This window comes from Scyliorhinus canicula, chromosome 12, assembly GCF_902713615.1.
Source record: "Scyliorhinus canicula chromosome 12, sScyCan1.1, whole genome shotgun sequence".
Lineage (NCBI taxonomy): Eukaryota > Metazoa > Chordata > Chondrichthyes > Carcharhiniformes > Scyliorhinidae > Scyliorhinus > Scyliorhinus canicula.
In genome coordinates, this window is record NC_052157.1 from 14,716,151 (window position 1) to 14,859,337 (window position 143,187).

At 48.5% G+C, this 143,187-nt stretch overlaps 2 protein-coding genes across 5 annotated transcripts; one reads left to right on the forward strand and one right to left on the reverse strand.

Annotated features, from left to right (window-relative positions):
- Window positions 1-23,209: 23,209 nt before the first annotated feature.
- Window positions 23,210-27,605, forward strand: si:dkeyp-59c12.1. The gene is made up of 4 exons (XM_038813739.1): window positions 23,210-23,390; window positions 23,486-23,539; window positions 23,625-23,701; window positions 26,539-27,605. The coding sequence occupies exons 1-4, from the start codon at window positions 23,342-23,344 to the stop codon at window positions 26,947-26,949; spliced, it is 591 nt and encodes a 196-aa protein (XP_038669667.1). The 5' UTR covers window positions 23,210-23,341; the 3' UTR covers window positions 26,950-27,605.
- Window positions 27,606-39,073: 11,468 nt separating this feature from the next.
- Window positions 39,074-114,933, reverse strand: LOC119974578 (perilipin-2-like). 4 transcript variants are annotated; one of them, XM_038813601.1, is made up of 9 exons: window positions 114,873-114,933; window positions 111,534-111,581; window positions 110,414-110,612; window positions 102,265-102,347; window positions 100,527-100,788; window positions 69,008-69,201; window positions 64,300-64,419; window positions 55,655-55,900; window positions 39,074-39,600 (listed from the first exon to the last, which is right to left on the reverse strand). In XM_038813601.1, the coding sequence occupies exons 2-9, from the start codon at window positions 111,570-111,572 to the stop codon at window positions 39,202-39,204; spliced, it is 1,542 nt and encodes a 513-aa protein (XP_038669529.1). In that variant the 5' UTR covers window positions 111,573-111,581; window positions 114,873-114,933; the 3' UTR covers window positions 39,074-39,201. The 4 variants fall into 4 exon arrangements, with proteins under 4 accessions (XP_038669529.1, XP_038669530.1, XP_038669528.1 ...); XM_038813602.1 differs by lacking the exon at window positions 114,873-114,933 and adding an exon at window positions 114,705-114,795; XM_038813600.1 differs by lacking the exon at window positions 114,873-114,933 and adding an exon at window positions 114,512-114,789.
- Window positions 114,934-143,187: the final 28,254 nt, after the last annotated feature.

Below are 143,187 nucleotides of genomic sequence, written 5' to 3' on the forward strand. Positions count from 1 at the left end.
TGTGCTGTATTGTTCTCTGTTCTCTGCTCTTTGTTCTTTAGTGTTTTTGCTCCCCATGCGCCGTCTCCCACTGTGCTTCATCTAACCCTATCGGTATATATACCCTTCCCACTCTGCTCTCCCCATGAGCTTTTCTTCCTTCCCCATAAGGACATCAATGCTGCTCATCTCAACTACTCCGCTCGCCTGGGTAAAAGTCCTTCTTGGGTTGAGTAGTATCTATGTTATATGTGGGACCTGTGAGCCACATCATATTTTTGGAGAAGTGCTGGGAGCAGCCGGAATAACTGGCTGCGGACTTTCCCGTTTCCAGGCCACTGCAGGCTTCACTACTTCACCGCAGTGCCATGCTGCCCTCTCATGGAGAATGTGCAATGGTGCGGGCAAATATTCTCCTCCCTGTCTTTCCAACCTTGGTGTCGTTTGAATGTTCATCTGGGTTAAGACAAACAGCAGACTGCAAGCTATTAAAATTTGGTTTTCTTATTACTCTTTGTTTTGATCTGATATTATTCTGTACCCTTGCCTCGTTTGACCCAGGTGTCACTTCATAATCAGGAATAATTTAGGCACAAAACGTGGGACATATCTTTTTGTTGCCTGAGTCAGGTGAAGTGACTCGATCATCATACAGGGTGGCACTGCAGCACAGTGGCTAGCACAGTTGCTTCACAGTGCCAGGGTCCCAGGTTTGATTCCCGGCTTGGGTTACAGTCTGTGCAGAGTCTGCACGTTCTCCCGGTATCTGCATGGGTTTCCTCCGGGTGCTCCGGTTTCCTCCCACAGTCCAGAGACGTGCTGTTAGGTAATTTGCACATTCTGAATTCCCCCTCCGTGTACCCGAACAGATGCCGGAATGTGGCGACTAGGGGCTTTTCACAGTAACTACATTGCAGTGTTAATGTAAGCCTATTTGTGACAATAAAGATTATTATTATTGTATGAATTTTGACACCTTACATGCCTCACTTTGGGTTACAGGCACATAGAAAATACTTGTTGGGGCTGAAGGTAAAGCTCAGCTCACATTTATGCCAGGGTCCCAGGTTCGATTCCCGCTTGGGTCACTCTGTGCAGAGTCTGCACGTTCTCCCTGTGTTGGCGTGGGTTTCCTCCGGGTGCTCCGGTTTCCTCCCAAAAGTCCCGAAAGACATGCTGGTTAGGTGAATTTGACATTCTGAATTCTCCCTCTGCGTACCTGAGCAGGGATGCATTGGAGGTAACGTGGCAACCAATTTGTACGCAGCAAGCTCCCACAGCAGCAGTGTGACACCGACCCAGTTAATATGCTTTAGTGATTGAGGAATAAATATTGGGCAGGACACCAAGGAGAACTCTCCTTCTCTTCTTCAAAGTGATGCGCTGGGATCATTCACACAGTCACCTGAGCCAGGAGATGGGGCCTCAGTTTAATGTCGCATCCGAAAGGTGGAACCTCCAACAGTGCGGCACCCCCTCAGTCTGCAGTGGAGTGAGGCTTCAGTGTTTCAGTTGTTCCCTTTCTGGCTCGGAGAGATTGAACGGTGATATTGCAGGTACTTACGCTGCAAGTAGCAGCCCTAACTTCCCACGTCGGGTTTAATTGTAAACGAATGCACAGATACAGCAATTTCCTGAATGGGGTATCCCTTCTCACAGGTTCCTGGGTCAGTTACACATTCGACTAGCCATTATTATCTTGGCAAATTCTGGACCGCGATGCTTTTGTAGGAGTGAAGGGATTAGGAAACCAGGAGGTGGATGTGTACGAGCCACCGGAGGAGGCAGGACGAATTATAATGGATTTTACGGAATCCTTAGCTTTGGAGATAGATACAAAATTGAGGAAGCTCGCTAAAACCGTCTGAAAACAGGACCCGGCCGATACTATAACGTGGCAAATTCCAGGAAGGATGTCAAGGCTATGGAAAAGGGAGAGGGATGCAGGACCTCAGCGATGCGGAGAGACTAAAGAAAAAAAAATTTGGGGTTGTTCTCCTTTAACCAGAGAAGGTTGCTGGGAGATTGAAGAGAAATATTAAATATCATGAAGGGTTTAATGGAGCAAGGAAAGTGAAAATGTTCCCAGCGGCGGAAGATGTCAGGAGTCAGGGGATGCAGACTTATGGTGATTGACAAAAGAACCAGGGGCGAGATGAGAAAAAGATATCATGCAGCGAGTTGTTTTGAACCTGAAATGCACTGCTTGAAGGGGGTGGTGGAATAGGGATGAGATAAGTCCTCGAGGTAAAATAAATATTGTGGGCTGTGAGGAAACAGCAGGAGGGTGGGGTGGTGAATCAGATTGCTCTTTCAAAGGGCTGGCAAAGGCAAATGGGCCGAATGGTCTCCTTCTGTGCTGCACCAGTCTATGAATCCGTAACTGTAAACCAGTGGTGGGGAGCCTGTGGCCCGGGAGAGGGAGCACGCGTGATCCATCTGGGTTCTGAGTGCGGCCCACGGATCGTTGTGTTGACCGTTGTCCACGCGCAGTGTCGCCAGATTCCACTGATTCCCGTCCGTGTAGTTTTTTTTTCGCGACTGGTGTGAATGAAGTGATACGAAAGTAAAGCGAGGCTGAGTGAGGTGGACTGCTCACAACATTGACTGTGAGAGCCGTGTCCAAAGTGTAAATATTTGTTAAACTTTTTAACATTTGAAGTTGATGACAGTTCTGTTACTATGTAAAAGATGAAACATTTTCTTTAACCTGTGATGAAATATTCGGCGTCTATTAAGTGTATTCAATCTTCTTCATGGGGTCATGGTTATTGAACAAGCCCCAATTTCAGTCTTGCGGCCCACTGAGATGAAGGAGGGCCACTCGTACGGCCCATTCACCAGGCCTCGCAGTATCCTGTAAGTTTCAATAAGATCCCCCTCATCCTTCTAAACTCCAACGAGTACAGACCCAGAGTCCTCAACCGTTCCTCATACGACAAGCTCTTCATTCCAGGGATCATTCTTGTGAGCCTCCTCTGGACCCTTTCCAAGGCCAGCACATCCTTCCTTAGATACGGGCCCAAAACTGCTCACAATACTCCAAATGGGGTCTGACCAGAGCCTTAGAAATACATCCCTGTTCTTGTATTCCAGCCCTCATGACATAAATGCTAACATTGCATTTGCCTCCTTAACTGCCAACTGAACCTGAACGTTAACCTGAAGAGAATCGTGAACAAGGACTCCCAAGTCCCTTTGTGCTTTTGATTTCCTAAGTATTTCCCCTTTTAGAAAATAGTCTACGCAACCTTCCAAAGTGCATAACCTCACACTTTTCCACATTGTATTTCATTTTCCACTTCATTGCCCACTCTCCTAGCCCATCACTGCTGTAAACCAATATAATTGGAGAGTTCTTGGTGCAGTGTGTGTGGCCCCTGCCTCTGAGCCACTAGCGCCGGGTTCATGCCCTACGCCAGAACCCAATGGACAAGGAAGATGCGTTCATAATGAGGCTAAATTGATGATCAGGAAGAAGGAACTGAAGGCACTGTTGCTAAGTTTGCAGATGATGCAAAGATCTGTAGAGGGACAGGTTGTACTGAGGAAGCAGGGGGGCCGCAGAAGGATTTGGACAGGTAAGGGGAGCAATGTTAGGGGGGATCGTATTGATGTGGAGAGGATGTTTCCACTTGTAGGAAAAACGAGAACCAGAGGATACCATCTCAGACTAAAGGGACCACAAACAGCAAAGGTCCAAGCACTGATCCCTGCGGAACACCACTAGTCACAGCCCACCAATCAGAAAAGCACCCTTCCATTGCTACTCTCTGCCTTCTATGACCTAGCCAGTTCTGTATCTATTTTGCCAGCTCACCTCTGATCCCGTGTGACTTCACCTTTTGTACCATGAATAGCGGAGGAGACTCGATGGGCCGAATGGCCTAATTCTGCTCTTATGTCCTATGGTCTTATGGTCTAAACAGCTTAAGCATCAACCTGCAAATTCTTCCAACTCACTTCCAAAATTCTTTGGACTCTGGAATTTTCTCAAATTCTTTGGACTCTGGAATAGTTCCTACAGATTGGAGGGTAGCTAATATAACCCCGCTATTCAATAAGGGAGGTAGAGAGAAAACAGGGAACTATAGATCAGTGAGCCTAACGTCGGGAGTAGGGAAGTTGCTGAAGTCCATTATCAAGGATTCCACAGCACAGCATTTGGAATGCAGTGGAGTAATCAGACAAATTCAGCATGGATTTACGATAGGGAAATCTTTCTTGACATATCCACTGTTTAGACTTTCAGAAGGCTTTCAACAAGGTCTCACATGGCAGATTAATATGTAAAGTTAAAGCGAATAGGACTGCGGGTAGTGTCTCGAGAAGGATAAATAGCTGGTTAGCAAACAGGAAGCAAAAGGTGGGAATAAATGTGTCTTTTTTCGACTGGCAGACAGTGACTTGTGGGGTCCCACAGGGACCATAAGGGCAAAGTTTAGCTCATTTGGCTAGACTTGTGATGCAGCACGGACTCAGTTCCCGTACAGGCTGTGGTTATTCATGAAGGCCACGCCTTGTCAACATTGCCCCTCGCCTGAAGTGTGGTGACCCTCAGGTTAAATCACCGCCAGTCAGCCCTCCGCCCACAAAGGAGAAAGCTGCCTGTGGTCATCTGGGACTATGATGACTTTACCTTACCTTACCGCAGGAATCTATTCTAGGACCCCAACTGTTCACATTATATATTAATGATTTGGACGACGGAACTAAATGTATTGTCTCCAAATTAGCATAGAACATAGAACAGTACAGCACAGAACAGGCCCTTCGGCCCTCAATGTTGTGCCGAGCCATGATCACCCTACTCAAACCCATGTATCCACCCTTAACCTTACTTTAATTAGGACACTACGGGCAATTTAGCATAGCCAATCCACCTGACCCGCACATCTTTGGACTGTGGGAGGAAACCGGAGCACCCGGAGGAAACCCACGCACACAGGGGGAGGATGTGCAGACTCCACACAGACAGTGACCCAGCCGGGAATCGAACCTGGGACCCTGGAGCTGTGAAGCATTTATGCTAACCACCATGCTACCCTGCTGCCCTAAACAGGGCTGTTCAGCAGATGATACAAAGTTGGGTGGGAGGGTGAGCTGTGAGGAGGATGCAGAGATTCTGCAGCAGGATTTGAACAGGCTGAGTGAGTGGGCAGATGCATGGCAGATACAGTATAATGTGGATAAATGTGAGATTATCCGCTTTGGTAGAAAAAATAGGAAGGCAGATTATTATTCAAATGCGTATAAATTGAGAGGGGTGGATAGTCAGCGAGGCCTTGGTGTCCTTGTGCTTGAGTCACTGAAAGTAAGCGTACAGGTACAGCAAGTGGTAAAGAAAGCAAATGGAGAGGGGATGTTTTATTGAATGAAATGAAAATCGCTTATTGTCACGAGTAGGCTTCAATGAAGTTACGGTGAAAAGCCCCTAGTCGCCACATTCCGGCACCTGTTCGGGGAGGCTGGTACGGGAATTGAACCGTGCTGCTGGCCTGCCTTGGTCTGCTTTAAAAGCCAGCGATTTAGCCCAGTGTGCTAAACCAGCCCCAAAGAATAAACTTTCATTCCCTGACAGGGAATAGAACCCGCGGCGGTGAGAGCGCCGAATCCTAACCACTAGGCCACCAGGGAAGCTAATTGTACAGGGCATTGGTGAGGCCACACCTGGGGTATTGTGTACAGTTTTAGTCTCCTTATCTGAGGAAGGATATTTAACTTGATGATCTGCCATGATTATAATCAATGGTGGAGCAGGCTGGAAGGGCCGAATGGCCTCCTCCTGCTTCTATTTCCTATGTCTGTTTCTATGTACTCAGTGGCAGGCAGTAAGACTGGGAGAGATTCCTGTTCAGTCATGTGATGGAAAGAATGTTGCAGCCTCTACCATCACTACCCACAGCATGTATGTAAAAGTGCGTGTTGCCACAGCAACGTGGGCTTCCACTGCCACAAAACCAACACTTGGTAAAATGTTTCTGCAAAGGCAGTAACATAAGTGAACAGCAGGGGGCTCTGCCACCATGGTCACTTTTCGGAATAATACACATCAGAAAATAATCAGATAAAATTGTTGGTTTTACTTTCTAAAAACGGCATTTTCAGTTGATAACTGTAATGCCTGGTGTGAGAGGGACAAATGGGGGAAATCTCGAGAATTAAGGTGAGTATTTTTTGATAAATGTTTTTATTGGGTTTTTGAACAAAGTATATTTACCGTTATGTACACAGAAATGAAAATGAAATGAAAATCGCTTATTGTCACGAGTAGGCTTCAATGAAGTTACTGTGAAAAGCCCCTAGTTGCCACATTCCGGCACCTGTCCGGGGAGGCTGGTACGGGAATTGAACTGTGCTGCTGGCCTGCTTTAAAAACCAGCGATTTAGCCGAGTGAGCTAAATCAACCCTCAATAAGAGATATATATATATATATATATAGAGAGAGAGAGAGAAGAGAAAGGCACACACACACATACCAAGAAAAAAAAAGTTATAATAAAAAATAAATAAAAAATAAAATAAAATAACTGGTAGGATATTATGCACCAGCGCAACAGCAGCAACTCTGTACAATTGGCAATATTATTTACAACACATAAGTAGGCATCTATTTGTGGGGGGCGGGGGGGGGTACATATACATTTGGGTGCCGGAGAAACAATTACAGGGGTTATTACTCGAATGGGTCTGGTGTTGGTGTTGTCACTTGCGTCTCCCGGACGGATATCACTGCCGTTGTCGTCTCGCGTTCACCTCCGCTTTAGCCGTTCGTCCGGTCTTTCGTATGGATTCTCCTTGCTCTCTGTTCCTGTTGATGCCAAGTTTGTTATCGTTTCCCGTTCCCTCCTCCCGGCTATCATTCCCCTGCCTCACCCCCCCCCCCCCCCCCCCCCCCCCCCCACACCTCCCTGGTTCTCCTCTATTGTTCCCTGTCTCTTCACTCTTTCCCCCGCTCCCCCTCCCGAATTAAGGTGAGTCGGCTGGTTTTGGCTGAGGTCCCATTGGCTGTGGAATTTAATTGCTTGAATGTGAGATTGAAGTAATATCAGAAACAAACCCAGGGTGTGTCTCACAGAGTGTCTCTCAAAGATGTGCAGGTTAGGTGGATTGGCCATGATAAATTGCCCTTAGTGTCCAAAATACCCCTTAGTGTTGGGTGGGGTTACTGGGTTATGGGGATAAGGTGGAGGTGTTGACCTTGGGTAGGGTGCTCTTTCCAAGAGCCGGTGCAGACTCGATGGGCCGAATGGCCTCCTTCTGCACTGTAAATTCTATGATTACTGGAAACAAGGCATCCAGGAGCTTCCAAACATGTATTTTGTAAGCGTCCACACCAAGTTGCAGAGAAAAACCAAACTTATTTTATTTAGCACATTAACAATACAGCTCCAGTGGTCCCCTCCTGGGTCTTCTCGAGTGGTGCCTGACTGGCCGACTATATTTGTACAAAGACACATGAACCTTGTTAAGGATCCCCCGCCCCCTTATCGGGCCCGCTCATATTCTGCAAGTTTGTAAGACCTGCGTGGGATATATCAATGTCTGAACTATTTACAGCTATTTCCAGGGGCAAGCATGAGGTTTCTGGAGATATCTATTTCTGAGTTCGAGACCTGCGTGATCTAACATCACTGGTGACGTTTTTAACTATTGGCACAATAGCTGTTAACCCCTTATACTATTAACCCCTTATACTGCAGAGGTAAGAACAGAATCAGCTGGAGTTGTGACACCCCACGCCATCCCATGCCCCCCCCCCCCCCCCCCCCCCCCGTGAATCAAACATTCTGCCGACACTTGCTGTCAAAGGTTTTTACATAAAGCTGGTCTTCTTTGAAGAGTAATTAAAGAATGGGCAACACAATGGGGCATCTGTAGTGGACACAATGAGGCCAAGAGTGGGGAATATTGAGGGTAAATCAGACCACATGCTGTATGAGAAACGAAGCGCGGGATTCTCCGGCGGCCGACGCGATTGGGCGGAGAATCGGTTTTGGCGCCAGAATTGTGGCGGCCGCTGGTTTCACGCCAAATCGCAATTCCCCGGTGCCTCAACAGCAGCTTCAATACGTTCCAATCCCCCCCCCCCCCAACTGGCCACTACCAGCTCGCGGGACATCACGCTGCCCGCCCAAGGGGACCGGCCACATTAGCCCCTACAGGGGGGTGCCAGACGTGGGTCGTGGAATGTACCGCTGGCATGGGCAGTGCCAGCCAATAGCAGGAATGGGCACCAGAGTCAGAAACACCCCATGGTGCCGGGGGCCGACGGGGCCATGGGTGTGGGGATGGGGAAGAGGGGAAAACATGTGGGGTCAGAGTGCGCTGTGTTATCCGGGGCCACTGTGTAGCTCATTGACCTGGTTGGGCACGGTGGTACACGCCAGGCTAACATGTTGGCCTTTCACCCACTGCAGACAATGGATATTGGAATTCAACCAGCAATGGTGGTCTTCCTCCTCGTCACCGCGGCCCTGGGAGATGCCCTGCGGCTGTACGAGCTGGAGCCACTCGAGTAGAAGGAAGCTGCATCAGCGTAGCATGCACAACCGAGTGTGCAGCAGTAGAGCATGCCCCAGAGTAACAGGAGGCAGCCGCTCTGGATGGAGAACCGGTTTCCCAACAGGCCAAGGACGGGGAGGAGGAGGAACTTAAAAAGAGGTGCCACATGAGGTCTTGTGTGTACCGGCAGTGCCTGTTATTCGAAGACCTGCCGGACCGGGCACGCCGTCGAAGACTCCGGCTGAGCAGGGGGACAGTGCGACATATCTGCCAGATCATGGCACACCCGGCACCGCGGGGGTATGGAGGAGGACACCCAATCAGGTTGACCCTGAACCTTTACGCCATGGGGTCCTTCCAGGTGCCGGTCCAGAATCTTACAGACCTCGGTGCACAGGTGCTTCCATGCTGTCATGGGAGCCCGACATGCCCAGGCAGCACATTACATCGAATTCAATGAGGATCGAGCACACCGGAATACCCGGGCAGCAGGGTTCGCTGCCATCGCAGATCTGCTCCGGGTCCAGAAGCTGCCCTGGGCACTCGTAGTTTTGCAAACACCGGGGCCGGGATATTTTGGATGGTGGGGTTGGCCTTCCCATCACCTGAAGAATTGGCGGCCATTTCATTTTCAAATGAGCATCAATTGGCTGCAGGTGGGAGGTCCGCCACTCACTGGGGCAGAAATCCCGCCTTAGAGAGCAGCCAGCCAATCAGATTGGCCGGCGGATCTCCACTTCCTGCAGGGGACAAGAGGAGAAAAGTATAAAGACAACACAGCCCGAGTCCTGGAACCGGACAGAAAAGTCGTTTCTTGGAGTCCCAGGGCGGAGAGGCTCGGGAAGGCTTGGGAAGGAGGAAAGTGGCTCATTGAGGTATTCAGGGAGAGAGGCGGGATAGGAAGGGCTGAGCAAGTGGAGAGAGGGGCATGTGGAGTTAGAAGGCTTCTGGTGAAGACAACCCTCCCCTCACCCACTTCCCAGCTAAGGCCTGAGCCCAATTGTTTCCGGGCTTCCCCTAGGCCTGGGAAATTCTCCTGCCAGCCTAAAAATTGAGGCCGGCTTGCAAATGGCCCTCAAGTGGCCAATAATCTGCCACTTAAATGGGTGGATGGCCCATCCAAGGCTATTCCTGCTCCAGCATAATATCGCCCTGAGATTGGGGCAGGCGAGAACCCAGAAGGAAGGCAATTCTTTCAATTTCTTGCCACCCTCTCCCACCGAAAAACTCGCTGGAGCGGGGACGTGAAATTTTGGTCTGGGAGATGGGTGCCGGATCCTGAGCTATCAAAACTCTTGAGGCAGAGCTTGACTTCGAGTGGTGTAATCAATTGAAATTAACATCGAGAGGGACGTAAAACAGGATGCGGACTCGCCATCAATCATTTTACACTATTTTGAGTTGAACTGATCAAATTAAATTAAACAAACTAGGGGCACATAAAAATAGCAGCCCCTTGAAGGGACACTGCATCAAATAAAAACAAATGGCGAAGGAAACTTCTGACATCAAATCAAAATGTGATTAAGGGTGTCTATAAATCACCCCAGTCCCCGCGGTGCCATACGGGCATGGAAGGCCTTGATGGGACCGGCTGACACAACATGTCCAGTCTCCAGGGACACCTGGCTGTGACTGTAGCTGCAGTAGAGTGGCTGGTAGTCAGAGAAGAAGACCCCCTCGATCCCCCCTCCCCTCCCAGGGTTGGACCCCCCTCCCCCCCACCAGGCCGCCCCTGGATGCAGTCACGCCGAAGTCCTGTTTGCCAGGTTTGACCAGACCCAGGAGCAAGTTCATGAGGAGGCCCCTCTCCACACCGTTAATGATCAACCATCATATACCATCACACCCCAAGTCAAGAACCATCCAATTGTCAATATGGATGAATGGTCTTTTTTTCATTTGTTCTTGGAATGTAATCAATGTAAACAGCACCGTCTGTGTCAGCATTTTAATAATCTTTATTAGTGTCACAAGTAGGCTGACATTAACTCTGCAATGAAGTTACTGTGACAAGCCCCTAGTCGCCATATACCGACGCCTGTTCAGGTACAGTGTGGGAGAATTCAGAATGTCCAAATTACCTAACAGCACATCTTTCGGGACTTGTGTGAGGAAACCGGAGCACCCGGGGGAAACCCACGCAGACACGCGGAGAACGCGCTGACTCCGCACAGACAGTGACCCAAGCCGGGAATCAAACCCGGGTCCCTGGCACTACAAAGCAACAGTGCTGACCACTGTGCTGCTGTGCCGCCCATCCCTAGTTGCCCTTGAGAAGGCAGTGGGGTGCCACCTTCTTGAAGTTCCCTGGTTGGATTTGAACTCATGTCTCCAGAGCTTTAACCTCGGTTTCTGAATTACTAATCCAGTAACATTGACAAATATTACCATGTTCCTCGGACTGTGTGAGACTGTGACACTATTTGTTAGAACACAACAATACAACAATAAACAATCAGTTCATTTTCAGGGTTTCCTGATTTTCCCATGACTAAGGAGAAGGTCCTGGGGAAACTGAAAGGTCTGAAGGTGGATAAATCACCTGGACCGCATGGACTATACCCCAGGGTCCTAAAAGTGATAGCTGAGGAGATTGTGGAGGCATTAGTGATGATCTTTGCTGGAGGCAGGAAGGGTCCCAGAGGACTGGAAGGTGGTGAATTAACACCCCTGTTTCAGAAGGGAGGGAGGCAGAAGACAGGAAATTATAGGCCGGTTAGCCTGACTTTGGCCATTGGTAAGATTTTAGAGTCGGACATTGAAGATGAGATCGCAAAGTACTTGGAAGTGCATGGTAAAATAGGACTGAGTCAGCACGGCTTTGTCAAAGGCAGGTCATGTCTGATAAATCTGTTCTTTGAGGATGTAACAAAGAAGCGAGACAAAGGAGAACCAGTGGAAGTGATTTATTTAGATTTCCAGAAGGCCCTTGACAAGGTGCCGCATAGCAGACTGTTAAATAGGTAAAAGCCCATGGTTTTAAGGGTAAGATCCTGGCATGGATAGAGGATTGGCTGACTGGCAGAAGGCAGAGAGAGGGAATAAGGGGCCTTTTTCAGGATGGCAGCCGGTGACTAGTGGTCTGCCTCAGGGGTCTGTGCTGGGACCACAACTTTTCACAATATACATTAATGACCTGATAGAAGGAACTGAAGGCACTGTTTGAAGTTTCCAGATGATACAAAGATCTGTAGAGGGACAGGTAGTATTGAGGAAGCTAGGGGGCTGCAGAAGGATTTGGACAAGCTGGGAGAGCGGGCAATGAAGTGGCAAATGAAATACAAAGTGTGAGGTGATGGACTTTGGAAGGAGGAATTTAGGCATAGACTACTTTCTAAATGGGGAAATGCTTAGGAAATCAGAAGCACAAAGGGATTTGGGAGTCCTTGTTCATGATTCTCTTAAGATTAATGTGCAGGTTCAGTCGGCAGTTTAGAAGGCAATGGACATGGGGAGGATGTTTCCACTTGTACTAAAAACTAGAAATAGAGGAAACAATCTCAGATTAAAGGGACGATCCTTTAAAACAGAGATGAGGAGGTATTTCCTCAGCCAGAAGGTGGTGAATGTGTGGAACTCTTTGCTGCAGAAGGCTGTGGAGGCCAAATTACTGAGTGTCTTTAAGACAGAGATAGATAGGTTCTTGATTAATAAAGGGATCAGGGGTTATGGGGAGATGGCAGGAGAATGGGAATGAGAAAAATATCAGCCATGATTGAATGGCGGAGCAGTCTCGATGGGCCGAGTGGCCTATCCTGCTTGGGTCATTGTCTGTGCAGAGTCTGCACGTTTTCCCCGCATCTGCGTGGGTTTCCCCTGGGTGCTCCAGTTTCCTCCCATAAGACCCGAAAGACGTGCTTGGTAGGTGAATTGGACATTCTGAATTCTCACTCTGTGTACCCGAACAGGCGCCGGAGTGTGGTGACTAGGAGCTTTTCGCAGTAACTTCAGTGCAGTGTTAATGTAAACCTACTTGTTATTATATTATGGCGTATCAGAAGGAGTTGATTGACTAGTGCCCAAGGAAAATGCAAAAAAAGCTTAAAAACGGCCAAAGGATTACAAAAATGAGCGCTATTATTATAAGATTACCGATACTGGCTAACAGCTGATTCATAATTCATTTTGTTAGTTAGTAACATCTGGAAGTAGACAGAAATAACCAATTATACAACAAAGCAAGAGAATATTGGCTCATATTTGAAGTCTCCAATTGCTTGTGTTATCACCAGATCTCACAATTCAGTTCGAACTTGCTGCCGGATGGCTGATGGCCTGGGGACAACAGATAGAAGAAAGGATACTCATAAACTGACGGCTCCATTTATTACAGTTCCCAAACAGGACACGGGGCTGCCTTTGATGTAATCGGTTTTATAGACAGACATACATTGATTTAATAGATCTTTCCGAGAATTGCAGCGATGCTGCCATGCATTATAACTCAAGCTGTGCACTACGGACGTAAAGTGGATTAAAATTGTTGATACAGAACTGTATTACTTAATCAGGATGTTCCTGGCACATCATAATGTCACATAACATGCCAGCATTTCAGGGGTAAGCACATTGGCTTCTTGGAAAGGCATGTCCAGTACTGCCAGTCCATTTTGTACAGGGTTAAAACTGACCGTTCCCATAAACCCAGGGTGTAGCCAATGTATGTCCTATGTTTCTTCATGTACGGGACGATCTGTCTGGACTGTATTCAGAACACTGTACCTCGGTACACGTGACAATAAACCGAAATCCAAATGGAAGCGTGAATCTGAGAATCAGTATGACATTATCTGTTATGACATTCTCTTCCGACACAACCTGTTGTGACTCGATCAGTTGTGACTCTCTGTTCCAGCAATATCTGTGTGGCTCACTTTGCTGTGACCCTACCTCTTGTGGCACTCTCACTGTAAGAAGTCTGACAACACCAGGTTAAAGTCCAACAGGTTTGTTTCAAACACGAGCTTTCGGAGCGCAGCTCCTTCCTCAGGTGAAGTGCCCAAGGAAAATGCAAAAAAAGCTTAAAAACGGCCAAAGGATTACAAAAATGAGCACTATTATTATAAGATTACCGATACTGGCTAACAGCTGATTCATAATTCATTTTGTTAGTTAGTAACATCTGGAAGTAGACAGAAATAACCAATTATACAATAAAGCAAGAGAATATTGGCTCATATTTGAAGTCACCGGAGGAAGGAGCAGTGCTCTGAAAGCTCGTGTTTGAAACAAACATGTTGGACTTTAACCTGGTGTTGTAAGACTTCTTACTGTGCTCACCCCAGTCCAACGCCGGCATCTCCACGTCATGACTCTCACTGTTGTCACCTCTTTTTAACTGCAATTTGCATTTGGGAAGCACTTTCCACATGAAATGACGGTGGCAGCACGTCTGACAGTGGCATGGGAAAGCATGAATACTGATCCAAAAAAGATGTTCGGAGGCGGTAACCAAAAGTATGGTCAAGAGATCGGTTTTAAGCAAGGACTTAAAGGAATAGGTGGCAGAATAAAATAAGGGTGTGGAAAGTTGAACGCACAATGTCCAGAAGTTGAGCAAACCTGGAAATGGGGTGGGTGGGGGAAGACCTGGGGGGCTTGTCGGACAACAGGAGTTTAGTGCAGGGTGAAGGGTTAGCATCAGGGGTACCTGATACTGATGGAACTGTGATGCAATGTCACACAATTAAGAGACTGAGATCTGGGGGGGAGCAGAAATGCAACCTTGAGTAGAGAGTGCTGAGATCGAGGTAGATCTGTAAATAACAGACTCCCTGAACAGGCGCCGGAATGGGGCGACTAGGGGCTTTTCACAGTAACTTCATTTGAAGCCTACTCGTGACAATAAGCGATTTTCATTTTTCTATGGTAGCATTCTTAGAGTAACAGACAAACCCTACAGAAACCACACCTAGACCACAAACCCAAGTCAAAACATGGTGACGGCTGGTGGTTTCTGTTGACTGTTCTTCTGCACCGTTCAAAACATGGTGACAGTGGTATTGGCGGCAGACACAGCGAAAAGGCACAGAAAAGCTCAGAGAGAAGGCTGCAGACAGGAAAGAGCTACAAACCCTTGGAAAAAGTACAAGAAGAAAAAACAATGAAGACTCACATAAGAACGGAGCATCACAGGTGCAGACACAAGCAGACACACAGACCACGAGTCCCTCAGACCATAAGATATAGGAGCAGAATTAGGCCATTCAGCCCATCGGGCCTGCTCCGCCATTCGATCATGGCTGATAGGTTTCTCATTCCCATTCTCCTGCCTTCCCCCTATGACTCCTGTCTAGAAAGCAATGAGTACAGATCAAAATGTACAAACCAAACGACTGAAGCAGCAACAGATCCAGAGCTTGGGGTAAGCATGGGGTTTACAATGCCATTCCTAGAACCAGTGTGAAATGCAGAAGGCTCATGGTAGGCTCAGTTACAATTAGAAGAAGAGATTCTCCAGATATAGAACAGCTTCCGATTTACTGATTTCTGACCAGAGGGTCAGGTCAGCACGTTTTCTATGCAGCAGGGGCCAGAGCAGACGATGTTGTTACAAGGCAAGACATCAATGAGGCCTTCGGGTATTCGGCTCAAAGTTCAGTGCTCAAAAAAATTCAATCATTGCGTGAGTGAAATTTAATAAGATTAAGATTAATAAAATCCATGGACCCATTTATAAATGACCTGCAAAAAATGTGGAAAATTGCGACTATGGGAACCTCAGAATTAATACTGACTACAGTTAAGGGAAGCGCCAGACAAAAGTAGATGCATTGTGAAAAATACCAGTGGAAGAAGTTAGACTGGAAGATTTAATTTTTATCGAGGAAGTGTTAAGTACATACTTCGCTCACAGTCAAATGCTTACCAGCTACTGGGCGGGATCCCCCAGTCCCTCAGCTGCATGTTTCTCAGAAGCGCGCTGTTCGCTAGTGGTGGGATTCTATCTTCCCACTGCTTGGCAATGGTTTATCCCCTTGTAACTACCCCACGCTGCCGAGAAACCCACAGGGGTCAGTGTGCTGCCAACGGGAAAGTGGATCACAACAATTGGAGAATTCGAGCCGCTGAGAAGAAATTACAACAAATTAAGCAAACAAAACAGCAGGATGGTGAGTACATCCAAATAAATGGATGGTGCCAGAATGGATGGCTGGATTGTACTCCTAACAACCCAGTACTTTGCCAATACTTTGAACGGAGAAAGCATCTTGCAATCATCGATGATTTCTTAGTTTTTAATGATAGGCTTATCATCTCTGAAACATTTTGATTCAACATCCTCCAGAAAATCCATCAGGGTCATTTGGGAATGGCAAAATTCTGAGCGAGAGCCAAACAATCAGTCTGATGACCCGGCATCAGTCAGTCTGGTGACCAAGCATTACTCACTTCAGTGAAGGTTTAACCGCACATTGCCTTATATGTGCAGTGAATAGCCAACAGCAGAACAAGCCACTAACACCCTCCATTTTTCTTCAAGGCCATGGCAGCAAATGGGAATGGATTTATTTGTGTTTAACGGCAAAGGCTTAATCATCGACATTGATTACTACTCCAGATGATTTGAAGTGAGTACACTGCACAGTATCACGGTCCGGGCAGTCATTGTATCATGTTATGGAAATGGCTAATGGTAAATGTTGAGTTTTAAAAAATGAATTCAAAGTACCCAATTCATTATTTCCAATTAAGCGGCAATTTAGCCTGGCCAAATCCACCTACCCTGGACATCTCTTTTGGGTTGTGGTGGTGAGACCCACGCAGACACCGGGAGAATGTGCAAACTCCACACAGACAGCAACCCGGGACCAGGATCGCACCCGGGTCCTTGGCACCATGAGGCAGCAATGCTATCCACTGTACCACCGTGCTTCCCTAAGTAAATGTTGAGTTGATCCAAATGCCAGAAGGGAAACATGAAAGATCTGCCCTCAACTGTATTTTTTTTCAATTTGGCATAGAATGAGGAAAGGTCTGAAATGCAGAGAATGATGGCCCAGACATTTTGTGATGATTTTAATAACATAAATGCTTATTAAGAAACAAAATAAACAACTTGGTTCAGCAAACTGGGCTAAATCGCTGGCTTGTAAAGCAGACCAAGGCAGGCCAGCAGCACGGTTCAACTCCCGTACCAGCCTCCCCGAACAGGCGCCGGAATGTGGCGACTAGGGGCTTTTCACAGTAACTTCATTGAAGCCTACTCGTGACAATAAGCGATTATCATTTCATTTTTCATTCACAATAGAAGTTAATTTGACCAAAGTAATGACTATACACATCACTAATTTAAACAGCTCCAAACAATCTTAACTTCACTACCTTCATAGCTAACTCTCCCCAAATTGTTGCACAATATGTTATAGGATTTTAAAATTTGTAAAAGTCCAGTAACCAACCCTTATCTGAACTAACCTTGTTCAGCAATTCAGTCTTAATTACCGTAATTTGGTGATTTCAGCTTTTAGAGTGTTGAAGCAAAGCACACCCACTTTATGAACTTTTCTTCACATCTTTCTCTCTCACCTTGTATCTCTTCCTTTGAACGCGTAACAACGTATTCAAGTTCATTCATATTCTGTACGCCATTGTTACAAACAAGCTTTCGGTAAACATCTCCTTGTAGTGTGGCTAAGCTCAGCAACACATCAGAGGTACTATCTCCATTAATACAGCCGCACTGTTCATACCATAATTACATACGTCTTCCCAGTTTAAAAAATATATCACCAGTAGAAAATATGCCAATTTCTTGGATTTCCCGGATATGTCACCGATATTTTCACTTAGAAGAATCTTTGTGACACGTAGCATCTCGGATGGTGAGGTGTTGGATAATGATTCTCAGTTTCCTAAAGATCATTGCCATAACTTTGCACAGGAATATGGTTATATGCATGCGACTAGTCTGCCTAGATATCCTCAGTCACGCAGAGAAACAGAAAGAGGAGATCGAATAATCAAAGAATTTATGAAAAATAGCGTTTCAGCTTAGCCCTTTGTAACTATAGAACGTAACTGCTAAAAAAAGTGGTTCTCGCCATCAGAACTATTGATGGAAAGAAGGCTGTGAACACAACTTCCAGCTCTCGATGATCCTGAGAAAGTTAGAAAATGTGAGGGCAACAAAGAGAATCAAGCTCCTAATTTCAACTTCAGGTACAGAGCACTAGATTTAAACGCGCTACAGCCTGGGGAGGGAGTGTGGACATGATATAAATAGAAGGAAGACATTAATATAGAAATAACTCTACAGCCAAGATTTCATAAAATTGAGTTGGACCATGGAAATGGGGCTGGTTTAGCACACTGGGCTAAATCGCGGGCTTCTAAAGCAGGCCAGCAGCACGGTTCAATTCCCGTACCAGCCTCCCCGAACAGGCGCCGGAATGTGGCGGCTAGGGGCTTTTCACAGTAACTTCATTGAAGCCTACTTGTGACAATAAGCGATTTTCATTCAAATATTAGAATAAACTAAACTAAAGGGTGTTGATGTCATTGGAAGGAAACCAATGAAACCTTCAACATAATATTAAGATCTGTACAGAGAAAAGCAACCAGATACATGCTGCAACTCTGCAACCTCCCACATGGAAGACACCTCTATTAGTTATTAGGGGCTGGTTTAGCTCACTGGGCTAAATCGCTGGCTTTTAAAGCAGACCAAGCAGGCCAGCAGCACGGTTCAACTCCCGTACCAGCCTCCCCGGACAGGCGCCGGAATGTGGTGACTAGGGGCTTTTCACAGTAACTTCATTGAAGCCTACTCGTGACAATAAGCGATTTTCATTTCATTTTCATATAGAACAGAGAGTACCGTCCATTTTCAAACTCAAAGTGAAATCAGGACCGGGGGCGAAATTCTCCGACCCCCAGCAGGGTCGGAGCATCACCTGGGGCCGCCGAAAATCCGGCCCCCGCCGTGGCAGAGATTCTCCGCCACCCGGGAAGTGGCGGCGGCGGGAATCACGCCACTCCGATCGGCAAGGCCCCTGCGGCGATTCTCCGGCCCGCGATGGGCCGAAGTCCTGCCGCTGGGAGGCCTCTCCCGCCGCCGAGGTTTGAACCACCTCTGGTGGCGGCGGGATCGGCGGCGCAAGCGGGCCTCCGGGTTCCTGGGGGGGTCGGGGGCGATCGGACCCCGGGGGGTGCCCCCACGGTGGCCAGGCCTGCGATCGGGGCCCCACGCTCAGACTCCAGGCCAGTGCCCTGGGTGCACTCTTTCTCTTCCGCGGCCGCCACGGCCTCCGCCATGGCGGAAGCGGAAGAGAACCCCACATCGCGCATGCGCCGGCAGTGACGTCAGTGGCAGCTGCCCGCTGACGTCACCGCCGGCGCATGTGCCGACCGGCGAAAGCCTTTCGGCCAGCCCCGCTGCCGGGGGCGCCAGTTTTTTGCGCCAGTCTTCTGGTGCCAACCGCTCCGGCGCGGGGCTGGCCCCCAAAGGTGCGGAGAATTCCCCACCTTTGGGGAGGCCCAGCCCCGGAGTGGTTGGCGCCACTCCCCTACGCCGGGACCCCCCGTCACACCGGGTAGGGGAGAATCTCGCCCCAGATTAGGGAGTTTGTGAAGTTTGAGACTTTGGAGAGAGATAGAACATGGATCTCCTACAGTGCAGAAGAGACCATTCAGTCCATCGTGCCTGCACTGACCCTCTGAAAGAGGAAAGCACCCACTCCTCCACCCTATACCCTTAACCCCATAATCCCGCATAATTTGCACATTTTTGGACACTAAGGGGCAATTTAGCCAATCCACCTAACCTGCACATCTTTGGACTGTGGGAGGAAACCAGAGCAGCCAAAGGAAACTCATGCAGACTCGGGGAGAATGTGCATACAGACAGTGACCCAAGGCCAGAATTGAACCCGGGTTCCTGCCACTGTGAGGTAGCAGTGCTAACCACTGTGTCACTGTGCCACCCTGAGCAGAAGGATGTACTTGGGATAACCTCCTGGGGTGGGGGGGGGGGGGGGGGGGGGGGGGAGGTGTCAAGAAAAGCCAGAACGTCAGGAGCGCCTGACACTGATGTAAATATGATGTTATGTCACATGACTAAGAGACTAAGATCTGGAAGAAGTACAATCTTGTGTAGAGGACTGAGATGTATATAAATCTGGGAATAAACAGGATATTTATAAGTCTATGGTAGACTTATAAGCAGCCTCGCAAGAGACACTGTGATGTAAATCATTGTGGGTGGGATCAGTTTTTGGCAAAATGCATATCAAAGTGAGACAGCTAGTCTCACTTAATTTAGATTAAATAGATCACTACCCTTCACCTTGGAGAACTGGGAGGAGTGCCATTCAGCAATGGTTCCATAAACAGGGACTAGACGTAATCGCATTTGTGGGGGTCTCCCAGGAGATTGGAGGCAAGGTGGTACCTTGACCTTCTGGTGCCACCTGGACACCCTTGCACTGCCAGACTGGCATGCTTGCTGCGCCACCTGGGTACCAGCTTGTAACTCCCAATATGCCAGGTTGGCACTGCCAGGTGGTAATTGGGCCAGGGTGTCCTGCACAGGTGTTGGGGGTTGTTCCTGGGGACCCTCCCATAGTGCGTTGGGGCTTGGAGGGGGGGGGGGGTCAGGGACACCTGAGGGGCTCCGGAGATCAGGACACCATTTAAAAATGGCATCCTGATCTCGCGCAACACTGAGGAGTTCCAGCGAGCAGAGGTCCACAGTGCAGAAAACGGGGCTTTATGCAGACTCGGCCGTCTGTTCCTCGCTCAGGCACCCCCATCGAACCCAATAGCATTGGGTTTCTCTGCGCTGAGAGCGCTGGGAAACACGCAGCTCGACACGCTCGCTATGGAACTTCATTCCCATTTAGTTAAATCGTGCCCACGGCCTCCGAAAAAGAGAATTTAGCTAAATTTCTCCTTATTTACTCTATTAAAACCATTCATGTTTTGAAAATAAAGAGGGACTTGGGCTCAGGGCTGGGTCACGTAGCAGACAACGGTGATGTATAATATGGAGAGTGGGGTTGAGCAACAGATGAATGGATTTCCAGCATTTGTAGCACCTTGCTTCCGCCTTATTGAAGAGGAGGGAGTTGGGGAATAAAATTCAGAAATCCTTGAAGGTCCGGTGCGGCTGTGAATACGTTATTAGTGAGAGTTAGAGTGGTTTCACAGGTTGGCGCAACATCGAGGGCTGAAGGGCCTGTACTGCGCTGTAACGTTCTATGTCTACAGGCAAAATTTAAAATAAAGGCCCAGATTTTGTAGTGGTAATGACAACAAAACAGACAGTAACTTCAGGAATTGATAGAAAAATGTGGAACTTCATTGAAGAAAATAAAGGTTCCTGGTGTGGGGGTGGGGGGGGGGGGGGGGGGGGGGGTAACATGTTGGCCTGGATAGTAGATTGGCTGGCTCACAGGAAGCAGAGAGTCGGCCGAAATGGGTCTTTTTCAGGTTGGCAAAATGCATTGAGTGGTGTGTCACAGGGATCAGTGTTGGGACCTCGACTGTATAGAAATTAGGTAAATGACTTGGATGAAGGGATTTCAGGGATGGTTGCCAAATTTGCTGATGTCGCAAAGGTAGGAAAGTAAGTTGTGAAGAGGACATAAGGAGGCTCCGATAGGCTTAGTGAGTGGGCGAAGATCTGGAAAATGCAAAACTGTCCATTTCGGTAGAAAGAACAAAGGAGAAGCATATTATCTAAATGGTGAGAGATTGCAGAGCTCTGAGATTCAGAGGGGTCTGAGTATCTTTGCGCATGAATCGCAAAAGACGAGTATACAAGTACAGAAAGTAATTAGGAAAGCTAATAGTGTGTTGGTGTTTATTGCGAGGGGAATTGAATACAAAAATAGGGAGGTTATGCTTCAGTTATACTAGTGAGACCACATCTGGAGTACTGTGTACAGGATCAGTCGGCTTATTTAAGGAAGGATGTAAATGCATTGGAAACAGTTCAGAGAAGGTTTACCAGACTAATGCCAGGAATGGGCGGGTTGTGTTATGAGAAAAGGTTGGAGAGGCCAGGTTTCTATACGCTGCAGTTTAGAAGAGTAAGAGGCGACTGGATCGGAACATATCGGATCCCAAGGGATCTTGACAGGGTGGATGTGGAGAGGATATTTACTCTTGTGAGAGAATCTAAGAACTGTTTAAAAATAAGGAGTCGCCCCATTTCATACAGAGGCGAGGCAAATAATTTTCACTCAGAGGGTTATGAGTCTTTGGAACTCTTTTTCTGAAAAGCTGGGGGAAGCAAAGTATTTTTATGGCGGAAAGATAGATTCCTGGGTAAATAAGAGGGTGATAGGTTATGTGGGTGGGGGGCGTTGGCGGGATGCAGATTTGAGGTTACCAGCAGATCAGGTACTATTTTATTCAATGGCGAGCTGGTTCACAGAACCGAATAGCCTACTCTTGCTCATTCCCCGTATGGTTGCATATGAGTTGCTGTCGGCTAATTAAAGCTCCCTCGTAGGTGTGCTGTCGAGGCTCCCACAGAATCCTTGCAGCCATGAATTGAGAAGAACTGCCACTCTTCTACTATTAGTCTTTCTGTAAAAACTCAACAGCTTGTTAATTGAGGTGTAAACACCTGACTGTTGCTGCCAAACACCTTTGCTGACCCCTTAACAGTTGATTTTACTCCTGTTGCAAAGTCAAATTTCTCCACAATGCTTAAAAAAATGATGCATTCAAAAAAACTCCAGCCCATAGATGTAACAATCCAAAATGTTGCTGGGTGCACGGTGCACCAGCCTCCCCGGACAGGCGCCGGAATGTGGCGACTAGGGGCTTTTCACAGTAACTTCATTGAAGCCTACTCGTGACAATAAGCGATTTTCATGTCATTTCATTTGGGGGTTAGATAGCGTGTCTAAAAATGTCAAGGGACATTATGAGTCACCAATAAAGTGCCATGAACCTGTGTGACAGAGGAACATCCCAGAAATCATGAATCAGATTACAGCACATTAGATTACATAGAGTCTTCTTCTTCGTCGATCACTCGCTAATGAGCACGATTATTCACCTAAAAAACAGTGGTTAGCACAGTTGCTTCACAGCGTCAGGGATCCCAGGTCCGATGTTGGGCTTGGGTAACTGTCTGTGCGGAGTCTGCACGTTCTCCCTGTGTCTGCGTGGGTTTCCGCCGGGTGCTCCGGTTTCCTCCCTCAAGTCCCGAAAGAAGTGCTGTTAGGTTAATTGGACTTTCTGAATTCTCCCTCCGTGTACCCTAACAGGCGCCGGAATGTGGCGACTAGAGAATTGTCACTGTAACTTCATTACAGTGTTAATGTAAGCCTTCTTGTGACAATAAACATTACTATTATTATGAGTAAAGATGGATAGACTACAAGATTACAGAACGTTTCTGGTGACTATTTTGCTTCAAAAAAAACCCCAGTCACACAGGGGGATAAAAGATGGTCCCGCGAACATTAATTTCCATCAAGTTACCAAGAAATGTGCCTCGGGTGCCAATAACATTTCAACCCTCTTGTTTAAAAAAAAAAGATCTTTTATTCTCACTGCGAAAATTCTTCGAAATAAAATCAGGGATGTAAGAATTCTCTGAAGCGAAAGACATTTTTAGCTTGTTTTGCCCATAGGCTTTTGGAGAGAATGTGTCCCTTGTGACAAGTGAACCCACCATGGGAGTTGTGACCCCCCCCCCCCCCCCCCCCCGTCTGCTGTGTCCATCACACACTCTCAGCCAGAGCAGACAGCTCAGAGCCTCCTCCAGGAAGCAGAGAGGCAGAGAGAGATGGGGGAAGGAGCCCAGTATAAAGTTACAAATGGTTTTGTGAACTCCCCACAGAAGCCAAAAGCTAGTTCTCTGAGATTACTGTCCCCTCTCTGGCAAGAAGAATGGAAGCCAACGTGGTAATCTTAGGAGCAGACAGAGTTGGGAAATCTGGTAAATTGGACCAAACAGCAGCGAGCAATGCAACAAAATTTTGCCCCGACTTTACTGTCCAGTTTTAATACTTGTTTTATTTTGATTGTTTGCAGCACTGACCGTTCGCTTCTTAACAAGAAGATTCATCGGGGAATATGGAGATATGGGTAAGCATTTCGAACATCAGCAGTGTCAGGAAATGTTTATGTTAAAGGGCTGCGTTATTACCGTGTGATTTCTTTCTGTTTTTAGAAGCTGTTTACAATCACAGCGTCACTGTTGCCGGGAGGAAGGTCACTTTCAATATTTGGGATTCCCACTATGCACAGGTTAGACTTTTCAGTATTTTTAAAACGAGAGGATTTGCGAAGTGGCTTTCTGCAAGACATGTCGAAAAGCAGAATACTGTGGAGGATGCAAACCTGATATGAAAACAGGGGGACTGGGAATAGCATCTGCCTGGAGATAGAAACAAGAGTTAACGTTTTAGCTCCCTCACTTTACATCAGAGTTTTCCATCAGTTCTGGTTTAATTTCTGTACAGCACTCCTGGCTAAATTTTTATTTTTTATTTAAAAAAAAATAATAATTACTTTATCTTAGTTACACAGCCAGGGCTCAGAGTGTGGACAGAGGCGAACCCCTAATCCAGCTCCTTGCCTGCTCCAAAAAACTATTCAAATTGAATCCAATTTATGGTCCCCATAAAGGAGACATACCAGATCTGAGCCAAAAGGCTCAATCTACGCTCAATCTTAGCCAAAAGGCCATGCAAAGCTCCCAGTCAAGCCCCTGTCCACATTTGACTTACCAGCTCTTCCTGAATGGACCTTGTTTCCAGTTAGACACCTAGCCACCCTCTTCTCTGCGAGGCTGAACACTGTTTCACGATTAACCAGTTCCTAGCTACACTGGTTACACAAGCTTAACATAAGTGCAACAGAGGACTGTGCAAGTTACTGATACTGTGGTCCGCTTATTGCACTCAGTAACATGTTTCATTAATTTTGATTTTGGGGTTTCCCGATGAAAGAACGAATGACAAACAGAAAATGCTGCATGAACTCAACAGGTCTGGCAGCATCTGTTGGAGAGAGAAACAGAGCTGGCGTTTCAAGTCTAAATGACCCTTCCACAGAACTCAGAAAGACTGCATTTCTATAGCACCTTTCATGACCACAGGATGGGCGGCACGGTAGGACAGTGGTTAGCACTGTTGCTTCACAGCTCCAGGGTCCCAGGTTCGATTCCTGGCTTGGGTCACTGTCTGTGCGGAGTCTGCACATTGTCTGTGTGGGTTTCCTCCAGGAGCTCCGGTTTCCTCCCACAAGTCCCGAAAGACGTTCTGTTAGGTAATTTGGACATTCTGAATTCTCCCTCCATGTACCCGAGCAGGCGCCGGAATGTGGCGACTAGGGGCTTTTCACTGTAACTTCATTGCAGTGTTAATGTAAGTTTACTTGTGACAATGAAGATTATTATATACATGGAGCACTTTATAGCCAATGCTGGAAATTGCACAGAGGACACTCCTTGACAGCAGTGGCAGAATAAGCAGATGATCTGCTTTCTTGGCGGTGATGTTGATTGAAGGATAAATATTGGCCATGGCGCTGAGGATAGCTCTTCCTAGAAATAGTGCAATGGGTTCCTTTACACCCGGCTGAGATAATGGGCAGAGCTTTAGTTTAACATCTTGTCCAAAAGACAGGTGGTTTGGTGGATACACCCACTGCCCAGTGCAATAATATTGGTCCCGGTTCTGTGGCAGAAATGACAGTGAAGATCTCAGCGCTTGCTACTGTTGAGGAGGAAATCGGACAATAATTTCTGGCATCCGTACATTCTCAGTAAAGTGAAGAAATCTGAAAGCTGCCATTTCATTTATCCTGCCCTTCCACAAGCTTTGCTGCACTACGAACTCCCCAAGACACTCATCATTAACATACATGTCGGGGCGTGAAGTTGCAGGTTTTACATACCAGATACCCCATAAACGCATCTGAAAATGTTGGGGTTTGCCCATTTAAGTATTAAGTGACATGTTTTAAAAAATGAGTGAAATCTCTTAACTACCACTCTATCGCTGGCATTTACTCCTCAAATCTAGAGTCTTTTAACATAGAATTTACAGTGCAGAAGGAGGCCATTCGGCCCATCGAGTCTGCACCAGCTCTTGGAAAGAGCACCCTACCCAAGGTCCACACCTCCACCCTATCCCCATAACCCAGTAACCCCACCCAACACTGAGGGCAATTTAGCATGGCCAATCCACCTAACCTGCACATCTTTGGACTGTGGGAGGAAACCGGAGCACCCGGAGGAAACCCACGCACACACGGGGAGGATGTGCAGACTCCGCACAGACAGTGACCCAAGCCAGAATCGAACCTGGGAACCTGCTATCCACAATGCTACCGTGCTGCCCATTGTTATTGTTATTGCTGGAGATTTTTAAATCAGATTTTTCAAAACATTTTCTTTCTGTTTCTTCCACCTCTCTTTCTCCATCCCATCTTCCTCTCCCTCTCTTTATCTTACTTTCTGTGCATAATTTTACAAGGAATCAAATCTTCTCATTTACAATTTCTGGCTTGGCCTCTGTATGACTGAGTGAGGATTCTTCTCCCTGATTAGTTGAGTTGCTGGTCCTATTCCTATAGGTCCAGATTCCCTGTAGAGGCAGCTGCATTGTTTCAGATACCGGACGACTGCCACGTTTCTGCTCGAAAAGCTCACCAAAGTCTGTGCAGCTGTAAGCAGAACAAACAGCAAATGCCAATCATTCACCACAAAACACAAGATGCAGGCCCATGTAAGGTTGATTTTCTTTTCAGTTAGTGCTGTAATCTTAGTGGGTACAGCTATTGGGCGATACAAATGGTCCCGTGTCTCAAAGCTCAAGAGTGAGTATTGGGCAATGGTAGAAGCAAGCGCAATTGTGATGCCTCTGTGGTTGAATAACTGCGGAGACACACTGCCTCGGCTTATCTGCAAAGAATGGTCACTTGAGTGAGGGAGAGGGATTTTCAGCACCCGTGGAACTGCACCTCAAGGAGAGTCAGTACCGCGGGGGGGTGGGGGTGGGGGGTTAATAAAAGAGAACCAGAATGTAGAGGAAACTATGAAGAGTTTGGATTAACTAAATTCTTTGTTTGCATTGAAGGATCAATTAAATCAAAACTTTGCGAAGGAGAAGCAGGTCCAGTGGGCAGACGGCTTTGTGTTAGTTTATAGCATCTGCGACCGAGCCAGTTTCAACGTCGTTCAACAGCAGATCCAGTTCATCAAGTCAATGAAAGATTACCCAGGCAGTGAGAGAGCTCCCATTGTCATTGTGGGAAACAAGAGGGACCTCTGTCACCGAAGGATGGTCTCCAGTGAGGAGGGTAGGCTCCTTGCTTTGGCAACAGACTGCCAGTTTTGTGAAACCTCTGCTGCAGAAACCTACCACGGTGTCCTTCTGGTCTTCCATAGTCTGGTGGAAAGAATAAAGGAATCCAAAATCCTGATCAAGAAAACAGCTGGGATAAAGAACATAATCCGAAGTGTATTCTCGACATTTACACAAATCTAAGAAATGCTGCTGGATCTTTTATTTGGGACTGTGTGATTAGCTCTGTTGGGTGGATTGCACCAAATCTTTCCAAGCATTGGTCATAATTTGTTCAGCCTTTCCAATTTTGATTTTAAAATTTATTTGAATTCCTTTGCTCCCATTTTCCTGACTTTAACTGTCGTGGACAAGTAGTGCTGAATGTAGGGCATGCTGGGTATTAGCTCTCGAAGGATGATAGGGGATCTGATCGAGCTATGTAAAATACTAAAAGGGATTGATAAAGTAAACGGAGACCAAATGTTCCCCCTTGTGGGGCAAAATGGAATGAGGGGCCACGGGTATAAGTTGAGAGGTGGTAGATTTAGAACTGAGACGAGGATGAACTACTTCCCGCTGAGGGTTTTGCATTTGTGGAACACGCTGCCCGTTAGTGGGGTGAAATCAGAGTCATTAAATGGTTTCAATGAGATAGATATATTTCTGATACAAAAAACAGGTTACAGGGATATGGGCAACAGGTGGGGAGGTGGATACGGAGAGGCCCGAATGGAGAGGATGTGGAGAGGATGTTTCCACTAGTAGGAAAAACTAGAACCAGAGCCCACAGCCTCAGAGCGAAGGGACGATCCTTTAAAACAGAGATGAGGAGGAATTTCTTCAGCCAGAGGGTGGTGAATCTGTGGAACTCTTCGCTGCAGAAGGCTATGGAGGCCAAATCACTGAGTGTCTTTAAGACAGAGATAGGTAGGTTCTTGATTAATAAGGGATCAGGGGTTATGGAGAGAAGGCAGGAGAATGGGGAAGAGAAACATATCAGCCATGATCAGACGGAGCACGTTGGAAGGGCTGAATTGCCTACTTCTGCTCCTAATTTCTATGTTCCTATATTCCTACAAGGCCAGCAGCTCTGGTGTATACAAGGAATTAGACTGAGTACCTGAGTTTATATATTGATTATCAATGGTTAGCTGGTCACTGTAGCCTATTCTCACCAGACACCGCACCTCACTCCAGGAACAGTGAAGCTGACTGTAGCACCAACACTAAGTGCAGATTAGGGACCAATTTTTTTCTATCATGCACTCTCTGCCCCACCAGATGGTACTACAAGACCATATGACATAGGGGCAAAATTAGGCCACTCAGCCTGTTGAGTCTGCTCCGCCATTCAATCCTAAGGAACATTTAAGGAAATTGGGCTTCTTCCCTTTGAAATCAATCCAATTGAAATTTCCAGATCTTGCAAGGAATTAAAGCTGATCGAGGCAAATTATTCGCTCTAGTGAAGGGCTCAAATTCTGGGGGCTTTATGTCAGAAAGAAGGGTAGCATCAGGAGGGAAACCTTTTCATACAAGGAGTCATTGAACAATAGAGTAAATTACCAGGGAAGTGGAAATATAGGTTGGAAAGATCCCAGAGTGAGAAGAGACTGAGGGAGAAGGTGGATAGGTTGGGTCTGATCTATTGAAAAGAGATGGGCTTTTTGGGGCCTTATGATCTTCACTAGTTCTGAAAGATTTTTATGGTGTTCTTGTGAAGGGTGATCATGTCGTGCGGGATGTCTGGACTCAAAACCTTTGTCTGATGTTAAATGGTGTAAGAAAACCCATCTAACTCGTTCAAAAAGAGGTTCCTGTTTAAATTGCCTCAATTTATAGAATCTGGTTGAAGTTAAATAGGCACTGATGAAATGAATGTAATAATATATAACGTTTGTCAAATACAACTTTCATGCTGTAAATATATAAATAGGTATTTATAAATAGTTTGTCTGATGCATTATTTTATGGTTTATTTTACCGGCAATGCTGCTGAAACTATTTCTTCAGCAATGAAAGTTTTTTGTTTGAAAACAATCAGTCGTTTGTCTTTCTTTACCCCTTGCATCCTGTGTGTTGAATGAACCTCAAGCCCATTTGAGAAAAGTATTCAATATTAAGTAGATAATGCCAGTCAGCAAATATTTGCACAATTTTCAGTGAATGCACAGGCCCTTTGAAAGAGCACTCCTTTAACCCCACACTTCCAACCTATCCCCATAATCCAGTAATCCCACGTAACCTTTTTGGACACCAACATTGTGTTGTTTGAGAATGTAACACACAGATTAAGGTGCAGATTACAGCTCTCTGTACGCTGCGGGACTCAACTTGGGAAGAGTAGCTGACACTGCATCAACGTGACAGTTCTGCACTCCCATCAACAAGGATTTTTGTGACATGTTGAATGTTGATCAATGAATCATAGACAGACGTTTGGGATAAATGTTTATGTACGAAAAATGGCAGGAAGCAGCTCCTGGGGCCGAATTTTCCCATTCCAGATTGGGACGGAACAGAAACGGGATGGCAAAAAAAAAAAGATGGTGGTGGCGCCCTATATACTCGTTTGCTTTCTCTGTTCCCAACTCTGACAATTTTTCCCAAGGACAGAGGAGGGAAAGTTAATAAATTGGGCAGCTTGAGGTCATCAGGGAACTTCTTCAGAGCTCACCTGCTGACCTCCTGAGATTTTCCTGGGGGTGGGTGACTGTTCAGAGCTCTCCAGAGCTGACATGGTGGGAATAAGGGTGACAGCTCTGAAACTGTTTCATTAAATGTGCAAAAGTGGAAGTCTAGACACAAAAGCACCGAGCAGGAATGATGGTTAGGTAACCAAATGTTCCCTACCCTGTCCTAGGTCACCAGCTCTTCATTTGCCCTGGCCACTTTGAAAATGGAGGTCTTCCCATTTAATAAAACCAAGCACAGACGTCATCCACAGCAATGCTGCCCTTCCAGGCCACAATGTGTCCCATTTCCCTGGTGTCCTGCCTCTATTTATGATAGGATGGGGTGAATAGAGATAAGAGGAGGCTCTTGGAGGATAAACACCAGCATGAAGAGTTGAGCTGAGTAACAGAATCCTGTGCTATATTCCACGTATTATTAGCAACTATGTACTTAAACAATGTCAGTCAATTGGACATGGCCATAAATTAGGAGAAAAGTATTTCCTTTTCCTGCAGGGTAGGATTCTAAATCAAGAATTTGCCCTGACACTGCGGCATATACAGGATGTCTAAGGCCAGGCTGTGAAATCTTTTTGCTTTAATGAGTTCTGTCTTACATTGTCAACAAACCCATTAGCTTGTTAGAATGAAGCACAGATCTGTGTAATGTCAATGCCAATTGCAAAGTTAATAACATTGTATTGGTCACTTCATAGAACATAGAATCCCTACAGTGCAGAAGGAGGCCATTTGGCCCATTAAGTCTGCACCAACTCTCTGAAAGAGCACCCTACCTTTTTTTTGCCCAATTTATTTTTTCCAATTAAGGGGCAATTTAGCGTGGCCAATTCGATGCACTGAGGCTATATGAGGAGTTGCTCGAAGAGGACCCTGCAGCAGCGGAGCCTGTCTCAGAGGAACAGGAGGCAGCCAGTGTGGACGGAGAGCCTGCCGCTCAACAGGCCCAGGAGGAGGTGGGAAGGAGGCACCACATCAGGCCTTGTGTGTACTGGTTGGACCACCCTGGCATGACGTCGAATATTCCAGTTGATGAAAGGAAAAGTGCAACATATCTGCCAACGCCGAACGCCACCCCTGTAATTCATGCACCATGCCGGGTGCCGGCACCCCTCAAGGATCGTCTAAAAAAGCAACTACAGGACCTCCAAAACCAGGGCATCATCTTGAAGGTCACAGAGCCCACAGACTGGGTCAGCTCCATGGTCTGCGTAAAGAAGCCATCAGGGGAGATCCACATTTGCCTTGATCCTAAGGATCTAAACTGCAACATCATGCGGGAGCATTACCCGATCCCAAAACGTGAAGAGTTGACCAGCGAGATGGCTCATGCCAAATTCTTCACTAAGCTGGACGCCTCCCGGGGCTTTTGGCAAATACAGCTGGACGAGTCCAGTCGCAAGCTGTGCACGTTCAACACCCCGTTCGGTCGCTACTGCTACAACCGCATGCCTTTCGGCATCATATCTGCCTCCGAAATGTTTCACCGCATCATGGAGCAGATGATGGAGGGCATCGAGCGGGTGCGAGTATACGTGGACGGCGTGATTATCTGGTCCACAACGCCCCAGGAAAACATCGCTCACCTCAAGCAGGTATTCCAGCGAATTCATGAACATGGTCTCCAGCTCAACAGGGCCAAGTGCTCATTTGGTCAATCGCATATTACGTTTCTAGGTGCCCACATCTCACAGCAGGGTGAGCGGCCAGACGCCGACAAGGTATTGGCGATCAACGCCATGAAGACCCCGGAGGACAAAAAGGCGGTCCTCCGCTTCCTCGAGATGGTCAACGTTCTAAGGAAATTCATTCCCAATATGGCGTCCCACACCACGGCCTTCCGCCATCTCGTCAAGAAGTCAACGGAATTCCAGTGGCTGCCCACACATGAAGCGGAATGGCGTGAGCTGAAGACAAAGCTCACCACAGGCCCAATTCCAGCGTTCTTCGACCCAACCAAAGAAACCAAGATACCAACTGATGCAAGCCAGGACGGCATTGGGGCGGTGCTCCTCCAGCGAGATGACTCCTCGTCCTGGGCTCCAGTGGCATATGCCTCCAGGGCCATGACACCCACTGAGCAACGGTATGCCCAGCTCGAAAAAGGAGTGTCTGGGTCTCCTGACAGAAATAGTCAAGTTTCATGACTACGTTTACGGCCTGCCGAAATTCACGGTGGAAACGGACCACAGGCCTCTAGTCCACATAATCCAGAAGGATTTAAATAACACAACACCTCGGTTACAGCGAATTCTTCTTCAACTCCGCCGCTATGACTTCGAACTTGTCTACACGCCAGGCAAAGAGCTGATCATTGCAGATGCCCTATCCCGGTCCATCACCACACCGTGTGAACAAGCTGACTTCATCTGCCACATAGAAGCGCAAGTGCAATTGTGTGCCACTAACCTCCCAGCCTCTGACGAACGGGTGGTCCAAATTTGTGAGGAAACGGCCAAGTATCCTCTACTGCAGCGTGTAATGCAGCACCTTACCCATGGCTGGCGGAAGGGACAATGTCCCCAATTCTTTAACGTGAAAGACGAGCTGACGGTTGTGGAGGGAATCCTTCTGAAACTCGACAGGATTGTTATTCCTCAGAGCATGCAGGCTATGATGCTGGGTCAACTCCATGAGGGTAACCTTGGAGGCGAGAAATGCCGACGCAGTGCTCGGGAGGCAGTTTATTGGCCGAGCATTAACCAGGACATTGCCAACATGGTCCTCAACTGCCCCACCTGTCAGAAGTTTCAACTGGCTCAACCCAAGGAAACACTGCAATAGAACGAGATCGTGACCTCCCCGTGGTCCAAAGTAGGTGGAGACCTTTTCCACGCCAAGGGGCGTGACTACGTACTCCTGGTCGACTACTTCTCCAGTTACCCAGAAGTGGTAAAACTGTCTAATCTCATGTCGAAGGCGGACATCAAAGCCTACAAAGAAACGTTCGCCAGGCACGGGATACCGCTCACGGTAATGAGCGACAACGGTCCTTGCTTTTACAGCCAGGAATGGTCTGATTTTGCAGTCCTACAACTTCCGTCACGTTAACGTTACCTCCAGTCCCCACTACCCGCAATCAAACGGGAAGGCCAAGAAAGGGGTCCATATTGTCAAACGGTTGCTATGCAAAGCTGCAGATTCAGGCTCCAACTTCAACCTGGCAATGCTGGCATACAGGGCAACCCCACTGTCCACTGGGCTGTCTCCAGCGCAGATGCTCATGAATCGCACTCTGAGGACCACAGTTCCAGCCATCCATGTTCCAGACCTTGACCACCTCACGGTTTTACAAATAATGCAGCAGTCACGGGCCTAACAGAAGGCCACATATGATGCTCATGCCACGGATCTACCCGAGCTGGCTCCAGCCGATCATGTTCGTGTCCAGTTGCCTGAGGACGGCTGGTCAGCCACAGCTGTTGTTGTCAAACACGTTGCCCCAAGGTCTTTCCTTGTCCGCATGGCTGATGGCTCCCTGCTATGGCACAACAGACGGGCATTGCGAAGAGTTCCACGCCCACAACCTGACCGCAGTGCTCCGCCGGCCATCATATTTCCTCCGGACGTACCCTGCCACGAGGCCACCGATCTGCCAGCGATCCTGCCAGCCCACGTGACCACCGCGATGGCAGTGATCCCACCTATCCACGTACAGGCGGCTCCTCATCCACCTCTGCGGCGATCGACAAGAATTCGTCGCCCACCACAAAGACTGAATCTGTAGACTGAACTTTTGTAAATTTTGTGACTGAATTAATCGATTTAACCTTTGTAAATATTGCTTCGTTTGCCATGTATCTGCACTAGCGACACCTTCCCATGTATATCCATTTGTTCAAGCACCGTTTATATATAGTCAGGCATATATATATATATACATACACGTATAAATACCTCAGTATTTATTTAACTAAAAAAAAAGGGGAGATGTCATAATATCCACTCATATATATAATGAGATGCAGACAGGCAGTGATTGCCACATAGGATGACCAGTAAACATACAACACAGTACAATCACCAGACAGGACACTACCACTATAAAGCCAGAGGGCACTAGGTTTCCCGCTCTCTTAGGACCCAGCTACTGAGACAGTCAGAGTCCACGAGCTAGCAAGTGCAAATGCCATGCAGTAGCTAGTAAGTCTGGTCAGGCTACTACAAGGTCATCAGTCAGATCAGTATAGTGTCGACCCACAGCTGAATATGTATAGCAGTTCTATCGTTGAATAAAACAGTGTTGGATCTTCTCAAGTGTTAGACGTCTGTTTCTAACTTTCCTGCATCGAGTGCAGTCCACATCGAACCAACCTGCCTAACACATCACTGACCTCCTGCCTAACACATCACTGACCTCCGACCATCGTCCCCCTCAGGGTTTTCTACCTCCACCTGATGTATTGCAGCACGTGTGTGGTGAGCACCAGGCAGTGCCCCAGCAGCCACTTCACTAACATGCCCAACCAAGGTGACTATCTCTGGGTCTTTCTGCGGTCAGGGGTCACAGGTCTGGCGGTTCCCCTCCAGTCTTTTTCCTCTCCTGGCAGTTGTGGATCATTTTCTCCGAGGGTTGGGGGGGGGGGGGGGGGGGGGTGAGACAGAGTGGAGTGAAGTTACAGCTGTTGTACAGCTGTTAGCGCCAGGGGCACAGTGCTGCCTACTCACCCTGGCCGGCCTGAGGAGTTTGAGCAATTTTTTTCAGCACTGTTGTCGGTCCCGGCGGTGGGGCCCAAGGCGGTCACAATGTCTGCCACCGTGCCCAGACCTGGTGTATGGGGCGGGTGGCAATCTCCTTCCCAGCCCTGGGTACAGGGTAGCCCACCTCTCCTCCACAGTGTCCATTAGGGTCTCCAGCTCTGCGTCCATGAACCGGATGCAGGTCTCCATTTGCTGCCATCTTGTTGGCTGGGATGAGTGTGTGTGGGGGGAGTGGAGGGCTGATCTGCAGCTGCAGCTTGTCAGTCCCGACTCTGGCGTATCCAATACTGTTTTTCATTGGTATCAATCGTGTTCTATGTGGCATTGGTGCTAGCCCATTAACGGATCCTGAATTGCTCTGGGAGCGGGGCCAATTTTGCTGTCGTAGAAGTCCACCGATTCTGTCCCAGTCTCAACACTTCGGGCTGGATTCTCCATTTCTGCGGCAAAGTGCTAGTTCGAACGGAGAATCCGCGGGAGGTTTAAGCGAAAACAATTGCCGCGAACCCCTCACCAACTTCGATACCGGTAAGGGTTTAACACTGGCACCGGGTGAAACCCCTGGATCCTGCACCTAATACGGCCGGAGAATGGCCGTGTCCCTGGCCACACATGCGGTCGCGCCGTACAACATGGCGAACCCGAATCCCCATCCACGACCCCGCAGCCCACCCCCTGGCCACCCCCCACCCGTCCCCGCAGACCTCAAGGAAGCCCCCCGCCCGGCCAGCCGCACGGATCCTGATCGAGCGTGGCGGCGCTGGACACAGTCCGCAGCCACCACGTTGGGTTCCCGATTTGTGTGAGGACACGTTCCCGCACCGTCGGGAACTCGGCCCATCAGGGGCGGAGCATTGCGTGAGGGCCGGACGATGATGCGCCAATGCATTGACGCCATTTCTGAGGGGGCGGAGCATGGTTGATTGGTGTCAAACCGGATTCGGCCCCGATTTGGGCGTCGGAGTCGATTCTCCGCCCGATCACCGATTGCGATATCGGCGTCGGGCAACGGAGAATCCCCCCCATTGCCTCTGAAACGGAGAATCCCACCCAGTGACTTTTACTTTTACTTGATCAAACGTAGAGGAACAGATTCTCAGGACAGCTAATTAGTTTTAACAACAAGAAAAAAACCATTTATTAAGCATGAAAAGTTGGATTATTATACAATACTCCTGCATTTCCCCCCCTTAGTTTAACAATTATACATCAAGATGAACATGATTAGGGCAGCACGGTGGCACAGTGGTTAGCATTGCTGCCTACGGCGCGGAGGACCCGGGTTCGAATCCCGGCCCTGGGTCACTGTCTGTGAGGAGTTTGCACATTCTCCCCATGTCTGCGTGGGTTTTGCCCCCACAACCCAAAGATGTGCAGTTTAGGTGGATTGGCCACGTTAAATTTCCCCTTAATTGGTAAAAATAATTGGGTACGCTAAATTTAAAAAAAAAAGATTAACATGATTTACAAAGTTCGGCTTAAGCTACAATGGTCCGCTTAACACAAGTCCCTTTTAATCACACAGATTGGATGTATTCAAATACATACACTTGACATTTGTATGTTTGGAGATATTTCTTCAGAATACCCCCAGATGATTGCAACATGAGAGTTTCCAAACTCCACTTTCAAAACATGCTTTAAAATCTTCTCTGATAATTAAAAGCTTTCCTTTGTGTGAGTTGTAATCTGAAATCCAGTTCAAGTTTTACAAATGACATTTTTAAGCCAAGTTTCTGCTCCACTTTGAACTGTAAATTCAGTCCGGGCTTTACACCACCCCCTTTTTAGGTTTCCTTTGCCTTCACTACTTTTATACAAACTCTGAGATCCAGCCACCGATTACCATATTTAATTCAACTCACATTCTGCAATCTCACAAACCTGAAAACTCACTGCAGATACCTTTCTGGCTCCTCAGCCTTCTCAGCTCTGTCTGTCTTTATTGAACAGTTGTCTGTTTTAGCACCTTTAACGTCAAGGCGTCTTCGAAATATTTCTTCATTTCTCAAGTTTCCTTAACCAGCAGCTGTTCAGATCTCTGCACTTATCTTCTCAACCATTACTCCATAGTATGGCTTTTCTTCTAGCAAAGAAGAGAAAGATGTTCCCTCTCTAGCCTTCAAAACAAATTACTTCTAGGAGAGCTGTGAGAGTTGCCTTCTCTCTCGCTATCTATCTCCAACTGCAATCAAATTAGCTAAACTAAAACTTAAAAGCTTCTCTTGCATTAAAGACTCCGGTTGTTAAGCAACACCCTCAAGCTTATGCCTTTTATATATGCTTCATGCTGTAGCCCTCTCTAAGCGCAATAGAAGCACAATTGGAACTGCACCAACCCCCACACGTACGGACATCTTTGTCCAACATGAATCTAACTATAGGTTTTGTCCTTCCAGACACGGAAACATTAAATTGAAGCCACTTAAAACTATGCCGTATTTCTAAAGTTTACCAATACAAATATAAACCCCCTTAAAACTACCTAACTATGCTGGCTACATAATTTCTATTACACTGAAAGAGCTAAACCAAATAGCATAATAAAGGGGACTTAATTACAGTGAGCAGCACAGAGAGCATACCCTCCGCCTCTGATCCAGTCATATCCACAGGCCCACAAATTCAACTGGGTTGTTCTTCCTTGAACAGAGGGGGCGGAGGAGAGATTTAATTGAGGTGTACAAAATTATGCCAGCCCGAGATAGCATGGATAGGAAGGATTAACCAGGGGGCATATATTTAATGTAACTAAGAGAAGGATTTAAAGGCAGCACGGTAGCATTGTGGATAGCACAATTGCTTCACAGCTCCAGGGTCCCAGGTTCGATTCCGGCTTGGGTCGCTGTCTGTGCGGAGTCTGCACATCCTCCCCGTGTGTGTGTGGCTTTCCTCCGGGTGTTCCGGTTTCCTCCCACAGTCCAAAGATGTGCAGGTTGGGTGGATTGGCCATGATAAATTGCCCTTAGTGTCCAAAATTGCCCTTAATGTTGGGTGGGGTTACTGGGTTACTTGGCCAAGAGTTAATGTGAGGGGCCATGTAACGGGTTATGGGGATAGGGTGGAGGTGTTGACCTTGGGTAGGGTGCTCTTTCCAAGAGCCGGTGCAGACTCGATGGGCCGAATGGCCTCCTTCTGCACTGTAAATTCTATGATCTATGATTAGAAGGGTGCTCAGGAATGAGTGTGGCAAGGGTCTGGCACTCCCTACCTGAAAGGGTGATAGCGGTAGAAACCCTCGTCGCATACTGAGAAGTATTTAGAGATGCACTTGAAACCTGTAAGGCTACAGATCAAGTGGGATCAACAAGCACACGCATGCTGGGCCGAATGGCCTCTTTCTGTGCTCTAAATTTCTATGATTCTATTGATTAATATGTAAACAAACAGTGCAGGACCCTTAAGGCTGAAAACAGGGGCAGAAATGATGTTCTATATCAATAACGTGGATTTTTGTCGAAATATTAAGGTACAAAAACCTGACACTTTAAATTGAATCAGGTACACGAGACACCATCCCAAATGTACCCTGTACCATGTACAGCTCTTCCTGCTGGGGCCGAATTTTCAGGAAGGCAAGCATTCAGCGTTCGCCATCCTGAGAGTCAGCGTGTAATGTACTCCCATCGACTCGCAGAAGCCCGCCGTCATGTCGCACTCCCTTGAGCTCTGATTGGCAGTGGGTTGGACTTTCGTCCGCCCTTAGAAGAAAGACCCACCTCGGAGAGCTGTCAGCCAATCCGATCGGCCGGCAGCTCTCCGACGAATCCAGGCACAGCACTGCCATGGCCAGAAGAGGTACTGCGGTGTTCTGTCTGGAACTATGCCTTAGGGACAGGAGGATAGGGGATGCCCTGCGAGGGTCAGGAGTGGGGTCGTCGCTGTGTCAGCAGTAGGCCGGGGGTGGGGAAGGGTGGGGGGGGGGGGGGGGGGGGGGGGGTTGTGAAGGCGGAGAACCAGTCCTTCCAGGTCTCGGAGGAGAGGGCTCCCCAAATCTGAAGAGGCCTTCAGGATGGGGTGGCTTTCCCCCCTCCTGCCCAAGATGGAGAACTGTTTATTTTTCCATTTCTCACCCTCCTCGTGACGCCTGCTGGGAAGACACAATGCTCAGATCTCCATATCAGGATTATCCATTCCTGTGTACAACCTTCAGGAGTTAATGCTAAGGGGCCATGGGAGAATGGCTTGGCCAAGAGTTAATGTGAGGGGCCATGTAACGGGTGATTGCATTTGTGACTCTGTGCCGCTTCCTAATTTCTAATAGATATAGTGAGAAAATACTTCCTTACATTTGATTTAGTATTTGCATCTATTTTGTGGCAAAAAAAAACGGCTCTTGGGAGGTCACTAGGGGCTCCAAGACTCAAAACATTCGGGAAACCCTGCCTTAAACCAAGGAAAAGTTGTCTTTCTTGTCACTGCTGGTGAAGTTTTTCTGGAGTCTTTCCGAAGGAACCAGTCGGGAATTTTTTTTCTTTTTCCGAAAATGTGACATTATGTTTGCCACGCCGACATCTAAAATGCAACAACCTACCAGGCCCCATTCATTCCTGGACTGTGTCCATTATGAATCTGACCCAACATATTTCGGCAGGAGGCAAGCTTCTGGTGAGGCAGGTTTCTCCACAGTTGTGCTGCTGTAGGTAAAACTCCACCCTATTTACTCCACTCTGCCACCACCTTCTTTGACATGATGCTCCGTGCTGCCATTCTGATCTGCACACTCTCCCACCCACCAGTTAGTATTTATTTCTACATTCTCCACAATATGTCACAGAAGCAGCCAAAGTCTAGCGAAACGTACATTTTAAGTAACTCTGCAGGACTGTCACACATTTAGACACTAGCGTTTAAGCTGATTGTTAGTAGTACATTTTGAGATGAATGTTGTGCGGCTAACATTCCAGGCATGAAGGATTTGTGAGCAAGCATTTTTCAGTAACCATGGTCATTTTTAATGTAAGAATGTGCACTGCTATGTTGTAACATTGCACCAGCGCTGTACGTAATTCACTGTGCTGTGGTTCTGGGGCTCTGGAAGCTCCAAAATCTTCTCAAATTAGAATGGAATGGGATGCCCCAGCCCAGACTCCCTAAAATCCTCCCCTTGCTGCTCTGGAAACACTGGCATCTGAGCTATGTGCTGGTTCAGGTCTTCCTGTAATTGGTCACCGGGGATCTCAGACTCGAGGCATCTACCTTCCTTTTCACTCTGACCCGAGCTCAAAAGTGCAGATCTTCCCCCTTCTCCTCCTGTTAGAGTCGTAATAATCACTTTGTCATTGGGTATGGACTCTACTTCTCTTCCTTGTGTGATCTGCAATCCAGGTTTTCCTTCAGATATTTGCATCACTTCTTGCTCCTTGGGCGGTCTTGGTACGAGAGATTGCCAGCCTTGACTTTTATTCTCTTCCGTCTCATGTTTCATCTCATCCTCCTTTGGAGGTATTCCAAGGAGCTGTAAGAAGCAAAAAATCATAGAATCAATCAACATATCCGTCCCTGCAGTGTGTCCCTCCCTACACTATGTCCCTCCCTGCAGTGTGTCCCTCCCTACACTATGTCCCTCCCTGCAGTGTGTCCCTCCCTGCAGTCTGTCCCTCCCTACACTATGTCCTTCCCTGCAGTGTGTCCCTCAATCCAGTCTGTCCCTCACTGCAATACTCCCTCTCTGCAGTGTGTCCCTCAATGCAGTGTCCCTCACTGCAATACTCCCTCCCTGCAGTGTGTCTCCCAATGCAGTGTGTCCCCCACTGCAATACTCCCTCCCTGCAGTGCGTCCCTCAATGCAGTGTGTCCCTCCCTGCAGTGTGTCCCTCAGTGCAGTGTCCTCACTGCAATACTCCCTCCCTGCAGTGTGTCCCTCAATGCAGTGTGTCCCTCCCTGCAGTGTGTCCCTCCCTGCAGTGTGTCCCTCACTGCAATACTCCCTCCCTGCAGTGTGTCCCTCAATGCAGTGTGTCCCTCAATGCAGTGTGTCCCTCCCTGCAGTGTGTCCCTCAATGCAGTGTGTCCCTCCCTGCAGTGTGTCCCTCAATGCAGTGTGTCCCTCCCTGCAGTGTGTCCCTCAATGCAGTGTGTCCCTCCCTGCAGTGTGTCCCTCCCTGCAGTGTGTCCCTCCCTGCAATACTCCCTCCCTGCAGTGTGTCCCTCAATGCAGTCTGTCCCTCAATGCAATACTCCCTCCCTGCAGTGTGTCCCTCAATGCAGTCTGTCCCTCACTGCAATACTCCCTCCCTGCAGTGTGTCCCTCAATGCAGTCTGTCCCTCACTGCAATACTCCCTCCCTGCAGTGTGTCCCTCAGTGCAGTCTGTCCCTCACTGCAATACTCCCTCCCTGCAGTGTGTCCCTCAATGCAGTCTGTCCCTCAATGCAATACTCCCTCCCTGCAGTGTGTCCCTCAATGCAGTCTGTCCCTCAATGCAATACTCCCTCCCTGCAGTCTGTCCCTCAATGCAGTCTGTCCCTCAATGCAATACACCCTCCCTGCAGTGTGTCCCTCAATGCAGTCTGTCCCTCAATGCAATACTCCCTCCCTGCAGTGTGTCCCTCAATGCAGTCTGTCCCTCCCAGTATGAGTCGTTACGTTCAGGAGGAGCGCAAAGGCGAGCAGTGCGATGCACTATCAATTACGACGAGACGAGAGTAGAGAATAATCGAGGCTTTATTACTCAGAGATGTGGAGCCTCCCGCAGTTGCTGCCGAAATGGCTGCAGCTCGGAGAGGCCACACATTTATACTCCGCCTACTGGGCGGAGCCAGCAGGCAGGGATCTACCCACGTACCTGTAGTACAGGGGCCTTACCATAATACCTTGTAGGCAGTATATAATACAAAGTGGTGACGACCACATAGTGTAAAACATTTAAACTTTATACATATTATTAATTCCACAAACTTACATTAATTGCCAGACCACCAGTTACAGAGCTTTAAGAACAGACCTGTCAGTTTGTGCCCCTTAATAATGTCAATATGCCACATGGGTCAAAGCTGGTCATCTTCCATTATTTTGGCAGACTTCAAACCTGCTCATAATTTGGATCCTGGCCAGAAACATTTTCAGACTGGAAATTTCCTTAGAGCAATGCTCTGGTTTGCCGAAGGCGCTTTGCTGTAAGTGTGACAAAAAAGTTGTTGCTCACCCAGCCAAATAGCAGAAGGAGCAGAAGCTGCCGAGAGTACTTCCTGCTCCAGGTTCCATGGATAGTCTCACAGGCCTATTCTGAAACATAGCCCACCACTCATCATCCTTCAGTTAAAAACAAACGTCCCACCTGATAATGGCTTCGCTGCATTAACGTGCGTCCACTCCCATCGCCATAACCAAGGATGCATTGTGACATAATGCTGAGAGTAGGTCATTTTAAGTAATAGTTCTGAGTTGGGATCTTCAGTTGATCTCAATGGTGGTGAGAGGTGAGGCAAGGCGTTTACGTCACACAATCATCTGTTGTCCCAATCTTGCGTTAAATCGGAAAGGGAACCAAATCAAAAGCATGAAAACTCATAGTATTAACAATTGGCTGGGAGACTCCTTCTTCAACATCTGCATCCCCAGCAAGCAGACACTGAAGGCAAATATCCACAGGCTGACGCCGTTGATGAAGGCTGCTTGATTCTTAAGGTTTAGGTTCTCATTTCAACACAGTCTCTCGGATATCATTCCTCTCCAGCCTAGACACAAGTGTCACCACAATACTTCACCAGAGAAAAGCATGGCCAAGATCTCAAGTGGTGCACATGTTTGTGTTCCATCAGGAGTATCCAGATTAGGAGCCTCTTCCCTAATCCAAAGACAGTGGGGCCAATTGTAACGCAGACAGTTGCTAACTCAGGCACTTTGTCTACTTACCGCCGATGGGAGTGTTGGCAAATCAGGTTGATTATGGGACCTTAGTATAAATCTAGTGTAAGGTTTCTGCATTGGCACAAATCAACTTATTGGAAGCTTCAAAAATCCCCATTGCTTCAATCACTGACGTTTGGGTTTTACTGAGACAGGACTAAGAAGGAGGGGGAAGAAAACTTTCTCCCAGGAAGCTGGATAACAAACTATATCTATTAATGAGGCTGGAAGTCACCGATTCAACCCATTTTCAGGTTTAACAATGGCTGCCTGGGGTTTTCTCCAGGAGAAGGCAAGTGCCTTCACATCATCTGGGCATGAAGGACCAGGGATATATCCTCCAGACCCCCAGTTGTCCTCCACCATCATCCACCCACCCTGTGTACAAACATTTTTCCCATATGAAGGTTGGGAATCGGAGCTACCTGCTCCTGTGGCCCCTTCCAGAGCGCTCCTTGCCTGATCAATGCCTGTTCAATCACCCAGCCAAATAGCAGGAGGAGCAGAAGCTGCCCAGAGGACTTCCTGATCCGAGTTCCGATCGCCGGGTGGGAGTATGTCACATGCTGTGGAATTAAACATTTTGGAGTGTTTGAATGGATATAGGCTACTGGGATCACTCTCTGTGCCACATTAACATGACGTTGCCTCACGTCGCCAAGGACCCAGGTTCGATCCTGGCCACAGATCACTGTCTGTGTGGAGCTTGCCCATTCTCCCCGTGTCTGCGTGGGTCTCGCCCCAACAACCCAAAGATGTGCAGGGTAGGTGGGATTGGCCACATTAAATTGCCCCTTAATTGGAAAAAAAGAATTGGGTACTTCAACATAAAAAAAAACATGAAGTGTATAACTTCATATTTACAAAATCAAAATTGGTGAACCTCCCAATTTAACCCAAAAAAGTGATAAAGCACACCATCAAAAGATGTTTTCAATCAACAAAATCCAGACACAGACAGACACCCACACCAGACGCGTATGTATCAAACTGCATTAACTTTGTACTTTAGAACGTCTAGTGTCCTAGAAGAGATTTCTCTTCATCCTCGCAAAGACCAGTCTTCACGATGGCATTACAACATCGAGCAGAACTGAGCCAGTTAAAGCACAAACTACATCGAGCAGAACTGAGCCAGTTAAAGCACAAACTACATCGAGCAGAACTGAGCCAGTTAAAGCACAAACTACATCGAGCAGAACTGAGCCAGTTAAAGCACAAACTACATCGAGCAGAACTGAGCCAGTTAAAGCACAAACTACATCGAGCAGAACTGAGCCAGTTAAAGCACAAACTACATCGAGCAGAACTGAGCCAGTTAAAGCACAAACTACATCGAGCAGAACTGAGCCAGTTAAAGCACAAACTACATCGAGCAGAACTGAGCCAGTTAAAGCACAAACTACATCGAGCAGAACTGAGCCAGTTAAAGCACAAACTACATCGAGCAGAACTGAGCCAGTTAAAGCACAAACTACATCGAGCAGAACTGAGCCAGTTAAAGCACAAACTACATCGAGCAGAACTGAGCCAGTTAAAGCACAAACTACATCGAGCAGAACTGAGCCAGTTAAAGCACAAACTACATCGAGCAGAACTGAGCCAGTTAAAGCACAAACTACATCGAGCAGAACTGAGCCAGTTAAAGCACAAACTACATCGAGCAGAACTGAGCCAGTTAAAGCACAAACTACATCGAGCAGAACTGAGCCAGTTAAAGCACAAACTACATCGAGCAGAACTGAGCCAGTTAAAGCACAAACTACATCGAGCAGAACTGAGCCAGTTAAAGCACAAACTACATCGAGCAGAACTGAGCCAGTTAAAGCACAAACTACATCGAGCAGAACTGAGCCAGTTAAAGCACAAACTACATCAAGCAGAACTGAGCCAGTTAAAGCACAAACTAAACGAACATGCACAAAAAAACGAGGTCTCGCACAATGTGCGGCGATGTGAAAATCCTGCCAGATTAATTCTGTGGTCAGCTGTTACTCTCTCTCATCCTGCGAGAAATGCGATTCTGAGCCCCATTCTAAAGTTAGGGATATACAGGCTGGACAAATCAGACATTCAGGAGCTGGAATGTTAAAAATACTCCGACTGTAGCACAGTTTATGCACTTAATCTGAAAATCTAAACTCTTTTAAAGGTAATTTCTCCAAACCAGACAGAATGAGTCGCCAAGTTAAAAAATATATATTCTGTTCAAACGAATCAAGTTTAATGACTTACAGGTGATTTATTCATTCCTTTTATTCTAATTGAGTCACTCATTACTGCCCAGTTCTAAATATTCTCTTCCCTTGCAATTAGATTCAGTGAGTAGAAAAAAGGAGCAGGGATTTAAACTGAAACTTGAGTGAACAGACTTGCCATTAGGCTGTCTTTTGGTACAGCAATGAATTCAAGTATGAAATGAAATGAAAATCGCTTATTGTCACGAGTAGGCTTCAATGAAGTTACTGTGAAAAGCCCCTAGTTGCCACATTCCGGCGCCTGTTCGGGGAGGCTGTCACGGGAATCGAACCGTGCTGCTGGCCAGCTTGGTGTGCTTTCAAAGCCAATGACTTAGCCCTATGCTAAACAGCCCCTTCAAGCTGCTGCTGACAGCATTTATACTGCTGGGGGAAATAGATGTTCAGAAGCCAGCGTGATTGCAAAAGATAGAAAACCAATAGAGAAACATGTATTGCCAAACACACACAAAGGTGTGAACTCCGCATACAATGAGATTCAGAATCAGATACCCTTTCATTCTCTCTGCAAATGTTTTCCTAAAATGGTAAGTAAAGGGAAATTACGTTTTTATTATTTTAAAGAGAACTAGTTTCCTATATTACAACATGACTGTACTTCAGAAGTACTTAGCTGTAAAGAGAGGTTGGATAAACTCGGATTGTTTCCGCTGGGTTGAGGGGTGACCTGATAGAAGTTTACAAAACTATGAGGGGCACGGACAGAGTGGATCGTCAAAAGCCAGGGTTAAAAAAGTCAATTACTAGGGGGCATAGGTTTAAGGAGCTGAGGGGCAAAGTTTAGAGGAGGTGCCCGAGGCAAGTTTTCTTTACACAGAGGGTAGCGAGTGCCTGGAACCCGCTGCCGGGGGAGGTGGTGGAAGCAGATAGAACGTTTAAGAGGCATCTTGACAAATACATGAATAGGATGGAAATAGAGGGATATGGATCTCGGAAGTGCAGAAGGTTTTAGTCATGTTGTAATCTTTATCGTCACAAGTAGACTTACATTAACACTGCAATGAAGTTACTGTGAAAAGCCCCTAGTTGCCACATTCTGGCGCCTGTTCAGGTACACAGAGGGAGAATTCAGAATATCCAAATTACCAGACAGCACCCAGAGAAAACCGATGCAGACACAGGGAGAACGTGCACACTCCCCATAGACCGTGGCCCAAGCCGGGAATTGAACCTGGGGCCCTGGAACTGTGAAGCAACAGTGCTAACCACTGTGCTACCATGTCGCCAGGCATCATGATCGGTGCAGCCTTGGAGGGCCGGATGTGCTGTATTGTTCTTTATTCTTTGTTTCACTCCTTTGCCTATTAAGCACGATGAGGGTGCAGAGGAGATTCACCAGGATGTTGCCTGGGCCGGAGAGTTTCACCCATGAAGAAAGGTGGGTTAGGCTGGGGTTGTATTCCTCAAAGCAGAGAAAGCTCAGGGGGAGGAACCTGATCGAGCTGTACAAAATATTGAAGGACAGAGATAGGAAGGAAACTTTCCCCTTAGAAGAGGGGGTCAATAACCAGCGGACACAGAGTTAAGGTAAGGGGCAAGAGATTTGGAGGAGATCTGAAGAAAAACGTTTTCAAGCATTTACTGGTTCAATTCCTCAGGGCATTGCCTTGACCAGTGTCAAGCTGTCTGGCTTAAATGTCGAACAATGCTTGGCAGTTAACTGTCAGTCGCCATTATTTGGTGCATTCTCTGTGGCAACACCTCTACCAATCAGCATCCATTTGCACCCAATCAGCTCTCTGAGTAGAAATTGTTGTTTTCCCCTCATATTCTTACAAAGTGTCCTGATAAGTGAAAGACAAATAACTTCATCATGTCGTCTTTCAGCAAAATATATGGAGGTATGGAATTAGAGACAAATGAGTTATCACTTTCAGTGGCAGTGAGAGTTTAGGTATGTCGGCTCCACATCACAAAGACTGTCAGATCACATTTAACTGCATTCCCCAGCCGCTGTTTACAATGAGCAAGGTGTAGACCGTGCCCAACCAGCCCGTACTTGCAAAACACAAACCACAATGTTCAACATCAGATGTGATTCCGCAATTGGACAACATTTGCTAAATAATCCTCAGTGTGCAGAATATTACCGATTTAAGATTGTCAGCCAGGCAATCAATGTTGCACATTTGCACGCACTGGAAGCTACAAAAGAACATGCACCTGTTTCAGCTAAACAAAATACTTGACAGCCATTTACTGACTCAATCCCCAGGGCAATGCTTGACCAATCAGGGTCGGGAGCCTGGTTTAAATTTCCTTTTTTAAGTCTTTAAAAAATTGTTTTTAGAGTACCCAACTAAATTTTTTCCAATTAAGGGGCAATTTAGTGTGGCCAATCCACCTATCTGCACGTCTTTGGGTTGCGGGAGCGAAACCCATGCAAACACGGGGAGAATGTGCAAACTCCACATGGACGGTGACCCAGAGCCGGGATCGAACCTGGGACCTCGGTGTCGTGAGGCAGAAATGCTAACCACTGCACCACCGTGGTGCCCCTGGTTTAAATTTCAATCAATGCTCGTCAGTTAACTCTCGGTTACCACCAGGTGGCACATTCTGCATGGCAATGCCTTTACCAATCAGAGTTCACTGACCAACCAATCAGCACTCTTTTCACATACCATGAAAATACTGGGTGGGATTCTACTGGCAGGGCACGCCCCCGCTGGTGCGGGATTCTCTGTCTCGTGGGATCAGTGAGGGGCCAGCAGCCGTGCCACGTAAAATCCCCGGATCCCACGATATAAACGGCTGGAGAATGGCTGGGCCCGTGGCTGCGCATGTGCACGGTGACGACCTACAGCGGTCGCGCCATAAAACACGGCGTCGGCCGTGCGCGGACCTGATCTGCCAGATAGTGCCCCTCTGGCCATCGCCCACCAGTCACCCAGGCCCTCGCAGAAGCCCCCCCCCACCGGCCAACAGCATGGCTCCTGCTCGACTGTGGCAGCGCTGGACACAGCCTGCAGCCGCCATGCCATGAGACCACACGTCAACTGAGGGGTTGGGAATGCGACCCATCGGGGGCAGAGCATCGTGGGAGGGCCCTCAGGTGACGCGCTAAGGCCATCCCAATGGCGTGAGGCATGCGGCACGGTGATGCCATTTCGGAGGGGCCGAAGGCATACACACCTGCATCAAACAGGTGCCGCCCCCCCCGGTTTCAGCGTGGATGGATGGATGGACAGAGAGAAGGATGGATGGAGGGACAGACAGATAGAAGGAGGGACGGACAAGGTACTGGAGAGCTGAAAGCACTAAAGCGCAATTCAGTAGACACGGGTCGGTGGGATGTCAAAACGCTGACATGACAACTGAACACTAGAATGGACTCTTCAGCCAATTACCTGCAGAAGATAAAGATGCATGGCATTAGGGGTAAAGTAGTAGCATGACTAGAGGATTCGTTAATTAATAGAAAGCAAAGAGTGGGGATTAATGGGTGTTTCTCTGGTTGGCAATCAGTAGATAGTGGTCTCCCTCAGGGATCAGTGTTGGGCCCACAATTGTTCACAATTTACATAGATGATTTGGAGTTGGGGGCCAAGGGCAATGTGTCCAAGTTTGCAGACGACACTTAGATGAGTGGTAAAGCAAAAAGTGCAGAGGATACTGGAAGTCTGCAGAGGGATTTGGATAGGTTAAGTGAATGGGCTGGGGTCTGGCAGATGGAATACAATGTTGACAAATGTGAGGTTCTCCATTTTGGTAGGAATAACAGCAAAAGGGATTATTATTTAAATGATAAAATATTAAAACATGCTGCTGTGCAGAGAGACTTGGGTGTGCTAGTGCGTGAGTCACAAAAAGTTGGTTTACAGGTGCAACAGGTGATTAAGAAGGCAAATGGAATTTTCTCCTTCATTGCTAGAGGGATGGAGTTTAAGACTAGGGAGGTTATGCTGCAATTGCATAAGATGTTAGTGAGGCCACACCTGGATTATTGTGTTCAGTTTTGGTCTCCTTACCTGAGAAAGGACGTACTGGCGCTGGAGGGTGTGCAGAGGAGATTCACTAGGTTAATCCCAGAGCTGAAGGGTTTGAATTATGAGGAGAGGTTGAGTAGACTGGGACTGTACTCATTGGAATTTAGAAGGATGAGGGGGGATCTTATAGAAACATATAAAATTATGAAGGGAATAGATAGGATAGATGCGGGCAGGTTGTTTCCACTGGCGGATGAAAGCAGAACTAGGGGACATAGCCTCAAAATAAGGGGAAGTAGATGTAGGACTGAGTTCAGGAGGAACTTCTTCACCCAAAGGGTTGTGAATCTATGGAATTCCTTGCCCAGTTAAGCAGTTGAGGCTCCTTCATTAAATGTTTTTAAGGTAAAGATAGATAGTTTTTTGAAGAATAAAGGGATTTAGGGTTATGGTGTTCGGGCCGGAAAGTGGAGCTGAGTCCACAAACGATCAGCCATGATCCCATTGAATGGCAGAGCAGGCTCGAGAGGCCAGATGGCCTACTCCTGCCCTTAGTTCTTATGTTCTAATTCCTGTGTTTCTACTTCCACATAATGAACTCTTCATCACTATATTTAATTATTAGCAAGTGTGCAATCTACAAACACAAGGCAAGTAGAACCCTCAGAACGCTTGCTATACTCAAAGACTTCTGTACACCAGCCAATAATGGGCTGTTTATTCCTCCCTCCAACAGCTATGGAACAAATGTCAGCCATATGGATGGATTAATTGTCGTTTGGTCTATGCCTATCGGAGGTGTTTAAAAGTGTTACAATCAATAGTTCAGTGTCTTTATAACCAGCTGGGATTTGTAAAAAGTTGACACTTTGATTTAATTAATCCTAACCTTGAGCTACATTTCGATCTTCACTGATCTGACTACAACAAAGATGACCCTACTGATTTGTCCTTCAAGGTCGAAGAAAACTTTGAAAAGATCAACTAAGGAATTGTCTTGAAGAAAGGTCTACGTTGAAAGTAGAAAATTGAGAAATAATTTGGCAGTGTCACTGTAAGTTTCAAAATAAATGCACACGAGACTTTTGCGCAAAGTGTAGCTATCGGTGTCCTGGCTGTGAGGTCCTAATTTGTGGTATTGAACCTGCTCAGGAAATAAAAATCAAGGAAGGAGGAGGTGACAGGCTGAGCAGGAATAAGCACCAAGTAGATTTCAGAAAAGTTGCATCAACACTTAGAGAGAGCACTAGAGAGAGGGAGAGACCGAGAAAGTACGAGATAGAACTGATGACTCGCCCCTTGAGATTGATGATCGTTCCAAGGTATTCTTGGGCATTGCCTCGATATGTCAAAACACAGAAGAAGGCTTGTCTGGCTCAGTATGATTAAGTGGGTTAAAATAAGCAAGACAATGACTTCTTCACCATACAAGGCAAGGAGGGTGGAGGGTGTATGGCCCACGGTTACACTGATACATGCCTTTTCTGATGTAAAAAAGGAAATGTACCAATGTGCTTTTAAACCATTTAATTTTGAACTGGACTATTTAAAAATACTGAACCCGAATGAGCACAGTATAATCTGTGCTTGAAATTGGCCTCAAGTTAAAGTTAGCCCACCCAACTAGTTCTGATTAAATTTAGACTTGCGGCTGGAAAAGACTAAATGACTGTTATTAGAACAAGGAATCAAGAAAAGTACAGCCCAGGAACAGGCCCTTTGGCCCACCAAGCCTGCGCCAACCATGCTGCCCATCTAACCTAGAACCTTCTACATTTACAGGTTCCATATCCCTCTGTTCCCATCCTATTCATGTACTTGTCACGATGCCCCTTAAATGTCACTATCGTTCCTGCTTCCACCACCTCATCCGGCAGCGAGTTCCAGGCACCCCACTACCCTCTGTGTAAAAAAACTTCCCTCGTACATCTCCTCTAAACTTGCCCCTCGCACCTTACACCTATGCCCCCAAGTAATTGACTCTTCCACCCTGGGAAAAAGCACCTGACGATCCACTCTATCCCTGTCTGTCATAATTTTGTAAACTTCTATCAGGTCGCCCCTCAACATTCTACATCAGCAACCACCACCATTCTTTGTGGATTTTGAATGCAGGTTGGTGGATGGGATTTACAGTCATAATTTAGTTTGGCCCCGAATACCTAACCATCCCGAGTCTTTTATTTTTTATTGTGGCCACTTACCTCTGCATCTCCAATCTTCAGATTCACATCTGGAAAATTGCACTTTTCTCCAATTATAGGAACATGGGCCATTCAATCCTTCAATTAGATCAATCTTTTTTCAAACTCAGGGTCGTAACCCATGGGTGTGTCACGGTAGATGTTGGGGAGGGCCGCAGAGCAGTCGGCTGCGATGGTCCCAATCGCGGAAAGGAGTGCCCAGCGACCGTGATCGGCTTTCAAGAATGCTGGCCATCCCATGCACATGTGCCTCCCTCAGCCGGATCTAGCATTACGCAGGCTCGGAGTCCAGAGGGGCAGGCTGCCTCCCCCTGGTGTCAGCGCGCTGTCCCAGGAACAGATTTGTTTTAAAAATCGATTAAGTCTTCCCACCAGAAGTGGCGGCAGAGAGCAGGTCACGCGGGTTGTACACGGACGTCACATGGTCTTGGCGCGAAATCCTGGGGGAGAGATTCCTCCATTTTGTAGCTGCCAGCAAGCCAAGCAGCAGGACTGTGTGAAGAACTGAAGGTGGGTCATTTTGTAGTAAAGGAAAGAAGGCCAGTGACACAAATAGGCCAGGATCTCACAGCTGAATCTGCTGGAGAGAGCTTCACCGGAGATTCCATGGAAGGCCAAAACATTGCTGGTGTGAGCTGTACCCAGAGCTCCAGGGCTTCTGCAGTACAAACGATGAAGAAAAAACTGAAATCGGGAACAAAGGAGATGATTTCTTGAGGTGTGGCTTAGTTCATTTTGCCAATGCAAATCAGAATGCAAAGCCCATGTGTGTTTTAATGACCCATTTGCATCTATTTAGCGGGCCCCGCCGCTCTTTGCTCTGCCCTCCCATGATTCACCCGTCCCTGCAGCAGGGAATCACATGGCCGCGATCACTTATGGTCTCAGCAATCGTGAACCTGACATAGTGGACCTTGAGGTCCACCCACCAGGGCCATGCGGGCAGAGCCCATCTGAGGGCACCCCCCCTCTCCCCCAACAATGCAATCCCCACCCCCCCCCCCCCAACAATGCACTGCCTGCCCACACCTCCTTTCACAGCCCCCCCACCATGACCCAGCCCCCCACAGGAACTCCTCTAATCGGGAGAACCCCCACAGTTCTCTGAATTAGGGAGATGCCCCACAGGGACCCCCTGCCTAAAGGAGCTCCCTCCACAGTCCTCTCTCACATACAGAACCCCCCCCCCCCACCTCCCCCGCAGAAAAGGGACCCCTGTCAGCGAGAGACAGTAATCCAGACAGGGGCAGTGAGAAGCATTAGATCTGTAGATCTGTAATATTTACCTTGCCGCTCCATGTATCCATTCCTGGAAGGATAGCATCTGTGCAAGCCATTCCTAGCTTTCTAACAGTGGCCTGTGATTGACAGCTTGTAAAAACCATCTGCAGATTTGATCTATTCATATCCCTTCAGGCTTCAGTGGTCTAAGTGGTGAAACCCCAATGATTGTAAACATTGTGCACATCAAAGAGATGTAAGTGCATTCCAAGCACTGAGTGTATTCCAGTCACTCAAGTGTGTGATTTCACTGCACTTTCATCTCACTGATCTGGTCAATGTTTACAAACATTGGGGTTCAATCTTGGATGCGTGAAAGGATATGAATGGATCAAAGTTTTTACAAGCTGTCTGAACGGTTTGCAGCTCATGGATTGGTGGGAACCAGACGTGGCACAGCTGCTCTCCTTCCAGAAATGGACATGTGGAGCTGAAAGGTAGGTATCACAGCTATAATGCTTCTCATTGCCCCTGCCTGGACTGCTCTCTAGCTTCCAGACAGGGATCCCTTTTTTGGCAGGATAGGGGCAGAGTCTGTGTGGGGGTGGGGGGTCAGAGGAGGGGGTTCCTTCAGGGGTCTCTGTGCGGCCTCCCGATTACAGGGGTCGCAGGGATGGGTGGTCCTCCTATTATAGGGGTCCCGGAGATGGGTGGTCCCCCTTTTACAGGAGTCCCTGGGAGGGAGTAGGTCAGGTCACCCCCGTAGTTGGGGGTAGTGGGGCGGCCACCCATGCAATCCGGGAGGCGGAGCTGCTGTGCTTTTGGGGGTGGTCATGACCGATTTGCGATTTGCGCGGGGGGAGGGTTGGTTCGGGGCCGATTTGTAATGCGGGGGAGAATGCGGCCACGGGACCTCAATATTGGGCCACCTGCTTAAGATGCAGCCTGATACTGGGATGCGATTCCCTGGGAATCTCTCATGTTCTACGCCAGGGGTGGGCAAACTACGGCCCGCGGGCCGCATGCGGCCCGCCAAAGGTATTTCTGCGGCCCATCAAGTCATTAAAAAAAAAAAAAAAAATTTTTAAAAAAAAATTTTTTTTTTTTTAAAAAGTTAATGGGGGGGGGGGGGGGCCTGTTGGGTTACTGGTATAGGGTGGATACGTTGACCTGAGTAGGGTGATCATTGCTCGACACAATGTCGAGGGCTGAAGGGCCTGTTCTGTGCTGTACTGTTCTATGTTCTATATGAGGCGCCCAGAACCATAACCGGGTGAAGTAATTATTTTACTTAATATACTATGCGGCCCTTTGTGAATTGTGAATTTCTGAATGTGGCCCTTGCACGGAAAAGTTTGCCCACCCCTGTTCTACGCCATGCATAAATGGCATGTTACACTGAATTGCATCCCGCTTTATGACCACAAGCAGAGACTAAGGGGCTAGATGCTCCGATTTTGAGGCTATGTCTGGAGGATGTGTCTGTGCCGCCTCTGCACTGATGCTCCAACCGGTGATGGATTAGCAGCCCCGTCATGTAAAATGCATGGCCTTCCCGATATAAATGCCTGAAGAATTGCCGGGTCCGTGGCTGCGCATGCGCACAGCGAAGACCTGCAGCAGCCACGGCGTATAACATGGCGTCGGCTGCGCACGGACCTGACCTGCCAGATAGTGCCCCCCTGGAGAGGTGAAGCATCCGAAAACAGGCCCCGCCCCCCATTCGGTCATAAACAGGAATTCTCCGCCCGATTGCCGATTTACAATATCGGTGTCAGGCAACGGAGAATCCCGCCCTGAGTGTTGATGCCAGTGGAGCATGTGTGGACTTTCACGCCTGAAAAACTGGCGCAAAACCCTCACTGGTACCTGAATCGGCTAGCACCGGCGCAGAGTGAAACTCCTGCGGGCCGTGCCGAAAACGGCCGGAAAATGGCCGGGTGCTGGGCCGCGCATGCGCATGACTGACGCCGTACAGCATGACGCCGGCCGTGCGCGATCCCAACCCACCAACCGCGACCCTACAGCCCACCCCCCATCAGTCCCCACCCCCAGCCCGAGCAGAGGCCCCCCCCCCCCCCCCCCCCCAACCCCGGTCAGCGGCATGGTTCTCGGCCGAGTGTGGCACCGCTGGACACTGTCCGCAGCCAGCACGCCAGGTTCCTGCACGGTTGGGACCACACGTGGCCCAAGCTGTCGGGAACTCGGCCCATCAGGGGCGGAGCATCGTGGGTGGGCTGGCTGATGATGCGCCAACAACATTGAGACGGCACGCGCCGTGCGTCATGATGACGCCGGTTATGTGGGGGCGGCGCATGGCGAACTGGCGCCAAACCGGCAGCGGCCCTGATACCGGCGTCGGAACCCTTTCTCTGCCTGGTCGCAAATCACAATCTCGACATCAGGCTATGGAGTAACCAGCCCATTGTCTCCCAAACGGAGAATCCCACCCAAGAGATCACCTCGAATTGTAGTCAGATTAAAGCACATTGCACTAATCTTGCACATAAACTTGGCTTTTTACAAGGTTCTCTGCTTTCTGTATCAAATCCAGCCCTCCCACCCTGGGTATCTAGACATTTTAAAGCGGGATAGTTAAATCAAGCGCCTTTTTACACTAACAGTATTATTGCAGTACTGAGGCTAAGCTTGTTCAAATTCCTGAGATTGCGACATTTCCACAGAACTGGAATACGGTCAGTTTACAATACTTAGCAATAGACGTTCACAGGAAACATGCAGGATGACGTGGTGCCTGGATTAACTCGGTTTAGCGGGTCCCAGCTAATTTTATCGAATTCATGACGAAACAGGTTGTGAGAGCATGATCTTTTCACAGACAAGAGGAAGTTATGGGATCAACAAAATAACCCATCCCCTTTTCTAAAAGGGAAATTCGGAGAATTAATTCCGAAACCTTTGGAGCTCCTCTGTGACACACTCTCCCTCACTGACCCAGAAACTTGGCAGTTTTCCAAAAGCTTGACCTCTTTGTGACCGACTGAGTAATGACCAGACGACGCGGGGAACACAGTGAATATCTACTCCGATAATTCCTTCTGGGATAAATTGCTTTGTGGTTTTGCAGTCATCGGATACAGCTGGAACATAATGCCACTTTGCAATTTATATTCACGTAAAAGGGTTAGATACAAAATTAGCCCACAACCGATAGAGTCACAATATTGCAGGACATTTCCCATTGAATTCTAAAGCATATTAGTATTGGAAACCGTTGCAGGTCAGTAAGTCTTCCTTGTGTCTGTGCACAATAATTCCTCCAGTGCACCTGATAAATTTTTCGTTCCCGTGTGGTAAATCACAGTTCTCTACCAATATTTGGGACTCTTCAGAAAACATTGCTCTTCTTTGAACTCACTCGTTTAGAGCATCACGAATTGCAGTATGCCTGTAACCAGCACAAATCAGACAGCCATTTTCACATGGAATTTGCAGCTCGAAAGATGACCGTTTGGCCAACTGGTTTGTGTCGGTATTTACGCTCTACATGAGCTTCCCAGCACAAACAATCATTTGTTGTTGTTTTAGCCACATATCTAATTTTTTAAATCTAAAAGTTTAGAGTACCCAATTATTGTTTTCCAATTAAGGGGCAATTTAGCGTGGCCAACCCACCTAAACTGCACATCTTTGGGTTGTGGGGGGCGAAACCCACGCAGACACGGGGAGAATGTGCAAACTCCACACGGACAGTGACCCAGAGCCAGGATCGAACCCGGGACCTCGGCGCCGTGAGGCAGCAGTGCTAACCAGTGCGCCACCGTGCCACCCCCATTAAGTCACATATCTAACCCCACTATTAATTAAAAAGCTCAAATAAATTGGGGTGGGGTGTGAAAGTAAATGTGGTAAGACACGTTTGTCCACCTCTGTGTTTGCTTTTCAGAAAAAAACATATGGACACTATAAAAGGTTGGAGGATGCGACACCCATTTAATGATACCCTGCGCTGACAAGCAACATACACCTGCCCTCTAATAGTTTCCACATCATTCACTATGAAGAGTCCAGAGTTTGAGAGACGCTTACCAGTAAGTTACTGGTAAGATGACTTAGGACATCATCTTTTCTCGCACGTAGGGTATTCCATGCATCCCACAACTTTCCTCTTATCTGGGAGATACAATTCTCCAGGGAGACGGCAAGATTGATGGACCAAAGCTGACTGTGGAACGTCTGTAGAGTCTCGAAGACTTGCTGCCTGTTCATCTGCACAGCATTCGATATTTCCTTCAGGCTGGTGACAATATCACTGAAGCAATATGGAACTGTGGGCTGCAAAACAAAAAATAGGAGAGTTACGTTCTGCCATTTTCTTTTCCAAGTAGACTACAGTTACTTAATCATCTGAAATCTCTGCCCAATTTACGGCTGGTTTCATTAAAACCCGGACTTTGTTTTCTCTTCCTCACTCACCTCAAGCAGGAAAAGTCAACCAATGCTGTCCTTGCCAACGACATCCACATTATGTGAAAGCATACATCTCCCGACTCTCGCTCAAAACAGCTTTCTGAGTGTCTCCTGATTACACGTTCAAGTGAGAGGCCAGTCATGGTAGGAATCTGAGTTGGGCCGTTGACATTGGATGTCAAATGTGGGTCACGATCCTACACTACGTGAGAGACAGTCGCATGGCAGTGATTTTCCACAATTCGGCCAATTAGTGGCCAGAGGGTGGACTGGAAGCCTGCTCGGGGTGAGGGATGGGGGAGTTTAAGCTGAGTGAAGATTTCCAGTTGTCCTCTGTAAATGACCTATTAACTCAACTTGATTGCTACCCGATAATGGTGGGGACCGGTAGCTGGCCAGACCCCAATCGTGAGTCTGAGATTGTGCCAGCAAAGTGGCACGAAACTTTTACATCTGTCTGCCTGCCTTCATAATTGTCTAGGTATGGCAGAAAAACATTTGTCCCAAGCGTTTGCCAACGAGGTAACTCAGAGGTCCCCTAGAAGCCATATTTGGGCTGTCAGATCGGCCAGGGTTGGAAGCGGGCGGGGAGGCAGATGTCTTAGCCGTCGCCTCGCTGATTGTTCAAAGGCAGATTCTGTTGGGGTGGAGATCAACTTCTCTACCCTGCGCCTCGGCATGGCTGGGGGGACCTGCTGGAGTTCTTAGCACTCGAGAAAGTAAAGTTCGAGTTGTGGGGGAGGGTGGACGTGATCGACAACTCATGGGCCTTGTTTATCATGCATTTTCATGAATTGGATGACATCGAACAGTGGGGGATGCGTTTGAGGGGGATTTGGAATGTAATCAATGATGATTCTTTTTCCTTGGTGTTTTGTTTTCAAAATGTTGGGAATTGTTTGAGGGTGGGTGGGCTGAGGGGATTGTTGGCTCGGGGACTGCCATTGTATTTGTTGTCACTGTTAAATATTTGTTGTTGTAAATATGATGAAAATGTGAAAAAGGAGAATAAAAATATTTATTAAAAAAAACAAGGTGTGGTGAACTATAAACACTAATAATCCACAACATGTGTTGAGCCTGTACCTTGTACAAGACCATGTGTAGTTGCGCGGCTCTACCCATAGGGGGAGATGAGGAGCTTGTACTGGGCTCCACCCTTGGCTCCGCCCATGGCTCCTCCCCCAACCGGACATATAAAGGTTGCTGTTGTGAGCCTGCCTGCCAGTTCATCTATAGTTCATCTCGGCACAGGCAGGCTCTGTTGTAAGACGATTAAAACCACTGTTCGCTTCTAACTACGTGTTGCGTGAATTGATGGTCTCATCAATTTAATCATCTTAAGAAACAGTAAGGAATGACCATGGAATCAGCCCTCAAACCTGATCGACTGGAACTCGACCCACAGGATGCAGAGGCGAAATAAATCTTTTCACACCGGCTCCGATGTTTTAAGGCCTACCTGGCTCAAGCAAGCACTACAGACACGACAGAGGAGCAGAAACTCAGCCTACTGCATGCAAGGGTGAGCCATCGTAGATCTACTCAACTTAATTGTTCCGGCTCATATACAAAGGCCCTGGCCCTACTCGACAGAATTTACGTGAGGCCGGTCAATGAGGTCTACGCCCGCCACGTTTTTACTACTCGCCGCGAGCGCCCCACAGAATCGTTAGAAGAATTCCTCAGAGACTTAAAAACCTTATCCCGGGACTGTAATTACCAAGCTGTAAATGCTGCAGAACATAGGGAACTCGCTGTCCGCGATGTATTTGTTGCAGGCCTCAGACCCAATTACGTGCGCCAGCGGTTGCTTGAGAAGGGGGCCCAAAGCTTAGAAGACACTGTAGAACTCACCACTACTATGGAGGTCTCGTTCCGCAGCCTCACCTCGTTCCCCGCAGACTCCGCGACCCCGTCATGGGCCCCCGACCAGCGACTACCCCAGCCCTGCACCACGCAGCCACCCAGCCACTATGCTACTCCAGCCTGCCACTTTTGTGGCCAGCCCCAGCACCCACGGCAGCACTGCCCGGCCCGCAACGCGACCTGCAGTAGCTGTGGTCGCAAAGGACACTATGCCAGAGTATATCTGGTGAAGAAAGCTCCAGCCTCAAACCCTCCCCCAGCCCAGAGCACTCGCTCCCTGAATCCGCAGGCCCCGTAACACCGCGGCCTGTACTCCGACTCAGCTCCCACCCACCACGTGCGACCCATGGGGGCCACCATCTTGGCAAACCCCCACCACACGGCCGGCCATGTGCGACTCATGGGGGCCGCCATCTTGGACGCCATCTTCCTCACCGCCCACCACGTGCGATCCACGGGGGCGGCCATCTTGGGCTCCATCCTCTCCAAACTCAGCAACCCAGATCGAAGACTGCAACCTCAGCGGGCATTCATCACGGGGCCACTCCAGCATAGCTGATCGAGCCGCCGACTACCCACAACTCAGCGCGGTCATGTTGGACCAGTCGCGTCCGAAACACCTCCGCAACTCCATGATGACCGTTAAAATCAACGGGTACAGTACACCGTGCCTCTTCAACTCCGGGAGCACCGAGAGCTTCGTACATCCAGATCTGGTAAGTTCGCTCCCTGTTTTTCCTGCACGGCAAACTATCTCCCTCGCTTCGGGATCCCACTCTGTTCACCTCCAAGGGCGCACCATCCTGACCCTAACGATTCAGGGTGCTAGCTACTCAAACCTCCGGCTGTACGTACTCCCCAAACTCTGCGCCCCACTCTTACTGGGACTCAACTTCCAGTGTAACCTCAAAGGTCTCACCCTCAGCTTCAGCGGACCCCTACCCCCACTCACCATCTGCAGCCTAGCCACGCTGCGAATCTCCCCCCCCACTCTTTGCCAATCTCACTCCAGACTGTAAACCCGTAGCCACTCGCAGTAGGCGGTACAGCCTGCAGGACAGGGTGTTTATGAGAACCGAGGTCCATAGGCTCCTCCATGAGGGGATCATAGAGGCCAGTAACAGCCCCTGGACAGCTCAGGTGGTGGTCGTCAAGACCGGGGAAAAATTCCGTATGGTCGTGGACGATAGTCAGACCATTAATCGGTTTACGCTCCTCGATGCGTACCCCCTCCCCAGGATTGCAGACATGGTGAATCAGATCGCCCAGTATCGCATTTTCTCCACGGTGGATCTGAAGTCTGCATACCATCAGCTCCCAATCCGCCCGGAGGACTGCCACTACACGGCGTTCGAGGCCGATGGCTGCCTCTTCCATTTCCTCCGGGGTTCCCTTTGGCGTCACGAACGGAGTCTCGGTGTTCCAACGAGCAATGGACCGAATGGTGGACCAGTACGGGCTGCAGGCCACGTTTCCGTACTTGGATAACGTCACCATCTGCGGCTATGACCAGCAGGACCACGATGCCAACTTCCATCGATTTCTCCAGACGGCCCAGAAACTCAACCTCACTTACAACATGGAGAAATGCGCTTTCCGCACGACCAGGCTAGCCATCCTCGGCAATGTCGTGGAAAACGGAGTCCTGGGCCCCGACCCGGACCGTATGATCCGGACTCTTAGAACTCCCTCTCCCTCATTGTCCCATGGCCCTCAAACGGTGCTTGGGATTCTTTTCACACTATGCCCAGTGGGTTCCTCAATATGCGGACAAAGCCTGCCCACTATTTAAGGCCACACTTTTCCCCCTGTTGGCTGAGGCTCGCCAGGCCTTCAACTGCATCAAGGAGGACATCGCCAAAGCGGCCATACGGGCAGTGGATGAATCCGTCCCTTTTCAGGTTGAGAGCGATGCCTCAGAAGTCGCTCTTGCAGCCACATTAAATCAGGCAGGGAGACCAGTCGCATTTTTCTCCCAAACCCTCTCCGCTTCAGAACTTCGACACTCCTCGGTCGAAAAGGAAGCACAAGCCATTGTAGAGGCTGTACGTCATTGGAGGCACTACCTCGCAGGTAGAAGGTTCACCCTCATCACTGACCAAAGATCGGTTGCCTTCATGTTTGACAACTCGCAAAGGGGCAAAATTAAAAATGATAAAATCCTGAGGTGGAGGATCGAACTCTCCACCGACAAATACGATATCATGTATCGACCGGGGAAGCTCAACGAGCCCTCAGATGCCCTGTCCCGCGGCACGTGCGCCAGCACGCAGAGCGACCGCCTGAAAGCCATCCACAATGACCTCTGCCACCCGGGGTCACCCGGCTCGCCCGCTACGTCAAAGCCACTGAGGAGGTAAAAGCCATCACCAGGGATTGCCCGATCTGTGCGGAGTGCGAACCGTACTTCTATAGACCAGACAGGGCCCACCTGGTCAAGGCTTCTCGGCCCTTTGAACGCCTCGCCATCGATTTCAAAGGGCCACTTCCCTCGAATAATCGGAATGTGTACTTCCTGAATGTCATCGACGAGTTCTCCCGCTTCCCTTTTGCGATCCCGTGCCCCGATATGACCTACCACACAGTTATTAGGACCCTGCATAGTATCTTCACCCTGTTTGGTTTCCCCAGCTATGTACACAGCGACCGGGGTTCGTCCTTCATGAGCGACGAGCTGCGTCAGTACCTGCTTGACAAGGGCATCGCCTCGAGCAGGACTACCAGCTACAACCCCAGGGGGAACGGGCTGGTGGAGAGGGAGAATGCGACGGTCTGGAAGACCATCCTACTGACCCTCCGGTCCAGGAATCATCTGGTTTCCCATTGGCAGGAAGTCCTCCCCAACGTGCTCCACGCTATTAGGTCCCTCCTATGTACCGCCACCAACCAGACCCCTCACGAGCGGCTCTTTGTTTTTTCCAGGGGCACTACCACGGGGGCTTCGCTCCCTGCATGGTTGAAGACACCGGGCCCGGTACTCCTCCGGAAGCACGTCAGGGCACACAAAACTGACCCACTCGTAGAGAAAGTGCTTCTACTACACTCAAACCCCCAATACGCCTTCATAGAGTACCCTGACGGCCGTCAGGACACTGTATCCCTCCGGAACCTAGCGCCGGCAGGATCGAATCCCACCACTACCACCGCTGAGGTACCCCTCACACTACACCCCACCCAACTCGTCGCGCCCCACGTCCCCGCACCTACCGGGTCACTACACATGTTCCGCGCACCCACAAGCTTCCAGCGCCCCCAGTCGAACCAGACGGGTACGAAGCTCGGGCAGAATAACCCCCGGAATCCGCCATCGTACCCCAACCAACCGTGATCGTCCTGCCACCCGAAGAGGCTGCAACCACGGTGTTCCGCCGATCACAACGGACAACTTGACCACTGGACAGACTCAATTTGTAAGCCACCACCCCCGCCGGACTTGATTTTTTCACAGGGGGTGAATGTGGTGAATTATAAACACTAATAATCCACACTGTATTGTACAACATGTGTTGAGCCTGTACCTTGTACTAGACCATGTGTACTTGCGCGGCTCTACCCATAAGGGGAGATGAGGAGCTTGTCCTGAGCTCCACCCATGGCTCCGCCCATGGCTCCGCCCATGGCTCTTCCCCCTAACCAGAAGTATAAAGGTTGCTGTTGTGAGCCTGCCTGCCAGTTCATCTGGAGTTCATCTCGGCACAGGCAGGCTCTGTTGTAAGACGATTAAAACCACTGTTCACTTCTAACCACGTGTCGCGTGAATTGATGGTCTCATCACAAGGAACCTCAAACATCTCAGTTGAGGCCATTGACAATTATACATAGGGGCCGGGAATCCCCGTGACCAGGCCACGCCGCCCCGACGCCGGCCCGCAAATCTCCGTAGGGCGGAGAATCAGCGCCATTGGCGCCGGCGTGGTTGGTGGGCCGCTCTACGCGGTTGGCCCACCGAATCTCCGGCCCGCATGGGCTGAGCGGCCATGAAAAAAAACGAGTCCCGCCGGCGCCATCCACACCTGCTCGCAGCCGGCGGGAACTCTGGTGCAAGGGTCGGGTGGCGGCCTGTGGGGGGTGGCTCCGATGTGGTTTGGCCCATGATCGGTGCCCACCGATAGGTGGGCCGGCTTCTCGGTCACCTGACCTTTTTTGCGTGGTGGCCCCTGTAGTCCTGCGCCATGTTGTGTTGGGACCGGCATGTTGAAGGAGGCCACCACTGTAGGGGCCAGAATTACTCCTGGCAGCGGCCCGTTCACGCCGTTTACGACGGCATTTACGACGGTGTGGACACTCTGCCGCGGGATGGGAGAATCCCGCCCGCAGAATTTCTAACAAGACACTGGTTGATGAATCCAGCCCAAAGTCCAGTGCATTGAGGGCAGCTGTAGTTTACCTTCTCCCACCTGCTTTATTCAGAACTAGGAATGAAACCTGCTCCATATATCTTTGCACCACAAGCTGGGTATTTTTCACATTGGGCTGTTCAGGCTTTTCAAACTTTGATTCAGCTTCAAAGGCAACTACTAGCAGATCAATGCTAAATAGAGTACTCTGCATACCATTGATCACAAACTGATCAACATTTAACCAGCGCAAAACACTTTTTTAATCCCTGGGAAGACATTGACTGCCTTTCTTTGTTGCCATGCCTTAATGCAAATTTATATCAATTTTGTAAAAGTATCTATTGGGATTTTCTATTTTTTCACAAAACGAAAGTTATATTAAACAAGCAAAAGCAGAAAGATAGCTAATGGTATCATTGTACAACAGGTACAGCAGAGAACAACAGTCATTAGATAATTGAGAACAAATAAGACGGATGAATCAGGGACAAATCCCCAAAATGTTCCTTCTGCGAATAAATAACCTGTCTGCACCCAAACAGGATACAGGCAACATTATAGACGTATATCTCACCCAATGCTTCAAAACAACATAACAGAAGAAAAGACCGGACAACTCCAGTAACAAGGGGAAATCAACCAACTCTTCCAGCGCAAATTGAACTCTTCTCCAGGTTCAGATCAGAACAGGCAGCCATCCTGTAGCTTTGAGATGGCAAAATGACAAAAACAAAGGCAATGAGAGGACCGGACACAACCAAACCTTAATATTCAGCCCAAGCAGTCAGAGTGACCCCCAAACTAGGGAGCGCCCAGGGGTTGAGGGTCTTCAAGTACTACAACAGTTCAAGAAGGCAACTTAACAGCGCTTTCTGAAGGGCAACTAGGGATAGGCAATAGATGCTGACCTAACCAGTGAGACCCGCATCCCGTAAATTAATTTTTTTTAAATCTGACCCTCCTTCGCTCTAACTTTGAAGTACTAGTGGAAACAAAGGCCACGATCTAAGGGGCCCACTGACCATGGGCGCAAATCCCATAATAGCTGCAAAATCTCACGAAGGAACAGAAACAGGATTTGCGCCGACGAGATCACAGAATGTCATCTCCCCCCCGCACCGCCCCCTCTGGTGTCATAATAAGGTTCTTGCCTGATTTGCATAAATTATCACATTAGCAAACTTGGCGCTGCTGCTTTCACCCTCATCCTAATCACTACTGGTTTTAAAAAACTAAAACCAGTTGAGATGAACACGCCGGGGGCGTACATGTATGTATAGCCCCCGTGGTGGGGGGGAACCTGTCCAGGCATTGCCTCTTGGTACTCTGGCAGTGCTCCCAGACAGTGCCAGCGGACCCTCTCTGGAGTTCTATTGCTGGGTTCCTCCTTATGCATGGGAGGGGGTATTCCCCTTATCCTTGGTGGGAGGTTGGCGGTTGCCCCTCTGTGTGAGGGGTTTTGGTGTCTGTTGGGGTGGGGGGGGGGGGTTTATTCAAATCGGAGATCGGCACGCCCCGATCTCAGGATACCTTTGCACTGCCAGCTTTCTTAAGCCCCGCCCCTCCAGCTGGCTGTATGAATTTCGCTTCCCCTTTGGAAATTGCACAGAGTGCTGTGAGAGAAGCCAATTGTGCAGCCTGCGAGCTTCACCTGAGCCAACACTCTGCATTTCCGGGAAGAGTCCAGTGCATTTCCGGGAAGATTCCGGCCACAATCCCTAATGAGACAGAGTTCTCTTCGTACTGACAATAAAGTTGCAACCAATAATTTTCTTGGAAGAGACGCTTGCTTTGTCTGTTTTGAAGTCACCTTTTGTGATCAAGGGCCAATTTTGCAAAAAAAAAAATATGCTTCTGGCTAGAAGTTCGAGTTGAAAGTTTGAAAGTCACAGGAACACCTCCAACTCTCTAATTCCAATCCTTTAATTTTTAATTCAAAGAGCAATGCCACAATTTTCTGATAATTTCTGGCGGGCAAGGTTCCTTGCTGGGATTTACATTTGTAAGTTTAGCCCTCATCAGTCTGCTGAACTGCAGTTTTATAGTGAAACCTACCTCCGCAGTCCCGTCCTCCTTTTGATCATCTCCCTTGTTATCGTTATGGCATCTGCTGATTGGAGCTTGCACCTTGGAATTGCTGCTGGCAATATCCAGGTTTTCTTTGTCAGGCGTTCCCTGTGTGGAGTGGGGGGTGGAAAGAGAGAACAGTTTTTGCTCAATTTATTTTCCAAAGCAAAGGTTCCTTTTGTACTATTAAACATTAGAAAGTCTGAAACTGTGGCCATCGGCCCCCATCCACAAACCCCACTCCCTAACCTCTGGAGTCCATAGCTAGGGGACAGAGATTGGGGCAGGGCCTTCAATCTTCCCAATATTTAAGTGGAAGAAATTGCTGCTCATCCAGATCGTAACATTCCCTTCAAAACAATTTTCCAGGGTGGTTGCAAGGACTTACAAGAAACTTATTGTGTTCAGTAAGCAATCCACACCATGTAAGATGCACATATTATGTTCAACTGCTTGATCCCTTTCCTAATTTTCCTCTGGATTCCTTTCCCAGATCGTTTTTGGAACAGATTGTGTGACATTATGAGAAATGTACAGAACTGTTATGTCCAAATCAGCCACTAGAGGGAGCTAAATGCAGAACTATATAAAGCATTGATGCAAAGCCTTCTGGGAGAGCATTGAGGAGAAGGCTAAGAGAAAGACTGCAGGAAAGCTAGTGTGAGTGAGAGCAGATCACAGTTATTGTATTGGTGTAGGGATTAGCGGTAGGTGAGTGTAGATGGTATATTTATTGTCCATTGTTTGTTGTATAAAAGTAAGAGGTCAGATTCAATTAGTGTAAATAAATATTTAGCTTTGTTTAATACAAAAGCTATTTGTGGTCTTTGTGAACACCACGCCAACCATCCTAGGATCTGAACCACAAAGAACACCACACAGGTAAGAGGTTTTGTGGCACAGTGGTCCCTGCCTCTCTGAGCCAGATACTCTGGAATATGCCAGAACTTAATGGCCACGGAAGGTGTGATCATAATTCAGCCAAATCATGTTGATTACCAACCTGTAATTACCTTCAATAAGCCCACAGCAGGCAGTAAGAGCCGGAGTGTCTCCGGGTCAGTCCTGTTTGATGTGGAGTGGTGCCCCTCAAGCTACAGCCATCTGTCTGAACACCGTGGAAGTACCTGCTGCCCTGTGGGCGGGAACAAGATTTTGGGTGCCGGGAGGCCGCTGTCAGGAAGGAAAGAAGGACGGACTCCTGGCACTCAGCCAAGTGCTGAGATGAGTTGGTTTGAAAGGAAGCTTGGTCCAGGGGATGGGTTTGCTTGTGGGACGCAAAGGACCTCTGCTTCTCCTGGCCCACAAGGAAACGGGGGGGGGGGGGGGGGGGGGGGGGTGGCTGGTGACACAAAAATAAATTGTATTCCAGGCCTCTTCTGGTGTTGGATCTGTTTTCAGTCAGGCTAACCTAGCTTGGATGTCACCGCAGATTTCCTGTCCAGATCTTGGGATAGCACTGCCTTGGTGTATGGGCAGCCTAATCAGAACATTTTAAATGAAAGAAATCCTTGTTGCCTTCCACCAGGCCCTAGCTTGCCTGCCGAAAGTGGCAGATTATAATTGTACACCACAGCGGGACTGGGAGAGGAAGGAATTGGGAGGGGGGCTGTAGGGAAATAATTGCGGCCATTTTAAGATCGCCCAACTACCTGCTAGCTGCCAAGCAGGCAGGGTTAAAATCGGCCCTGTTATTGACTGAGTTCACCTGTACAGGTTCAGTGGGCGAGATTCTCCGCACTCCCGACGGTGCGGAGAATAGCGTGGCTCGTAAAATTTTACGGCCACGCTGTTCCGACGCCCGCCCGCTATTCTCCCCCCCCCCCCCCCCCCCCCCCCCCCGCCCAACTCCTGACACGAATCGCTGCCGCCGTTTTTTTACGGCCGGCAGCGATTCACAGCTGATAGATGGGCTGAGTTCCCAGCCCTTTACGGCTGTTTTTACGAACGGCAAACACACCTGGTCTGGCCGTTCGTAAAAACGGCCGTAAACACTCGCATTTTATAACCATGGCACCGATTGGCACGGCAGTACCACGGCCGTGCCAAGGGTGCCATGGGCCAGTGATCGGTGGGCACCGATCGCGGGCAGCGGGCCCGATGCCCGTGCACTATTTCTCCTTCCGCCTCCCCGCAGTATCCATTCACGGGGCGGCTGAGGGGCATCCCGGCCCGCGCATGCGCGGGTTTCGCGCAAATACGCGATGACGTCATCCGCGCATGCGCGGGTTGGAGTCTTCCAATCCGCGCATGCGCGGCTGACGTCATATGACGCGTCAGCCTGCGCAAACTCAGGCAAGCGGGCTTAACGAAATTCGTTAAACCCGTGATGCCGGAGCTTACGGCGTCGGGCTGGTAGCCCCGACCGGGGACCAGAATCGGTTCCCGGTCGGGAAGCGGGGGGCTGGCGTCAAACCCGCCCGGGTTTGACGCCAGCCTTACGATTTCTCCCGTTTTGGGAGAATCGCGCCCAGTAAATTCAACATTCAAGGCAGTTAAAAAGCTTGAGGAAAAACTCAACAGCTAATGCTGGAAAATAAGGTGAAAATAAATTGCTTCTGATTGAGCCATCAACATACCTGACAAGGCTTTTCAAATCACCAGAGATACAAAGTTTTTATTGAGATGCATCATCTTGTTTATTGTGCCCATAAAATGTTTGATTTAGACGGATGTACGGGCCAGTGCTCAGAGAGCCAAGCTCATGTCCCAGATGTTGAAGAAAACACATTCCAATCAATGACTCCAGCTCCAAACAGCACTGAAGCTTTAAGCTCCAAACCTACGTTCATCCTCTGAGGGATTTGTACTCAAACGTGGCCCCATAGGGAGACCAAAATAGTTTTATACCAACCGTATGTTGTAAAAATTGTCATGGAGTCTCAAGTATTTCTCATATCACATCACTGACCACAGGCAAGTCAGAAAGGGAGGTGAACAGATACACTTAGGTGTACAGATGCTATTCACGGAATGTAGTTTACCCTGCATTCCATAAAGCAGTGCATAAAACCGAATTAGAATAAATATTTAGTACAATGCACACTTAATATGTGGTTCCCCAGGACGTACAATGATTGAGATTTAATTCTGAAAATCAATAGTGATGTTGTCCAACTTCTAATGACTAGGGTTGTATTTGCCCCCCATTGGCGGTTATCGCTGGCTTTGAAAGCAGACCAAGGCAGGCCAGCAGTACGGTTCAATTCCCGTACCAGCCTCCCAGAACAGGCACCGGAATGTGGCGACTAGGCGCTTTTCACAGTAACTTCATTTGAAGACTACTTGTGACAATAAGCGATTTTCATTTCATTTTTTCATTCTCCCTTCTCATAACTTCAAGGATTATCGAACATAATAAAAAACAGAAGCAAGACTGTACACGAACCACATATCACATCACTGACTCAATATGATTTTTACTAAAACAGGATAACAGATGACCTTCGCCCGCATGCTCACACCTCACCCACCCTTGCTAGGAAATAAACAGCGGAATCAGAAGGAAGCAAAGTTCAGGATTACTGATGAACTTCAGGGTAATAACATCATCGATGTGGCTTCGAAAGGCCAAAGCTATAGCACAATCTCCACACAGCTCTCAGCTCTCAGGATCTCAGACATTCCATTGAACGAAGCGCCTTCACCTTTGCCATGCTGCTGTCAGAACACCCAGTCAACTCGAAACCAGCTGGGGTGCGAGGTGGGGCAGGCGGGGTGGCGGGGTTGGGGGGGGGGGGGGAATGGAATGGCTCGAAGTGACCAGTCACCTCTGACTCCTCACGACGAACATGAAGAACCGGACTATGTAAGGCCAGTGGTCAGGGGCCCCACCAGCTCTAGGCCTCAAAGACTGGATACAATGTGCTTCATTGAACATGTTACACCCAGCCTTCAGATCAAGATAACTAAAGCATGGGAGCCAAACTCAATCGGGAACTCGCCTCCCACATAAGAGACCGGACTCATGAACATTCTCTGTTCGGCCTCCACATTCCGAATCAGTCAGGACAGATGACGCACCATGCAACAGGATTCAGGGTCCGACCAGGGAAATTACTCCATCAAATACCAAGATTCTCTTCTCTGCTTCCACTGTTCTCTCAAGGATAGTTCATCAAAGTGATCACCAAAAACCTGCACCAAGGAGCTGAGATCATCATCCAAAATATAATTTGCAATGGCAGCCATCACCCCGATGCTGACGCATGGGCCCGCTCATCAGCAAAGCCGCCACTGCAAGGTGGACCCCACCCCAGTCCCCTCTCACCACCGCAATCAAATGAGGATTCTCTGATTCAACTAGCCAAAGGTGGGGCACTATTTAGTGGGCCGAGCCCGCGAGCGGCCGGCACCATATTGCACGGTACGGCCGCCGCAGGCCGCGGCCATGCACATGCACGGCCACGGATCCGGCAATACGTCGGGCCGTATCGGCAGCTCGAGCCGCTGCCCTATGCTGCCGACATGCTAGCCCACAGCCAAACGGAAGATCAGTGTCAGTTTTACGCCCTTCGTTCTGTCATGAAACGCTACCGTTCCCACGCCGGCGTGGGGACATAGCCGCAAAATCGGAGAATCTGCCCCCTGTGTTGATTTTATCATGAGTACCTGACACTATACAGAATTCAGTATTTTCTATATTTAACATCAACAGGCAACATTTCTGAAAATAAGCAGTACAGGGTGAACTTACCATGAAGCAAACATCTGGCACCAAAGTAACTATTTCTTGCTTATGCTTTTTTGCATTCTGAATAAACATGACCACATGTTTGGAGGCATGGGTGTACAGTTTAGAGGTCAGAAAATACATCCATGTGCAGTTCCTGTCTGGCAGTTTGGAAGAGTTGATTGCTTCCTCGTTGGGTAAATCCTCATGCACAGTTCCTAAGGGAATAAAAAGAGGGAATATTCAGAACATAAGGCAATGGAACAATAGTTTTGCTTTAATAACATCTATAGAAGCCATGCCATCCCTACAGTGCAGAAAGAGGCCATTTGGCCCATCGGGTTTTCACTGACTCTCTGAAAGAGGACCCTACCAAGTCCCACTCTCACACTGTATCCCCATAACCCCACCGAACCTGCACATCTTTGGACTGTGTGTAACGCGGCATAACGCTGCCTCATTATAGATAGTGGAGAACGGTCAGAATGCAACTTTTCCCCAACATTCTGGTTCCCAGAACAAGGCATCTATGGTGCATCTGGGAAGAGGCAAGACGAGTTCAAATCCTCTCTTCCTCAAAGCCAACTGCTCACAAGATGTGGGTCTTGTCTTCCACTTAAGCATTTGCCAGCGAGGTCACTCAGATGCACAGTCCTGTTGCGAAATGTTTAGGAGCACAGTGCACCTACAGGTGCACTTCCATGGATGCATTCCATGTTTTTTTAGTTATTCGTTGATGGCATTGACGATGTTGAGTTCTTTTTGCCCTCAGTCTGGTCTCAGTAAACTCTGAGTCGGATTTGTAGGTATCAATTCTAGTTTATTTCAACAGCTTGCAAGCTAGACTCACTCTGATAACAGCAGAACCAACACAGTTCCTGAGATCTGCAGAGCAAGTGAGGACAAAGGACAAAGCATCTCATTTCATATACATTCATGTAGCATCAAGTTTCACAAATAATGACCAAATAAGGTCATGGTAACGAATGCAAGATTCTCATAGGTCTTTCTCACATATTCCTTGACCTGGCCGTGTAACTGGATCTTCACAATTACTGATCCTGATAGGCCCACTATACATTCCTCAGCCCTGGGGCCCCTTCCACCAGTATCTCCTGCAATAAATAAATGGTCCCAGTGGCTGCCCATCCCCCTCTTCCTGCCTTGAATCCCAGTTACAGGCAATTAGACTGCTACCCATTTTCTCCAGCCTAAGCTAGAGATGTTTAAAAGTCCGCCAACCTAACTCCTTATTCTACTGTAGTATGATTTTACTCCTAACTTGGCCTAACTACCCATCATGCCTTTCTGTTCATTTCCTCAGGATGTTGGTATCACTGACAAGGCCAGCATTTGTTACCCATCCCTAATTGCCCTTAAACGGAGTGGCTTGCCAGGACTTTCAGAAGGCAGTTGAGAGTCAACACATTGCTCTGGGTCTGGAGTCACATGTCGGCCAGGGTGGCAGATTTCCTTCTCTAAAAGGACATTAATGAACCAGACGGATTTTTGCAACACTCAAATTATTGTTTCATGGTCTCTAATGTCCAGTCTTCCATGACAGATTTTCTTAATTGAACTGAATTCCACCAGCTATTGTGGTGGGATTTGAACCCATGTCCCGAGAGCATTAGCTCAGCCAGCCCAACACAGGTTTTGAGACAATCAGGCTCAGTGGGCCGCTTATGTGCCATTTCATAGAAAGCTGTTAGTTATGGCACTTATAGAATCATAAAATTTACAGTGCAGAAGGAAGCCATTCGGCCCATCGAGTCTGCAGCGGCCCTTGGAAAGAACACCCTACTTAAGCCTCCACCCCATCCCCGCAACCTAGTAACCCCACCTAACCTTTTTGGACACTAAAGACAATTTAGCACGGCCAATCCACCTAACCTGCACATCTTTGGACTGTGGGAGGAAACCGGAGCACCGGGAGGAAACCCACAAAAAGAGCATGCAGACGCCGCTCAGATAGTGATCCAAGCCCGGAATCGAACCTGGGACCCTGGAGCTGTGAAGCAACAGTGCTAAGCACTGTGCTACCGTGCTGCCTACTAAATGTCCAATTCATCTGACAGCACGTCTTGCGGGACTTGTGGGAGGAAACCGGAGCACCCGGACGAAACCCACGCAGACACGGGGAGGACGTGCAGACTCCGCACAGTGACCCAGAGCCGAGAATCGAAGCTTGGACCCAGGAGCTGTGAAGCAACAGTGCTAACCACTGTGCTGCCGCACAGCTCACAATATTTATTGATACCACTGACCAAACAGTTAAAAAAATAGATATAGTCAAAAAGATATACTTGTTTAAATCAGTCCCTTCATTCCGTATCCCCGTCACTATCAACTATGGTTGATATCCAGAAAATAGGAGGCAACAAATGCTCACATCCTAGCTAAGCTAGGTCATCCCCATTGGTCTGCCGTTTCTAGGGTCGACTCCTTCCATCACAGCTTTTGACGATGTGGGGGAGGAGAGGGAAACGGAGAAGAGGGGTGGATAAATGACAGGATTAAAGGGTTTTAAACCATCTGGAAGAACCAAACCAAGGTGCATAGGTCAATAACATATTATAGACAAGCAATGGCCAGAAGAAGTTCAATGTTTGCATTTGCAGCAGATGGCGACCGTTCTTCCTCTGTGATTAAAAAAACCCCGCAATTAAAGCACAGATTTTATTGAATGAGATTATGATGATGATCAGTACCGACTTAAGTAATTGAGGAATTTTAGGATATGAGTAATTTGCTCTAAAAGCAGAAAGAAGATTTATCTTATTACTTCAGATAGATTTTGACAATACCCAAAGATTTTCTGTATACAACTGACATGCAATTTATAATGTATGAGAAGAGAGTTCTGATCAGTTTGATGGCAAGTGGACTCTGATTGGCAGAGCTGTTGGCATGGAGAATGCACCAGTTGATGGTGATTACCAGTTAACTGAGAAGCATTGTTTGAAATTTTAACCACACAGCTTTACTCTGGTCCTTAGAAATTAACCAGCAAATGGCTGTCATTTACTTTTTTCAGTTGAAATAGATGTGATTCATGTCCATGTTTATCATGACTGCAAAAAACAGGGCCCTGTGTGTTAATGTATTATTTTAATTCTTAACACAATGAGGATTATTTTGCAGATGTTGTCCAATCGCACATCTAATGTTGGACGCTGTGTCATAAGTTTTGCAAGGATAGGCTTCTCGAGAATGGCCTGTTCTTGACGGTTGCAGACCGCTGCTCGGACATGCTACTTGATACAATCCGTCAGTCTTTGGGACAGGTGGCCAACGTATCGGGCATCACACTGGCATTGAAATTCATATTTTTGGCTTTGCATTGTTCACCTCTTCACCAACATTCCACTTAAGGAAGGTGTCAAGAGCACCAGCATCAAGGCCATGATCTTTGATCATCCAAAACCAACTCTGCTGGGCCAGCTATGTGCTGAGGATGTCAGTCCCAACTGCTAAAGCAAAGCTTCTTTGTCCAGCTCAAGGACGGCTTCTGAACAAGAGAAGGGCAAAAGAAGCACTTCAAAGACACCCTGAAGGCTTACCTCAAGAAATGCAACATAGATGTCAAAGCCTGGGACACCCTTGCTGAGAAGAGACCTGGTTGGAGGAACCTCCTGATTGAAGGGGCACAATTCTTCAAGGACACCCGACTGCAGGAAGAGGCTCAGAAAAGGAGTCTGAGAAAGGAATACCGGCGATGTAGAGTGAAAGGAACAATCCCACTTCCCAGAAACACCTGCCAAGTGTGAGGTCAAAGATACGACTCTAGCATCGGGCTCATCAACCATGTAAGAACCACAGAACCCATGACCAGTAGTACTGAGTTTCCTAGATGGACAATCATACTCATTAGCGGGTGATCGCCGAAGAAGAAGAATACTTAAGGAAGCCCTGCAATATAATATCATGGTGATCAGACCTGCCACTATTGCATGAATCAGTATTAATTGAAAGTATGAACTCGGCAACTTGCGCAGTTGAGCTCAGTTTAAACAACACTATGTCTGTCCAGATAAGTGGTGTTACTATGGGAGCCCCGTTAGTCCTGGCAAACATCCTTGCTGGTTTGTTTCCATATCCCTTCTACCCTTCCATAATTCCGAGCTGTACATTTACTATATTTCAATCTGTATCTGCAATAATTTCCTTACATGCCTTGGTCCTGCACTCGAATTCACCTTTGAAATGGAGCAGCCAAGTGAAACCTTTTTCTCGACGTACTAGTTGAGAAAAGCGGCGGGGTTCCCCACCATGCCTTACTGCAAGCCGACTTTCATACGTCAGTATTAGGATTCTCACAGTTCGACACGCTATAAGATTGGTCTTATCGGCAACCTCATAAATAGGGCCCAAGGCAATTGCTCACCATGTAAGCGCAATGCTGAAATAGGTGCAAATAATGGCGACCCTGATCGGACCATTGCTCACTGAATATCGCAAAAATTCATGAACGGGCCTAAGGCTGTCACCTTTGGACCCTGAAAAGTGGTCAGTTTAGCTCAGATTACCTGGAAGGGCAAGATATCAAAGATTCAAACGACAGGTGAAGCTAGCTGTTTCACGGGTTAGGCGGATTGGCCACGATAAATTGCCCTTAGTACCCAAAAAGGTACAGTAAGAAGTCTTACAACACTAGGTTAAACTCCAACATGTTTGTTTCAAACATACTAGCTTTCGGAGCACTGCTCCTTCTCAGGTGAATGAAGGAGCAGTGCTCCGAAAGCTAGTGTTTGAAACAAACCTGTTGGACTTTAACCTGATGTTGTAAGACTTCTTACTGTGCCCACCCCACCCGGCATCTCCACATCATGACGAAAAGGGTTAGGAACGGTTATTGGGTTACGGGGTAGGGTGGAAGTGAGGGCTTAAGTGGGTCGGTGCAGACTCGTTGGGCCAAATGGCCTCCTTCTGCACTGTATATCCTATGCTCTATGTATACTTTGTAATAACGTAGTCCATTTAGATTCCAATTGGATAGGAATAAAGTACAGCTCAACCAGGTTTGGTTTGGAGTTTCTGAAATGGAGAGCTGCACTGGGCAAGTGACCAGATGCTAATGGACGTACATCGACCTGAAATGTTAGCTCCTTCTCGCTCTCCCTCTGCAGACACTGCCTGGCCTAGACACCGAGTGTTTCCAGCCATTTTCTGCTTTGATTTCACGTTTCCAGCACATGCAGCGTTTTTCTTGACCAGATACTTTGTAGAGGGCAAGTGAAAGGCAGGAAAAGCAACATGCAGTTGGGCCCTTCACTTGCTGGTGAAATTTGAGAAGCTCCAGGCCCAGAACAAAAAGTGGTGCAGGGCTGTTAGGAAGCAGTGGAGATAGGAGATAAAATGAAAGCCAATCTGATCTATTTTTAGCATTCAGGCTGGACTCTAAAACCGAGTCGACTGAAAAACATTTTGTACCCATGCAGCACCTAGGTTCTACAACATAAAGCACAGTAATGGGCATTGTTCCAAGAATTTAGAGCCTTCAAAAGAATGAAAGGACTGGCAGTACATTAACACAGGCACAGTTGCAAATGTTCACAGTTACAGCTATATGCATTTAATTCTTGCAAGGTGTAAAAGTTTCTGTTAACCTCCCAGATTAACACAATGTTGAAGATCAGAAGGTTCTGTACAGCAGCAAGATGGTGGATGGCATTGAAATACCCAAAGCTACAAGGCACAGTACAGCATCACTAGCTCAACACAACATTAACCAGAAGCACACAATACAACTATTGTTCCCCAATTCAGATGGATTCAACACATTCCAATTGCAAAAAGAAAATTGCCTATAGTTATTAAAATTTAACAGCAAACTAGAATGATTCCTTTGCTCTGCCTGGAGGCAGGACCTCGTCTCATGGTCGACTCATGCTTCATCCCAGGATGTTTTTCCTGGCCGTGTTGTGGTTTTCCATTCCCTTCCATTGTCAGGGGTGAAGTAGGAAGGCAGGTCACAAGTCTAGCTCAACTCAGAGTGTGAATCGAACCCATGTTGTTGGCTGTCTGGGATGCTGCTTGCTCTGTCTGGGAGGCTGCCTGCTCTGTCTGGGGCGCTGCCTGCTCTGTCTGGGACGCTGCCTGCTCTGTCTGGGAGGCTGTCTGGTCTGTGTCTGGGAGGCTGCCTGCTCTGTCTGGGGCGCTGCCTGCTCTGTCTGGGAGGCGGTCTGCTCTCTGTCTGGGAGGTTGTCTGCTCTCTGTCTGGGAGGCTGTCTGCTCTGTCTGGGAGGCTGTCTGCTCTCAGTCTGGGATGCTGCCTGCTGTCTGGGAGGCTGCCTGCTCTGTCTGGGAGGCTGTCTGCTCTGTCTCGGACGCTGCCTGCTCGGTCTGGGATGCTATCTGCTCTGTCTCGGACGCTGCCTGCTCTGTCTGGGAGGCTGTCTGCTCTCAGTCTGGGATGCTGCCTGCTGTCTGGGAGGCTGCCTGCTCTGTCTGGGAGGCTGTCTGCTCTGTCTCGGACGCTGCCTGCTCGATCTGGGATGCTATCTGCTCTGTCTGGGACGCTGCCTGCTCTGTCTGGGACGCCTCCTGTTCTGTGTGGGAGGCTGCCTGCTGTCTGGGAGGCTGCCTGTTCTGTCTGGGAGGCTGCCTGCTCTGTCTGGGAGGCTATCTGCTCTGTCTGAGACGCTGCCTGCTCTGTCTGGGACGCTGCCTGTTCTGTGTGGGAGGCTGCCTGCTGTCTGGGACGCTGCCCGTTCTGTCTGGGAGGCTGCCTGCTCTGTCTGGGACGCTGCCCGTTCTGTCTGGGAGGCTGCCTGCTCTGTCTGGGAGGCTGTCTGCTCTGTCTCAGACGCTACCTGCTCTGTCTGGGACGCTGTCTGCTCTGTCTGGGACGCTGCCTGCTCTGTCTGGAAGGCTGTCTGCTCTGTCTCAGAGGCTGCCTGCTCTGTCTGGGAGGCTGTCTGCTCTGTCTGGGAGGCTGTCTGCTCTCTGTCTGGGATGCTGCCTGCTGTCTGGGTGGCTGCCTGCACTGTCTGGGACGCTGCCTGCTCTGTCTGGGACGCTGCCTGCTCTGTCTGGGACACTGCCTGCTCTGTCTGGGACGTTGCCTGCTCTGTCTGGGACGCTGCCTGCTCTGTCTGGGACGCTGCCTGCTCTGTCTGGGACGCTGCCTGCTCTGTCTGGGACGCTGCCTGCTCTGTCTGGGACGCTGCCTGCTCTGTCTGGGATGCTGCCTGCTCTGTCTGGGACGCAGCCTGCTCTGTCTGGGACGCTGCCTGCTCTGTCTGGGACACTGCCTGCTCTGTCTGGGAGGCTGCCTGCTCTGTCTGGGATGCTGCCTGCTCTGTCTGGGACGCTGCCTGCTCTGTCTGGGAGGCTGCCTCCTCTGTCTCGGACACTGCCTGCTCTGTCTGGGAGGCTGCCTGCTCTGTCTGGGACGCTGCCTGCTCTGTCTGGGACGCTGCCTGCTCTGTCTGGGACGCTGTCTGCTCTGTCTGGGACGCTGCCTGCTCTGTCTGGGACGCTGCCTGCTCTGTCTGGGACGCTGCCTGCTCTGTCTGGGACGCTGCCTGCTCTGTCTGGGACGCAGCCTGCTCTGTCTGGGACGCTGCCTGCTCTGTCTGGGACACTGCCTGCTCTGTCTGGGACGCTGCCTGCTCTGTCTGGGACGCTGCCTGCTCTGTCTGGGATGCTGCCTGCTCTGTCTGGGACGCAGCCTGCTCTGTCTGGGACGCTGCCTGCTCTGTCTGGGACACTGCCTGCTCTGTCTGGGAGGCTGCCTGCTCTGTCTGGGATGCTGCCTGCTCTGTCTGGGACGCTGCCTGCTCTGTCTGGGACGCTGCCTGCTCTGTCTGGGAGGCTGCCTCCTCTGTCTCGGACACTGCCTGCTCTGTCTGGGAGGCTGCCTGCTCTGTCTGGGACGCTGCCTGCTCTGTCTGGGACGCTGCCTGCTCTGTCTGGGACGCTGCCTGCTCTGTCTGGGACGCTGCCTGCTCTGTCTGGGATGCAACCTGCTCTGTCTGGGACGATGCCTGCTCTGTCTGGGACGCTGCCTGCTCTGTCTGGGACGATGCCTGCTCTGTCTGGGACGCTGCCTGCTCTGTCTGGGACGCTGCCTGCTCTGTCTGGAAGGCTGCCTGCTCTGTCTGGGATGCTGCCTGCTCTGTCTGGGACGCTGCCTGCTCTGTCTGGGAGGCTGCCTCCTCTGTCTCGGACACTGCCTGCTCTGTCTGGGAGGCTGCCTGCTCTGTCTGAGACGCTGCCTGCTCTGTCTGGGATGCTGCCTGCTCTTCTGAGACGCTGCCTGCTCTGTCTGGGACGCTGCCTGCTCTGTCTGGGACGCTGCCTGCTCTGTCTGGGACACAGCCTGCTCTGTCTGGGATGCTGCCTGCTCTGTCTGAGACGCTGCCTGCTCTGTCTGGGACGCTGCCTGCTCTGTCTGGGACACTTCTTGCTCTGTCTGGGAGGCTGCCTGCTCTGTCTGGGACGCTGCCTGCTCTGTCTGGGATGCTACCTGCTCTGTCTGGGACGCTGCCTGCTCTCACCAGGATTCCTCTCCCTTAAGTCTCCTCTCCCTCTGCCTCCTCACTTCCTCTTCAGAGGAGGCCCCACCTGCAGAGTGCACTATCCCCATTGGATCAGAAGCAGAGGACCAGTGGCTTGCAAATAATGGAACACTGTTCCCCAAACCTCAGGAAAACCTTCCAGGGAAGTCCTGAAATTAAAAAAAACATTTTTAAAAAATTCAATCATGGGATGTGGGCATCGCAGTCTGGGGCCAGCATTTATTGCCCATCCCTAATTAGCCTTGTTCAGAGTCAACCACTTGCTGTGGGTGTGGAGTCACATATTGGCCAGACCAGGTAAGGATGGCAGATTTCCTTTCGCTAAAGGGCATAAGTGAACCGGGGTTTTTATGACAATCGACAATGGTTTCATGGTCATCCTAAGACTTTTAGTTCCAGCTTTTCTTTTATTGAATTCAAATTTCACCATCTGCAGTGACGGGATTTGAACCTGGGTCCCCAGAACACTCTGGATCTCTGGTTTCTAGTCCGGTAAAATATAACTGTGCTACCACCTCCCCATCTGTTGAATGTCACACATCAAATGCTGAACAATAACTCAGAAATTCAAGCTAAGTTCTCTAGTCTCAGTTCTCAGGGGCTGTTTAGCACAGGGCTAAATCGCTGGCTTTGAAAGCAGGCCAGCAGCACGGTTCGATTCCCATAACAGCCTCCCCGAACAGGCGCCGTAACTTCATTTGAAGCCTACTTGTGACAATAAGCGATTTTTTTTTTGTCACACAGCCACGAACTCTATCACAGAGAAAATGCTACTATTCCAGGGGCCTGTAATCCCACCCTTGCTTGAGAAAATGTAAAAACCGTAATGGGCACCCACTGGTTTTCCCCATTCGACGAGCTAAAAATAGCACAGGCTAAAAATAGCGCTGTCGATTAGATTTTTAATGGCCTTCATGGTCCACTGACCTCCAAATTGGGCACGTGTGCAATGACATCAGGAAACACTCCCGACGTCGTCTCATGAGATAACAATAATCGCGTATTGTCACAAGTAGGTTTCAATGAAGTTACTGTGAAAAGCTCCTCGTCGCCACATTCCGGCGCCTGTTCAGGGAGGCTGGTACGGGAATTGAACCCGCGCTGCTGGCATTGTTCTGCATTACAAGCCAGTTATTTAGCCCACTATGCTAAACCAGCCCCTTTTTATGTGGGTCGGCAGACCCAGACATCTAAAGATCTGGTCAACATTTTACAAAATCTACTTTACACAGGGGGTGGAATTCTTTACACAAACTGTGAAAGCGGAATCCATCAAATCTGATGGGTTCAATTGTTCGCGTGGAACATTTTAAATCCAAAACCCATTGGAATCATGTAACATATAATACCAAATATGTGCTAACAATAAAGCATCTGTTCTTAAGATTATCTGTATTTCCATTCACAGAACTTATCTAATTGCTATTATCGTGACATTGGTTGATGGCTATACACAGGGTAGGGGAGCCGGTGGTATAGTCGCTGGACTAGTAATCCAGAGACCCAGGGTGATGATCTGGGGACCCAGGTTCAAATCCCACCACGGCAGTTAATGGAATTTAAACTCAATAAAATAGCTGGAATTAAAAGTCATGACCATGACCATGACCATGAAACCATTGTCGATTGTTGTAAAATCTCATCTGGTTCATTAAGACATGCTTGTTAGGTGAATTGAGCATTCTGAATTCTCCCTCAGTGTGCCTGAACAGGCGCCGGAATGTGGCAGCTAGGGGATTTTCACAGCAACTTCATCGCAATGTTAATGTAAGCCTACTTGTGAAAGTAATAAAGATTATTATTAATGTCCTTTAGGGAGGGAAATCTGCCCTCCTTACCAGGTCTGGCCTACACTCCAGACCCACAGCAATGTTTTTGACTCTTAAATGCCCCCTCAAGGGCAATTAGGGATGGGCAATAAACGCTGGCACAGCCTGTGACACACACGTCCCATGGCACAAATTTTTAAAATGGCATTTTGGCCTTTATTGAAAGAGGACTGGAGCACAGGAGCAAGATGGTGAATCTGTGGAACTCTTTGCAGAAGGCTGTGGAGGCAAAGTCACTGTATGTCTTAAAGACAGATGTTAGATAGGTTCTTGGTTAATGAGGGGATCAGGGGTTATGGGGATGAAAGGGCAGCACGGTAGCATTGTGGATAGCACAATCGCTTCACAGATCCAGGGTCCCAGGTTCGAATCCCGGCTTGGGTCACTGTCTGTGCGGAATCTGCACGTTCTCCCCGTGTGTGCGTGGGTTTCCTCCGGGTGCTCCGGTTTCCTCCCACAGTCCAAAGATGTGCAGAGTAGGTGGATTGGCCATGATAAATTGCCCTTAGTGTTCAGAATTGCCCTTAGTGTTGGGTGGGGATGCTGGGTTATGGGGATGGGATGGGGTGGAGGTGTTGACCTTGGGTAGGGTGCTCTTTCCAAGAGCCAGTGCAGACTCGCTTCTGGACTTCTGGACTGTAAATTATATGATATATGATGTCAGCCATGATTGAATGACGGAGCAGATTCAAAGGGCCGAATGGCTTGATTCTTGTCCTATGCCTTATGGTCTTATGTCTGACTGCAGCTGTACAGGATCTTGATGAGGCCACACCTGGAGTATTGTACAGTTTTCGTCTGGCTACCTAAGAAATGATTTACTTGCGATAGAGGGAGTGCAGCAAAGGTTTACTCAACTGATGCCTGGGATGGCAGGATTGACGCATGCGGAGAAATCAGGTCGACTGGCCCTGTATTCACTGGAATTTAGGAGAATATTGAGCTGCTCGCAGAAAAATACTTTTCACTGTACCTCGGTAAACGCGACAATAAACAAATCCAATCGAATGAGAGGGGATCTAATTGAAACGCATTAAATTCTGACAGGACAGACTGAATGCTGGGAGGACACTTCCTCTGGCTGGCGCGGGGGTGGGGGGGGGTCCAGAACAAGGTGTCACAGTCTCAGGATATAGGGTAGTCCATTCAGAACTGAGACATGGAGAGACTTCTCCACCTGTGGCGGCCAACCAAGTCACTGAATACATTTAAGAAATGCATAGATTTCTAGACACTGAAGGCATCAAGTGGTATGGTGAGAGTGCGGGAGTATGGCGATGAGGTAGAGGATCAGCTGTGATCACACTCTAAGAGATGAATGGCTTACTCCTGCTCGCATTTTCTATGCTGCAAGAGCACCCATTGCGGTAGTACAGGCGAAATGTGGATCAATTATTTCTCACGGACTCGATGGGCTGAATGGCCTCCTTCGGCACTGTAAATTCTCCAAAAACACCCAGTTCTGAATGCAGGAAGGATGTGATGCTTTGTGAGCCCCTATCGTCCCTGTGCTGTATAACAACTTAAAAAGTAATTCATTGACTGTGATGGGCACTGGAATGGCCCAAGGAATGTGAAATACCCTGCAACTGGAGTTCATCGTGCAGCACACAGCGTGAATGCACATTCATTCTTGAAAGAAAACTGAAGCCCGATGGTTTTATTCTGATCAGTACCATATTTCGTAAGCAGCCTTACTGTTCCATCCCAATGGCAAATACAGAATTCAACACTCTTCTTCCTTCCTGCACTTCAACCTAGACTTAATCGGGCAGGTTCCTACTTCAACACAATCTTTCCCAGGACCTCAAAACTAAGGAGAACAAAAAGAAAAAAAAACTGAATGAATCACACTAATAGAGCGCATTTTCCAACAAATGGATGTCTCAAAGTGTCGTACAACCAAAGTGTTGTTATTAACAGGATCCAAGCTGAAACCAAGATGGAGCTTTTCTTTATTGCGTTGAATTTGTTTAGTCCCATAGCTTTCCTCCCAGCTACCCCCTATTTAGATTTTCCAGGAGCAAAACGAAAAACAAATGATCAGCAAAACATGTGCTCAAAGGCAATTACTGCCCATAGATCTGCTTCCCTTCACCTTAAGAAGTCTCACAACACCAGGTTAAAGTCCAACAGGTTTATTTCGAATCACTAGCTTTCGGAGAGCAGCTCCTTCCTCAGGTCATAATGAAGTAGCAGTGCTCCGAAAGCTAGTGATTCGAAACAAACCTGTTGGACTTTAACCTGGTGTTGTAAGACTTCTTACTGTGCCCACCCCAGTCCAACGCCGGCATCTCCACATCATCTCTTCACCGTAACAGGGTCATTGACAAGACATTGGCAAGAATGATCCCTGGAATGAAGAGCTGGTCATCAGTTGAGGACTCTGGGTCTCCACGCGTTGGACTTTAGAAGGGCGAGGGGGGATTTTATTGAAACTTACAGGATACTGAGAAGCTTGGATAGAGTGGACATGGAGAGGATGTTTCTACGATAGTAAAACCTAGAACCCAAGGGCACAGCAGACTCAAGGGGCAATCCTTTAAAACTGAGATGAGAAGGAATTTCTTCAGCCAGAAGGTGGTGAATCTGTGGAACGCTTTGCCGCAGAAGGCTGTGGAGGCCAAATCACCGAGTATGTTTAAGACAGAGATAAATAGGTTCTTGATTAATAAAGGATCAGGGGTTATGTGGATAAGGCAGGAGAATGGGGATAAGAAACATTTCAACCATGATTGAATGGTGAAGCAGACTCGATGGGCCGAATGGCCTAATTCTGCTCCTATGTCTTATAGTCATCACTATTAATTGCACTATTAATTGGAGGAAACACAGAAATCTAAGTGTGCCCATGCAAACTCCTATAAAAAGCAATGTGATAATTATCAGATAATTTGTTCTTTTTGCAATATTGATCGAGGATCAATATTGGCCATGCACTAGGAATAACTCCCCTCCTCTTCTTCAATATAGTGCCATGGCACCTTTTACAACCACCCGAGTAGGCAGGTGGAGCCTTGGTTTAGTATCCCATCTGAAAGAGCCCCTGACAGCACAGCCCTCCCTCCCTCCCTCATTTTCCCTCCTCAATACCCTTCAAACCTCAGCTGGGTGGGGTGAAATGAAAGCTCTGCTTTATTCAATCGCCAATAATTTCCCAAACTGCCCAACTGTAGCTTTGATCTGGGAATGTACTCACACTTGACACATTAGCCAGCATTCTCACTCAACGATAAGGACAACACAGTCAACATTTTTCTTTTGAATCAACTACCGTCACAGGATCTTGTTAAGCAGGACATCATTTGCAAAGGTGCACACGAGGTAGCATTAAATCCTGTCTTTTAAGTCTCAAATATGAAGGATTATTTTAAACTGATCTGCACTTCACTGGTTTGCAAACAAACCACAAGTAGTACCGCTGCAATTTTGTGATCTGTATTTTGGTTTAGCTGAGAGCAATAACAGTATTTACTGCTGCTTTCATTGTCAGCAGTGCAGGATGGATAGCACTTCCAGATTGTATGGAACAGACTGTATAATTCTGCTGGTTCCAATGCAGCTTGTAAATTTTAATGGTTCACTAACAGGGTGTTTCATATTTATATTGCAATAGTAACAGTACTCAGACCTCAAGGAGCTCCTTCAAGAGAATTGTGACATGACACATGGAACTGTACAGAGTGTTATGGTGACTTTTAGAAGGTACATTTTCTTCCATCACATTCACGAGAAATGCCTTATAAATGTGGGTTTCACATGGACAAATTGTTTATACCTCCTCAATCCACGAGAAGTTTAACAATAGTGAAAGATAGATCATTCTGCATTGCATCAGAACTCTGATGTGTTGGGTCAGCTGGGTCTACTTGGATTGCATTTAATGCAGTGGAGAGAGAGACAGGCCTCCAAAACTTGAAGAAATACAACACAATGTTATTGATCAACGAACTATAATACATGCTTAACTATGGGTTGACACTATGCTGACTTGACTGGAAACCTGAGGGTAACCTGACCAGACTAACTGACTACCACATGATGTTTGTAATAGTTGCTGCTCACGCGCTCTGACTGTCTCAGAGGCTGGATCCCAAGAGAGCGGGAAAGCTGGTGCCCTCTGGCTTTATAGTGGTCGTGTCCTGTCTGGTGATTGGCTGCTGTGTTCTGTGTGTTCACTGGTCATCCTGTGTGTCAATCACTGCCTGTCTGTGCACCATCATATACCTGGATGTATATTATGACAAACTTATCGCTGGTTTTATTTCATTTCAGAAAATAAATGAATGAACGTTAATGAAATAGCCCCTGACTACATTTACTGCGTTGCGGCTCAGGGTTGAGGGAGGTGGTGGCATTGGTGGTATTGTCACTGGACTAGTAATCCAGGGACCTGATGCTCTGTGGACCTGGGTCCTAATCCCAATGGGGCAATTTGAATTGAAAAACAAATATGGAAATGAAAAGTTGAACGATGACCTTGAAGCCATTGTCGTAAAAAACCTGGCTAGTTTGCAAATGGCCTTTCAGGAAAGAAATCTGCTGTCCTTACCTGGTCTTGCCTATATGTGACTCAATCTACAGTGATGTGATTGACTCTTAAATGCCCTTCTGAAATGGCCTCACATGCCACTCAGTTCAAGGGCAATTATGATGTGGAGATGCCGGCGTTGGACTGGGGTGGGCACAGTAAGAAGTCTTACAACACCAGTTAAAGTCCAACAGGTTTGTTTCAAACACTAGCATTCGGAGCACTGCTCCTTCCTCAGGTGAATGAAGAGGTATGTTCCAGAAACATATATATAGACAAATTCAAAGATGCCAGACAATGCTTAGAATGCGAGCATTTGCAGGTAATTAAATCTTTATAGATGCAGAGATAGGGGTAACCCCAGGTTAAAGAGGTGTGAATTGTCTCAAGCCAGGACAGTTGTTAGGATTTTGCAAGCCCAGGGGATGAATATAATGCATCATGAATCCCAGGTCCTGGTTGAGGCTGCACTCACGTGTGCGGAACTTGGCTATATGTTTCTGCTCGGCGATTCTGCGTTGTCGCGCGTCCTGAAGGCCGCCTTGGAGAACGCTTACCCGGAGATCAGAGGCTGAATGCCCTTGACTGCTGAAGTGTTACCCGACTGGAAGGGAACATTCCTGCCTGGTGATTGTCGCGCGATGTCCGTTCATTCGTTGTTGCAGCGTCTGCATGGTCTCGCCAATGTACCACGCTTCAGGACATCCTTTCCTGCAGCGTATAAGGTAGACAACATTGGTCGAGTCGCACAAGCATGTACCGTGTACCTGGTGGGTGGTGTTCTCATGTGTAACGATGGTATCCATGTCGATGATCTGGCACGTCTTGCAGAGATTGCCATGGCAGGGTTGTGTGGTGTCGTGGTCTCTGTTCTGAAGGCTGGGTAGTTTGCTGCAAACAATGGTTTGTTTGAGGTTGCGCGGTTGTTAGAAGGCAAGTAGTGGGGTTGTGGGGATGACCTTGGGAAGATGTTCATCTTCATCGATGATGTGGTGACGGCTGCGAAGAAGATGTCGTAGTTTCCCCGCTCCGGGAAAGTACTGGACGACGGTGGGTACTGTCGGTTGTGTCCCGTGTTTGTCTTCTGAGGAGGTCGGTGCGGTTTTTTGCTGTGGCGCGTTGCAACTGTTGATCGATGAGTCGAGCGCCGTATCCTGTTCGTACAAGGGCATCTTTCAGCGTTGAAAATTACTTTTGAAGCAAATCACAACCAACTGGTACAAAGCAACATCCCAAAACCATCCAAATTAGCAATAGCTTTAGTGATGTTGGTTGTGGGAGAACTGTTGGCTAGTACATTGGACCAATTCCTGTCCTCCCGTTACTATGATGTGATCTGAGGGCCACCGACCAAAATGGACTTCCTCATTATTATACTGAAAGATCAAAATGTGATTATTTGTTGAAAAGGGGTCAAATTATGAGGGCAGGTGTCAAGAACCTGGCTTGTAATGCCTTGAGTCTGGAGGTTACAAGATCATCTAATTGGGGCGTTTATTTACCTGATCAAATCGTTCAATCATCTTAAAGAGAAACTGCATCCTCTCGTGGGGGAGTAATCTAAAAGCGAGAGCTTGTCTGTTCAGGGGTAATGTTAGGAATCTAACTGACTGATCAAACGGGTTCGAGGGCCTGAATTGCTTCTGGACGCTCTGCAACTCGAGTGTACAACATCCAACAGTCTCAACCACATCGGGCAGCACAGTGGATAGCACTATGGATTCACAGCAGCAGGGTACCAGGTTCGATTGCGGGCTTGGGTCACTGTCTGTGCGGCGTCTGTATGTTCATCCAGTGTCTGCATGGGTTTCCTCCGGGTGCTCCAGTTTCCTCTCAAGTCCCGAAAGACGTGCTGTTAGGTCATTTGGACATTCTGAATTCTCCCTGTGTGTACCCGAACAGGCCCCGGAATGTGGCAACAAGGACCTTTCACAGTAACTTCATTGCAGTGTTAATGTAAGCCTACTTGTGACAATAATAAAGATTATTATTATCAAGCTCTAAAGGTAGCATTTTAACATTCTGCTGAGCCACCAATCTTTGCCTCAATTCTATTCCTGCCTCACGGAATGCAAAGGGCACATAGAAGGAGGCAATTCGGCCCATCGAGTCTGCACCGACCCACTTGAGCCCTCACTTCCACCCTATACCCGTAACGCAATAACCCCTTCTCCCAACCTTTTTTTTTTGGACATGAAGGACAATTTAGCATCGCCAATTCACCTAACCTGCACGTCTTTGTACTGTGGGAGGAAACCGGAGCACCCGGAGGAAACCCACGCAGACACAGGGAGAATGTGCAGACTCTGCACAGACAGTGACCCAGCGGGGAATCGAACTTGGGACCCTGGCGCTGTGAAGCCACAGTGCTATCCACATGTGCTACCGTACTGCCCAAATCACACAGCCTACCACACTGCACAGTGACTGAACAGTTAATGGCATTCATTTCTGCACAGTGCAGAGATATCTGGAGTTTGCACCGTCCCCGTTTCCCCCTCCCCCACCACTGAGTAAAAGAAAACTAATCAAAAATGTCAGTTAGCACTTTTGTGCCAGGGTTGTCCCAGTGTAATCATCCACTGGTGTCTTTGACTGGAGACGCTCTTTATCCAGACATCCGAATGCATCCAGGAGCCAAACTATGTAGTTAATTTGTATGTTAATAAAGCAATCTAACATATTATAGGTGTGACAAATGTTAATAGGGGCTGGTTTAGCACACTGGCTAAATAGGGCGGGTTCAATTCCCGTATCGGCCTCCCCGAACAGGTGCCGGAATGTGGCGACTAGGAGCTTTTCACAGTCACTTCATTGAAGCCTACTTGTGACAATAAGCAATTATTATATTATTATTAATAGGGAGGAGGTAGGGTGCATGAGTTGACAAATGGAAAAGCAACATAGTCTTTGAACACTATGGCTAGCCTAGGTTTTCATAGATTTCATAGAATTTACAGTGTAGAAGGAGGCCATTCAGCCCATCGTATCTGCACCGGATCTTGGAAAGAGCACCCTACGTATATGCCCCACACGTCCACTCTATCCATTTTATTCTCTTTATCCTCGTAAGCCAACCTAACATTTTTGGACACTAAGGGCAATTTAGAATGGCCAATCCACCTAACCTGCACATCTTTGGACTGTGGGAGGAAACTGGAGCATCCGGAGGAAACCTACACGGGGAGAACATGCAGGCTGCACACAGACAGTGACCAAGCCGGGAATCGAACATGGGACTCTCAAGCTATGAAGCAACTGTGCTAACCACTACACTACCGTGCTGCCCAGATTTTGTAATGCAAGGTCTACCGTATAGATAGTAAATCTGAACCAAAACTTTGCAAACATTCACGCAATTGGTTATGTTCTGTGTTGTGGCCGTAGTAAAGATGCACACAGAACTTCTAGTTCTTTAACTAGTAAGATAGTTTATTAACTAACAAGATGAACATGTGGAAAGATAACTGACGAACTATAATACAAATGGCAATGAATGAGTGAATTCAGTGAATTCCCATGGAGCTACTTCTAGTGCGACTGCCCTCCAGTACGGGTTACTACCAATTGCCGGATCTCTGGAGTCACATGGTGGATCCCTATCGCCCTAAAGTATTAGTGCACATAAGGAGGTCATTCAATTGTTGTCATTTCTGCAAAGGCAATTTAGTTGATTCTACACTCCCATCCTTTCTCCATAACTCTGCAAGCTCCCCCCATCTCTTCATATACTTATCGAATTTTTTTTTGTATGTCACAATTGAATCCGCCTCCACCACCCTTTCAGGTGGTGTATTCCAGATCTCAGCTGCGTACTGTTATGACCCAGTTTATGGACCAGTAATGTATTGCTCAAAGTAGACAAAGTAGCTAACTGGAATTTCAAACTAATAGAATAAATCCACAAGATTCCATGGTTTTAAACAAACCAAAATAAACTTTAATATACAAAGTCAGAAAAGTAAAGCAATTTCCAATGGGCCCATAACGTCTGGTGGAGTAGCAACTGAGACGGATCGCCACCCCGTTTCGAGGCTCCTCACCTGGAAATCTACCCACTCTTCTCACCCAACCTTCCGACTCAGGCCGGGCGAGAGCTGTATAGTGTATTCCTGAGGCCTTCTGTCCAGGGCTGCAGGGTCAGAGGTCAGGAGGGCACACCCTTTTTATTTTAAACGACGCTGGCTGCCATCCATCAGTTACGTTTAAAGGTTCAGTCACTTCTGAGCAACCAGGGAGAAGATATGTTTATAAGTGGACAGGATTGTTAGACCAGTGTTATAGTTACCCAGAAGCTAGAAGTAGTTCAATTGTACTTTGTTTTGGTTTGATGCAACCATCCAAAGAACATTATCGCAAGTTTGAATTTCCCGGGTATTTGTCGGACAATCCTTGCCTGGGAACGTCCATCGCGTTCCCCAGCGCAACCAGTTACACTGCCCTGGGGCCAGGAAGTTACGGGCTAGGATCTATTCAGACCCATTGCATATTCAGAATTACCATGACTAATATGATATAACAGGCAAACTACGGTCGAACACACCAAACTGCACAATAAATGGCAGATGTGCCCAAGACATATCTCACTCAATTCTCAGTAACCCACCCTGACATCAGTGTCCACTGTGAGTGCCACACTCTCTACTCTGTCTCCCTCGTGTTCTCATGAGAGATTGCCAGTCTTCACTTTCCAAGATTTAGACTCTGAATTTACTCCAAAAGTCACTTTGACTCGGATTGCTTCAACCACTGCTCACCCACTGAGGGATAAATCTCTTCTCCTGAGATTACATTCCACTGGCTTCCAGAGACTGAATACCAGCACCAACATGCCAAGCAGACATAACTGCTCCAAATTTGCTCAAATGTTTGTGGGTTGGCCATGTGGTCTATCGCATCAGTGATGAATATAATCCAATGTATCTTAAATCCTATAAGAATTCGGTGAAGGGTTAAAAGCTTGGGTTAGAGTGCGTTTGACTGCTGCGGTCACATTTAAAAAATAATCTTGGTCTGAAAGACAACAAAGCTTTTAGGAGCTTGAGGTGCAATTAACCATTATAAAAACTTGAGCTAATGCAATTTTGTTTTGCTTAAGGGGAATCTCTGGGAAGTTAATTAGTTTTCAGCTTGGTCAGGTGATGTAATTGCTGGGTGGAGCTAAGGCATCAGGCGTTATGAGAAAGCACTTTCAGTATCAGTTCTGAGTCTGGCTTAAACGGAGATCAAGTATGGCAGATTGTTCTTACTGTAGGTTAGTTAAAAGAGATGAACTCTATTTAAACAGTGCAGACTTGTCGGAGGACAAGGGGGAGCTGAAACAAGCCAGTTGAAACAGCTTGTCAAGAGATTTATTTCTCATAGAATAACTCTGTAAGGCATGTGTGAGTAATAAAGTTTGTTTTAATATACCATATCCCTAATTCTTCATGAAATCACTCTCGAGCAAAGTATCCTTTCCTCACAGTCATTACAAAATTAAAATTAAATATTGGGGTTTCTGTCCAGTATCATAGCCGCTGTTGGCATCCTGTCTGGGATTGTAATACATCTCGAGTAAGTCCGGCGTGACTCAAGTAAATACTTCATACTGCTTTATTTACACTATAAATAGGGCGAGCTCATGGTAGGCACATCTCGCATGAATACAGACTAGTCCATTTGCTGGACAGAGTATCTAGCATATGGCTGCTGATAACCACTGCTATATCATGGTATACATCGCTAATTCTTCACCATGACTATTCTATTAACCCATTGTACTACACCAACAACCTACGGCACGGAATCATCAACCTCCTGCTGTCTCTTCAGCTCTCTAAGGCTTCTCCAGAGCTCTCACCAGCTGAACTGTCAGTACATTTGCTGCCTGAAGCCTCTTCTTCATCGTCCTGTAGGATCAGAACCTCCTCCAACTGGAATTGTTAAATATGAAACCCCAAAAGCTTCATGGATATAAAAAGGCCAACAAAATGGCCAAATCTCAACATACAGAGGCAGGTTGCACTGTAGGGATTACTGGGACCAGACAGTGGTTAGCACTGCTGCCTCACAGTGCCAGGGACCCAGGTTCGATTCGGAGCCTGGGTGACTGTGTGGAGTTTGTACATTCTCCCCGTGTCTATGTGGGTTTCCTCCGGTTTCCTCCCTTGGTCCAAAGATGTGTAGGTTAGATGGATTGGCCATGCTATATTTCCCCTTACTGTCAAAGGTTAGGTGAGATTACGGGGATAAGGTGGGGGAGTGGGCCTAGATAGGGTGCTCTATCGGAGGGTTGGTGCAGACTCAATGGGCCAAATGGCCTCTTTCTGCACTATAGGGATTCTAGAATTCTCTGCCTCTTCAAAACATGCCAATACCGACACCAAATTGATATTCTGTAAAGTCATTGGGATATTCCCATCTCAAAGACAAAACAGTGGCCATCAGGCAATCCAGTTATAGAACTGGGAGATCATCAGAGCTGATGGCCCCATACAACAACTGTTATACAAGCAAACACTGCCAACAGCAAACGGGCAATAGGCTTTATCATATACATGATGTGGAGATGCCGGCGTTGGATTGGGATGGGCACAGTAAGAAATCTTACTACACCAGGTTAAAGTCCAACAGGTTTGTTTGGAATCACTAGCTTTTGGAGCACAGATTCTTCCTCAGGTGAATCTGTATCATATACATATCAACGTAGGAGCCAGAGATGTTACACCTGAATAGGGTCTATTGCTTTGGGCATGGAAAGAGCATCGCGACGAATGGGTTTGGCCAGACCAAGGCAGAAACCAGGCGAAGAGAGATGAAAAAGGTGCTAAGCACTGACCATCCAAACAAAATGTCTCCAGGAAATATACTTTGATATTTCCGATAGAGTTTTCAATAAAAGAGCCAAGACCATAGGATCTGGCACTGCAGTCACTAAGGAGATCAGGAACGGTCAACCCGATTAACGGACCTACAGCTCACACTGCAAAGCCCAACCATGTGGGAGTGATATCAGCCAGATCGGAGGGAAAGTGGGACCGAGGTTAAGGATAGTTTAAGTGTGGCAACTAAATCCTGAGGGGGCTCAAGTTGAACCAGTTAACATTTGGGCTAAAACGTGGGGTTCTGCCTGTGGTATTTTTAGTGGAGGTTTTTAGTGTTGCGTGGCATCCTGACACTAGTTTGGAGCTCCTGTATTAGGACATTAGGAGTGTTTTTTAATTCATAAACATGCTTGTGGTTGAGCCTAAAATCATGTGTCCACTAAGTTTGTCCTTCATAAAATCCTAAAGTCAAGAACTGACTGTAAATTTAAATGGAAGCTCCATCTTTTACATTCCCAATGGTTTCTCTCCCCACTGTTCCTATAGGTCATCTCCTCCTGGTTGCTCCATCCCTTGGTAGTTGTTTATAGTGTCACACTATGACCCGGATGGTCAAACTCTATAACTATATAATAATAATCTTTATTATTGTCACAAGTAGGCTTACATTAACACTGCAATGAAGTTACTGTGAAAAGCCCCTAGTCGCCACATTCCAGCAGCTGTTCGGGTACACGGAGAGAGAATTCAGAATGTCCAATCCACCTAACAAGCATGTCTTTCAGAACTTGTGGGACGAAACTGGAGCACCCGGAGGAAACCCTCGCAGACACAGGGAGAACGTGCTGACTCCACACAGACAGTGACCCCCGCCTGGAATTGAACCTGGGGCCCTGGCGCTGTGAAACAACAGTGCTAACCATTGTGCTACCGTGCAGCCCACTGGAGAAAACACTGGAACACGACATGCCTTGATACACGTGACAATAAACAAATCCAAATGTAATGTCACCCTTGGTCTCCACCAAGGGCTGGTTAAGTTGACATTTCTCAACAATACTTGAAATGCCACTTGACAAAAGTTGCAAGGGGAATGATTTGAATGCTGAATACTCATTTTGCTCACACGTAATGCAAGAGCTGGTATCTCTCAGATCAAGTGACATTTGTGTTCAGATAAAAATCAATTAGTCAATATAGATAGGGGGCTTTAGACAGATCAGCATTTAAATTGTTTTACAAAGACGTCCTGCTTTGAACAACCTGCACAATGGTGTCACATCTACAGGAATAATTTATACTACCCACGTGGATCAGCAAAGAGTTGAAGCTTACTGAAACCAATATATATTTATACGTTATGGATTATTTTGAATCCTGCAGCATGTCACCATTCAACACAATGTTGCAGAATGCTGGAATTTCACAAAATATAAACGGCTTCATTCCTAGAAGACAACACCCTCTCCTGGAAGCTCAAAGGATTTGTTTTTGCTTCCAAGGTTTGAGAATAAGGTTCAAAAGGCACAGATGCATGTGAACATAGAACATAGAACACTACAGCGCAGTACGGGCCCTTCGGCCCTCGATGTTGCGCCGACCTGTGAAACCATCTGAAGCCTATCTGACCTACACTATTCCATTTTCATCCCTATGTCTATCCAGTGACCACTTAAATGCCCTTAAAGTTGGCGAGTCTACTACTGTTGCAGGCAGGGCGTTCCACACCCCTACTACTCTCTGAGTAAAGAAACTGCCTCTGACATCTGTCCTATATCTATCACCCCTCAATTTAAAGCTATGTCCCCTCGTGTTGGTCATCACCATCCGAGGAAAAAGACTCTCACTGTCCACCCTATCTAACGCTCTGACTATCTTATATGTCTCTATTAAGTCACCTCTCAGCCTTCTCCTCTCTAACGAAAACAACCTCAATTCCCTGAGCCTTTCCTCGTAAGACCTTCCCTCCATACCAGGCAACATTCTAGTAAATCTCCTCTGAACCCTTTCCAAAGCTTCCACATCCTTCCTATAATGTGGTGACCAGAACTGCACGCAGTACTCCAGGTGTGGCCGCACCAGAGTTATGTACAGCTGCAGCATGACCTTGTGGCTCCGAAACTCAATCCCCCTACTGATAAAGGCCAGCACACCATATGCCTTCTTAACAGCCCTATTAACCTGGGTGGCAACTTTCAGGGATTTATGTACCTGGATGCCGAGATCTCTCTGTTCATCTACACTACCAAGAATCTTGCCATTAGCCCAGTACTCTGCATTCCTGTTACTCCTTCCAAAGTGAACCACCTCACACTTTTCCGCATTAAACTCCATCTGCCACCTCTCAGCCCAGCTCTGCAGCTTATCTATGTCCCTCTGTATCCTATAACATCCTTCAGCACTATCCACAACTCCACCGACCTTCGTGTCATCTGCAAATTTACTAACCCATCCTTCTACACCCTCTTCCAGGTCATTTATAAAAATGACAAACAGCAGTGGCCCCAAAACAGATCCTTGCGGTACACCACTAGTAACTGAACTCCAGGATGAACATTTGCCATCAACCAGCACCCTCTGTCTTCTTACAGCTAGAGAATTTCTGATCCAAACCGCTAAATCACCTTCAATTCCATACTTCCTTATTTTCTGCAATAGCCTACCATGGGGAACCTTATCAAACGCCTTACTGAAATCCATATACACCACATCAACAGCTTTACCCTGATCCACCTGTTTGGTCACCTTCTCAAAAAACTCAATAAGGTTTGTGAGACATGACCTACCCTTCACAAAACCGTGTTGAGTATCGCTAATCAACTTGTTCTTTTCAAGATGATTATCAACCCTATCTCTTATAACCTTTTCCAACATTTTACCCACAACCGAAGTAAGGCTCACAGGTCTATAATTACCAGGGTTGTCTCTACTCCCCTTCTTGAACAAGGGGACAACATTTGCTATCCTCCAGTCTTCCGGCACTATTCCTGTCGACAAAGACGACATAAAGATCAAGGACAAAGGCTCTGCAATCTCCTCCCTGGCTTCCCAGAGAATCCTAGGATAAATCCCATCTGGCCCAGGGGACTTATCTATTTTGACATTTTCTAAAATTGCTAACACCTCCTCCTTTTGAACCTCAATTCCATCTAGCTTGGTCGACTGAACCGGAGTGTTCTCCTCGACAACATTGTCTTTCTCCAGTGTAAACACTGACGAAAAATATCCATTTAATGCTTCCCCTATCTGAAGTGTTACATTTACCAGATAGGAACATTCGGCAACGCCATTCAGCATGATCTGGTCATTATTCTACCTCAACATCATCTGTCTATTGTTATAGGCCAGGGTTTAGAAAACTTCAAAGTATATCATGGAGTTCACCTGACCTTCAACTGTTATATCAATTTTGGTTACGATGAGCACAAGGGCCTAGGCGGAATTCTCCGCTCCTGGGAAAAACAGGGAGGGCCATCGTGAACTCGGCCGAGTTTCACGACGGCCTCGGAGGCCGCTCCTCGCTCCCTATTCTCCCCTCCCGGCGGGGCTAGGAGCGGCGCTCCGTAACTCTCGACCGCGGGGGCGTCGTGCCAAGAATGACGTGGCCGGCGCGCCTAATGACGTCAGCTGCGCATGCGCAGGTTGGCCGGCTCCAACCCGCGCATGCGCTGCTGACGTCATGACGCTGACGGCACGGACCCGCGCATGCGCAGTGGCCGTCTTTCCCCTCAGCCGCCCCGCAAGACGTGGCGACTTGATCTTGCGGGGCGGCGGAGGGGAAATAGTGCGTCCGATTTGGACGCCGGCCCGACGATCGGTGGGCACCAATCGCGGGCCTGTCCCCTTCCGAGCACAGTCGTGGTGCTCTTTCCTTGCTAGGCCACCTACAAGCCCCAAACGGGCTTCTCACTCCCGTTTCACGACAGCAGCAACCAGGTGTATTTGCCGCCGTCGTGAAACAGCCGCGAATGGCAGGCCGCTTGGCCCATCCGGATTGGAGAATCGCCGTTCTCCAGGGGGAGCGTGAAATTTGTCGGGGGGCCCTCCCGCGATTCTCCCACCCGGCGTGGGGAGCGGAGAATCGCGCCCCCTGTCTTTCAGGTGTTATTCAACAGAGGCCTTAAGCACTGTTAATGAAAAGCAAGCTTTATTCTACGAAGTTAGTTAACATTTTTATAGTAAGAAGATTTGATTGCCTGCAGGTGCTCGCATTCCGGGGCATCTCTGACTGTGTCTATATAAACATTTCTGGAACAAGCCTTTCCATTCACCTGAAGAAGGAGCCGTGCTCCGAAAGCTCGTGTTTGAAACAAACCTGTTGGACTTTAACCTGGTGTTGTAAGACTTCTTACTGTGCTCACCCCAGTCCAACGCCGGCATCTCCACATCATGGCTAACATTTTTATAAACAAACACAGTAAGCATTTTTATCAACTCCAACATAAATACCCCACACAGCTACAGTAATCTATGTATAACCCTTAATAAATTCCCCTCTTTAACTGTTCTAATTTAATAACAAGATCCCATAAACCAGTACCCCTTTTCAAAAGGTGTGGCCCAGCATACAGCATTCAAGACCTGGTATGAATGCTCTTGTTCCGTTTCCAAAACAGGTTTGAATTCCTTCCAGAAAGCAATTATTTCTTTTCAAGTTATCAAGCAGTCTGGAACAGCTTTTAAAAAGAAGATAGAGAGACTGGCTAAGATACTTCTCTTTCTGAGTACAGCAGCCAAATGTGAAAACGAAAGCCACAAACAAGCCCCAAACCAAAGAGAAAATAAAACCAAATCCCAGAGCCACAGCCCAGCACCACCCGCACAATGACATCACTGAAGCCATGTGATAAGACAAACAAATTTCTTAAAGAGACACTTTCAAGACAAAATACCACAAATTCCTTTCAAACGCTTCAAAAGTGAGACAATATTTACAGTACGGATGGCATTCTATTACATTAACCAGCATCACGCTCGACGCTATTTCACGAGCTCAACTCCTTCAGAAGTCTACCCCAATTTTGGATAAAGCACATCAGAACTTTTGTGTTCTTTTAAGAGTAGGAACACCAGTTTATCTTTCATTCAATGATAGTATTTTTTCTGTCCTTTACCTAGTCCTTTCCAGTGGCTCCCTGTTGAAGTGAATGATCCTCTATGCAATCACTGGAGGCTTTGGACAGATCAGCATTTAAATTGTTTTGCAAAGACATCCCATTTTGAACAACCAGCACAATATTTCTATCGATGTGGCACCAATTTATGCTACTCACTCAGATCAGCTAAAGAAGGATTCAAATGCGAAGATTACTGAAACCAATATATATTTATACGTTATGGATCATTTTTGATCTTGCAACAAGTCATCACTCAACACAATGTTGCAGAATGCTGGAATTTCGCACAACGCAAACGGCTTCATTTATATTGCTTAAAATGTGTATTATCTTGGAATGTTACACCAGACACAGACCAGGCGGCTGATCAAATACACACTCCAGTTTACCGCTCCAATTCCAATCCCCATCTGGGGCTGGTTTAGCACAGGGCTAAAGAGCTGGCTTTTAAAGCAGACCAAGGCAGGCCAGCAGCACGGTTCAATTCCAAGATGCCGAAATGTGGCGACGAGGGGCTTTTCACAGGAACCTCATCTGAAGCCCACTTGTGACAGTAAGCGATTTTCGTTTCATTTTATTTCCCACCGCATGTCCAGTGATATTTCCCTGTATTTAAGAAACTAACTTGCGTTTAGTGTTTCAGTAATAGTTATATTCCAAGTACAGCCTTTTAAAATAAATGAATTTTTAAAAATTCTGTGTGTATTTCATGTTCAATGTGCCTCTCGCTGCTGTGGAATTGTTCACCATTTTCCTCATTGGCATCGTTAAAATTCTGAACGTAATGCCCCAGCATCTCCGACCACAAATACTCATCCCCGGTGATTCGACACTGCACAATTTCCATTATTCTTTTCCATAGGCTTTCGATAATGGGTTAGTGCTGTTGTTTTTTGACAAATTCATTCTTGTTTCCTTCCTTTTGTAACCCGTGTCTCTCAGGACCCAAAAAGCCTTTGGGTGCAATTTAATTTTTGTTTAAAATCAGTGTCCGTTCTGGGCAGGATTAGCGAGGTCCTTCCCGGTGAGAATTGCACTTTGTTGTTATTATGGCCCCAGCGGGGAACGCCCACTTGAGGCAGCACTGAGCTGCATTTCCTGCACTGAGAAGCTCCGACAAGTGGCGCCCCAAACGTGGCGCTCCAACGAGTGGTGCTATTTTTCCCTTGACCCCGTCCCTCCCTCCCCCTGCGCGAGCCCAGATTCCCCCAATGTCCCAGATCATCTATAAGGAGGTCCTCGTGCCCCCCGCACCCCACCTCACAAGGGCAGGGCAACCCCAGGCCCGATCCCTGGCACAGACAAAAGACCAGCTTGGCACCGCCAGTATGGCAGTGCCACCTGCACATCCAGACGGCATTGCCAAAGTGCCAGGATGGCCGAATTCTCTGCTCCCGAGGAGGCGCGCGCCGTTCACTGGTGGCGGGACTCTCTGCTCCTGCTAATGGGAATTCTCATTGAAGCCACCCCATGCCGCCGGGAAACCCACAGGCGGGGGGGGGGGGGGGGGGGGGGGGGGGTACGCTGCCGGCAGGACCAGTGGATCCCACCAACAACGAATGGCCAGAGAATTCCAGCCAGTATTTAGGGTTCATTTCCTCACACCCTGGCTGGGATTCTCCCCTACTCGGCAGGGCGGGGGGGTCCCGGCGTAGTGGAGTGGCGCCAACCACTCCGGCGTCGGGCTTCCCCAAAGGTGCGGAGGAGGTTAGGCCCGCGCTGGAGTGGATGGCGCCACGCCGAATGGCGCCAAAGGCCTTTGCCGGTTCGCGCATGCGCCAGTGCATCAGCGGCCGCTGACGTCACTACCAGCGCATGCACGGGGGGGGGGTGGGGGTCTCTTCCGCCTCCGCCATGGTGGAGGCCGTGGCGGAAGAAAAAGAGTGCCCCCACGGCACTGGCCCGCCCCCCGATCGGCGTGCCCCCCGCGGCGATTCTCCGGCCCGCTCGCACCGCCAATCCCGCCGGCACCAGAGGTGCTCCAATTCCCGCCGACGGGAGAGGCCCGTCAGCGGCCGGACTTCAGCCCATTGCGGGCCGGAGAATCGCCACTGGGGGCACGCTGATCGGCGCGGCGTGATTCCCGCTCCCGCCGATTCCCGGGTGGCGGAGAATTCCGGGGGCGGGATTTACGCCGGGGCGGGATTTACGCCGGCCCCAGGCGATTGCCCGACCCTGCGGGGGGGTCAGAGAATTCCGCCCCAGATTCCTGAAGCAATTGCCCTGCTCCGAAGTCAATCACAGCTAGAGACTTCCAGGGGGAAAAGAGGAAACATTTTAGGGATGTTCTCAAGGGAGCCCTGAAGATGTTGAACTGGCCCATCGACTCATGGAGACACTGGCTAATGGTTGATCAAAATGGGGAATGAGGAAATCACCGAACACGTCGAGACACTCCGTCGGGAACATGCAAGAGGTAAAGTCAAGGTATCATCGGAAGCGTACCGACCTGCAAACACCCAATGTACCCAACCCTTCAAGCAGCATGTACCTCGCACGTGGCAGAGTCTGAAGATTATGCATTGGACTTATCAGCCATCTCAAAACTTATCAAACTGGAGGGGAAGCAAATTACCCTCAATCCTGAGGGACTGGCAAAGGAGGAAGAAGCCAGTGTTCTTCAGAAAGTACAAGGTGCTCAATTGAATATATGGTAACTATAGCTTCATGTCCATAAATTTCCTATACTTCCAAGGTGCCATTCAAATGTTTTCAGCACAGAGTAGATACTTCCATGTTTCCGGTCGACATGGAGAAAAAGAAAACTACCCTGAGCCACCTCGGTGAACCACCTAGTAGCCAAGGGCTACCAAGTCATAGAATGATAAAGCGCAGAACATACAGTGCAGAAGGAGGCCATTCAGCCCATCTAGTCTGCACCGACCCACTGAAGTCCTCATTTACACCCTATCCCCGTAACCCAATAACCTCTCCTAACCTTCTTTGGACACTAAGGACAATTTACCATGGCCAATCCACCTAACCTGCACGTCTTTGGACTGTGGGAGGAAACCGACACAGACACGGGGAGAATCTGCAGACTCCGCACAGACGGTGACCCAGCGGAGAATCGAACCTGGGACCCAGGCGCTGTGAAGCCACAGTGCTCGCCACTTGTGCGGCCCCAAAAGAGGCCATTCAGCCCAAATGTCTGTGCTGGCTCGTTGGTAGAGCTATCCAATTAACACCACAACCCTGCTTTTTCCCTGTAGTTTGCTAAGTTTTCCCTTCAAACATTTGTCCAGTTCTCTTTTAAATGTTATTCCCGAATTCTCTGGAGGTCTTGTGGTGCAGTGGGTAGTGTTCCTACCTGCGAGTCAGAAGCTCTGGGTTCAAATCCCACACCTGGACTTGATGGCCAAGGAAGGTTTGTTCAGAACAAGGCCAAAACAGGAGTGTCAACCTACAAAATCCTTCCAGCACACACCAATGACAGGCAGTTTAAAAAAAATTCATTTCATGGGATGTGAGCGGCGCTGATTAGGGTGGCATTTATTCCCCATCCCTAGTTGCCCATCAGAGGGTGGTGGTGAGTTGCCTTCTTGAACTGCTGCAGTCTTTCAGGTGTACACCCACTGTGCTGTTAGGGAGGGTGATCCAAGATTTTGTCCCAGCGACAGTGAAGGAACGGCGATATATTTCCAAGTCAGGGTGGCGAGTGATTTGGAGGTGAACCTCCAGCTGGTGGGGTTCCCAACTATCGGCGGCTCTTGTCCTTCTAGATGGTAGTGGTCGTGGGTTTGGAAGGTGTTGTCTAAGGAACCTTAAGTGAGTTCCTGCAGTGCATCTTGTTGATGATACACACGGCTGCCACTGTTCGTCGGTGGTGGAGGGTTTGAACGTTTGTGGAACGGGGAGCAATCAAGCGGGCTGCTTTGTCCTGGATGGTGTCGAGCTTCTTGCATGTTGTTGGAGCTGCACTCATCCAGCCAAGTAGAGAATATTCCAGTACACCCCTGACTTGTGCCACGTAGATGGTGGACCGGCTCTGGGGTGTCAGGAGGTGAGTTATTTACCATTGGATTCCTAGCCTTTGACCTGCCCTGGTAGCCACAGTATTAATATGGCTCATCCAGTTCAGCATCTGATCAATGCTAACCCCCAGGATGTTCATTATGGGGGTGGGGGGTGATTCATCGATGGTAATGCCATTGAATGCTAAAGGGCGATGGTTAGATCCTCTCGAGTAGGAGATGTTCATTGCCTGATACTTGTGTGGCACGAACGTAACTGGCCACTTGTCAGCCCAAGCCTGGCTATTGTCCAGGTCATGCTGCATTTGGACATGGACAGCTTCAATATTGGAGGAGTCACGAATGGTGCTGAACATGTTCCCCACTTCTGATCTTATGATGGAAGGCAGCGCATTGATGAAGCAGCTGAAGATGGTTGGGCCAAGGACACTACCCTGAGGAACTCCTGGAGCTGAGATGATTGACCTCCAACCACCACAACCATCTTCCTTTGTTAAGAGTGGGACAGACTTCTGGACAGCCACACTGGATGTAGAGTGACCCCCCCTCCTCAAGCTATCAGCCTCTGGTGACAGGCAAGCGACACGATCCAGGCAAAACCTGGCAAATTCCGCCTTGGGCGCCACAAGGTGCGCCAGGAGAAACAACAACAACAGACTTTGCTTCTCGGTGTGAATAATTCATGTAATCTTGAAATCAAACGTAAAGGAATGGCAAGCAAATTAGTTTTTTTTGTGAAAAGCAAATTGGAGGATTCTTACTATTTTCAACTTCTCTTGGCAGGTAAGAGTCCACCAGCTCCTCAGATGTCGATAAGGCAGCATCAGCTCCATGAGTCAGCGATCTCCCAATTTTACTACTTAGGGCAGACGTCACACTTCCATTAACTAAGACTTTTGTTTTCTCCAGGCTGCAGGTGACCACATGTGCTGCTTTGTCAGAAACATGAAGGATAGAACTGGCGACTTCATCTCTGATGCTTTTCATTCTCCGAATGGCCATTTCTTTCACATCGCACGCAATCTGCAAAGGTATCAATGCAGATATTAATTGCCACATTGTAAGTTAATGCCTTGATTGGATGAGTTGCCTCAACCTGGCAATGGCCCTTCTTAAAACACAACCTTTTAAATACCTGAAAAGGTATACTGCAGCCCCATCTACTCTCGTCATTGAGCTTAATCTATAGATTTCATCACATAAAAAAACACAAGGTAAACTGGAACAAGAAAGACTCAACCAAACCCACTTTGAAGTTCACCTGCTGGAAACTAGATTTAGATTTATTGTCACATTACACTTTTCACGTGTAATGAAAAGTATTATTCTGCGTACAGTCCAGACAGATCGTTCCACACAAGAAAAACATAGGACATACGATAAATACACAATGTAAATACATAGACTAGACATTGGGTGAAGCATCTGAGTGTAGTACTACTCAGTAGAGAAGATGTGTGGAGAGATCAGTTCAGTCCATAAGAGGATCATTCAGGAGTCTGGTAACAGCGGGGAAGGAGCTGTTTTGAACATGCTAGGGAATGTTCTCAGACTTTTCTATCTCCTGCCCAATGGAAGAGGTTGGAAGAGAGACTAACCCAGGTGGGAGGGGTCTTTCATTATGCTGCCCGCTTTCCCAGGGCAGCGGGAGGTGTAGACAGAGTCAATGGATGGGAGGGGGTTTCACATGATGGACTGGGCTGTGTTCACGACTCTCTGTGGTTTCATACGGTCTTGGGCCGAACAGTTGCCATACCAGGCTGTGATGCAAGCAGATAGGATGCTTTCTATGGTGCATCTGCAAAAATTAGTATGAGAAGCAGAAAAGGCGGAGAAATCCAGCGGCTAGAGAAAAAAGGTGGAAAAATTAGCTATTCCCAAAACATTAATCCATCTTTTACCTTTACAGAAGCCAAAAAGACTATTCCGTATTCCCAGTATTTGTTTAATCTTCACTCATCAACCCTTTCACACTCATCTTACTTGTGATTCCTTGTGGCAAGAGACTTTGTGCAACACCTTCTACAACTCCCCAGAGATTGGCACTGTTGGTATCTCTGCATGCTTGCAATCTTCCTTTCGCAACAGCCCACGCTATGTTAACAAAAATGTATTTTTCTTCTCAATGTCAACAGTAATAAAGAGCAGGAGGGGCAGCACGGTGGCCTAATGGTTAGCACAACCGCCTCACGGCGCTGAGGTCCCAGGTTCGATCCCGGCTCTGGGTCACTGTCCGTGTGGAGTTTGCACATTCTCCCCGTGTTTGTGTGGGTTTCGCGCCCACAACCCAAAAATGTGCAGAGTAGGTGGATTGGCCACGCTAAATTGCTCCTTAATTGGAAAAAATAATTGGGTAATCTAAATTTTAAAAAATAAATAAAGAGCAGGAGAAAGAAGAGGCCTTAAGCTTGAGTAAAAGCATTGTACAACTTCCTTTTAATTTTCCAGCAATGGTTTTACTTCTAAAGCTGGTGATGATAATGAAAGGCTGACACTCACCTTTGTGGCGTCCTGGTGAAGTACAGGAAACTTTGCCTCAAGGTGGTCAAGTCCTTTACAAGCATAATCATTGGCACCTGCAACTAGAAGCCATAATGTTCATGGTCATCACACGCGTGGAGCAACAAAATACAGAAGTTCTTTGAACACTATGTATATGCTTGGTAATTCTTATTCTGCAATATAGAGCAAGTATATGCCCGGTGAGAGGTATTGTGGGACAGCAGGCCTGCCTCTTAGCCATAAGCTGTGGGTTCAAACTTCAGACACCCACTACCCTCTGTGTAAAACATTTCTTCCTCAAGTCTCCTGCCCACCTTCTGCCACTTATCTTGAATTTACGTCCCCCGGTTCTAGAATTCAACACCAAGGTAAACAATTTTATCCTGTCCACTATACCTCTTCCCCTCACAGCTTTGTACACCTCAATTAAATTACCCCTCTGCCTTCTTTAGAACATAGAACATAGAACGATACAGCGCAGTACAGGCCCTTCGGCCCTCGATGTTGCACCGACATGGAAAAAAAACTAAAGGCCATCTAACCTACACTATGCCCTCATCATCCATATGCTTATCCAATAAATTTTTAAATGCCCTCAATGTTGGCGAGTTCACTACTGTTGCAGGTAGGGCATTCCACGGCCTCACCACTCTTTGCGTAAAAAACCCACCTCTGACCTCTGTCCTATATCTATTACCCCTCAATTTAAGGCTATGTCCCCTCGTGCTAGCCACCTCCATCCGCGGGAGAAGGCTCTCGCTGTCCACCCTATCTAACCCGCTGATCATTTTGTATGCCTCTATTAAGTCACCTCTTAACCTTCTTCTCTCTAACGAAAACAACCTCAAGTCCATCAGCCTTTCCTCATAAGATTTTCCCTCCATACCAGGCAACATCCTGGTAAATCTCCTCTGCACCCGTTCCAAAGCTTCCACATCCTTCCTATAATGAGGCGACCAGAACTGTACGCAATACTCCAAATGCGGCCGTACTAGAGTTTTGTACAACTGCAACATGACCTCATGGCTCCGGAACTCAATCCCTCTACCAATAAAGGCCAACACACCATAGGCCTTCTTCACAACCCTATCAACCTGGGTGGCAACTTTCAGGGATCTATGTACATGGACACCGAGATCCCTCTGCTCATCCACACTACCAAGAATTTTACCATTAGCCAAATATTCCGCATTCCTGTTATTCTTTCCAAAGTGAATCACCTCACACTTCTCCACATTAAACTCCATTTGCCACCTCTCAGCCCAGGTCTGCAGCTTATCTATGTCCCTCTGTAACCTGCAACATCCTTCCGCACTGTCTACAACTCCACCGACTTTAGTGTCGTCTGCAAATTTACTCACCCATCCTTCTGCGCCCTCCTCTAGGTCATTTATAAAAATGACAAACAGCAACGGCCCCAGAACAGATCCTTGTGGTACGCCACTCGTAACTGAACTCCATTCTGAACATTTCCCATCAACTACCACTCTCTGTCTTCTTTCAACTAGCCAATTTCTGATCCACATCTCTAAATCACCCTCAATCCCCAGCCTCCGTATTTTCTGCAATAGCCGACCGTGGGGAACCTTATCAAACGCTTTACTGAAATCCATATACACCACATCAACTGCTCTACCCTCGTCTACCTGTTCAGTCACCTTCTCAAAGAACTCGATAAGGTTTGTGAGGCACGACCTACCCTTCACAAAACCATGCTGACTATCCCTAATCATATTATTCCTATCTAGATGATTATAAATCGTATCTTTTATAATCCTCTCCAAGACCTTACCCACCACAGACGTTAGGCTCACCGGCCTATAGTTACCGGGGTTATCTCTACTCCCCTTCTTGAACAAAGGGACCACATTTGCTATCCTCCAGTCCTCTGGCACTATTCCTGTAGCCAATGATGACCTAAAAATCAAAGCCAAAGGCTCAGCAATCTCTTCCCTGGCTTCCCAGAGAATCCTAGGATAAATCCCATCCGGCCCCGGGGACTTATCTATTTTCACCTTGTCCAGAATTTCCAACACTTCTTCCCTACGCACCTCAATGCCATCTATTCTAATAGCCTGGGTCTCAGCATTCTCCTCCACAATATTATCTTTTTCTTGAGTGAATACTGACGAAAAGTATTCATTTAGTATCTCGCTTATCTCCTCAGCCTCCACACACAACTTCCCACCACTGTCCTTGACTGGCCCTACTCTTACCCTAGTCATTCTTTTATTCCTGACATACCTATAGAAAGCTTTTGGGTTTTCCTTGATCCTACCTGCCAAAGATTTCTCATGTCCCCTCCTTGCTCGTCTCAGCTCTCTCTTTAGATCCTTCCTCGCTTCCTTGTAACTATCAAGGAAAATCACCTCAACCTATCCTCGTAGTTATACTTTTCCAGGTATACCCTGGCAACATTGTTGTTAACCTCCTCTGCACTCTCTCCAGAGCAGTAACGTCCTTCCTGTAATGTGGCGACCAGAACAGCACACATTATTCCAGTTGTGGCCTCACCGGTGTTTTATACAATTCCAACATTATATCCTTACTTTTATATTCTATACCTCTGCCAATGCAGGTGAGCATTCCATATGCTTTCTTTTCAGCCTTGTCCACACGAACTGCTGCCTTTAGGGACCTGTGTACTTGTATGCCAAGATCTCTCACTTCATCTCCCTCTGTTAGCACATTCCCATTTATTGTGTACTGTGGTAGTAACCACTGCTGTATATATTAGGGTATGTATGGTAAGGCCCTGTACTACAGGTATGGGGGGAGCCCATGCTGGCTCCGCCCAGTAGGCGGAGTATAAATATGTGTGCTCCCCGTACAGTAGCCATTTCGCCAGCTGCTGTAGGAGGCCACACATCTTAGTGTAATAAAGCCTCAGTTGTATTCAACTCTCGTCTTTGAGCAATTGATCATGTATCATGTGCTCCCTATAACTGTTTGATCTTCCTGAATGCATGACCTCACACTTCTCGGTGTTAAATTCCATCCACCACTTTATTGCCACCAAACAATCTATATCATTTTGAAGATTATTGCTATCCTCTACACTGTCCGCCATTCGGCCAAACATCTGTTGTCCGCAAATTTCCCAATCGTGCCCCACACGGTCACGTCGAAATCATTGAAAATAACACAAAAGCACAAACAGTAGGTGGCCGAGCTCTTTGGAACAACGCTTGAAACAACTTTCCAATTGTAAGGGCAGCCATTGACCTTTACCCTTTGTTTCCTGTTACTAAGCCAACTTTTCATCCAGCTGACTGCATTACCCTGTGTCCCATGGGGCAGAATTCTCCGTCCCACCGTACCCATTGGCCGCGCACCGCCCACGCCCACCCCCTCCCCGGCAGCGGTATTCTCCATCCCGCCAGCCGGCCAATGGGGTTTCCATTGTGGGTACCCCCACGCTGTCGGGAAAGCCATGGGCGTGAGTGCGCTGCCGGCAAAATGGAGGATCCCATTGGAGAATTCAGTCGGCTTTTACTTTGTTGACCAATCGGCCATGTGGGACCTTGTCAAATACCTTGATAAAATCCATGTACACAGCATCCACTGCACTACCTTTATCAACCCTTCTTGTCACTTCCTCCAAGAATTCAATCAAATTTGTGAGGCAAGATCTTCCTTTAACAAATCTATGCTGACCCTCCCTGACTAGTCCATGCTTTTCTACATGACAATTAATCCTATTTCTCAGGATTGGTTCTACTAACCACCACCAACGTAAGGCTAATTGGCTTATAGTTGTTTGGCATTTCCTTTGACCCCTTTTTAAACAATAGAACCATGTTTGCATTTCTCCAGTCTTCCAGCATCTCCCCTGCATATGGTAAGGGTTGGAAAATCATCGTCAAAGCATTTGCTACCTCCTCCCTGACCTCCTTCAGTAGCCTCGGAAACAATCCATCTGGTCCTGGTGACTGACCAACTTTCAAGGATTCCAACCCTTTGATTACTTCCTCTCTTTCCCTGATTATCTCATCCAATATCTCGCAGTGTTCCTCCTGGACTACTCTATCTGCATCATCCCATTCCTTTTTAAACACGGAGTCAAAATATTCATTTAAAACCATTCCCACAGCCTCTACCTCTACACACATTCCTGTCGTTATCTCTGATAGGTCCCACTTTTTAAACTTAACTAACCTTTTATCATTAACATATGGGTAAACATTCTTTGGGTTATCTTCAACTTTATTTACCAATCTTTCATCATGCCCTCTTTTTGATTTCCTTATTTCCTTTGCGACTTTGTACCTGCACTTCCTATACACGGCTAGAATATCTGCAGTGCTTAGTTCTTTGTGCCTATTGTACGCTGTCATTTTCATAGATTTTCCGGTGCAGAAGGAGGCCATTTGGCCCATCGAGTCTGCACCGGCCCTTGGAACGTGCACCCCACTTAAGCCCACACCTCCACCCTATCCCCGCAACCAAATAACCCCACCTGTTTGATCTTTACCTGTATTCTGCTAGACAACCAGGAGGGGTCTAGATTTGGCAGTACCGCTCTTATTTTTGGAGGGGACATGTCTACTTTGTACATTCAGGATATTGCTTTTTAGTCCTTCCCACTGGTTTTCCATTGATTTATCCTCTAGCAGTGCAGGCCAGTCCACCTCAGCCATGTCCCTTCTCATTCCTGCAGAAATTGCCTTCCCCCAGTTCAACACTTATTCCTGCTTTATCTCTGTCCTTTTCCATGGTAGCCATGATGTGGAGATGCCGGCGTTGGGCTGGGGTGAGCACATTAAGAAATCTGACAACACCAGTTTAAAGTCCAACATGTTTGTTTCAAACACGAGCTTTCGGAGCATTCACCTGAGGAAGGAGCAGTGCTCCGAAAGCTAGTGTTTGAAACAAACATGTTGGACTTTAAACTGGTGTTGTAAGACTTCTTCCTTTTCCATGGTAACACTGAATCTAACTGAATTGTGATCACTATCGCCGATATGGTCGGCAACTGTCATTTCACCCATTAGCCCCTCTTCGTTCCCCTAGACTCGGTCCAGAATTGCATTTCCGCTCATTGGGTTTGTCACTAATTGGTTGAAAATATTTTTCTGGACACACTGCGTGAATTTTTCTTCCTCAGTGCGCCTTATATTGTTTGAATCCCCAGTTGATATTGGGGTAGTTAATGTCTCCTAAATTTATTGTCCTCTTGTTCTTATAGACAGAAATTTGCCTACAGATTTACTGCTGGATTCTCCATTTGGGAGACTACGTTCCCACGCCGGCGAGAAAACGGTGGTGATTTATGCCAGAAAAACTGGGGCAAAACAGTCACCGATTCGCCGTTTTGCTGGGGGCTAGCAGGGAGGTAGCGTAGAGTTCCCAGCTCTAACTGCCGATATAGAACATAGAACATAGAACAGTACAGCACAGAACAGGCCCTTCGGCCCTCGATGTTGTGCCGAGCCATGGTCACCCTACTCAAACCCACGTATCCACCCTATACCCGTAACCCAACAACCCCCCCCCCCCCCCCCCCCCCCCTCCCTTAACCTTACTTTATAGGACACTACGGGCAATTTATCATGGCCAATCCACCTAACCCGCACATCTTTGGACTGTGGGAGGAAACCGGAGCACCCGGAGGAAACCCACGCACACACGGGGAGGACGTGCAGACTCCACACAGACAGTGACCCAGCTTGGGAATCGAACCTGGGACCCTGGAGCTGTGAAGCATTTATGCTAACCACCATGCTACCGTGCTGCCCCAAATGGCCCTGAGCAGTGCCGGGTCCGTGGCTGTGTGCGCGCCCGGCAGCGGCCGTGCCGTGCTTCATGGCCAACACCGCCCGCAGACCCAGACCGCAAAAATAGTACCCCACTTCAGCCGCTCGCGCGCCCTGGACCGCCCACCCACAGTGCCCCCAGCCCCGAATGAAGCCTCCCCTGCCCGCGGATCAGCCCTCCCCTGACTGTGACGGCGCCGGACTGAGTCTGCAGCCGCCACGCCGAGTTCCCGACGGGTGAGACCACACGTGTCTCATGCCGTCGGGTACTCGGCCGGTCGGGGACGGAACATCGCGGGACGGGCCTCAGGCAATGCCCTGAGGCTGGGGAGACGTGGCGCAGCGTACTCCTAGAGTATGCCGCTTTTCAGGGGGCAAAACATCGCAAAAGCCCCCAATTTTGACGTCATCAGGGATTCTCCTCCCCCCTCGCTGAACGCGATTTTGGCGTCGGGGAGCAGAGAGTCCAGCCCATGATCTTCAATCTCCTTTTCACTATTTGGGGGTCTGTCGTATATTCCCAGTAGTGTGACTGCACCTTTTATATTTCTTTTTTAAAAAATTTAGATTAGCCAATTATTTTTTCCAATTAAGGGGCAATTTAGCGTGGCCAATCCACCTACTCTGCACATTTTTGGGTTGTGGGGGCGAAACCCACGCAGACACGGGGAGAATGTGCAAACTCCACACGGACAGTGACCCAGAGCCGGGATCGAACCTGGGACCTCAGCGCCGTGAGGCGGTTGTGCTAACCACTAGGCCACCATGCTGCCCTACCTTTTATATTTCTAAGTTCTACCCATAAAGCCTCATTTGTTGACCCGTTTTGTATATCATCCCTTCTCACAGCTGGAATTGCTTCTTTAACCATGAGTACTACTCCCCCTCCTTTTTTACCTCCCACTCTAATTGTGTCGGAAGACTCTATAATCATTGATATTGAGCTGCCAGTTTCGCCCCTCCTTTAGCCAGGTTTCCGTTATAACAATTACATCCTGCTGCGATGTGTCTCTACCTCTGCCCTTAACCGATCTACCCTGTTTGTGATACTCCTTGCTTTGAAGTATGGATAGTTGAGCCCTGTCATTTTGCCTTGCTGGACACTTTCTAAGTTTTGCTTCTCCTGTAATTCGGTCCATCAATACATCTTCTACATCACTAGCTAATGTTTTACCTCCATTTTCCTGATCCGAATCCAGCCTATCTGATCCTACTCCTGGGATTCCATCCTTGTGCCACACTTGTTTAAATACTCCGCATTCGGACTTGCAAGTTTTCAAGAATATTTAAATCACAGACTTGGGGCTGGATTCTCCGCTGGCGGGAGTCTCCATTGCGCCGGCAGCGCACCCACGCCCGGGGATTTCCAACAGTGTGGGGCTGCCGACAGTGGGAAACCCCATTGGCCGGCTGGCGGGACGGAGAACCCCCTTGCCGGCGGTGGCGCGCCGCACCAGAAATGGTAGCACAGTGGTTAGCACCGTTGCTTCACAGTTCCAGGGCCCCAGCTTGGGTCACTGCCTGTGAAGGGTCTGCACGTTCTCCTCGTGTCTGCGTGGGTTTCCTCCGGGTGCTCCGGCTTCCTCCCACAGTCCAAAGATGTGCAGGTTAGGTGGATTGGCCATGCTAAATTGCCCTCAAGTGTCCAAAAAAGGTTAGCTTGGGTTACGGGGATAGGGTGGAGGTCTGGAGATAGGGTGAAGGTGTGGGCTTGGGTGGGGTGCTCTTTCCAAGGGCCGGTGCAGACTCAATGGGCCGAATGGCCTCCTTCTGCACTGTAAATTCTATGATTCTGTGAAAACCGGTCCAGCAGGACGGAGAATACTGCCCATGAGATTTAAAAATGCAATTAGCATTTGGTAAATTATAAAACAAAGTGCTAATCATACCAGGAATTCTACATTGACTTGAACAAATCAGATTGAGGGAGCAGAGCTTTAATAAAATTAACACAAAGGGAAAACAAAATTTGACAATTCTGTCAGCTATGATCGTAGGTGGTTCTGAACTAAAAATAAGGAAATTAAGGCTGATAAATCAGTAGCATATAGGCCTTGTAACCTAAAAGTAGAATTAATCGAAAGTGTTAATGTAACCCTACTTGTGACGCAATGAGATTATTATTATTATAAGCTGAAATTCAAGAACTTGTCAAGGGATATGGGGGAGTGGTCAGGAAAGTCTGGTGATGTCTGTCATGGTCAAATAGTTCAGTTCCGTCTGATGCCAACTGAATAGAAAATCCACCAATATTTCTGTCTGAAGAATTCAAAGGCTGACAACATCCTGAAACCGCGCAGCAATGTGGACGGGCAAGATTAAAAACCAAGGTAGGACAGTTCAGGCGGATTCGCAATATAAGGTTAGCACCATCACTAGTGTCTGCTTACTTTGAGGTTGAAGTTTCTGAAGAACTGGTTGCATGGTTTTCCGAGCTAGAGCTGTGGTTCTTTTTATGCCTCCCTCAGAAATCTCCAAAACCGATGCAACCACAGCATATTTGTCCTTGGTGGTTTGATAAACATTATAGAAGATGTCACAAGTAGAAGTTATTGCCAGCAGGCTGCTCAACCTCCTTATGAAGTTCTCCTAAAAAGGGCATGAGACACAGGCTGTATTTGAATATGCAACCGATCGTCGCTAGTACGTCAACATCTGCAAATGCTTAATATTGTCATTTTGAACTGGGTGCTTGGTAATGAACTTATTGTGTATTTGTCACCAATGCCTGTTACAAGACATTCATTGCCCTGCATACACGGACGGTAGCACAGTAGTTAGCACTGTTGCTCCACAGCACCAGGGTCCCAAGTTCGATTCCCAGCTTGAGTCACTGTCTATGGGAAGTCTGCACAATCTCCCCGTGTCAGTGTGGGTTCCTCCTGGTGCTCCGGTTTCCTCCCACAAATCCTGAATTTCGTGTTTGTTAGGTGAATTGGACATTCTGAATTCTCTCTCCGTGTACCCGAACAGGCGCCGGAATGTGGCGACTAGGGGCTTTTCACAGTAACTTCATTAGTTACTTCATGCAGCACGGTAGCATGGTGGTTAGCATAAATGCTTCACAGCTCCAGGGTCCCAGGTTCGATTCCCGGCTGGGTCACTGTCTGTGCGGAGTCTGCACGTCCTCCCCGTGTGTGCGTGGGTTTCCTCCGGGTGCTCCGGTTTCCTCCCACAGTCCAAAGATGTGCGGGTTAGGTGGATTGGTTATGCTAAATTGCCCGTAGTGTACTAAAAAGTAAGGTTAAGGGGGGTGTTGTTGGGTTACGGGTATAGGGTGGATACGTGGGTTTGAGTAGGGTGATCATTGCTCGGCACAACATCGAGGGCCGAGGGGCCTGTTCTGTACTGTACTGTTCTATGTTCATTGTAGTGTTAATGTAAGCCTACTTGTGACAACAATGATTATTATTACAGAAAGCCCCTGGCGAAGAACTAATGCTGATGCAAAAATAATTTCTTTCCCTTCCATCCATTGACATTATATCTTGACTTTGTGTTCTTTCATACCTTACTTTCAATGCAATTACTCTGTCCATCTTCTGCCATTATGACAATCTGTAAAAAACAAGTGCACAACAGGTAACTGATGAGCCATCAATTGCACGAGACACGAGTTGCTTTACAAACGTTAGGCTTTAATAAGCTAGAACTTAGCCCTGCTGTTGTCTACAATAAAATGGACGACCGCCTGGCGTTCCGACTATTTATACCTCAGTATGGAGGCATGGTTAACTCAGCCTCTCGACCAATCAGAGAGCTGTCACATGACTGGTCTCAACCAATCGGTCGAGAGGCACATGACCGACCAGGGCCAATGGTAAGCCGGTGTTCTGCACCAATGGCAGACAGCTATGCAAATCATATCACCACAGTAACTTTCTGCCGTGCCACTAATATCAGAAGCAAAACTAATGACTGGAAGTATTAATCATTCGTAAAATGGCAATACTGGAGCAGTGGGACTATAGCGTAGGATTACTGGGCAGGGGAAGTGAAGAGCTTGCAGAGGCTGATGCTTAAATGAAGAAACAGGTGAAGCAAACAAAGGCTACAGTATACAAGGGTGAGAGGGTGCAGGGGAAGAAAAAGTGGGATTATAACCAGTCATTCCAGTGCAACCCGGGACTCTGTGGAGAAATATGCGTGTAGCAAGTTGTTACAGAAGTAACAGTAAGAGACGTGTTATTACTGTGATGATATGCATAAAGCAAGTTTGTATATAATTTATGCATGACCTCTGACCACTAGGTGGCAGTGTAAACCCACCATGTGACCCTGTGGTTGCGGAGTGGGGAGTAGGTCGTGCTAAGGAACAGACGTATTTTGCAGTAACTATACAATAGTTAATTAGTGTTAGTAGTTTATTATTTTATTTATCTTCATTATCTTTATCAGACAGTTATTTCATATTAAATCATTTAAACTAGGTGTTCTAGTAGTTCATCATTTACTTTGGCCAGTCGACAGAACATAACAATTACCAAATAGCTGGAGCTCACGAATCTGTTTTCAATCAGGAGTAAAATAATTAAAAAGAGAGGGCAGCCAGAAATTGAATCCTGTGATTCTGGTGGGATTGGAGTCCGCAAGTCTGAGCAGAAGAAATAGGTCAATAAACTTACAGCATAGTGGAGAAGGACATGTCCTGTACATTTCAAAGTATATGGGGCTGGGGGGTGGGTGGGGTCTGGCTATTGAATTGGATGATCAGTCATCATCAGAATGAATGGCGGAGGAGGCTTGATGGGCTGAATGGCCTCCTCCTGCTTCTATTTTATATGTTTGTATGTGTCATCTACCAGCTAGAGAAAGGATATACCAGATAATTAATTTCAATGAACTGTGACTGTTCTTCAGAGAAGCAACTTTACAGTTTCTGGTAAGTCACGGTTAATGCCAGTTTAGATCAACTGCTGCCACTCTTAAGTTAATAAGAAATCCTAGGCCTCGAACACATAATCTTGACTAACCCTTACACAACAGCGCTAAAAGAATGCTAAACTGTTGGAAGTGGCACCTTTTGGAACATATGGGCATGATTCTCAGAAAGATGTCAAAGTGTGGTAGCGAAAGGGAACTGGCGCGAGCTTCCTGGCGCTCGGCCCAGCAAGGCTGGCAACGCTATTCAACGTTGATTGGCTCACTTAACGAGTCCCCACGGGCTTCTCACCTGTGGACAGTCTTCTGGGGCACAATCTGGTTACTGATGTACATCAGGTGGAGTAGGAACCCCCAGGTGAGACAGCAAATGGAGGTCTGCTGGATCGCATGACCCAGCTGGGTACAAGTCAGATGCTGAGCTTCTGGAACAGGTTTCCCAGAGCTGAAGGTGACGTTAGGGAGTGGTCGGGATATTCAGAGGTATTTGCCAGCAACAGTCCAGCAGGCCCATTGCCAATTGGAGGAGTCCCAGAGGCTATGGGCACTGGAGATGTCGCCGACAATACATGGCACCGAGGCCAACACTGCTAGGGTGGCGACCGCAATGGAGAGCCTGGTGCACGACATTGGCACCATGAGTCAAGGTGTCCAAGGTGTCACGCAGTAGGTGACGGCCATGGCTGTGGGCCTTGGCAAAATGTCTGCGTTACTGGGGGATGTGATCCTGTGCCAGGGCGCTGCGGAGCTTGTCCCAGTCACAGGTGGGCATTGCTGAGGCGCTACAGGGCATGGCCCAATCACTGAGGAGCATCGCCGAGGTCACGACATCGGGGAGCTGCCAGGTCTGGCAGAGCCGGATGATGCAGGGGCAGCCGGGGCACGAGCCCAGGTGGACACCAAGGCCCTATGGTCCAAAGCCAACACCGACTGTGCCACACCTTGGACACACCCACCAATGGCGCCAACGTCGTGCACCAGGCTCTCCATGGTGGCACCATTTGAATGTCTCTTTGTTCACTGCGATGTTGCCATGAAACAAAACGGTGGTGTATTTAAATTTGGAAGGGGCTGGAACTTTAACAAATAGATGGGACAATAGTCATCAAAAGATAGAAGCATGCAAGCAAGAGCAGTGCAATTGGATTTTTAGCATTAATCATGAAGCTTAAATGCATTAGTAGAAATTAGCTATTGGAAATGAGGTACATAGAAAGCAAAGGTACAAATATGGATATCATGGAACTAAATTCAAGAAGGAGGTGGACAAAACGGGGCTCTACACACTTAAAAATTAAATGCATTAAGGTAAATTAAGCAGTGGTGTGCAGAGCAGATAAATGGAATTCAATAGAAACACTTTGACATAATTAACCACGACAGTCCCAATAGGTTAAAAGTATTGGGCTACTCACTGATTGTATTATTTTTAAGTGTGGAATTAAAATGTTACTCAAACTAAACTGGCGTGAAGTCCAAAAGTGCCTTCTCTGGCTTATTCATTAAAAGCTTGGCTCACGTTGATTAACCGCCCGCCCTCATTAAACCACAACGCGCGTCTGCTTTAGTGTTTGTTATACATTTCAATCGCAAAATTAAAATCAGACCTGGATATCGTTAAGGCCAACTCGCTTTCCTGCAATAGAAATTATGAACCTGCACAGCCCTTTGCAACTTGAAGATCAGAAATAATCAGCAGTGTTTAAATGTTGTTCCACTAAATTTTGGGGCTGAAAGGCTGGACGCTGTAGCTTTGCTGTGTATTTGTATTAGAAAAGGGTCAGCTCCCCGGGTACTCACAGCAGCTGCCAGCTCCCCGGGTACTCACAGCAGCTGCCAGCTCCCCGGGTACTCACAGCAGCTGCCAGCTCCCCGGGTACTCACAGCAGCTGCCAGCTCCCCGGGTACTCACAGCAGCTGTCAGCTCCCCGGGTACTCACAGTAGCTGCCAGCTCCCCGGGTACTCACAGTAACTGGCTTCTCCTGAAGTAAGAACTGTCAAACTGCGCCCAGCACCAAGAAACTCCGGAGTTTGGCTCCACTTTGAAGTTAAATAACATGCGGGTCACACCCCTCCAGGGAGAGCCCCGCCCCTCCAGAGAGAGCCCCGCTCCTCCCCTCCAGGGAGAGCCCCGCCCCTCCCCTCCAGAAAGAGCACAGCCCCTCCCCTCCAGGGAGAGCCCCGCTCCTCCCCTCCAGAAAGAGCACAGCCCCTCCCCTCCAGGGAGAGCCCCGCTCCTCCCCTCCAGGGAGAGCCCCGCTCCTCCCCTCCAGGGAGAGCCCCGCCCCTCCCCTCCAGGGAGAGCACAGCCCCACCCCTCCAGGGAGAGCACAGTCCCACCCCTCCAGGGAGAGCCCCACCCCTCCAGGGAGAGCCCCGCCCTGCCCCTCCAGGGAGAGCCCCGCCCCTCCCCTCGAGGGAGAGCACCACCCCTCCAGGGAGAGCCCCGCCCCTCCAGGGAGAGCACCGCCCCATCCCTCCAGGGGGAGCCCCGCCCCTCCAGGGAGAGCCCCGACCCACTCCTCCAGGGAGAGCCCCGCCCCTCCCCTCCAGGGAGAGCACCACCCCTCCAGGGAGAGCCCCGCCCCTCCAGGGAGAGCACCGCCCCATCCCTCCAGGGGGAGCCCCGCCCCTCCAGGGAGAGCACCGCCCCTCCAGGGAGAGCCCCGCCCCTCCCCTCGAGGGAGATCACCACCCCTCCAGGGAGAGCCCCGCCCCTCCAGGGAGAGCCCCGCCCCTCCAGGGAGAGCACCGCCCCTCCAGGGAGAGCACCGCCCCGCCCCTCCAGGGAGAGCCCCGCCCCTCCAGGGAGAGCCCCGCCCCGTCCCTCCAGGGAGAGCACCGCCCTGCCCCTCCAGGGAGAGCCCCGCCCCACCCCTGCAGGGAGAGCCCCGCCCAACCAGGGTGAGCCCCGCCCAACCAGGGAGAGCCCGCCCCTCCAGGGAGAGCCCCACCCCTCCAGGGAGAGCCCCGCCCCTCCAGGGAGAGCACCGCCCCTCCAGGGAGAGCCCCACCCCTCCAGGGAGAGCCCCACCCCTCCAGGGAGAGCCCGCCCCTGCAGGGAGAGCACCGCCCCGTCCCTCCAGGGAGAGCACCGCCCTGCCCCTCCAGGGAGAGCCCCGCCCCTCCAGGGAGAGCACCGCCCCTCTAGGGAGAGCCCCACCCCTCTAGGGAGAGCACCGCCCCTCCAGGGAGAGCACCGCCCCGCCCCTCCAGGGAGAGCCCCGCCCCTCCAGGGAGAGCCCTGCCCCTCCAGGGAGAGCCCCACCCCTCCAGGGAGAGCACCGCCCCTCCAGGGAGAGCACCGCCCCGCCCCTCCAGGGAGAGCCCCGCCCCTCCAGGGAGAGCCCCGCCCCTCCAGGGATAGCACCGCCCTTTACCCTTGCTGCATGAAATTAGTCAACACTCGGCTCAATCATGATCATAGTGTTACCCTTCTGCTGGGTGAGCTGGCGATGGGGCCGAGGGTGTCTGCGTGGTGTCATAGTGAGTTTGGGGGGCAGGAACCCACCATAGTGAGTTGGGGTGGGGAAACACTCCCATAGTGAGTTGTGGGGGGGGCGGGACCCTCCCATAGTGAGTTGGGGGGGGGGGGCAGGAACCCACCATAGTGAGTTTGGGTGGGGAAACCCTCCCATAGTGAGTTGGGGGGGGGGCAGGAACCCACCATAGTGAGTTGGGGTGGGGAAACCCTCCCATAGTGAGTTGGGGGGGCAGGAACCCACCATAGTGAGTTGGGGTGGGGAAACCCTCCCATAATGAGTTGGGGTGGGGAAACCCTCCCATAGCGAGTTGGGGGGGAACCCTCCCATAGTGAGTTGGGGGGCAGGAACCCACCATAGTGAGTTGGGGTGGGGAAACCCTCCCATAGTGAGTTGGGTGGGGAAACACTCCCATAGTGAGTTGGGGTGGGGAAACACTCCCATCGTGAGTTAGGGTGGGGAAACACTCCCATAGTGAGTTGGGGGGCAGGAACCCACCATAGTGAGTTGGGGTGGGGAAACACTCCCATCGTGAGTTAGGGTGGGGAAACCCTCCCATAGTGAGTTGTGGTGGGGATACCCTCCCATAGTGAGTTGGGGGGCAGGAACCCACCATAGTGAGTTGGGGTGGGGAAACACTCCCATCGTGAGTTGTGGTGGGGATACCCTCCCATAGTGAGTTGGGGGGCAGGAACCCACCCATAGCGAGTTGGGGGGGGAACCCTCCCATAGTGAGTTGGGGGGCAGGAACCCACCATAGTGAGTTGGGGGGGGGGAACCCTCCCATAGTGAGTTGGGGGGCAGGAACCCACCATAGTGAGTTGGGGTGGGGAAACCCTCCCATAGTGAGTTGGGGGGGAACCCTCCCATAATGAGTTGGGGGGCAGGAACCGACCATAGTGAGTTGGGGGGGGGGACCCTCCCATAGTGAGTTGGGGGGCAGGAACCCACCATAGTGAGTTGGGGTGGGGAAACCCTCCCATAGTGAGTTGTGGTGGGGAAACCCTCCCATAGTGAGTTGTGGTGGGGAAACCCTCCCATAGTGAGTTGTGGTGGGGAAACCCTCCCATAGTGAGTTGTGGTGGGGAAATACTCCCATAGTGAGTTGTGGTGGGGAAACCCTCCCATAGTGAGTTGTGGTGGGGAAACCCTCCCATAGTGAGTTGTGGTGGGGATACCCTCCCATAATGAGTTGGGGGGGAACCCTCCCATAGTGAGTTGAGTGGGGAAACACTCCCATAGCGAGTTGGGTGGGGAAACACTCCCATAGTGAGTTGGGTGGGGAAACACTCCCATAGTGAGTTGGGGGCAGGAACCCACCATAGTGAGTTGGGGTGGGGAAACACTCCCATCATGAGTTAGGGTGGGGAAACACTCCCATAGTGAGTTAGGGTGGGGAAACACTCCCATAATGAGTTGTGGTGGGGATACCCTCCCATAGTGAGTTGGGGTGGGGAAACACTCCCATCGTGAGTTAGGGTGGGGAAACACTCCCATAATGAGTTGTGGTGGGGATACCCTCCCATAGTGAGTTGGGGGGGGGGGGCAGGGACCCACCCGTAGTGAGTTGGGGTGGGGAAACCCTCCCATAGTGAGTTGGGGGGGGGCAGGGACCCACCCGTAGTGAGTTGGGGTGGGGAAACCCTCCCATAGTGAGTTGGGGTGGGGAAACCCTCCCATAGCGAGTTGGGTGGGGAAACACTCCCATAGTGAGTTGGGGTGGGGAAACACTCCCATAGCGAGTTGGGTGGGGAAACACTCCCATAGTGAGTTGGGGTGGGGAAACCCTCCCATAGTGAGTTGGGGGCAGGAACCCACCATAGTGAGTTGGGGTGGGGAAACACTCCCATCGTGAGTTAGGGTGGGGAAACACTCCCATAATGAGTTGTGGTGGGGATACCCTCCCATAGTGAGTTGGGGGGGGGGGGGGGGGCAGGGACCCACCCGTAGTGAGTTGGGATGGGGAAACCCTCCCATAGTGAGTTGGGGTGGGGAAACCCTCCCATAGCGAGTTGGGTGGGGAAACACTCCCATAGTGAGTTGGGGGGGGGGGCAGGAACCCACCCATAGCGAGTTGTGGTGGGGAAACACTCCCACAGTGAGTTGGGGGGGCAGGAACCCACCCATAGTGAGTTGGGGTGGGGAAACACTCCCATAGTGAGTTGGGTGGGGAAACACTCCCATAGCGAGTTGGGTGGGGAAACACTCCCATAGCGAGTTGGGTGGGGAAACACTCCCATAATGAGTTGGGGGGGGGCAGGAACCCACCCATAGCGAGTTGTGGTGGGGAAATCCTCCCATAGTGAGTTGGGGGGGCAGGAACCCACCCATAATGACTTGGTGGGGGAAGGAACCTACCCATAGTGAGTTGGGGGGGGGGCTCCGAGGGACCCTCCGGTAGTGAGTTGGGGCTTCGAAGGGGTAGGGGGTCACTTCGGTGACCTCGGAGGTCAGAACGCCATTTAGAAATGGCATACCGACCTCCCCCTACCCTCAAGAATTCAGGCGAGCAGAGCTCCTCAGTGCACACAACGGGGCGATGTGCGGCCTTGGCCCTGTGTCCCCCACTGAGGCCTCCTCTTTTGAGGTCAGTGTCACAAACTGAAACCTAGGGCGGGAGCCTCCGAACTCCCAGCTGCGTGTTTCCTGGGGTGCGTCGTTTGCTAATGGCCGGATTCTCTACTCCTATTGCTTGTCAATGGGATTTCCCATTGAATACATCTCAAGCTGTCGAGAAACCCGTGGGGCACGCGACTGCCAAGGTCAGAGAATCCCGAAGACTGGTGAATTCCAGCCCTAAGTTTCTCCACAGATGCTGCCAGACCTGCTGAGTTATTTCCAGCATTTTCTATTCTTTATTCCTTGGTAAGGGATCTAGAATTGTTTTAATATATGGGGCTATATTGGGAAATGTGGATGTACAAAGAGTTTCCTGTACAGCAGTCAATGAAAGCGGAGAGGCAGGTGCAGCAAACAATTAGAAAGGCAATTGGGATGTTCGCCTTCCCCGCAAGAGTTCATTCCCACATCGAATCTTCGTGCTTGCTTCTCAAAACCTACTGCTCCCACCAGCACAAACTCTTCATGTCCAGGTCCAGTGCCCACACATGGCACCTGGTCGAGACTCTCCCTGACCCATCACAATGCCATTTTCTGTCACCACAGGGAAGGTAGCTCATAATAAGTGGGAAAGGGTCATGAGCCCTCACCCACAATGAGAAACGGGCCCGGGAAATTGAGGGGTTGACCAAGGAGAAAGCAGTCACTGACAGCGAGGTTGGCCTGCGTCACAGAGGTGAGGATCCACTCCCCCTTTGCCCAGATGACCTGTCTCAAGTGAGTTGTTCATGTTAGATACAATTATTCTTCCCTCTCACTGGCCACATGTCCATTGTCTCACAGGATCTCCATCTGTTGGGGCCGTGCCATCCAGAGTCCCTCCCAGAATTCAGCTGGGTCCCAGTCACATGCTCAGCCTCTGGGCAAGGTTATCCTAGAGCTGATGCAGGTGATGGGACACAGCTTTGAGATTCAGGAGGGGACGTCAGTCACATTCCAATGAGTGCATAGCCAATTGGAGGAGTCCCAAAGGGTATGGGTGCAGGAGATGATACCGACACTACATGGCACGGAAATCAACACTGCCAGGGTGGCGACCGCAGTGGAAAGCCTATTGCATGACATCAGCATTTTTGAGTGGTGGTACCCAAGGCGTGGCTCAGTCTGTGACGACCATGCATGGCTGAGGGCCTCAACATCATATCCCAGTCGATGAGGGACGTGCCCCAGATGCAACCAGATATCAGGGGTTGGTTTAGCACACTGGGCTGAATAGCTGGCTTTGAAAGCAGACCAAGGTAGGCCAGCAGCACAGTTCAATTCCCGTACCAGCCTCCCTGAACAGGTGCCGGAATGTGGCGACTAGGGGCTTTTCACAGTAACTCCATTGAAGCCTACTTGTGACAATAAGCGATTTTCTTTTTTTTTCTCATTTTTTCACATTGCCGAGGCACCCGAGAGATGGCCCAGTTATTGAGGAGCATCGATGAGGGCATTGACACCATGATGCAGATAATGGGGAGAGGGGAGATTGTGGGGAAGGAGGGATTGGGGGGACTGGTGGGTTTGGGAGAATTGGGATGACTGTAGTGATTGGGGAGGAGGGTGGTTGCAGGGGGGTGGGATGAGCTGACGGACAAAGCTTCGTTCTATGAGAATCGGGTGAGGATGTGGGCCTCCTGGTCCTCCGCGCACGCCTGACCTCACTGCCGCCTGTCCTTCATCCTCCAGCACTTATTGCAGCTCCTCCCCGGGCTCATCCTCCAGCTCCTGCTGGTCATGCTCCTCTTCCTCATCAGATGAGGCCGCATGCCCCTCTTCCTCCTCCTCCAGCATGTTGCCCCACTGCTGTGCCAGGTTGTGGACACCACCACCAAGCAGGAGATCATTGGGGCATTACTGCTGTAATACATGCAATGTGTTACTCGTGGTGTTTACCACATTCACCCCCTGTTTAAAAAAGAGTCCAGCGGGGGTAAAGAAAAACATTACAGACTGAGTCTGTCGGGGCTCTGACCCTCCGCTGCGATCGCCTCAATCCTGGTGGTGGTGTGGGCGCCGACGTGGTCACTTGCTACTCCGGGAGCGCGTTGTCCTCTGCTTCGTCACCCCTTAGTGAATCCAGTGAGGGGCCGGATCCTGCTGGGGTGGGGGCTGCGGTGAGGTTCGCTGGTGGGAGGGTGGGTGGCGCAGGGGTGAATGAGGCAACCGGGGGTGGGAGGAGGAGTGGTATCAGATCGGGGGTTGTGGGTGGGGACCCAGCGGGTGCCAGGACCTGGAGGGAGACTGTGTCCTGCCGCCCATCGGGGTGCGCCACGTAGGCCTACTGCGGGTTTGCATGGAGGAGGTGGACTTTCTCAACCAAGGGGTCCGATTTATGGCTCCGCACATGCTTCCAGAGGAGGACGGGTCCAGGAACTGTCAGCCATGATGGGTGCGAGACCCCAGAGGTGGACTTCCTAGGGAAGGCAAACACGTTCGTGAGGGGTCTCATTAGTAGCGGTGCACAGGAGCGACCGGATGCAGTGGAGCGCGCCGGGGAGGACCTCCTGCTAGTGGGAGACCTGGAGATTTCTGGACCGAAGGGCCAGCAGGAACACCCTCCAGACCGTCCCGTTCTCCCTCTCCACCTGCCCGTTACCCCGGGGGTTGTAGCTGGTCGTCCTGCTCGAGGCAATGCCCTTGCTGAGCAGGAACTAACGCAGCTCATCACTCATGAAGGAGGATCCCCGATCGCTGTGGATGTAGGTGGGGAAACCTAACAGAGTGAAGATGCTGTGCAGGGCTTTGATAACCGGGGCAGAAGTCATGTCGGGGAATGGAATGGCGTAAAGTAACCGGGAGTACTCATCAATTACGTTGACGAAGTACACATTGCGGTCGGTGGAGGGGAGGGGCCCTTTCAAGTCCATGCTGAGGTGCTCAAAGGGGCGGGAGGCCTTCACCAGGTGCGCTCTATCTGGCCAGGTGACGTGCGGCTTGCACTCTGCGCAGACCTGGCAGTCTCTGGTTATGGTCCTGACCTCCTCAATCGAGTAGGGCAGGTTGCGGGCCTTGACAAAATAGAAGGACCAGGTGACCCCCGGGTGGCAGTGGTCATAGTGGAGAGCCCGGAGTCGGTCCACTTGTGCGCTGGCACATGTACCGCGGGATAGGGCATCAGGTGGTTCATTGAGCTTCCCCAGGTGCTACAAGATCTCATAGTTATAGGTGGAGAGCTCGATCCTCCACCTCAAGATCTTGTCATTCTTGATCTTGCCCCGCTACGTATTGTTAAACATGAAGGCAACCGACCGTTGGTCAGTGAGGAGAGTGAATGTCCTGCCGGCCAGTAAATGCCGCCAATGTCGCACAGCTTCTACAATGGCTTCGGACTCCTTTTTGACCGAGGAGTGCCAGATTTCGGAGGCATTGAGGGTGCGGGAAAAGAAAGCCACGGGTCTGCCCGCCTGGTTGAGGGTAGCGGCCAGGGCTACGTCTGATGCATCGCTCTCCACCTGAAAGGGGAGGGTCTCGTCGATTGCATGCATCGTGGCATTGGCGATGTCCACCTTGATGTGGTTGAAGGCCTGGCGGGCCTCAGCCGTCAGGGAAAAAACTGTGGACTTGATGAGTGGGCAGGCCTTGTCCACATAATTAGAGACCCACTGGGCGAAATACGAGAAAAACCCCAGGCATCATTTCAGGGCCTTGGGGCAGTGGGGACGAGGGAGTTCCAGGAGGGGGCGCATGCAGTCGGGGTCGAGCCCTAGGACTCCATTTTCCACTACGTAGCCAAAGATGGCTAAGCGGTTGGTGCAGAACACGCATTTCTTCTTATTGTAGGTGAGGTTAAGGAGTTTGGCGGTATGGAGGAATTTTTGGAGGATCAATTCGTAGTCCTGCTGATTGTGGCCGCAGATGGTGACATTATCTAGGTACGGGAACGTGGCCCACAGCCCGTACTGGTAAACCATTCGGTTTATCTCTCGCTGGAAGACTGAGACCCTGTTGGTGACGCCGAAGGGAACTCGAAGGAAATGATAGAGGCGGCCATCTGCTTCGAATGCAGTGTATTAGCTGTCCTCCGGGCGGATGGGGAGCTGGTAGTAGGCAGACTTCAAGTTTACTGTGGAGAAGACTCGATACTGTGCAATCTGATTGACCATGTCAGATATGCGTGGGAGGGGTACGTGTTGAGCTGCGTGTATAGATTGATGGTCTGACTGTAGTCAATGACCATCCTGTGCTTCGCCCCAGTCTTCACTACCACTACTTGAGCTCTCCAGGGTCTGTTACTGGCCTCAATGATCCCCTCCCGCAGAAGCCGTTGGACCTCCGACTTGATAAAGGTCCTATCCTGTGCACTGTACCATCTGCGCTTAGTGGCGACGGGCTTGCAGTCCGGGGTGAGGTTTGCAAACAGTGAAGGTGGACCGACCTTAAGGGTCGTGAGGCCGCAGATGGTGAGGGGGAGCAGGGGTCTGCCAAATTTCAAAGTAAGGCTTTGGAGGTGGCATTGAAAATCAAGGCCTAGTAACAGGGCAGCGCAGAGATGGGGGAGGATGTAGAGCCTGAAGTTGCTGAACTCTACGCCCTGAACGGTGAGGGTCACGACACAGTACCCCCAGATTTCCACGGAATGGGATCCGGAGGCCAGGGAGATTTTCTGGGTGACGGGGAGTACCGGGAGGGAGCAGCGCCTTACTGTAGCAGGGTGGATGGAACTCTCTGTGCTCCCGGAGTCAAAACGTCAGGTTGTCTCGTGCCCGTTGATCATCACCGTCGTCGTAGCGGTCGCGAGGTTGCGGGGCCGAGACTGATCAAGGGTGATGGAGGCAGGGTGCGGAAGATGCTGGGAGGTCCCGGGCTGTTCAGCGGTGGCGGAGGTATCAGTGGGCAGCGAACGGCCAGACGAGCAGGGGTCCTGGGGCACAGTCCAAAATGACACCGAAGACCGCCCATGGCGCGCGCATGGCGGGCGGCATCAAAGATGGCGGCGCCCGGGGGCAGCACGGTGGCACAGTGGGTTAGCCCTGCAGCCTCACTGCGCTGAGGTCCCAGGTTCGATCCCGGCTCTGGGTCACTGTCCGTGTGGAGTTTGCACATTCTCCCCGTGTTTGCGTGGGTTTTGCCCCCACAATCCAAAAATGTGCAGGTTAGGTGGATTGGCCACGCTAAATTGCCCCCTAATTGAAAAAAAAATGAATTGGGTACGTTAAAGTTATAAAAAAAAAAGATGGCTGCGCCCTTGGGCCACACGTGCCTTGTGGTGGAGAAGATGGTGGCACCCCTGGATCACACGTGGGGGGGGGGTGAAGCAATGCCGGGCCTGGAAACAGCGGCGACAGACCGGACCTGGAAAACGGAAACAAAGTGGCCCTTCTTCCCGCACCCGTTGCAGGTTGCGCTCCGCGCCGGGCAGCGCTGCCTGGGATGCTTGCTCTGGCCACAAAAATAACACTTGGGCCCCCCAGAGTTGGCTGGCTGCCACGCGGTGCAGGCTTGCGGTGAGCTCGAGTCGGCAGCTGGTGGGACCCACGATGCCCCCGAGTGTGCTGCGCAGTCGGAGGTGTAGGCCTCCAGATTACGGGAGGCAACTTCTAGTGAATTAGTGAGCTACCTAGTCTCTGCAAGATCAAGCGTACCCCCTTCCAATCGTTGCTGGCGAATGTACGTAGACTTCATGCCCATGACATGAGCGTCTCTGATTAATAGTTTGGTGTGTTGGACTGCCGAAACTGCCTGGCAGTCACAGTTCCTACCGAGAATCTGTAGGGCCCGCGAGAAATCTCCAGAGTCTCCCCCGGGAGTTGCCGTCTCGTGGCCAGCAGGTGCCTGGCGTACACTTGATTCACTGACTTAATGTAATGCCCCTTTAGTAGCGTCATCACTTCTGTATAGGTGGGCACATCTCGGATGAGGGGAAAAATTTCAGGGCTCACCCGTGAGTAGAGGACTTGGAGCTTCTGTGGGTCCGAGAGTTCTTCAGTGGCTGCTCTGAGGTAGCCTTCGAAGCAGGCTAGCCAGTGGTCGAAGGTGGATGTGGTGTTTGCTGTGTGAGGGCTCAGCTCCCGGCGATCAGGTTTGATTAAGATGTTCATCTTTTAAAATCTTGTGCAATAAATTGATGTACCGTCAATTACCACGAGACGAGAATGGTGAAACGATCGAGGCTTTATTGCACAGGATGTTGTGCCTCCTGCAGCTGGAACCAGAATGGGAGCAGCACAGGAGGGCACACACTTTTATACGCTGCCTGCTGGGAGGAGCCAGCAGGCGGGGCTTTACTGTGGTACCTGTAATACAGGGGCAGTACCGTAATACATGCAATGTGTTACTAGTGGTGTTTACCACATTGGGTATCCTGATGCCGATTGCAGGAGTAGTAGACGGGTCCTTACCATGTCAAAGTTTGTGTGAAGTTATGATTGGTTTTCGCAAAACGTTTTGAGTGGTCTCTTAACATGGGAATCAGTATGACTCATTAATAAGCCCGAATAGTTTATGCTTAGCAATTAGTTTATGCTTAGCACCAAGTATTAAAACCTATGTAATCAAGAGAAGTCCAATAATGGTTATTACATGCAGAGAATCGATGGTGTGTCAGATAGGTGGCTTTCGTCCAGTGTTTTTCAAACTTTTTTCCAGGGACCCATTTTTACCAACCAGCCAACCTTCACGACCCACGCCGGCCGACCTTCGCGACTCACGCAGGCCGACCTTTGAGACCCACGCTGGCCGGCATTTGCGACCCACCATTTTCTCTTACCTTTAATGCGAGAGGTGAGCCTGCTTGGTCCTCATTTACTTGTTTGCTGCTGACAAAATGGAGGATTCGCAATCACACCCAAAGTACGTGACATCAGCGTTAGGGGCGCGTGACCTGCTCTCTGCCTCGCTTCAGGCAGAGAGCAGGTCACGCGCCCCTAACGCTTCATTTTATAATGAATTATAAAAAAAATCTTCTCCTCCGTCAGCGCTGACATCAGGAGGAGGCGGTGCTTCTCGCGTGGTCGTGCGCAATGAGCGGGCACACATGCGCAGTGCGCCCACATTTTGTTGTATGGTTGTGGTCGTCATTTTCAAAGCGGCTCTCAGTCGGCATTGTTAAAAGTCGGCTGCTGCGGCTGTTGTGCTCGAATTTGCACAATTGGGAACGTCGCGAGGGACAACTCCGCGACCCCCCTGACGCCCGCCCACCACCCACCCGCGAGTCAGGACCCCCACTTTGAAAATGCCTGCTTTAGTCTGTTGTCACCCAACTGTGTGAGGGGAGCTATGTTACACAGTTCAAATGACTCAGACACTGAACCATCCTGGATTAATGATTATATCATAACTAACACTAGTTCAAAACTCTCAGTCTGAGTAAATAATTATTCAATGCCAGTTGCTCAATTACATCACTGTTCAAATATAAATATCCAGAAAGAAAATCAACACAGACTGTAAATAAACAAGACAAGAACATTCTTTGTTACCATTTCAGATTCCAAAAGATTAAAAGGTTAGTTAACCTGCTAGTAATGATTTATAAAGCAAATAATAAGCATAATGACAACATCTTATGAGGGGAATGCATTATCCTTCATTCTCATCATATTATAACGGACACTAGAAATATGGATCAGAGACCAGGCTAAGATGTGAAGACTGATGTGGCATTCATTAATGTACAATACCAGGGAGCGAAGCTGAGGTGCAGTCAAATTCAGTAGGTGATTGTCACAAGCAGTTTTTCCATGAATAACAATTCATGGTAATAAAGCCTCTTTTGTACCGTTTCGTGTTTCTGTGTGTAATTGTTAGCGCATCAATTTATTACCGTGAGATTTCCCACATCATGGACATCAGAATTAAACCCGATCGCCTGCAGCTGGATCCGCAATTGCCGAACGCCAGGAAAGACTTTAACCACTGGCTGGCTGTCTTTGAGGCCTACATCACCTCAGCGGACCCTTCACCATTGGAAGCTCAGAAAGTTCAACTACTTTACTCAAGGTTGAGCTCCAGCGTGTTCCCGCTGATACAGGACGCGCCGACCTACGCCCGTGCTATGGAACTGCTCAAAGAAAGTTATGGCCAGTCGACGAACACTCTGTTTGTGAGGCACGTACTCTCCACTTGCGTCCAGCAACCGGGTGAGTTGATTGAGGACTTCTAGCGGGCCCTTATCCCTCTAGTACGGGACTGCGAGTGCCAGGCTGTCTCGGCTATGGAATATTCGAATCTCCTCATGCAAGATGCCTTTGTGACGGGTATTGCATCGGACCCCATCCGGCAACAACTGCTGGAAGATGGCCGCGCTCGATCTAGCGGCGACAAAGACTTTAGCGCTCTCGCTGATGGCCGCTTCCCGTAACGTGCAATCCTACCCCGCCTACTCATCCTACCGCGCGGCCCACCCATCCTACCCCTCGTGGACCCCGCAACCGACCCCCCCCGACTGGGGCCTCTCCTGCACAGTATGCTTGCGCTACTCTTTGTCTTGTGGGGCAGCAGGGTAGCATGGTGGTTAGCATAAATGCTTCACAGCTCCAGGGTCCCAGGTTCGATTCCCGGCTGGGTCACTGTCTGTGTGGAGTCTGCACGTCCTCCCCCTGTGTGCGTGGGTTTCCTCCGGGTGCTCCGGTTTCCTCCCACAGTCCAAAGATGTGCGGGTTAGGTGGATTGGCCATGCTAAATTGCCCGTAGTGTAAAGTAAGGTTAAGGGGGGGGTTGTTGGGTTACGGGTATAGGGTAGATACGTGGGTTTGAGTAGGGTGATCATGGCTCGGCACAACATTGAGGGCCGAAGGGCCTGTTCTGTGCTGTACTGTTCTATGTTCTATGTTCTACTCGCCACACTGCGCACCCTGGGGGTCCCCGCTGCTACTTCTGCGGCCAGCAGAAGCACCCCCGCCAGCGCTTCCCGGCCCGCGCCGCGACCTGCAAATCTTGTGGCAAGAAAGGCCACTTTGCAGTGGTGTGTCAGGCCCGCGCTGTTGCCTCTATCACGCCCTACCTCTCCCCCTCTTCCTAGCCGATCTCACAATGGGCCTCGCCATCCGCAGCTCCCGGGGCCACGTGCGCACTGTTGGCGTCGCCATCTTCCTCCCCCGACTCCACGTGCGGTCAGTGGGCGCAGCCATCTTGCCCCGTCTCCGCAACGTGCAATCATTGGACGCCGCCATCTTGCCCTGCCCCCGCAACGTGCACTCCGTGGTCGCCGCCATCTGGACCCGCCCCCACAACGTGCGCTGCATGGGCGCCGCCATCTTCTTCCCCACAGGTACTTTGGACGCCGCCATTTTGTCCTCCCCTCGGGACTGGACCACGGGACCAGAGTCGCTGCTGCTACTCATCGGCATCTTCGGACTCTTCGGGTGATCGCCCGCTACTCGCCTCCATGACGCTCGACCAATCTCATCCTCGCAACCAGGCTACAGCTTCAACGACGGTGCTCATCAACGGCCACGTAACCTACTGCCTACTTGACTCCGGGAGCACCGACAGCTTCTTTCATCCGGACACGGTAAGGTGCTGCTCCCTCGCGGTCCATCCCGCCAACCAGCGGATCTCCCTGACCTCCGGATCCCACTCTGTCCCGATCCGGGGCTTCTGTCTCGTCAACCTCACCGTACAAGGCGTGGAATTCAGCCGTTTCCGCCTGTACGTTCTCCCCAGCCTCTGTGTGATACTTTTACTGGGCCTGGACTTCCAATGTAACCTCCAGAGCCTCACCCTCAAATTCGGCAGACCCCTTACCCCACTCACTGTTTGCGGCCTCACGACCCTTTGGTCGACCCTCCCTCCCTCTTTGCCAATCTGACTACAGATTGCAAACCCGTCGACACCAGGACAGACGGTACAGCACCCAGGACAAGACCTTCATCAGGTCCGAAGTCCAGCGGCTGCTTCGGGAGGGTATTATCGAGGCCAGCAACAGTCCCTGGAGAGCCCAAGTAGTGGTGGTTAAAACTGAGGAGAAACACAGGATGGTCATGGACTACAACCAGACCATCGATCGGTACACGCAGCTCGACGCGTACCCCCTCCCTCGCATATCTGATATGGTCAATCAGATTGCACAGTTCCGGGTCTTCTCAAAGATTGACCTGAAGTCCGCCTACCACCAGCTCCCCATTCATAAATCGGACCCTACACTGCCTTCGAGGCGGACGGTCGCCTCTATCAATTCCTTAGGGTTCCCTTCGGCGTCACTAACGGGGTCTCGGTCTTTCAACGAGAAATGGACCGAATGGTTGACCGGTCCGGCTGCGGGCCACGTTTCCGTACTGAGATAATGTTACCATCTGCGGCCACGACCAGCAGGACCATGACGCCAACCTTGCCAAATTTCTGCAGTTGAGAGAATAACATCTCACGGTAATAAAGCCTCTTTTGTACCGTTTCATATTTCTGTGTGCAATTGTTAGCGCATCAATGCGTAGGTGATCAAGTCTGGGAAAATGTCTCTTCCTCTTCCAGCGAAGGGACAAAACAACGTCTTTTAGAGGTCAGTTTCTGAAATCTGCCGTGGCTCCAAATGTTAGATGGAACAGGACTCCATGGAAATGACCTGTCTGACTGTTGGATGGAGATCTAGCTTTCCTCCCCATGAGGATACTAGCAGTTGTACTGTTTTGTCTCTTTGTCTATTCCCTTCCGTGGATTCTCCTGTCTACCTCTCTCAAATTTCTTGCCTTTAGATGTTATCATCTGTATAGCTCCAATGATCTCTGGTAAACAATGTTTCTGATATGGCCATTTGCACGTCAATGCCTCTAGACTCTAGCTAATATGGTTACTGGGAAAATTGCATCTCATTATTTCTCTAGATGTCTGCTAGTCTTATTACTTTATTTTCGTCTCAAGTTCGCTGTTAACTTCATTAACTTCCCACGTTCCTAACACGTCTCCTCCTTTTTAAAAATGAATAGTCTTAATTTGAAATAGGCTTTCATTTCTCAATCATTCTTCAGCTCTTCTACCTTATAAATAATTACAAAGGTTTGAGAGCATTCATTAAAATAAAATTATACCCTAAAGAATTTGCACCCCATATCCCAAAAGTTTATTTTATACTCACGATAAAGCATTTGCAATGATGTTCCCTCTCACAACCACACAAATGATTTTTAAGTTAAATGATTGCATCACTTCTTGGCTTTTTGGGTAAGATCGGGGGTGAGGTCAGGTGGAATGCCTGGATCTGGTATGTCTCTCTTGTGGGGACCATGAATTGGATTCAATTTGAATTGGTTTTTGGAGCAGGCAAGCAGTTGGATTAGGGGTCCGCCCCTGTCCACACTCTGAGCTCCGGCTTTGTAACTCTGATAAAGTAATAAAAAAAAAATTAAATGCTTGCAGCAATAGGCTCCTTCGGAATAACCTGGAGTTTTGAACTTGAAACTTTTCCAGAAATTGTAGGTGATCATGGTCCATGTATATGATTATTTCTGCAGGATTACTGGCAATCTAAGTCTCAAAATGTTGTAATGCTAGTAGCAAGTTCAAAGTCTCTTTTTCAATGGTGAAATGCCTTGGACTGAATTCTCCGATTTTGAAACAAAGTGCTGACGGTGTGGGAACGGTGGCGTTTTACAACCAAAAGAAGGCGCAGAATGGCCACTGATCCTCCGCCTGGTGGGGGGCTAGCAGGCACACAGCATAGAGCCCCCGGCTCTATCTGCGGATACGGCTGGAGAATTGCCGGGTCCATGGCCGCGCATGCACATGGCGGCGGCCTGCAGCGGCAGCACCGTGCAACATGGCGCCGGCTGCGCACGGACCCGGCCTGCCAAATAGTGACCTCCTTTGGCCAGGCTCGCCACCCCCGGCCCACTCCTCACCAGTGCCTACAGCCCCCGTCAAAGCGCCCCCTGCCCGCGGATCGGCTCCCCCCCCACCGACTGCGACACTGGACTTAGTCTGCAGCCGCCACGCCAAGCTCCCGAAAAAAATACCACATGCAACCGACGCCGTTGGGAACACGGCCCATCGGGGGCACAGCACGGGGGGGGGGGGGGGGGGGGGGGGGGGGAGGGTCTCGGGTAACATCCTGAGGCCGTTCCGACGGCGCGGGGTGTATTCCTAGAGTACGCCATTTTGGAGGGGGCAGAGCATCGCAAAAGCGGTGCTGCCCCCAATTTTGGTGCCAACATGGATTCTCCTGCTGATCACCGAATGCGATTTAGGCGTCGGAGACCGGAGAATCCCACCCCTCTGTTGGTGACAATTTAATTTCATTGAGAAATAGCCCACAGGTTTCTCAATGTCAAGTTCGTCTTCCTGTAACAACACGGCTCCCACACCAATGTCACTAGTATCTGCAGCCAGTTTAAATGGCTTGTCATAGTTTGGTACGACTGACACTCATTTTATTGTTAACACCGTTTTTAAATGTTTTAAATGCAGTTTTGCCATCATCCGCCCAATTAAAGGGCTCGTACTTCTTTAAAAGCTCTGTGACTAGGACTGCCACTCTGCTAAAATTCGGCACAAACATACAATAGAATCCATTGATAAAATCTCTTGTTGTGGGTTCTGGAAAATTCCAAATGGCCTGTATTTTATGCATCTCGTGAGGCTATGTCCTAAATACGAAATTTGGGCTTTGGCATATTGTTTTTTGATAGATTCGTTTTGAGATTGGCTCCTTTCAAGTGGTCAAGAAGTTCTTTTAATTAGCGCAGGTGTTCTTCCCAATTTTGACTGAACACCATTAAATCATCAATGTACACCGCACGGTAACTCGGTTCTTCGTGAGTGTCTGAATAGTTGTCGGTGCGTTTTTCATCCCGAATGGTATAAACTTTGAATTGGCAAATTCCATTTGGCATTTTGAGTCCCTCTCGGTCAAAGGTAACTTGCCAATACCCCTTTAGCAAGTCTATCTTTGAGATGAACTTGGATTGACCAACTCTTTCGATGCAATCTTACAAATGTTGAATGGGAAGAAAATTTCTCTTGGTGACAGTATTCATTCTCCTTAAAATTTCTCTTGGTGACAGTATTCATTCTCCTGTAGTCCACACAAAGTCTTTGTCTTCCACCTGGTTTCAGCACCATAGAATCATATAATTTACAGTGCAGAAGGAGGCTATTCGGCCCATCGAGTCTGCACCGGCCCTTGGAAAGAGCACCCTACTTAAGTCCACGCCTCCACCTTATCCCCGTAACCCCACTTTACCTTTGTCCTTTGGACACTAAGGGCAATTTAGCGTGGCCAATCCAGCTAAACCGCACATCTTTGGACTGTGGGAGGAAACCGGAGCACCCGGAGGAAACCCACGCACACACGGGGAGAACGTGCAGACTCCGCACAGACAGTGACCCAAGCCGGGACCTGGGACCCTGGATCTGTGAAGCAACAGTGCTAGCCACTGTGCTATCATGTTGAGACACTCTCATGGATAACATCAGTGGGGTTCTTAACAGTATTGGGAGCTTTTGGCTGGGATTTTAAAAAGCATAATTGCTTTTGGGTGTAGGGAATTTGTAACTTTTTAAATGTAACGATAGTGAGGAAACATGGAACCAAGTGAGAAGGTGTTATTTAAAATAAGGAGACTACGAAGATGGCTCTTGCTCTCTCCCAGGCTTATTTGGGAGTAGAGAGGATAACTTTAGCAAATTTGACATTTCTACCTAAAGCTAAATTGACGGGATTAGCAGATAAATTGGAATTAGGATTATCTACAAGGGCTAAAAAAATCTGAAGTAATTGAAAGCACAGCAATCTATTTAAGTATAAAAGGGGTACAAGACAGACCCAGTACTTCGAGAAGAGGGGGAAACTTAATTAGTTAAAATCCAATTACAGGAGAAAGAGAAATGAAGAAACTAGAAATGCAAGAAAGAGAGAAAGTTTTCCAAAGGGAAGGGAAATGCAGAAGTTAGAAATTATATTAGAAATTACATTTAGATACATTAACGGTGCTCAAAAGGCATCTTGACGAATGGGCAGCATGGTAGTACAGTGATTAGCACTGTTGTTTCACAGCTCCAGAGTCCCAGGTTCGATTCCCGGCTTGGGTCACCGTCTGTGTGGAGTCTGCATGTTCTCCCCATGTTTGCATGGGTTTCCTCCGGGTGCTCCGGTTTCCTCCCACAAGTCCCGAGAGACGTGCTGTTAGGTGAATTGGACATTCTGAATTCTCCCTCCATGTACCCGAACAGGCGCCGGAGTGTGGCGACTAGGGGCTTTTCACAGTAACTTCATTGCAGTGATAATGTATGCCTACTTGTGACAAATAAAGATTATTATTATAACCTGAAGTATAACTTGAAACATTGGTGGAATTATTTAATCAACTGCCGTTTGTCGAAGCAAAAATTCCGACCGAGGGCAGGGATGAGTGGTACACAGAATAGCCAAGTTACCAGATTTCCCCGTTCGCAAAAGGAAATGGAAGATTATGAGGTTCTTAGGCAGGTGTGAGTTTCATAGCAAATTTGTACCTAACTTTAGTGCCACAGTACTTTTGACATACTTTTGACAAATGTATTATAGAAACAAGCAAAAATGGTATGGTCCACAGAATGTCAAACAGCTTTTGAGAACTGAGGGCCATAATGGTAAGCGAACCAATATTGCCCCCCCCCCCCCCCCCCCCCCCCCCCCCCCCTCCCGATTTTACCAAACTCTTTAAAATCTCCACAGATGCCAGTGACCTTGGGGTGGGGGCAGAATAACTACCGGATGACAAGTCAGGTATACAGAGGCCGGCACGATACTATTCAGAAAAACTAAGTCTGTGTCAAAGGAAGTACTCCACCATTGAAAAGGAAGCCTTAGCATTGCTATGGGCTCTTCTGCATTTTCAAGTTTATCTCTGGCATGATGATAAGAAAAGTCTAGTCTATACTGCCCATAATCCGTTTACATTTGCGGACAAATTTAAAACTCAGAACAAAAGATTGTTCTGTCACAGTTTATTGTTGCAACCTTACAATGCAAAAATTGTGCATATTCTGGAAAGGACAATACTATTGCAGATGCATTGTCATGAGTTTAAGTGTTGATAACTGGCAGATATAAACTGGGGGAACTTGTATAGAGTGAAAGGAATGGATTTGTGCTTTGTGTCACATATCTTGTGATGAAAGGTTCTTGCAATGAGGTTTCATTCCTCTTCGGGGGTAGTATGTAAGAGTCATGAAATCATAGAATCATAGAATCCTTACAATGCAGAAGGAGATCATTCAGCCCATTGGGTCAGCACTGGCCCCTGGAAAGAGCACCCTACTTAAACCCATGCCTCCACCCTATCCCCCGAACCCAGTAACCCTACCTAACCTTTTGGACCCTAAGGAGAAATTTGGCATGGTCAATCCACCTAACCTGCACATCTTTGGACTGTGGGAGAAAAGCGGAGCACCCGGAGGAAACCCATGCAGACACGGGGAGAACACACAAACTCCACACACAGTCACCCGAGGCTGGGATTGAACCAGGGTCCCTGGAGCTTTGAAGCAACAGTGCTAACCACTGTGCCACCCTTGTTCATTTCCTTTATTCCCATTTCTTTCATGTAATTTTGTTCTTTTGGTTCATGGACCAATAATTGAAATGTGCCTTTAAGTAGAAGACTCAGGGTTGAAGCAGCCTACTTGTCAGGACACTGTCTTCCCGGGTTTTGTTTTTTGAGAGGAGAAGCCAGACTCCTCGGCACCGAGCGGATCTTTGGAACCAGCTTTGGGGGAACTCGGTTCGATTGGTTAACCGGCAACCGGTAGGTTGACCAGGGTCAGTACTCTGCTTGACAACAGCGCCTGGGTCCTGCATGATGCTTTCTGAGAGAACTAGGCAGAAGCATTTAGACCTTGAAAGTGAAAGGAACTCTCCCTCTTGCTTGCTGAAGTGAAATAACTGCTGTATTGTTCTGGAAGTAGTGAGTGTCTAGCACATCCTTTGCTGTGAATCTGGAATGATGCTGTGTCTGCAGAAATGATAGACAACCTTGGCAGAGAAAAGTATTCCAAGCCTAGAAGGAAGAAGTATCAAAACAAACACTGAACTTCAGAAAAACACTAACTAGAAGATATTGCATATTCATATTTTCTTTCCACCACCCTTTCCCCTCTGTTTGTCTGTGTGAAGAGAGTGGGGTCAGTTAGAAAGAGGGGGGGTCGGGAGACGGATATTAGATAATCAGTTACATTTTCTGTCCATTTAATTATAAAACTGTACATTATAAAAGGTTACCTGTGTTCAAGTTACAAACCTGGTGACTACTTTATTGGGCTCAACCAAGGACCTTGAGTATTTTAAATTAAATTAAATTTTACCTGTGTTGCAACTCCAGGGCAAGTGAAGCTGGAATTGACTGCGCACTGGGGTGTCGTGACAAAAGTGAGTGGCCCGGAAGCCAAGGGTGGGATTCTCCCAGGCCCCCACCACGTGTTCGATGGCAGGCACGGTGGAGAATATGGTGGGAGGCCCAGACTTTGGTTTCACACGGGTGTAAATTTACACCAGGATTCTCTGCTGGCGCCCGCCACAGTGGGTCAGAAAACCTGCCAGAGGCTAGCGTGAACCTCACTTGCATCCTGTTAATGGAATGCAAATGGAAGCTCAACCCTGTCCCCATGGAATTCTCCACAATGCCGACGGGAAAACACATCGATGTGAAGCATGTTCAGAACAACATGGCATGCCGATGCCAGGACTCACCAGAACAACGCCTGGGGTTTCCTCCGCAGTTCAAGATGGAGGCTGCCTACAACCCTGGGCCATGGAACACCACAGCAATGGGTGGGGGAACATCTCCAGGTGGACCTTCCAGATTAGATGTCCTGGAGGAGATCCATATTCCAGAGTCAGAATGTTCCTCCTGGAGATCCATCTTCATTTTCAGGAGATCCATTTACTTTCTTCAATAGTGGGTCAGTGACGTTGGGCACCTGGTCAAGATGGTAACTGGTCACAACGGCAGACTCCACACCATCCAGGCTTGCCCCACCACTGAATAAGGCATGAAACCCTGAGGTGCATAATTAGTGAGGTCAGGGCTGGAAGATTTGTTATGTTTTCCTGCCGGCTGCCGCACCAGGAAACATTCCACATTCTTGCCCCCGCTCTGAACTTCGGTCTCAAAATGGGTGAATTCCTAGGTTTCCCGCTGGGTTTTGGTTTGTTCAGCAACTAACATCTGCTGTGGTCATAACTGCATCCCCATAGAAATCGCACAACAAAATGCTGAAGCATTGACTTTTATAAAGGATTAATTTGCAGATACAATTAGCACCTGATCGTGTCTTGAATACAATTTGTACAATTAATTCATTGAAACAGGGTGGATGATATAAAAATCAAAAGGTACAGGCAGATGTGCTGCACACAGCAAGTTCATATGTGTGGGTAGATGTTGGCCACCTTTCCACCAGCGAAAATCCCCGAATTTCCCAGCTTGACTTGTATTCTTGGTATTCCAAGCAGAACATTAGTACTGTATAGTGCGGGAGATGAAATACATCCTCACCAACATTGTACAAACTATGTATTTTTGAATGTTTATTCTCTTAGGGCAAAGCAACTCACCCTTTGTCACTATATTCTTTCGAAATATGCAGCTGTCCTTTACTGAATGCCAAAATGTAGCATCAAAGTCCTTGTTATGAACGGAATCACATGCCAATGATTTTGTCATATGTTTGCCATGATCAAGGGCTGATAAGTCAGTCGGCTGATCTTTGACTGTCAGTTTGATTAGGATCAGCAGAATTATAATTTGTAAAGCAATTATTGTATTGCATGATGTAGCCTAGATTCAGAATCTGACAGTGAGCAATACTTAGATCACAGCACATTGAGGCAATTTGCAGCAAAAATTGCCTTGGAGCTTATTTTTACCTTCCTATTGAATGAGGATTTACAGCTTCACAGAAAGTTGATTAATGGGGGGGGGGGGGGGAATGCAATTGCTGTTTCTAATAGTCGAGCCATCAAAAATACTCTTTATATCTTTCAAAACCTTGTAAGGTGCATATTGTGTCAGAATTAACAAATCCTTTTAAACCAGAAACTGGATCTGACTGCCAATTAAGACAGACTTCAAACCACCCATGCCATTATGTTTTTGAGAGGCAGTTCTGAGCTCTGGGGCTGGGCAAGTTGATAGTCAAAAACTGCCACATTTTCAATTGCTTCAGCTCAGTCAAGCCACCAGAGCAAAGGAACAACTGCATAAGACCATTAATCCCGCATATGATTTCACAAAGACAGAATTTAGAGATGTTATAACTTTGGAACTTCGATTGCAAGTTCAGTGATTTTTCAATTTTACGCATTCTGTCTTGTTCCATTTCTGATTAACTTGAGTCAGCTTTCAAGTGATCTGTTAATGTGCGATTTCCAACACAATTTTATGTGTACTATATTAGGTGCTTACTTCAGTGGTAATGGGGTTCTATGTTACCCAGTAGGGAGTTGATCACATTACTAGAGACTGCTGCTCACATTCCTGAAGGAAAATGAGCTCACTGGAAAAAGAAATAGATGTGGCGCTGGATTCTCCGATTCTGGGGCTATGCCCCCATGCCGGCATAGGAACGGTGGCGTTTCATGCCAGGAAAATGGGCGCAAAACGGCCAGATTCCCCGTTTTGGTGGGGGCTAGCAGGACGGCAGCGTAGAGCACCCGGCTCTAGCTGCCGATACACCCTGGAGAATTGCAGGGTCTGTGGCCATGCATGTGCATAGCGGCAGCTGTGCCATGCTTCATGGCGCAATCTGCTCACGGACCCGGCCCGTGAAATAGTCCCCCCTTTGGCTGGCACACGCGCCCTGTGCCACCCCCCCCCCCAAACATTTCCCCAAGTCCAGAATAATGAACCCCACCACCGGCGGATTGGCCCTTCCCCAACTGTGGCAACACTGGACTGCGTCTGCAGCCGCCACACCGAGTTTCCGACAGGCGAGACCACGAGAGACAAACGCCGTCGGCAACTCGGCCGGCCGGGGAGGGGGGAGCATCGAGAGGCAGCTGAGGCCTTCAATACGTGGCGCGGAATACTCCTAGAGTACACGCTTTGGAGGGGGTGGAGCATCGCATAAGTGGCGCTGCCCCCGATTCGGTCGTAAACTTGGATTCTCCACCCGTTCGTTGAATGTGATTTCGGCATTGGCAACCGGAGAATCCAGCCTCCGGTATTTCCTGGAGTATCGTACTGTGACAACACAACATAACCTACTACATTTGGAGGTCAGGTGCTCAAGTATGGGTGGAATTTCACTTCACAAAATTAAGTGGTATTAAAATTTAAGATTTAAGTGTTTACTGCACCCAATATTTTTCCAATGGTTGATACCAACTTTGCCACATATATTCATGGCCTAGCCAAACTCCAAATACACTATCCTCCAAGTCCTTTGAACATCCTACCGTGCTTAGATTTCTCACACCATCAACTATTCAGCTTCATTTTGTCATGTGAGAGTACCTTTAAGAAATATATGTTTAAGCAACATACCTTTAAAAAATTACAGTAAGAAGTCTTACAACACCAGGTTAAAGTCCAACAGGTTTGTTTCAAACACGAGCTTTCGGAGCACGGCTCCTTCTTCAGGTGAATGGAAAGGCTTGTTCCAGAAATGTTTATATAGACACAGTCAGAGATGCCCGGAATGCGAGCACCTGCAGGCAATCAAATCATCAAAGATGCAGAGAGAGAGGTAACTCCAGGTTAAAGAGGTGTGAATTGTCCCAAGCCAGTTCAGTCGGTAGGCCTCTGCAAGTCCAGGCTTGTTGGTGGGGGCCGAATGTAATGCGACATGAATCCCAGATCCCGGTTGAGTCCGCATTCATGCGTGCGGAACTTAGCTATAACCCAGATCCCGGTTGAGTCCGCATTCATGCGTGCGGAACTTAGCTATAATGAAGAAGGAGCCGTGAAGAAGGAGCCGTGCTCCGAAAGCTCGTGTTTGAAGGCCTACCGACTGAACTGGCTTGGGACAATTCACACCTCTTTAACCTGGAGTTACCTCTCTCTCTGCATCTTTGATGATTTGATTGCCTGCAGGTGCTCGCATTCCGGGCATCTCTGACTGTGTCTATATAAACATTTCTGGAACAAGCCTTTCCATTCACCTGAAGAAGGAGCCGTGCTCCGAAAGCTCGTGTTTGAAACAAACCTGTTGGACTTTAACCTGGTGTTGTAAGACTTCTTACTGTGCTCACCCCAGTCCAACGCCGGCATCTCCACATCATGGCTTTAAAAAATTAAACAGCTCATATTATTGAAGTGATGTCAGAGTGTGGGTGGAGCTGGGTTTTTTAGCTCAGCCATTTTGCAGTGTTTAGGTTTTATTTTGAGAGAACAGCTGAAAAGTGTCTGGCTGGTTTGCTGAGAGTTGCATGAAGAAAAAGAGCTTGGGTGTGTCTGTGTTTTTGCAGTAAGCTGAATCTGTTGTGATCTCTGCCAGGAAAGACTATCTGAATTATTTGGGTGATTTAAACTCATAATAGTAATGTCTTTCTGTTTAAAGGTGTTAAGTCTTTTGGAGGTTTGAAGGACCATTTTGAGGGATTACTTAGTGTTGTATTATATTCAGGGTTATCTTTGAAGTAAGGGGTGCTAAGGGATCCAATGTTTATTTAAGAAGGTTAAGTTGAATTCATGGAATAAACATTGTTTTGTGTTTAAAAACCCACGTGTCCATAATTATAATACCACACCTGGAGACCAAGCCGTGTGCTTCAAAAGCAACAATACATTAAAGGGAGAGGTTGGTTGAACTCCATGATACATTTTGGGGTTCTGAAAACGCCGTTCCCATAACAATTTCTTCTCCCCAACAAACTTTAAAACTGCAGACCCCTCTTTTTATCCTTTTGCCTCCTCGTAGGGTTTTAAAATTTGTGACTGCAATATGACTGTATGCATTCCAGATAGTAATGTAAAATAAAACAACAATGTTGTATTTAATATAGTAGTTTATTAGAGCACAGAAAACCACCAACAGTGGAATTATTCAGGTTCTCATTAGAGTCGAGCAGCATTGGTTTGCAACAGTCACTGAAAACTAGTAGTTTCCTAATTAAGGATATAGAAATAGTTCATTTATCAAATATTGTTTCGCAAGAAAAACGTGGGAGGGGTAAATCTTGATCTCGCTGGATGGGGGGAGGCATGGGTTGCACAGTTATTCCTCGTGTTTTAAGGTCATCTCTCGCCTTTCGAGCGAGGTTCCATGCCAAGAGTTTTCCCCATCCCAAATCTCGTCTTTAAATCGAATGTTTGAAACATTTGACATTTGTTTGCATAGCTTTTTTTCATAAACAATTGTTCAGTAAACATGTGTTTTTAATATTCTAAATCGAGATGCAACATTAAAGAGCCCGTTGAATAAAAGGTTCAAGATATTTGTATTTTCATAAAGTTTTACTATTCTTAATTGAAAGTGGTGAGGAAGGCCGAGAAAATGTGTACAACACATTATCCAAGAGGTCGATTAAAATAAATTAACTGAGAAATTGATACTTCTCCAAAAACATTGTCGGCAGATTGCAGCATGACACTATTTGTGTAGTACTGAGACCCTGAAACAATGGCGAATTCTAATCAACGAATGCTGACTCGAATGCAGAGCCGAATGCTGGAAAAGCATCATATAGTAGGTGGTTCCTCATACCTAAGTGGGGATGTGCACTATACAATAAAGTAAAAAGTCACTCAAAAATGACCGCTGAGTAAACAGATCTCAACCAGCACCATGATAAAGTACATCACAACAGGATTTGGTGTCCTCCTGTTTAAGGATGAAAAGAGGACAAAATCCCATTAGCCAAGGTTCGTGCTCCTGATTGATATCATCTGACCGTTGCAGAAAACCATTTATGTGAATGTTAGGTAAAGATAAGAGGCTGCAGAGAACTTGTGCCATGTCCCCTCAATGCCTCCCTAGATTTGCTCGAATGCAGAGCTGAGTGCTGGAAAAGCATCATATAGTAGGTCATAAATTAAAATAATTTGGAATATCACCGAGAAAGGTACAGGAAGAACCAGAGAACAATATTCTGTACATCACCTCCAAGTAAGTAAAAAAAAAAAGAGTAAAAAGTGCAAATGTAATGATTACCGGAGAGGATATTGTACAGAGTAGCATTCATTTGCAGCCAACACTGTGAAGTCGAGATTCAATACCCAACACACCTTTATCTGTGAGCTGCAGCATTCTGATGAGACTGGGAAATCATCCAGGAGGATTAGGAATACAATAAAACTCTGCAGGTAGTTTTCAAAGCTTTACATTCTGGACTTCAATTTTAATGCAACAAGCCTGACAACGCCCTGGTATAACTGTCTGAGTCCAAGTACCTTTCTTCTGGGATCCAGACAGCATGTGTTAGACAGTAGAGGTAGAGTTACTCATCTTGGTTTTCAACTTTGTTGTCTGCACACTTTTACAGAGAAGGCCAAGAGAGTCTGCATGCTAGAAAGTAATTATCATCAAGTTTCAGTCACATATGAAACGTGGCGAAAATGTAATTACTCCAAATTATTTAGTTTATCTGAAATATTCCATAATAAATTAAAATAATTTAATAATTGACTTATTTTGGACATCACATTAAACTCATTCTCAAAAGCAAATATTTAAAAAAGTTATGTATTAAATATATGACCATGTGATGAGGCTCATACCTCCAGCACATTTCTCTGCCCTTGACCAACCTCAACCAACCAAGGGACCATCCTTTGCTGATGAACTCAGCAGAAGTTGTAGCTGACTATTTAAGCATGGAGGGACCAAAGAGAGCCTAAAGCTATCTTCACCTAATGTATGTGAAAGCCCCATTTTCTTGCAGAACTCAAGGTACAGTATAACCGTATTGCTTCAAAGTAGCATAATACAAATTAAACAATCATAGAAAAGTAAATCTTCAATTTTTGTGCAAAAATTATTCAACAGGAATCGACTGACTCATATGCAGAAACCGTGCGACTGAACATAGGATCTTACGGTCTATTAATCTCAGTACAACATCAAACTGTGCATTTCGGCTCCAAAACATTCGGAGGAGTTTTTAAAAAACTACTCTTCCCAGCAAGGATAAATTTAAGTTGCAGGCAGATTTTAGTTTGAAATCATTGACAGCTTGATGAGTTAATTGCTTTCTCAGGCGGTCTGAATCAAGGAAACTACGCACAAAAGGCATCCACTTGTCTCATTATATCTGTGCTAGTGCTGGGATTTAACTGGAAAATGTTCTTTTCCATTTTAGATCCCCATTAAATCTATGTCACAGTCTCAGCTTCAACAACCTTTAAAGAAAAATATTCATTCATGTGAATTGGGTGTCGCTGGCTCGGCCAAAATTTATTGTCCATCCCTAACTGCCCTGGAGAAAGTGGCGGTGCGCAGCCTTCTTGAACCCCTGCAGTGACTGTGGTGTAAGTACACCCACAGTGCTGTTAGGAAGGGAGTTTCAGGAATTTGCCCCAGTGACAGTGAAGGAACAGCAATATATCTCCAAGTCAGGATGGTTTATGGCCTTGAGGGGAACTTCCGGCTGGTGGTGTTCCCATGTGTTCGCAGCCTTTGTCCTTCTGGATGGTACCGGCCATGGGTTTGGATGGTACTGTCTAAGAAGCCTTGGTGAGTGTATCTTGTTGATGGTACACACTGCTGTCACTTTGCAGTTGTGGTGGAGGGAGTGGTTGTTTGTCGATGGAGGGAGTGGTTGTTTGTCGATGGGATGCCAATCAAGTGGGCTCTTTCATCCTGGATAGTGTTGAGCTTCTTGAATGTTGTTAGAAACATAGAAAATCGGAGCAGGAGTCGGCCATTCGGCCCATCGTGCCGACACCACCATTTAATAAGGTGGCTGATCATGCCAATTCAGTACCCTGCCACGTCCAGCTCCCTCTTGAATATATCCACCGAACTGGCCCCAACAACACTCTGTGGTAGATAATTCCACAAGATCACAACTGTCTGCGAGAATTTCTTCCTCATCTCAGTCCAGAATGGCTTACCCCTTATTCTTAGGCTGTAACCCCCAGTTCTGGACGTCCCCAACATCGGGAACATTCTTCCCGCATCTAGCCTATCCAATCCCATCAGGATTTTATATGTTTCTCTGAGATGCCCTCTCATTCTTCTAAACTCCAGTGAGTACAAACTCAGCTGATCCAGTCTTTCTTTATATGTCAGTCCTGCCATCCCGGGAATTAGTCTGGTGAACCTTCACCGGACACCCTCAATGGCAAGAATGCCCTTCCTCAAATTAGGAGACCAAAACTGTACACAATACTCAAGGTGTGGCCTC

Bases quoted from the DNA above. Each gene is read 5' to 3' on its own strand.
- LOC119974578 (XM_038813601.1), bottom strand. From the start codon at position 111,572: ATGGCAGAAGATGGACAGAGTAATTGCATTGAAAGTAAG. The intron at 69,202-100,526 runs GTAAGAATCCTC...TTATTCCCTTAG, and splicing joins GCCAAGAGAAGTTGAAAATA to GAACTGTGCATGAGGATTTA. The intron at 39,601-55,654 runs GTAAGCGTCTCT...TGCTTCTTACAG, and splicing joins ATCTTACCAGTAACTTACTG to CTCCTTGGAATACCTCCAAA.
- si:dkeyp-59c12.1 (XM_038813739.1), top strand. From the start codon at position 23,342: ATGGAAGCCAACGTGGTAATCTTAGGAGCAGACAGAGTTGGGAAATCT. The intron at 23,391-23,485 runs GTAAATTGGACC...GATTGTTTGCAG, and splicing joins AGACAGAGTTGGGAAATCTG to CACTGACCGTTCGCTTCTTA. The intron at 23,702-26,538 runs GTTAGACTTTTC...TTTGCATTGAAG, and splicing joins GGGATTCCCACTATGCACAG to GATCAATTAAATCAAAACTT.